At 47.9% G+C, this 144,179-nt stretch overlaps 2 protein-coding genes across 2 annotated transcripts; one reads left to right on the top strand and one right to left on the bottom strand.

The window, feature by feature from the left end:
• Positions 1 to 27,348: 27,348 nt before the first annotated feature.
• Positions 27,349 to 33,071, bottom strand: LOC149434141 (uncharacterized). Its single transcript, XM_089664060.1, has 2 exons — positions 32,934 to 33,071; positions 27,349 to 29,284 (listed from the first exon to the last, which is right to left on the bottom strand). Exons 1-2 carry the CDS (start codon positions 33,061 to 33,063, stop codon positions 28,356 to 28,358), a joined length of 1,059 nt encoding a protein of 352 aa, XP_089520186.1. The 5' UTR covers positions 33,064 to 33,071; the 3' UTR covers positions 27,349 to 28,355.
• A 4,553-nt stretch (positions 33,072 to 37,624) lies between these two features.
• Positions 37,625 to 140,511, top strand: LOC149434140 (uncharacterized; the record flags this gene model as incomplete). Its single annotated transcript, XM_089664056.1, has 6 exons — positions 37,625 to 37,681; positions 105,197 to 105,320; positions 137,337 to 137,434; positions 137,514 to 137,720; positions 137,844 to 137,985; positions 139,861 to 140,511. Coding segments are annotated over exons 1-6 (1,279 nt in total), but the record flags the coding sequence as incomplete, so codon positions are not given.
• Between the last annotated feature and the right edge of the window lie 3,668 nt (positions 140,512 to 144,179).

Below are 144,179 nucleotides of genomic sequence, written 5' to 3'. Positions count from 1 at the left end.
ATATGACTTCTCTCCAGTGTGAATCCTCTGGTGTGTGATAAGATATGACTTCTGTGTAAAAGCTTTGCCACATTCAGAACACTGAAATGACTTCTCTCCAGTGTGAACCCTCTGGTGTATGATAAGCTTTTTCTTGGTTAAAAAAGCTTTGTCACATTCAGAACACTGATATGGCTTCTCTCCAGTGTGAATCCTCTGGTGTGTGTTAAGACTTGACTTATGTGCAAAAGCTTTGTCACATTCAGAACACTGATATGACTTCTCTCCAGTGTGAACCCTCTGGTGTATGATAAGCTTTTTCTTGGTTAAAAAAGCTTTGTCACATTCAGAACACTGATATGGCTTCTCTCCAGTGTGAATCCTCTGGTGTGTGTTAAGACTTGACTTATGTGCAAAAGCTTTGTCACATTCAGAACATTGATATGACTTCTCTCCAGTGTGAACCTTCTGGTGTCTGATAAGATATGACTTCCATGTAAAAGCTTTGTCACATTCAGAACACTGATATGGCTTCTCTCCAGAGTGAACCTTCTTGTGTGCGATATGTTTTGCCTCCATTGTAAAATCTTTGTCACGTTTCAAACAAGAAATAGTTTGAAATGACTCCTCTTATGTATACATGGGTTGGACTTTACTGTAAAGCAATTGTCACTTCCAGAACACTGAAATGATTTTTCTCTTGTTATCCTCTGAGGTTGGATCAGTGTTGAAGAGGACCCAAAGCACTTATGACATTTAGAACACGGATATGACTTGTGTCCTGTGTGACTCCTCCAGTGAACTGCGATACAAACTTTCAGTCAATTACAACACCCAGACGTTTGGTTTCCCATGTGACTGAGTTGTATTCACGAAGACCAGCATGACCAAAAACGTGGCTCATCAATCCACCTGTACAAAAAAAATAAAAATCAGAATTCTATATAAAAGGGCTAAAGTTGGTTTTTATTTTTAATGATCATTAATAAATATATCATCGCAGGCTGTGTCATCATTATGGTTGTCCTCAAAGGGCCAGTTGTAATTGTAAGACTAGATGTCCAGAGCATCTCACCCCCCCCCCCATTACATCAGATGCCAAGAACCCCACACCCACCCTAACAACACCGTGCACCTCCTTTGGGGGCAGAGCTGGAAAGCAGAAAGTGCAGGGTCTGGAGGAGGACCAGAGGAGGAGTGGAGTCAATTACCAGAGTCTGCTGAATGCTGAGACCAAGGGAGGCGGAGATGAGGGGATGCTGCAGCTGCACTGAGAAGTACAGAATTTGGAAGAGGAGTTATTTTCTCCTCTCTGCTGCCGACTCCTGAGACAAGGTGGGGGAGGAGACAAGGGGGTACCTGCAGGAGAGGTGCAAGGGCTACATGGAATAACCTAGAGGGCAGGATCTGGATACAGGTGTTTGACACCTGTGTTATATATATAGAAAGCATATGTACATCATCATTTGTATATACAGTATATATATATATATAATATTTTTTTTTAAATTAAACTAAATTGTATTGTTTAAGTTTTTAAGTGCACACAGTATATCCAACATTCAGCCCAGACAATGGAGTCATACATTCTAATGTATAAGCAGTTGTGGCAATGTTACAGATCATACAGAACAATAACTTGCTTTGTCTCTGGTGTCACTTTTACTTTCTATAAACAAATGAAAAGAGAAAAAAGAAGCAACGTAGAACAATTCACCTGTACATGGCAAGTAACTCTCTCCAGTACATACATAGATAGCTGACACCATTCAAGTAGGCCTGTGTCTACAGGATCATACACCAAGTATCGGCCTCCAATGTAGTCACCATTTAGTAGGGTACAGTTGGCCGGGTCCATTTTTAGGGGCCTAAAAAAGTTAAACCTATAAAAACCTATGACAAATGAAGTATGGGGAGTGAGTACCGGAGTATCCAGCCAGTTCTGCCAGAGAGCCATAAGTCTCCTAGGAGAAGTTAGGTTTTCATGTATTATTATGGGATTCACCTGCTCAATCCATGCCTGGTGGGAGTATGAGTTGATAACCAGAATGCTTGGATTCGATTTGCAGGTACGTTCAGAAAGTGCATCTAAAAATCCAAAAATTACAAGCTTAATCTCAGCTAGGGAGAGACTTTGTTCAATTAAAAGAAAAATGTCAAAGACAAGTGAGAAAATGTAAATAAGCAGCTTAGAGAAGAGCTAAAAACACAAACACCCCCCCAGATCTATCCTAGAAATTCGATCTAAAATGTAATAATTACAACAAGAAAACCCTCAACTGAGGGAAGAGATAATGACACCAAAGATACAAATGGAGCTCAACAATCAGGAAAGAGAATCAAAGAGGATGATTTATACAAAGTACCCATCAAGGAACAACAGACCGGTGAGACCAATCAGCTTCCGAAATGTAACAAGACAAAGACCAGCAATAGCCAAGACAACTCTACTAATCCTGAGACCACAAATAGTGATGGCCGAACACCCCCCTGTTCAGGTCGCGGTCAAACATCCGAACCTACAGAATGTTCTACAGTGAATGTCAAACATGAAGGACTGAGAGGTGTCTTACCACATCTGAGTATGAAGATCCCGCTCAGTTACTAATATCCGGCATGAGTTATATGATGAAGTCACGCGGTATTTTAGTAGTGAGACATTCATTCATGTTCCTGGTGTCAGTGGGGTTTCCTGCCGACAGCTGAATGTCAAAAGAATTGTCAGCATTGCCCAACAATTAAAAAAAAAAAAACTTGTTGTCCCCCCTCTCATCCACACCAAGCACTTTGAGACTGGTATGAATTTTGAGAGGAACCCTCTATGCCAATCATTTTTTTAAAAATGGTATGGGGGTCCCCCAAAAATCCATATCAGGAGGCGAGCACCCCCTCTCCTGAACCATACCAGGCCACATGCCCTCAACATGGGGGGGTGCTTGTCCACATATTGATGGGGACAAGGGCCTCTTTCCCACAACCGTAGCCTGAGGTTGTGGGGGTCTGCAGCCTGGGGGCTTATTGGAATATGGAAACCCCCTTTAACAAGGGGGCCTCAAGATCCCACCCCCCCGCCTATGTGAATGAGTAGGCTGTATATGATACTGCTACCCATTCACAAAAAAAGTGTAGTGTAAAAAATGATAGGAGACAGTCTTTGACAAGTCCTTTATTAAAAATAAACATTTTAAAAAATGTCCCCCAAAGTAGATCCAACATCAATCACGATGCCACCACCACCGCTACCCAAAAAAGGGGGGAAAAAGCTCCGCTTGCGATGCTGGCTCCTGGCTGACAGCTGTGCCCATGACAACAGTTTTTATATACCCCGCCCCCTTGTGACATCACCACACACTGTGATTGGTCAAAGTATTACACCTGACTTGTGGTTAGGTGCATTGCTTTGTCCAATCACAATGCACTGTCAGGGTAAACAGCCCACTGAATGCCCGTACCGTTTCTGTTTGCCGAACACACGAACGGCCATGTTCAAATCAAACTTAGGTTCAAGTCGAACATGAAGCTCATCCCTACAAACAAACAATCATCAAACCACAAGAACAGCCAACAAATTCCGGATACTTTTTGTTAATAATAGACTCCAATGGGAAATATCTAAACACCAAACGGCTCTTCCCAGGAACAAGAGACAACAAAATTCAAGTCCAACAACTGAACAAGCGATAGGAGTCATCAATGATCTGTATTTCACCAACCCCAAACATATCATCATACACACCGACCCAAACATATCATCATACACACCGACCCAAACATATCATCATACACACCGACCCAAACGTATCATCATACACACCGACCCAAACGTATCATCATACACACCGACCCAAACGTATCATCATACACACCGACCCAAACGTATCATCATACACACCGACCCAAACGTATCATCATACACACCGACCCAAACGTATCATCATACACACCGACCCAAAGATATCATCATACACACCGACCCAAACATATCATCATACACACCGACCCAAACATATCATCATACACACAGACCCAAACATATCATCATACACACCGACCCAAACATATCATCATACACAGCGACCCAAACATATCATCATACACACCGACCCAAACATATCATCATACACACCGACCCAAACATATCATCACCAAACATATCATCATACACACCGACCCAAACATATCATCATACACACCGACCCAAACGTATCATACACACCGACCCAAACATATCATCATACACACAGACCCAAACATATCATCATACACACCGACCCAAACATATCATCATACACAGCGACCCAAACATATCATCATACACACCGACCCAAACATATCATCATACACACCGACCCAAACGTATCATCATACACACCGACCCAAACATATCATCATACACACCGACCCAAACATATCATCATACACACCGACCCAAACATATCATCATACACACCGACCCAAACATATCATCATACACACAGACCCAAACATATCATCATACACACCGACCCAAACGTATCATCATACACACCGACCCAAACATATCATCATACACACCGACCCAAACATATCATCATACACACAGACCCAAACATATCATCATACACACCGACCCAAACATATCATCATACACACAGACCCAAACATATCATCATACACACCGACCCAAACATCCTCCAGGGACAAAAGGAAGCCTCTGAGAATAAACTATTACAACTAACAGAGACCACACAACAAAAATGTCCTCACTCCAACATCATACTGTCCTCCCTAATTATTAGTATTATACAGAATTTATAAAGCGCCAACAGTTCGCTCAGCGCTGTACATTACAAAGGGGGACAGAACAAGCAACAAACAAAACAGTAACAATACAACACAATATAATGTGATACATGAGGGGGCCCTGCTCCTTGGAGCTTACAATCTAGGAGGGAGGGGAAAGTGGTACAGAAGATACTGTAGCTGTGGGGGATGGAATGGTAGGAAGAGTGGAGGAGGTAGGAAGAGGGGTGGGGCAGGGGGTGGGGTAGGCTTCCCTGAAGAGGTGGGTTTTCAGGGCATGCCAAAAGGAGAGGAGGGTAGGTGATAGTCTGATGGGTTGGGGAAGGGAGTTCCAGAGGATGGGTGACACCCTGGAGAAATCCTGGAGGTGGGCATGGGAGGAGGAGACCAGGAAACTAGAGAGAAGGAGGTCTTGAGAGCAGCAGAGAGTGCGTGAAGGGTGATACTTGGATATTAGGTGTATGTATGATGTAGTTTGGGGTGGTATTATGGACAGCTTTGTACGTCAGTGTTAGGATTTTGAATTTGATCCATTGCGCAATCGGAAGCCAGTGGAGGGATTGGCAGAGGGGGGTGGCGGAAACGGAGAGGTTGGTAAGGTGAATGAGTCTGGCTGCCAAATTCAGGATAGACTGAAAGGGGGATAGCCTGTGGCGAGGCAGGCCAGTGAGGAGGGAGTTGCAGTAGTCGAGTTTTGATATGATGAGGGAGTGGATGAGCTGTTTAGTGGTTTCAGGGGTTGGAAACGTGCATATTTTGGCGATGTTGCGGAAGTGGAGTCGGCACGACTTTGTTAATGATTGGACATGGGGCTGAAAGGAAAGGTTGGAGTCCAGAATGACACCAAGTACTCTGGTCTGCGGGGCGGGTCTGATAGTGGAATTTTTGGATGTGATGGAGAAGTCAGTAGGGGGTGGTGTGTGGGTTGGGGGAAGACAAGGAGCTCGGTTTTGGAGAGGTTCAATTTAAGGAAATAGAGTGACATCCAGTCTGATACGTCGTTCAGTAGGTTGGTGATTTGGATAGAGACTGAGGGGGTAAGGTGAGGGGTAGAGAGATTTGTGTGTCATCGGCATAGAGGTGGTAGTTGAAGCTGTGAGAGTGTATGAGTTGGCCCAGGGAGGAGGTATAGATGGAGAAGAGAAGGGGCCCAAGGACAGAGCCTTGGGGGACCCCAACAGAGAGGGGGAGTGAGGGGGAGGTGGTAGCATTATAGGTAACGCTGAAAGAGCATTGTGATAGGTAGGATGAGAGCCAGGAGAGAGCAGAATCTCTGAGGCCGAGGGAGTGTAGTTTTTTGAGGAGGAGGGGGTGGTCAACTGTGTCGAAGGCTGCGGAGAGGTCCAGGAGTAGGAGTACAGAATAGTGGCCATTGGATTTGGCTGTTAGGAGGTCGTTGGAGAGTTTGAATAGGGCAGTTTTGGTGGAGTGTATGGGGCAGAAGCTGGACTGTAGGGGATCAAGGAGGTTGTTGTCGTTGAGGTGAGAGCTTAGGCAAGTGTAGACAAAGCGCTCGAGGAGTTTGGATGTGAGTGGAAGCAGGGAGATGAGTCTGAGGTTGTTCAGGTCATTGGGATCCAGAGAGGGTTTTTTAAGTATGGGGGTGATGTGTGCATGCTTCAGAGGGGAGAGGAATGTGCCGGAAGAGAGGGAGAGATTAAAGATGTGGGTGAGGGAGTGTAGTATGGAGGAGGAGGGAGGTTGTAGGAGTTGTGAGGGGATAGGGTCAAGGGGGCAGGTGGTGAGGTGGGCATCAGTGAAGACTTTGGAGACCTCCTCGATGGTAGTAAGGTCGAAGGTTTGGAGGGAGTGTGAGCTGCGGCAATGTCCTTGTGAATAGTGTCAATCTTGTTTTTGAAGTAATTGCACTAATCTCAAGGGCAGTGAGTGAGGAACTGGGTGGAGGTGGGGGCAGAGAGAGTAGGAAGTTAAATGTGGAGAAGAGTCGGCGAGGATGGGAGGAGAGGGCCTTGATGAGGGTCAGGAAGTAGGCTTGTTTGGCGGAGTGGAGGGAGGAGGTGTAGGTGTGGAAGGCAGATTTATAGCGGGAGAAGGCTTGTTGGGATCTGGTTTTGTGCCATAGTCACTCCAGGGCATGACTGCATCATTTGAGAGATTTAGTGTGATCATTCTGCCAGGGCTGGAGCGGTCGGGGTCTGATGTTTTGTGTGGTTAAAGGCACTAGTAAGTCAAGGGCTGTTGATAGCGTGTTGTTATAGGCAGTCATAGCCAAGTCGGGGCAGGACAGGGGGAGGATGCTGTCGTGGAGTTGATCAGCTGCAGAGTGGAGGGGGGCAGGGTTAAGGTTGCAGAGGTTGCAACTGGTGGTGGTAAGACATTTGGAGGGGTAGGCACTGGAGGACGAGGAGATAGAGAAGGTAATCAGGTTGTGGTCAGAGAGAGGGAAGGGGGAGTTTGTGAGGTTGTGGGGAGCACAGCGGTTGGAGAAGACAAGGTCCAGGATATTTCCGTCAGAGTGGGTGGTGGATTGTACACACTGTGCAAGTGCAAAGGAGGAGGTTAAGTGGAAGAGATGGGATGTGGACGGGTTGTCAACGTTGACAGGGATGTTGAAATCCCCAAGGATGATGGTGGGTAGCTCGGAGGAGAGGAAGAATGGTAACAAGGAGGAAAAGTCATCCAGGAAGCAGGATAGAGGTTCAGGAGGCCGGTGGATAACGGCAACCTTCAGGGGGGTAGGAGAGAATAGTTGGATGCAGTGGGCCTGGAAGGAGGAGAAGGATAGAGAGGGGGGGTTTGGGAGGACTCGGAAGGTGCTCTGTGGTGACAGGAGCAGACCAACCCCACCACCTTTATGACAGTTGGGCCTGGGTGAGTGGGTCCAGGTGAGACCTCCATAGCAGAGCGCAGCAGGGGAGGTAGAGTCAGTGGCCTGGACCCAGGTTTCCGTGATCGCTGGGAGGTTGAGGGAGTGGGAAATAAAGAGGTCATGGATGGTGGTGAGCTTGTTGCACACCGATCGGGCGTTCAGGAGTGCGCATGAAAATGGGGGGGGGGGTGGTTTTAGGAAGCAGGGGGACAGATACTAAGTTGCGATGGTTGCGGCAGGACGTGGAAGTGGGAGGGTGCTGTGTGGGTGAGCGAGGTGGTGGAGGGCCAGAGTTCGGGGAGATGTTCCCGGAGGTTTGGAGGAGAAGGGTGAGAAAGGTGGCATCGGAGCGGGATGTACAGGAGTGAGCAAATCTGCCAGTGGAGGTGTTCGGGTCTGTGGGAGGGTGGAGTGTTAGGAGGAGGTGGTGGGTGCCGTAGAGGGGCGAAGGAAGCAGTGAGGACACAATATACAATTGTCTGGGAGGAGCAGAGTGATACAGAGAATAGATTTTGGGAACGGAGGAGAGGAATATGAGAAGGAGTGGAAGAGGCATTTAAGGGTGGCAGATAGGAGTGGTGGGAGGCTTGGCTGTCGATAGTCCAGTGTGCAGTGGCGTATCTTGTTGCTGTGGCTTCTAGTAGCTGGGTAGTAGGGGAGTAAGGAGGGGGAATGGGTGAGGGTGGATGGTTTCCAGGGGCGCTTGATTGTAGACAGTCTGGTGAGCAGTGGGGTCTCTTGTTGTGGTGTCTTACATCAAGGGTTCGTGTCTTTAGGTCGAGCAGAGATGGGGGTTGGTGTGAGTAGTCCCTGGGTGGACGGATCTGGATCGTTGTGCGGCTGTTACTTGTCCTTTGGGTTGAGCTGGGTTGGGGTCGGTGTGAGTGCTGTCAGGGTGATCAGGTCAGGAGTGATGTGTGGCTGCAACTTGCGTGTGCTCCTGCGGAGACATGCTTGGCAGGGTTCAGGGTCCAGGTGGAAGTCCCAGGGTGCTGGTGCTGGTGTGTGGGTTGACTGTGGTTTCCTTGTAGCCTTGTGTGCTCCTGTGGCCCTCTAGGTTCTAGTGGTATCCCCTGGGTTTGTGGTGGCAGCTTTGTTGGGGGTGATGGCAGCTTCCCCTCATTGTGGAGAAAAACGGCGGTGTGGCAGCATCCCGGAGGTGATGGCAGTTTTGCCTTCTCTCAATTGTGCTTGTGGGCGCTGTGTGCCAGCGTTAGTGGGTGCCGTAGGGTCCGGCGTCTGTGGGAGCGGCAGGGTCTGGCACCTTTAGGTGTTGTAGGGCCCGGCATGTGCTGTAGGCCGCATGGCAGGCTCACATGATGGGCCATGGGGTTGTGCGGTGGTGGGGCACGGGGGCGGCTTTGTAGCACATGGTGGGGAGCAGGGGTGCTGAGTTGGTGGTGGTGGCTTACCCTGTCCATTTTGGTGGTGGTGGATTTCCCTCACAGGGTGGGGGTGGTGGAAGTGTCTTTAACCCCTCTGGCTGGAGAGGAGGCGTCCTGGTTCTCAGTGGCCCGTTTTGGTGGTGGTGGCCGTGCGGGTGGTGGTGCTGCCATGCAGGCTCCCTGTAGGTGTCATGGGGGGTGCGCCTTGGTGGGCCACAGCAGGCCATGCGAGGCTGGGTGCTGGAGTGCTGCACTAGTCCTGGGCAGTTATAGGGTCCTGGTGGCAGAGGTAGGGCTGGGGGGCACCAATGCTTGCCCCCTGCCTGCTGCTACCCGGCGGTAGCTTATATGCAGGCTGCTTGTGTGCAGCTAATCAGGTTGTGGGTGGTTTGTCTGGAGGGCCGGTGGATTCGGGAGGCCGGGCCAGGGCTGCAGGGACAGGCACCGTGGAGGCTTGGGCGGCGGCTTCACTTCTTAGAGGGCGGTGGCTTCCCCTCTCCTGGTGTGTCTAGGGCCCGAGGAGCTTGGATGTGGCCAGCGGTGACGGCGGCGGCAAAGAACCGGGCCGTGTGGTGATGAGACCAGCATGGCGGCAGCGGCAGAGATTCGGGCCACGTGGTGATGGGACCAGCGTGGCAGAGGTGGCGGATAGGGCACAGTGGTGGATCACGTGGCACCACTCCCTCTCCAGGTACAGGGGGGGTCAAGGAGGGTCGGGGTGGCCGCTGTTAAGTCAGTTTAGCTGGTGGGAGTTAGATGGAGTTTGGGGGCGACCGGAGCTCTGGGTCATGCGGCTGCTCTGACCGCCATATTGGCCTCATCAGATTTAAGGATGGACATTCCAAGGATGAACATAATAAACAATATAAAACTCAGCGAATCAACACAGAGCTGGCAGATAAAACCAGGTCAGAGCCTACCATTCACCTGACACAACATCATTCCATCATGACCCAACACCTCTATGACTACAAACACCTCAACTAACAAGGGGGCAGTCAACTAGCAAGAGAACCCAAAGACATTGTACTGAATGGAACTCACAACCCGGGATCTGCCACAAACCATCGCAGATGGACACAATGGGGCTGATTTACTAAAACTGGAGTGTGCAAAATCTGGGGCAGCTGTGCATGGGAGCCAATCAGGTTCTGACTTCAGCTTGTTCAATGAAGCTTTGACAAAAAACCTGGAAGCTGATTGGTTCCTATGCAGAGCTGCACCAGACTTTGCACTCTCCAGTGTCTCATTGTAATCATAGGCTGTGTCCATAATGACCACCCATCCCCCCTTATCAGCTGGCTTCAATGGCTTCTCACCTTGCTGCTAATGATGGCAATGCACCTTTCTCCTCAATGGTCCCATTATTAGGATATGACCCCAGAGTTCCTGATTATAGACTGTCATACGTCACCATCTTTATCATCCAAATGAAGAAACATTTCTGCTGCTGCATATGTAGTGGGTGGTGGAAACTTCCATTTTATCTGTAAACCTCAGACAGACCTACTCAGTGGTGTGACTACAGATGATCCCTCAATATCACCTCTCCAAGAATAATGTCCCTTCAATCTAATATTCCTGAAACATCTATACAAGTCCTGTGCCAACAAAAACTTCTTCATGATACCTTTAGGGCTAAAGCCCAAACCTTTCCCCAGAAGGTCCATCTTACCCGATGTCAGTCCAGCTGAGGAGAAGGTGACAATTCCATCTATTTCTGTTGATGATGAATCATCTGTTGGGATGGTTGGATGAGTGGGAGATCCCTTGTTGCAGCGTTGATGTTTCCTAGCTCCCCTGTGGCCGGATCTCTGCTGTTTCCTTGATTCCGATGTACAATACGAGGTGGGTGTTGTCCCTCTATAGATCCTAATAAAGTGCCTCCAGCATAGGAGGGAAGTGATGGGTCAGAGGCTCTAGTGAGCAGTCTAGATGGACGAGGTGAGTCTTGTGTAGGTGGTGCTCCAAGAGTACGCCTGATTAGTAGACGTTTAGATGTTGGACTCCTTCAGCTGCTCGGCTGACAATGCAGACTGCAGTGTAGACTCCACCTGTGTGATCTGTACAGCCAGAGCAGCTTCTTCCTTCTGGAGAAATGAAACTGGAGAACAATGGAGCTTTTGTTTAGGACTTGTGTAAACAGACCATTGAACTCCTCCCTGTAGGCAAACAGACCATTGTCCTCCTCCTTGTAGGCAAACAAAGTTGGGGTCAGTTTACCTCCTAGCCACCTTGGAATACACTGTGCTTTCTAATATTCAGCTAAAGTTATCTTTTTTACATAGACAAGACAGTTGTTTTTTTAGGAACATCTCAGGAGGACTTTGATCTGGTGTCATTTACCCAAAAAAAACCCTTCCCCTCTTCCACTAAGAACACCCTCTCCCCCCACAGAGGACACCCTTCCTCCAGTAAAAACACCCTCTCCACTGAGAATACTCCCTTCCTCTCTTTTCCTCCTCTGATGACACCCCTCTCTCTCCTTTTCTGCACTGGGGACACCTTTCCCCCTCCCCTTCTGAGGACACTCTCTCCCTAGTGTTGTCACCCCTCCCCCACTCAAGACACTCTTTCCACTGAGATCATTCCCTCCAGATTAACACGCTGCCACCCAACCTATAGCCAGATGGTGGCCAGGCGAATAACTCGTCCCTCCGGGTGGACACCATAAGGCGTCCTTCCCGGAGAGTGTATTGCGCATGCCCGCAAGGCCACGCTGTGGTGCGGTCTGTCACCAGCCGTGTACCTCGGACACGGCCGATAACAGATATGTGCTCCTTTGCCAGTACCATGTGACCTGCTGTGACCAATCACAGCAGGTCACATGATAGTTGTATGCAATGGATGGCTTCCTTTCACGCCATCCATTGTATACAAGTGTGTCTAGCTGTGAATGGTCACAGTGATCACATGCACAAGCTGGGCCAATCACAGCCCAGCTGTGTCATGTGATTAGCTGTGGCCAAATCACAGCTAAGCACAAAAAAACCCTGAATGAATTGATTTCATTCAGGTAAATGTTTGCTTATAGCAAAGTAATTCTTTGCTATAAGCAAATTGTGTAAAAAAAATATATATATAGATCACTTCCCCAAAGTAGTACAACGTTACTATGGTAATATTATACTACTTTGGTCATAGTGAAATATGAAAAAAATCTAAAAAAAAGAAAAAAAGTGTAATAAAAAATTAAAACTAATAAAAAAAATAAAAAAAGTATAATTTTTTTTGTTCATACTGTCACCAGTCAGTGTCCCTGATCACCGCTATGCCAGTTATATGATGACACTATACTGCACTGGTGACAGTATGTAAAAAAATAAATAGTGCAAATAATTTTTTTTATTTTTTTTCATTTTTTTAAAAAATATGACAAAAAATTACAACTTCAAAAAACTTGCCACGCCTCTTATGAAATACGTCAGACTGTCTACTTTGCAAAAAGAGGTAATTTGGGGGATATCTGTACTGTCCTGACATTTGGGGGATATCTGTACTGTCCTGACATTTGGGGGATATCTGTACTGTTCTGACATTTGGGGGATATCTATACTGTCCTGACATTTGGGGGATGTCTGTACTGTCCTGACATTTGGGGGATATCTGTACTGTCCTGACATTTGGGGGATATCTGTCCTCTCCTGACATTTGGGGGATATCTGTACCGTCCTGACATTTGGGGGATATCTGTACCATCCTGACATTTGGGGGATATCTGTACCATACTGACATTTGGGGGATATCTGTACCGTCCTGACATTTGGGGGATATCTGTACCGTCCTGACATTTGGGGGATATCTGTACCGTACTGACATTTGGGGGATATCTGTCCTGTCCTGACATTTGGGGGATATCTATACCGTCCTGACATTTGGGGGGATATCTGTACTGTCCTGACATTTGGGGGGGATATCTGTACTGTCCTGACATTTGGGGGATATCTGTACCTTTCTGACATTTGGGGGATATCTGTACTGTCCTGACATTTTGGGGATATCTGTCCTGTCCTGACATTTGGGGGATATCTGTACTGTCCTGACATTTGGGGGATATCTATACCGTCCTGACATTTGGGGGATATCTGTACCGTCCTGACATTTGGGGGATATCTGTACCGTCCTGACATTTGGGGGATATCTGTACCGTCCTGACATTTGGGGGATATCTGTACCGTCCTGACATTTGGGGGATATCTGTACTGTCCTGACATTTGGGGGATATCTGTACCGTCCTGACATTTGGGGGATATCTGTACCGTCCTGACATTTGGGGGATATCTTTACTGTTCTGACATTTGGGGGATATCTGACCTGTCCTGACATTTGGGGGATATCTGTACTATCCTGACATTTGGGGGATATCTGTACTGTTCTGACATTTGGGGGATATCTGTACTGTCCTGACATTTGGGGGATAACTGTACTGTCCTGACATTTGGGGGATATCTGTACCGTCCTGACATTTGGGGGATATCTATACCGTCCTGACATTTGGGGGATATCTGTACCGTCCTGACATTTGGGGGATATCTGTACTGTTCTGACATTTGGGGGATATCTGTACTGTTCTGACATTCTTGGACCTCAAGAAATTAGATTGGCTGTCAGTACTTCAGGATTGATCAATTTTCAGATCTATACCATAGTTTGTGAACTCTATAACTTTCCTACAAACTAAAAAATATATCCTAATATGGGTTATTTTCACCAAAGACATGTAGCAGAATACATCTCGGCCTAAATGTATGAAGAACAATTATTTATTTGCAAACTTTTATAACAGAAACAAAGAAAATTGTGTTTTTTTCAAAATTTTCGGTCTTTTTTCGTTAATTTAGCAAAAAAAACAAAAACCGCCGCAGTGCTTAAATACCACCAAAAGAAAGCTCTAGTTGTGTGAAGAAAATGATAACATTTTAGTTTGGGTACAATGTTGTATGACCGCGCAATTGTCATTCAAAGTGTGAGAGCGCTGAAACCTGAAAATTGGCCTGGGCAGGAAGGGGGTAAAAGTGCCCGGTATGGAAATGGTTAAAAAAAAATTGTCATGGAAGGTTCCTCTCAAAATCCATACCAGTCTCGATGGGCTTGTTTTTTAATTGCTGGGAAGTGATGACAATTCTTTTGACATTCAGCTGTCGGCAGGAAACCCCATTGACACCAGGAACATGAATGAATGTCTCACTACTAAAATACCGCGTGACGTCATCATAGAACTCATGCCGGATATTAGTAACTGAGCGGGATCTTCATACTCAGATGCGGTAAGACACCTCTCAGTCCTTCGTGTTTGACATTCACTGTAGAACATTCTGTAGGTTCACATGTTTGACCGCGACCTGAACAGGGGGGTGTTCGGCCATCACTATTTGTGGTCTCAGGATTAGTAGAGTTGTCTTGGCTATTGCTGGTCTTTGTTACATTTCGGAAGTTGATTGGTCTCACCGGTCTGTTGTTCCTTGATGGGTACTTTGTATAAATCATCCTCTTTGATTCTCTTTCCTGATTGTTGAGCTCCATTTGTATCTTTGGTGTCATTATCTCTTCCCTCAGTTGAGGGTTTTCTTGGTGTAATTGTTACATTTTAGACTGAATTTCTAGGATAGATCTGTGGGGGTATTTTTAGTGTTTTTAGCTCTTCTCTCAGCTTCTCATTTACATTTTCTCACTTGTCTTTGAAGTTTTTCTTTTAATTGAACAAAGTCTCTCCCTAGTTGAGATTAAGCTTGTAATTTTTGGATCCTTAGATGCACTTTCTGAACGAACCTGCAAATCGAATCCAAGCATTCTGGTTATCAACTCATACTCCCACCAGGCATGGATTGAGCAGGTGAACTCCACATTAATACATGAAAACCTAACTTCTCCTAGGAGACTTATGGCTCTCTGGCAGAACTGGCTGGATACTCCGGTACTCACTCCCCATACTTCATTTGTCATAGGTTTTTATAGGTTTAACTTTTTTAGACCCCTAAAAATGGACCAGCCAATTGTACCCTACTAAATGGTGACTACATTGGAGGCCGATACTTGGTGTATGATCCTGTAGACACAGGCCTACTTGAACGGAGTCAGCTATCTATGTATGTACTGGAGAGAGTTACTTGCCATGTACAGGTGAATTGTTCTACGTTGCTTCTTTTTTCTCTTTTCATTTGTTTATAGAAAGTAAAAGTGACACCAGAGACAAAGCAAGTTATTGTTCTGTATGATCTGTAACATTGCCACAACTGCTTATACATGAGAATGTATGACTCCATTGTCTGGGCTGAATGTTGGATATACTGTGTGCACTTAAAAACTTAAATAATACAATTTAGTTTAATTAAAAAAAAAATATTATATATATATATATATATATATCAGTGATGGCGAACCTATGGCACGCAGAGCCATCTCAGTGGGCACGCCAGGAAGAAGAGGAAGATGAGCACACATGGACCACGCACAGTGACCGGCCATCCAGATCTCGTCCACACTGGACCCCCATCGAACTACATCTCCCACATGTCTCTGGGGCCAGGGTGGGCATGGATGAGAGGAAACGGCTCCTATGCGGATCTGGCACCAGGGGTGATGTAGCGGGGATGGGCGTGGAAGAGAGGAAGAGGCTCCCACACTGCTCCGGGCCAGGGGCGACGTGTTCAGCGTGGATGGGAATGAGCTGCTGGGTTGGAAGCTACACAGACACTGCCAGAGGTGAGATTAACTACTTGCCGACCGCAAATAGACGAATGACGGCTGTACTGCGGCCGGCCAGTTCTGGGAGGGCGTAATATGACGTCCTCCCAGAACGCGCTCTCCTGCGCGCCCCCAGGGGCGCGCACCGGGCGCAGCTGATCACGTGACGTGGTAAAAGGCCAATCACAGCGGCCTTTTACCACGTGATCAGCCGTGCCCAATGACACGCTGATCACCGGGAAATGCAAATGCCGGTTTTCGGCTGCACTTTCCTCACGGTGTCAGATCGTGAGGAAATTACTGCCGAAAACCGGCAGTTGTCAGAGCGGGGATCAGCACCAATCATCAGGGCACTGATCATCAGTGATAATCGGTGCCCAGCAGTGCCACACACAAGTTCCGCCCACCTGTGCCCAGCAATGCACCCACCTGTGCCCTCCTGTGCCGCCTACCTGTGCCCAGAAGTGCCACCTACCTGTGCCCAGTAGTGCCACCCACCAGTGCCCATCAGTGCAGCCCAGCAGTGCTGCCAGTCAGTGCCACCAGTCAATGCCCAGTGGTTGTGCCAGTCAGTGCCCAGCAGTGATGTCAGTCAGTGCCACCTATCAGTGCTCTCTATCAGTACCCATTATCAGTGTCGCCTATCAGTGCCGCATATCAGCGCCACCTATTTGTGACACCTCATTAGTGCTGCCTATCAGTACCGCCTATCCGTGCCACCTCATTAGTGCCGCCTATCAATGCCACCTATCAGTGCCCTTCAGTGCTGCCTATCAGTGCCGCCTATCAGTGCCCATCAGTGCTGCCTCATCAACGCACATCAGTGAAGGAGAAAAATTACCTGTTTGAAAAATGTTATAATCGAAACAAAGAAACTTTTTTTTTTTCAAATTTTTTTGCAGTTTTTTTGCTTATAGCACAAAAAGTAAAGTTCCCAGCAGAAACTGAATACCACCAAAAGAAAGCTCTATTTGTGAGAAAAAAATGATAAAAATTTCATATGGGTACAATCTTGCATGACCGTGCAATTGTCAATCAAAGTGCGACAGCGCTGACAGCTGAAAATTGGCCTGGTAAGGAAGGGGGTAGAAGTGTTCTGTAGGCAGGAAGGGGGTAGAAGTGTTCTGTAGGCAGGAAGGGGGTAGAAGTGTTCTGTAGGCAGGAAGGGGGTAGAAGTGTCCTGTAGGCAGGAAGGGGGTAGAAGTGCCCGGTGGGCAGGAAGGGGGTAGAAGTGTCCTGTAGGCAGGAAGGGGGTAGAAGTGTCCTGTAGGCAGGAAGGGGGTAGAAGTGCCCTGTAGGCAGGAAGGGGGTAGAAGTGCCCTGTAGGCAGGAAGGGGGTAGAAGTGCCCTGTAGGCAGGAAGGGGGTAGATGTGCCCTGTAGGCAGGAAGGGGGTAGAAGTGCCCGGTAGGCAGGAAGGGGGTAGAAGTGCCCTGTAGGCAGGAAGGGGGTAGAAGTGCCCTGTAGGCAGGAAGGGGGTAGAAGTGCCTGGTGGGCAGGAAGGGGGTAGAAGTGTCCTGTAGGCAGGAAGGGGGTAGAAGTGTCCTGTAGGCAGGAAGGGGGTAGAAGTGCCCGGTAGGCAGGAAGGGGGTAGAAGTGCCCGGTAGGCAGGGAGGGGGTAGAAGTGCCCGGTAGGCAGGAAGGGGGTAGAAGTGCCCGGTGGGCAGGAAGGGGGTAGAAGTGTCCGGTAGGCAGGAAGGGGGTAGAAGTGCCCGGTAGGCAGGAAGGGGGTAGAAGTGTCCGGTAGGCAGGAAGGGGGTAGAAGTGTCCTGTAGGCAGGAAGGGGGAAGAAGTGCTCTGTAGGCAAGTGGTTAACTGCTTGCCAACCATGCTATAGCCAAAAGATGGCTACAGCACGGTTGTCTAGTTCTGGGAGGGCGTCCCACAACGCGAACCCAGTGGCACACACCCTGCGCTGCCAGTGATCGCTGTGTCCTACGGATACAGCTGATCACGTGATAAGGTAAAAGGCCAATCACAGCAGCCTTTTACCACGTGATCAACTGTATCCAATGACACAGCTGATCACAGTGTAAATAGAGTTGCTGGTTATCGGCTGCACGCTGTCACAGATTGAAGAAAGTACTGCAGATAACCAGCAAATGTGACGGGAAATCTGCACTAATAATCAGGGCACTGATTATCTGTGCCATTCAGAAGGGCCCAGCAATGCCGCCCAGCAGTGTCATCCATCAGTGCCCAGAAGTGTCACCCATCAGTGCCCAGCGGTGTCGCCTGTCAGTGCTTCCCAGCAGTGCCACTTGTCAGTGCCGCCCATCAGTGCTGCCCATCAGTGCCACCCATCAATGATGCCCAGCAGTTCCGCCAGTCAGTGCCGTCTGTCAGTGCCTCCAGTTGGTGCTATCAGTCAGTGCCGGTTATCAGTGCCCATCATTTCCTTCATATCAGTGCATCACCAGTGCCGCCTCATCAGTGCTACCTATCTGTGCCGCCTCATTAATGCCCATCAGTGCTGCCTAGCAGTGCAGCCTCACCAACGCACATCAAAGAAGAAATATTACCTGTTTGCAAAATTTTAGAATAGAAGCAAAGGAAACCTTTTATGTTTTTAATTTTTTGCTCTTTTTTCATTTATAGTGCAAAAAATAAAACACCCAGTGGTGATTAAATACCACCAAAAAAAGCTCTATTTGTGTGAAAAAAATGCTAAAAATTGCATATGGTTACAGTGTTGCATGACCGCACAATTGTCATTGTTAAGTGCAACAGCACTGAAAGCTGAAAATTGTCCTGGGCAGGAAGGGGGTAGAAGTGCCCGGTAGGCAAGTGATTAATTCCAGTGTTGGCACTTTGAAATAAAAAAGTTGGTTTTGTGTTGCAGTTTGGGCATTCGGGCTCAAAAAGGTTCGCCATCACTGATATATATATATACAAATGATGATGTACATATGCTTTCTATATATATAACACAGGTGTCAAACACCTGTATCCGGATCCTGCCATCCAGGTTATTTCATGTGGCCCTTGCACCTCTCCTGCAGGTACCCCTTGTCTCCTCCCCCACCTTGTCTCAGGAGTCGGCAGCAGAGAGGAGAAAAGAACTCCTCTGCCAAATCCTGCACCTCTCAGTGCAGCTGCATCATCCCCTCATCTCCACCTCCCTTGGTCTCAGCATTCAGCAGACTCTGTTAATTGACTCCACTCCTCCTCTGGTCCTCCTCCAGACCCTGCACTTTCTGCTTTCCCACTCTGCCCCCAAAGGAGGTGCACAGTGATGTTAGGGAGGGTGTGGGGTTCTTGGCATCTGATGTAATGGGGGTGAGGTGCTCTGGACATCTAGTCTTACAGTTACAACTGGCCCTTTGAGGACAACCATAATGCTGACACAGTCTGCGATGATATATAAGATATATTTATTAATGATCATTAAAAATAAAAACCAACTTTAGCCCTTTTATATAGAATTCTGATTTTTATTTTTTTTTGTACAGGTGGATTGACGAATCACATTTTCGGTCATATTGGTCTTTGTGAATACAACTCAGTCACATGGGAAACCAAACATCTGGGTGTCTTAATTGACTGAAAGTTTTTATTGCAGTTCACTGGAGGAGTCACACAGGACACAAGTCATATCCGTGTTCTAAATGTCATAAGTGCTTTGTGTCCTCTTCAACACTGATCCAACCTCAGAGGACAACATGAGAAAAGTCATTTCAGTGTTCTGGAAGTGACAATTGCTTTACAGTAAAGTCCAACCCATGTATACATAAGAGGAGTCATTTCAAGTGATTTCTTGTTTGGAACGTGACAGAGATTTTACAATGGAGGCAAAACATAGCACACACCAGAAGGTTCACACTGGAGGGAAGCCATATCAGTGTTCTGAATGTGACAAAGCTTTTACATGTATGTCACATCTTATCATACACCAGAGGATTCACACTGGAGAGAAGCCATATCAGTGTTCTGAATGTGACAAAGCTTTTACACAGAAGTCACATCTTATCAGACACCAGAAGGTTCACACTGGAGAGAAGCCATATCAGTGTTCTGAATGTGACAAAGCTTTTACACAGAAGTCATATCTTATATCACACCAGAGGATCCACACTGGAGAGAAGTCATATCAGTGTTCTGAATGTGACAAAGCTTTTACACAGAAGTCACATCTTATCATACACCAGAGGATCCACACTGGAGAGAAGCCATATCAGTGTTCTGAGTGTGACAAAGCTTTTACACACAAGTCACATCTTATCATACACCAGAGGATCCACACTGGAGAGAAGTCATATCAGTGTTCTGAATGTGACAAAACTTTTACACACAAGTCACATCTTATCATACACCAGAGGATTCACACTGGAGAGAAGTCATATCAGTGTTCTGAATGTGACAAAGCTTTTTTAACCAAGAAAGAGCTTATCATACACCAGAGGGTTCACACTGGAGAGAAGTCATATCAGTGTTCTGAATGTGAAAAAGCTTTTACACAGAAGTCAAATCTTATCATACACCAGAGGAGGCACACTGGAGAGAAACCACATCAGTGTTCTGAATGTGACAAAGCTTTTTTAACTAAGAGCGAGCTTATCCTACACCAGAAGGTTCACACTGGAGAGAAGCCATATCAATGTTCTGAATGTGACAAAGCTTACACACAGAAGTCACATCTTATCACACACCAGAGGATCCACACTGGAGAGAAACCACATCAGTGTTCTGAATGTGACAAAGCTTTTACACAGAAGTCAGCTCTTATAGCACACCAGAGGGTGCACACTGGAGAGAAACCACATCAATGTTCTGAATGTGGCAAAGCTTTTACACAGAAGTCAGATCTTATAGCACACCAGAGGATCCACACTGGAGAGAAGCCATATCAATGTTCAGAATGTGACAAAGCTTTTACAGGTAATGCCGGGCTAATCTATCACCAGAGGATTCACAAGCTTGAGCTGCATAAAGGAAACTCCAGAAGAAGGGGCAATATTAAAGACGTTGCAGCTGTCCCATTGGGTTCACAGGCCCAATGTCTTCCCACAAACTAGGGAAGACATGATGCTACTTTAAAAAAAAAAAAACTTTGAACAAACAGGACTCTAATGATCGGATTCATTGGGTTTAGTGCTTATGTCCATCAGGAACACACCTAGAAGGCCTGTGAATATTTTACCTATGGACATTTTTAAAGATAAGCAGCAATGACTGAACTGTATTCCTCATCATTCTCATCTTTATCCTTTTTTATGGAGCATTGACTGAACATGTAATGCATTTTCATCATTCACTAACTGAGCTATGTTCCCATGTGTTTTCTTCATTGCCAGAATCTGACCAACCAATACATGACCAACAATGCCTCAGTACCAGAGTCTAGGATGGGGTCCAATGGCTTTAGGTTATGTTGCCCCTCCCCCCTCATATCTGCAAGGGAAAGCCTCAATTTCTCCCAATACTCCCCTGGCCTTTCAGTGAGAAGAAACATTTTCTCTGGATTGGAGATGCTTTATGCAGTGACCCCTTCATAGACGGGATGGGGAATCTAAGATAAGTAAGTTGAAATTGTGTACTGGAGTCATGGATCAGATAACCAATGACACCATTGATGTTATAAGCAGAGCTGACAGCAGAAGTGGCTCCACCATCTAGGGTGGTGTCACAGAACTGCTTGGCAGCTGACTATCTCTTGGAAGACCAAGGTGGAGTCTACAAATGGTGTCAGATGGAGAGTGTTGTACATTTATATTAGATCATGAGGATCTCAGAAGGGGATATCTACACAAGGAAAAGGAGTTCCAACAGGAACCTGGGTGGGAGGAGGTGGGATCCAATGTTTTGGGTGGGTTTAGTTGGAACCTGGTTGAGTAATATGGTGGGTTTGCTTCTTAAGCCATTAGTTGCTACCATAGATTTGATTTTGAAATGTTATATATTGCTGTATTTTCTTTCACTGCCAGAGTTTATTTTGCTTTTTTTAAAGTTAAATTCACATTTTAGGCCATATGATTAGATAAAACCCCAAACATTTCTTTTACTTTCTGAAAGCAGAGACTCTGGAGAATATAATGGTGGTAGTTGCCATTTTTTATGCCCCAGAACATTAGCACAGCTGTTTATCAAATGCATATTTCCTGTAAAAAACACTAAAGATAATGTTAGTGCACAAAGAACACAATATATGACCCAATTTGTTTGGTGAAATATAAAATATGGGGTTGGCATCAAGTATATAGATACCAAACATGTCAAACTTTACAAATTGTGCGTACTTGTGAAATGGTGACAAACTTCAGTACAAAAAATTGTTCAAAGATGATGCTTTAAGAGCCTTTATAGGTTATCAGTTCAGATAGTTATCCGTGAACGATGGCCTCAGAATAATTGTTCTCTCTCTCGCTTGTGCAATGATATATAAAATGTGTCGTGTGATTTGTTTTGTGGGTTTTTATTTTTATAGTGTTACTTAAATTTTTTTTCAACTCTTCTTTTCACTTAACATGGCTTTTACCAGATGAGTTCATAGCTCCCCGTGATACATATTTCTGGTTACAGGTCCTCTTTAAAGAGACATCAGAACATTATTAGATCCCTAATGTCACCTCTGTACCCCAAGAAAGATGGTCAAGCACAGATCATGCCTAATCAGCTCCTTCCCAAACTATAGTGACTGGAGAATGACAGCACTGAACCCAGAAATGACATAATCTTCCACCTCCCACATCCATTCACTGAAGGGGAGATCAGAGATCAGATGTTTGATGATCTCCTCCTGCTCTCACCGCTGACACCCACTATGCCTGTGTTGGGCTTGCAGGAGGGACAGCTGAGCCCAGTATACCTGGTGGGGGAGGACTTTCAGTGCGGCTGAATCACTTCCACCAGAAAGCTGACAGTTGGCCTAACAAATGTAGACAACCCCCGGGTGCTGTAGCTATAAGGCCGTGCTGCTGCTGATGTAAACCTTACATTGGCCGGAGTGAAAGGGTTCCACTAATGTACATCTGCCAAATCTGTATCTGAGGAGACCATAGAAGCAGCATTAGAAAGAAATGTGAGCATGGCTTCAGTCAGGCGATGTCCTGGTGGTCATGGTCTTGTTCTCCTTCAGGTCCTCTCACCTTGTAGATGGTGACATGGACTTGTGTGGGAATGAGTAGGAGGGGCTCTGGGTTCTCTTGTACCCAATCAGCTTGTTGTGGATAAAAGATGAAAGTGTCTTCTGGGAATTTACAGGGATTTGGATGTTTACAGGGTCACATAAGTGGGCGGGGCTGGTATTAATGAGGGGTGTGTCATATGTTAATCAGTTTCTTAGCAAATATTATATAAATGGTATAAATAGATCCTTGAAATGTAAACAATCTATCTCTTTTCTTCTGTTGTTAAAGTGTCACATATATATGATTAATAAAGTTGAATTATAATTTCATCACACAATACCGTGGTCTGGGTTCTTCTACAACACATCCCCCCAAACATGTCCTCTTCCAGTTATAGGGGTCTGGTGGAATGGGACACCAGCTGATGGTATCTCTTAGGCCCCTTGTACATGGGGGGTTCGGCCCCTGTGGGTGCAATGCTGGCATTATAATACACCTGGTAGGCACAGGTACAGCGTCCAGCCCCACTGCCTGCAGCCTGTCAAAGTCTACACTACAGCTGGACGGGGCTCAATGCTGCACCACGTTTACCTCGTGTTTAGGGAGCTCCGTGTTCAGGGAGAAATGACCGCCATCCTGATCAGACAAAGCATAGAGCAGATGTAGGCAGGTGCAGTCTGCTTCTTCTACTGTAGGGGGCACCCAACCAGGGGGACATCCCAGCCTGGAGAGGAAGTCGGGGGACACTTGGTTTCTCTGTGGTTTCCCGGTTCCTGGAGACTGTGTGGAATGAAGGGGTCTATGGAGTCCTGGAGACATTTTACATTTTTTTGTTTACATGTTTTAAAGACCATTTATACATTAAAATTACTTAAATCCCCCAAATATTATATATATTTCTTCACAACAGCAGACACACTGGAGGATAAATTGTTAGTAGTTCTGATGTTTTATGAGTTTTATTATTTTACACAATATTAGTGCAATGATTTATGAAAGGTACAATTTCAGTTAAAAATACAGCAGATGAGAATTCAGAGAAAGCTCCACCCTCATTCATTCTCCACCAATCAAGGATCTCACTCCAGTTACCCAGTCACCGTGGGCATGATTTCCTTGATATCCATCATTGTTGGTGTCAGTGAGATAAAATAAGTTCTATTGTTGGTGTCAGTTAGATAAAACAAATGCCATTGTTGGTGTCAGTGAGAATAAAGTGTACCCCCAGCCCAGCATTGGTGGTCAGTGGTGGTACTTACCTGATCCCACCCTCCGGCTGCCTCTCTGCTGATGTCAGAATTATACTTTCACTGTAGGAAAGGAGATGCCGGCTCCCAGCAGTCGGGTATAATTGCAGTCCCTGGTGATGGAACCCAGAGAGTGTTCCGGAGTCGTCACCTCACTGCCACTTTGAAGTGTCCTGGAATCTGCCAGACATGGACATGATCATTGGAGAATGCTTTGAAACAACAACAAGGTTCAAACTATGAGACATTTCTTAGAGCTGCAGTTCCTCTGAGCTCCACCAGGTGGTGAGCGCCCTTCTACCCAGACAGGAAGTGATGTCAGGTACAGACAGGAAGTGATGTCAGGTACAGACGGGAAGTGATGTCAGGTACAGACGGGAAGTGATGACAGGTACAGATGGGAAGTGATGACAGGTACAGATGGGAAGTGATGTCAGGTATAGACGGGAAGTGATGTCAGGTATAGATGGTAAGTGATGTCAGGTACACATGAGAAGAGATGTCAGGTACACAGAGGAAGTGATGTCAGGTACATACAGGAAGTGATGTCAGGTACAGATGGAAAGTAATGTCGGGTACAGACGGGAAGTGATGTCGGGTACAGACGGGAAGTGATGTCAGGTACAGATGGTAAGTGATGTCAGGTACAGAGAGGAAGTGATGTCAGGTACATACGGGAAGTGATGTCAGGTATAGATGGTAAGTGATGTCAGGTACAGACGGGAAGTGATGTCAGGTACAGACGGGAACTGATATCAGGTACAGACGGGAAATTATGTCAGGTACAGATGGGAAGTGGTGTCAGGTACAGATGAAAAGTGATGTCGGGTACAGACGAGAAATAATGTCGGGTACAGATGGGAAATGATGTCAGGTACATACAGGAAGTGGTGTCAGGTACAGATGGGAAGTGATGTCAGTTACAGACAGGAAGTGATGTCTGGTACAGGCAGGAAGCGGTGTCAGGTACAGATGGGAAGTGGTGTCAGGTACAGATGGGAAGTGATGTCAGGTACAGACAGGAAGTGATGTCAGCTACAGATGGGAAGTGATATAGGTATAAACAGATAGTGATGTCAGGTACAGACAGGAAGTGATGTCAGGTACAGACAGGAAGCTTTGGGTGAGAGGTGATTCAGGAGGAAGTGGAGAGGAGACATTGCTTTGTCTCCCAGCAGACAGAGGGTGTCAGTAATGAGGCTCCACCTGATGCTGGCTGCTGGGAAGGTATATAATCCCCCCGTAGTTTTCATCAGTGCCTCAGTGTTCTGCCTGTGAGCCGCTTCCCTGCTGGATCCTGCGTCCTGTATCTTGTATACTTTCCCCTGATTCTGGTTTCCTGCATCCTGTTCCCCATCTCTGCTCCCCTGATTACTAGTCCTGGGTCTGCCCGGTGTATGTCAGCTTCCCTCCATTTGTACACAGTGTATTATAGTCAGGTTGTTGGGTGGGTTATTTGCTGTCACATTTATGTGTCACTTTTGCTTTGTTTATGGTCTGTGGGTGTCGGAGGGTGTCGTGTCCATTAGTAAACGAGACTTAAAGTGATTGTAAAGGCAACTTTTTTTTCTTTTAAAACAAACGTGGTACTTACTGCTGTGTGTGATGGTTTGCACAGAGCAGCCCGGATCCTTCTCTTCTCAGGTCCCCCACAGGGGCTCCCGGCCCCTCCCTCCTGTTGAGTGCCCCCACAGCAAGCAGCTTGTTATGGGAGTGATTTAGCCGGACTAAGTGTCCGATGATTATCTGTTCCTGTCCTAATTAATCATGCTAGCTCTTTAGTGCACGCATGAAGAAAGCCACACTGACACACGTTTAGTCTGTGAAAACTTCTAGTTTATTGGAATGAAAAAGTGAGTTTATATATGCAAGATAATGCAAGGGTGGTGAGCAGTGTTACTGGGCTACGTATACGCTTCTAATTGGTCATGTCCATACAAGGCAAACTTCCTTCACGGCTCGTGGGGATCTCCTCTTAGGTGTTATCTTGGAAAGGAAATATTTTTGTTCTTCCACAAAATCCTGACCATTGTACTATGCATGCTGGGCAGTATATGACATACTCCTGACTACTGCACAATATATACAGGGCAGTATATGACATGTTCCTGACCACTGCGCTGTGTACACAGAGCTGTATATGATATACTCCTGACCACTGCACTCTATACACAGGGCAGTTTATGATATACTCCTGACCACTGCACTCTATACACAGGCCTAAGATATAATCCTGACCACTGCACACAAGGCTGTATATGATATATTCATGGCCACTGTGCTCTGTACACAGGGCTGTATATGATATACTCCTGACCACTGCACTCTGTACACAGGGCTAAGATATAACACTGACCACTGCACTCTGTACACAGGGCTGTATATGATATACTCTTGACCACTGCGCTCTGTACACAGGGCTGTATATGATATACTCCTGAACATTGCACTCTGTACACAGACCTAAGATATAAACCTGACCATTGCACTCTGTACAAAGGGCTGTACATGACATGTTCCTAACCACTGCACTTTTTTTTCTGAGCCATGTATGACATGCTCCTGACCGATGACCACTTCTAAATGCTGGGCTGTATAAGACATTATCTTACCCACTGTGACATACATGACATACTACTTCTGACTACTTCACTCTGTATAGGGACTGTATATCATATACTCCTGACCACTACACTCCTCTATGTAAATCACATACTCCTGACCACTACACTCTGTACTCTGGGATGGAAATCACATACTCCTGACCACTACACTCTGTACTCTGGGATGTAAATCACATACTCCTGACCCCTACACTCTGTACTCTGGGATGGAAATCACATACTCCTGACCACTACATTCTGTACTCTGGGATGTAAATCACATACTCCTGAGCACTGCACTCTGTACTCTGGGATGTAAATCACATACTCCTGACCACTACACTCTGTACTCTGGGATGGAAATCACATACTCCTGACCACTACACTCTGTACTCTAGGATGCAAATCACATACTCCTGACCACTACACTCTGTACTATGGGAGGTAAATCACATACTCCTGACCACTGCACTCTTGGATATAAATCACATACTCCTGACCACTGCACTCTGTACTCTGGGATGGAAATCACATACTCCTGACCACTACACTCTGTACTCTGGGATGGAAATCACATACTCCTGACCACTGCACGTTGTTTGCAGGGCTGTATGAAGTAGTCTCCTGACCCCTGCACTCTGAGCCATTATTCATGGTGAACCAGAAACTGGATGACCTGTAAAGGCTTGTGAAGTGTCCCCTGTGAGAAATGTTTGGGCCCCAAAGATCCCCATCGTGGCCCCGACACACACAATTCTTTTCACTGAATAAATTCTTTATTATAGTTTTACTTCTAACAAGATTGTAATCATAGAATCAGGAAATAACAAAGGGAGGAATCCGATTGGTCAGGAAGATCCCTTGTCTGGAATGTGGGGGCGGAGTCATTATTATTGGTGTACAATACAATACACAACGTGTTCCATTATTATAACAAAGTATTGTAGAAAAGATCCCAACATGTGACATGGCTGATTGATTGCTGGTCATATTAGTTCATCTATTCTCTAAGTGGGGTGGTAACTATTGGGCCAATCCCTTTTACAAACCACACATAATATCGCCCTTCAAAGTGAAAACAGAAACGATTTCCACAAAATCAAAGAGTAGAAATATTTTCCGGTGGATCCCCTCTACCCAGACCCCATATGTAGACATAGAACAACAAGCTGTGTTCCCTCTCGTGCTGCACTCCTCCAACCACCCAAACCCACACAGAAGCCAAGTGAAATAATGAGAGGAAAGTTCCCCCCTAGTTTGGGGCGGAGTTCTCCTTCCCTCCTGTTGGGGGATGGGAGAAGGATGGACTGAAGACAGAGAGACGCTTCGGGGTCACCACTGTTCTGTAGAGCCTTGAAATGAAGGACATCAACTTCAGAAGTTCTTGTTGTCTGTGTAAAGTTCCCCGATAACCAGATCTGGGCTCTCCCGGCTTCTAGCTCTGTAACCCGCTATATCATTATCAGGAAACGCAACTCCGACACCCAAGAAGGGCTGAAGTTGTGTCCTTCATTTCCAGGATCTACTGACCACTCTGCACCCTGACATTTACTGCACTTCATCCATGTCTTTGGGGGCCTCTCATCTCCTTATCAACTGTTTCTTCCATGATGAAGATCAGCCATGGAGTATATCTGAGGTGTATATCAGGGTGTGCTTCTTCCCCACATGAGAGCTGGGATGTCCAGTAACATTCATCTAGAAGACATTTCCCGCACTCAAGGCACTAATACACCTCCAGGGTTGTGTGGGACCCCTGATGTACAGGAAGACAGGACTTCAGTGAGGAACATTTCCCTCACTCAGGACAGGAAAGTGGCTTCTCTCTGTATGAGATCTCTGATGTCTGTAAAGATCAGACTTTTGTGAAAAACATTTCCCGCACTCAGAACAGGAATACGGCTTCTCACCTGTGTGAGATCTTTGATGTGTGTAAAGATTGAACTTCCGTGAAAAACATTTCCCACACTCAGGACAAGAATAAGGTTTCTCCCCCGTGTGACATCTCTGATGTGTGTAAAGACTGGACTTCTGTGAAAAACATTTCCCGCACTCAGGACAGGAAAATGGCTTCTCCCCTGTGTGACATCTTTGATGTTTGCAAAGATATGACTTCTCTGAAAAACATTTCCCGCACTCAGGACAGGAATACGGTTTCTCCCCCATGTGCAATCTCTGATGTGTGCAAAGATGGGACTTCTGTGAAAAACATTTCCCGCACTCAGGACAGGAATACGGCTTCTCCCCCGTGTGAGACCTCTGATGTATGGAAAGATGGGACTTACATGAAAAACATTTCCCGCACTCAGGACAGGAAATCAGCTTCTCCCCTGTGTGAGATATTTTATGCACATTAAGATGGAATTTAAAACGGAAACATTTCCCGCACTCAGGACAGGAATACGGCTTTTCCTCTGTGTGAGACATTTTATGCCTATTAACAAGGAATTTTGAATGGAAACATTTCCCACACTCAGTACAGGAGAAGCTTTTCCCTGTTGGAAGGCTGGCCCGGTCCCGCACAGTCTGAGGTTCCTCAGGATACGAGGAATCCGATGGTCCATCTACACTGGGTGGTGCCGGATGGACATTGGAGGGAGCCGGGTTTTCTCCTGGACTATACTGTGTGATGTCCTCATCTTCTACTTTCCAGTCTGGAGACAAAGTGAGACAATCCTCGGAGGTTTTCCTCATATCCCGGCCATGGACTAAAATACAAAGACAAAGAGGATTACTAGACAGGAGCTGATTGGTTCCCCCAAACCAGGACTCCGCCCACATCAGGCAGCTTGGTCTCTGAGGAGCTTACAATTCCACCCTCAAGGGAACTAGGAAATGGCTCCTCTGATCTCCTACCAGGTCACTTCTTTATTCATGGACCTTAGTCAGAGAGTGAGGAAACAACCAGAACTGTCTTTTATAGGAGGGACAGTGATGAGGGGATTATAGGACGAGGGTCCCCACCCCCTCTATCAGGGGTCAGGAGTATGTAATGTATAACATAGAGTATATAGTGCAGGGGTCAGGAGTATATAATGTACAACATAGAGTACATAGTGCAGGAGTCAGGAGTATGTCATGTACAACATAGAGTATATAGTGCAGGGGTCAGGAGTATATAATGTACAACATAGAGTACATAGTGCAGGAGTCAGGAGTATGTCATGTACAACATAGAGTACATAGTGCATGGGTCAGGAGTATGTAATGTACAACATAGGGTATATAGTGCAGGGGTCAGGAGTATGTAATGTACAACAGAGTACATAGTGCAGGAGTATGTCATGTACAACATAGAGTACATAGTGCAGGGGTCAGGAGGATGTAATGTACATAAGAGTATATAGTGCAGTGGTCAGGAGGATGTAATGTACAACAGAGTATATAGTGCAGTGGTCAGGAGGATGTAATGTACAACAGAGTATATGATGCAGTGGTCAGGAGGATGTAATGTACAACATAGAGTACATAGTGCAGGGGTCAGGAGTATGTAATGTAAAACATAGAGTATATAGTGCAGGGGTCAGGAGTATGTAATGTACAATAGAGAGTATATAGTGCAGGGGCCAGGAGTATGTAATGTACAATAGAGAGTATATAGTGCAGGGGGCAGGAGTATGTAATGTACAACATAGAGTATATAGTGCAGTGGTCAGGAGTATGTAATGTACAACATAGAGTATATAGTGCAGGGGTCAGGAGGATGTAATTTACAACATAGAGTATATAGTGCAGGGGTCAGGAGTATGTAATGTACAACATGGAGTATATAGTGCAAGGGTCAGGAGTATGTAATGTACAACATAGAGTATATAGTGCAGGGGTCAGGAGTATGTAATGTACAACATAGAGTATATAGTGCAGGGGTCAGGACTATGTAATGTACAACATAGAGTATATAGTGCAGGGGTCAGGAGTATGTAATGTACAACATAGAGTATATAGTGCAGGGGTCAGGACTATGTAATGTACAACATAGAGTATATAGTGCAGGGGTCAGGAGTATGTAATGTACAACATAGAGTATATAGTGCAGGGGTCAGGACTCTAACATACAACAAATGTATAGTATAGAGGTCAGTACTATGTAATGTGCAATATGAATGTAGAACCCCTCTGACACCCCAAAGGCAGGATGGCACCTCCAAAGGTCAGGGGTGCTCACCCCAGGGCCAAGTCCATGGGTAAAATACGGGAACTGAGAAAGGATATTGGGCACCAATCACTTTTGTCTTTTTAAAGTTTTATTTAGAAGGGTTAGGGGGGGTGAGGGTTAGGGGACCCAGATACCATGACAGACCACTGACAGACTCTGCAGATCAATGTCCAGCCTCACAGTGTCAGAACCTTTAAGTCGACTGAATGACTCTGTAAGCTTGTTCCCAAATGTCAGTGCGTCCTCCAAGTGAGACCCGGGTCCTTCTGAGAGACCAGCCTTCTTCATGGCTCTCTCCTCCCCTGGGTCTCCTCCTTGGCACAGCTTCCTCCAGACCAGACAGGACAGCTTCAGGACCACTTCACACATTAGGTCCCAAAACAGGCTATTGGGCCTAACAGCAGAGCGCCATCCAGCAGCACCTCCCTAGACCTCAGCCCATGGAAAGAGCACATGGCCTGTCCCTAATATTTATTTCCTTCCCCAGCATGCTCCAGGGGCATAAACCTCCTACTGGATTGGCTGAAGAAAATATAAACATTAACTTAACCCATATTAAACACAAAGAAAACATTTATTATATTGCAGCTTACCGATTCTGAGATGTGATGGCTGCGTTAGTTTTCTTCTATATATTCATCTGGTGATCTAGCCAGTAAATCTGTTTTATAAAAACTCTACAGCAGAATGTATCAGTTCCAGGGATGAGGCAGACCACTTACCACTGACAGGGGGCTTACAATGATCAGCTTTTATTCATTCATGTGAAACTTTTATCCCAAAAGGAAAAAAAAACTGTTTGATGTAACTGATTATGAAGTGTGATCTGGAGTTTGGCTTCAATTAGTTACTGTTTTTATATCTGCTAATACATCTAACACTCCCCTCCCCCCAGACTGACCATGCTGCTGTCTCCACGGTGGGGGCACTCTAATACAGAAGGTGTGTTACTGGCCAGATCACCAGGAGAAAACAGGGAAAAAAGCCAAAGAAAAGGAATGCAGCCGCCACATCCAATGATTGGTAAGCTGCAATATGGGACATTTGTGGTCTAATATCCCTTTAGTTTGGTTGGTGAAATCTCATCCTATGTCCAGTGATAGCAGTGACATCTACTGGCCACAGTGAGACATCACAAGACAACCTAAACTTAGGGAGAAACCAAGTGAAGAACTATACAATCAGCCTGAGCCAAGTACAGCCCAGCCACAAACTAAACCCACATAGTAGCCTCTATTCAGGACAAGGGGCCACACTAATAAATAGTGTAAGGATCACATCAAATTGGTGTTTAGTAATCAGAGATCACTTACAGTGGTTGTAACCCTCAGACATGGAATATGAACAAACATATCCCTCTACAGTGTGTACTTGTCTCAGTCCAGAGCACAAAGTGTCATTTCTGTCTGCTGTCTCCTTCCTATACAATCAGCATGAGTCACTTCTGACAAGTCTTCCTGACACCAAGAGAAAAAGTATGATAAGGGAGGAACTCCAGCTCACAGCCTGTGATTGACAGCCTCAGCTATGTTCCTGTGTGAAGGGGGTGTGTCCCTTCCCTCCAATCATCTCTCAGAGCTCACTTTACTGAGCTCTGCAGAATGTGACCAGCTCTCTCCTCCTTTTTTTCTGACTTCTCAGACAAGCTGTATAAATTCTGGACTTTGAACAGATGTAGAGAAGAGAGGGCTGAAGATAAAAAGGTACAACGTATGTAGGAGGATTTGTTTCATCTCTGTGTATCACCTGAGGCCAGTCACTTCACTGGATATATGGAAAGTTTATAACCACACTGCTGCCTCCCATCTCCTGAGACTGCACTCAGTGACTTGGGTCTGAGACACTACAGACATATCCCTCCACCCGGCACAGCCAGCAGACTACAGAGCAAGGAACCCTGGGAGAATTGTTCTGTCAGAGATCTTGGACATGTCTATGTCCACAGACATTTATGGTGAAAATGAACATTTTGCTGCCAGCTGAACCCCAGAACCTCCATAAATCCAGTCTAGATACATAAATTGTGTCTGCAGCACAGAGAAGGAAGATTATCCGAGAGAAATCCAGGAATACAGGACGGGGAACACAGCTCAGGAAAGTGACCAGGGGATTACAGGCTGATATCACCCAGTCCCCGCCCTACTCTGGACCAATCAGTGAGCAGTATGGGTGGAGGAATGGATTTAGTGTTCATGACCCACCTGTGCTGATCTCTGTAGGAGTGTCCTCCTCTATAAATGTCCCCGTTATTCCATCCTCCTCCATAGACTGCTGATCATCCCTCACATACGCCTCTTCTTCTTCTGCTTTCACCTCAACTTTTATATACATCAGATCTTCACCCTAAACCAAGAGAATGAGAGAAAATGTCATCTGTAAAACATGAGCTTCAATATCGTGGCATCACATAAAAAATCCACACATTGTGTCCACAAGTCCATGTTCTAGAAGCTCCGTCCCTCTAAAGTGTCTTCTTATTGGTGATGGGAAGGGTGGGGGGTGATGTGTCCTTCTAAATACTCCCACTCCTCCATGGAGAAATAGACAGTGACACCCTGACACCTTATAGGAACCTGACACACACAATGATACAGTCACCATCCAGACACATCCCTTGTCTGTTACTGGAGAATGTCCCAGAATTCCCGGCACCGCTCACCTCTCCTGTCAGCAGCTCCATCATCTTCTTGGTGACTTCTAGAATCTTCTGCATGTTGTGTCTCTCAGGGTTTAGGGAGTCACATGGAGGCACTGTGATGGTCATATGATCACCTGACTTCAGAAGAGGAAATCTCTGTATTGAGGAACCAATAGGAATATCATGTTAGACTCCCAGAATCCTCCTCACCTCTCCGGTCAGGTCTGTGTTTTATTAATAGAGATAAGAGTGATGTCATGTGACCTCCCAGAATCCTCCTCACCTCTCCGGTCAGGTCTGTGTTTTATTAATAGAGATAAGAGTGATGTCATGTGACCTCCCAGAATCCTCCTCACCTCTCCGGTCAGGTCTGTGTTTTATTAATAGAGATAAGAGTGATGTCATGTGACCTCCCAGAATCCTCCTCACCTCTCTGGTCAGGTCTATGTTTTATTAATAAAGATAAGAGTGATGTCATGTGACCTCCCAGAATCCTCCTCACCTCTCCGGTCAGCAGGTAGATGATCTCCAGGGTGAGGTTTAGTATCTTCTCAGTCATGTGACTCCGGTCCTCCTCCATCCTCATTGGTGCCATCATGTGATCTATACAGGTCTCCTTGTAGACGGATAACTTTGGGAAATGAAAGTAAGAATGATTTGGATGGTATTGGTCACACAATAATAGGATGTGGATGTGAGGGGGGAATAGGAGGGTTGCTGGACATTTAAGAACTACTCCCCCCATGGGAAGATGCTTATTTGGGACTGTTTAGTATTTGCTACATTTTGGAGGTCACGGGACCCTCTTGACCTGCAGGATCAGAAATCCCCTTTAATCTGTTGGGTTTGTTTGGTCTCTGAACTGGTTTTGATGAGTTTTAGATCTGCAGACAAGGAATGATAAATCTGATCCTTCCTATGACTTGTTTGCTCTGAGGCAGTGCTGTGAGGTCAATGTCGGCTCATCATGATGTCCAGGAAGGGGAACTTGCTGACTATTGGCTGAAGTTGCTGGATAATCAGGACAATTGGCAGAACTCCGGCTGCAAGGCTCCAATCTCTGGCAGCCTGCTGACTGACAGGAGTGATGTCACTGTCACTCTCTGCAGTAAGAGAAGGGATTGGATGGGATAGCAGGAAGATGGTGCTGGTGGAGTAGAGAGCTGTGGGGGAGGAGTCTGTTCTCTTCCCTCCAATGACAGCGCAGCGTAGGTAGGAGGATGGCAGGGGGGAGGATCTTGTTTTTTTTTATTGCCAAGTATACTGTAGTACACAGGACATTGTACAGAGTGGTGGTGGGTTCCTGGGGCTCTGAATTCCAGCACCGGGCACTGCCAGAGCCTGTGTCATGGGAGGTATTGGAGTGTCTCCTGAAGATGTTCAGCACTGACCCCTGACTACCTTTTAGTTGATAATTCACCAACAGACCTCCTCTAAGAACGAGTTCCCACCAAGGGGTGAAAGTCTTCCCTTCTTCATTCCACTTGGTATCTTGGAAAATGTTATTTGACCAGTGAGATAAGAAGGTGAAGGTTTCTTTCCTTTCCTGCTAGGAGTTTTGTAAGGAGGTCTGGAAAGTAAGTGCAGGTGGGAGGACAATCAGAGACCAAGAGCCCCCCTCCCTACCTCAGAGTCCCCCTGAGCCCAACAACCTTCTCTTCCCTCAGAGACATGCTACCTACCAACTCCATCCACCCAAATTTCATCATCTACTCTACACCCTCAGGTGTCCCAAAGTCTCTCATCCTCAGTACCCCCTTGGAGGCCCCTCAACTCCCCTTCATCCCTCACACCCCTCATTTTTTTCCTCTAACACCAATGATGGAATATATTCTTCATGGCAGGCTGGGGAATGTTTTCTTCCTGGTAGAGAAGAAAAATCAGTCCGGCCGCACATCTGATAAAATCACCTTTATTTGGACATATTCAAACCAGACCCTCCACAATGTACAAAAGAGGGAACATAGCACTTCAGCGGTGATTACTCTTCATTCATTTGGAATGTATTCTTCCTCCTGAGCAGCAATGTAAGGGGCTCTATGCTCCATACTCCTGACCCCGGCACTCCATCATTGTGTTGGCTGCATAGTGTAATGATTGCCCATTGGCTGCCTGTGTAGTGTCATCATTGCCCTTTGTAGGCCATGTATGGTCAGGATGGTCCTTGTCTTGTCTATTTATTGTCAGTGCTGTTTGTTTAGAGGACCATATTACTAGAATTTATCTCCACAATGAGGAGAATGTTCCGGCCCCGGAAGTGGGGGAATGTTCTGCCCCTGAAGGGGTTCATCTGGGTTCCCACACTATATATGTGTGTATCATCATCTGCTGGAGATAAAAGATGTCACAGTGACTATGGAGGAAGAGGACGGACGTGACTATGGAGGAAGAGGACGGACATGACTATGGAGGAAGAGGACGGACGTGACTATGGAGGAAGAGGACGGACGTGACTATGGAGGAAGAGGACGGACGTGACTATGGAGGAACAGGACGGACGTGACTATGGAGGAAGAGGACAGACATAATGGGAGGGGATTACTGGGTGTAAATATGAAATAACATCTTATTACCGCCTCTGCTGCCACTTCCACCAACGTCTCCTCTTATTTCTGCAACATGTAACTTCCTGTCTTTATTGCAGATCACTTCCTGTCTGTACCTGACATCACTTCCTGTCTGTACCTGACATCATTTCCTGTCTGTATTCCATATAGACTTCCTGTCTGGGTTTAAGTGAGATCACCACCTTGTGGAGTTCAGTAGAACTGCAGCCCCCCAAAATGTCTCATAATAACAATTCCTGTATAATATATACCTTACAGGTCTACCACAGAAGATCAGAAGAACAGAAGAAAAAATAAATCTAGTTCATTTGCAGCCAACTGTTTAATAAAGATATTTTATTACATAAATAAAAGTCTTAAAGACACGGAATACAAGTTAGAAAAAAAGGTAAAGGTGAAACAGATCCCTCCGAAATGTATCTTTTTGTTGAAGAAAATGCAAAACTACATCCTAAAGTATAAAAATATACTGTATATCAATCCACTGATAATGAAGATGTTAGACATAAATGACAAGGATGTAATGGTCACAGAGGAATGGTGGTGGAGATCTCTCAAAGTAAGAACACTTCCTTGAATGGTTCTATAAATAAAGAATGAATCCTGGAGGGAATAAAGCTGTAAAGCAATAAATAATATATAAACTGGGCCATCCACTTCATCCATAAAGACATTGTGATTGAAGATCTTCTAGATCACATAGAAGGAGGACTCATCCATGATTTCATACATTTGTTTGGAAGGATAGAACAATCCTCAGAAGGGAACATGTAGGATGACAGGAAAGGCTCCTGACTGGTGAGATCTTCCAAACATAATGATGACATCCATGAACTGGAGCGAGCTCGTTGGGGTGATAAAGCCAATCTGGAAACACTGTGTAGACGTTCTCCAAGAACTCAGCACACTCCAGGTGTGGAGAAAGTCTCCAGGTGGGTTTAACCTGTCATTTATCATAGGTAGACATGTCCACACATGGACTTCCACAGGGACCCCCAGACTACATATAGAACTTGTACAGTGTCCCCGGGTCTCCAGGTGGGTTTAGCCTGTCATTTATCATAGGTAGAAATGTCCACACATGGACTTCCACAGGGACCCCTGAGACTACATATAGAACCTGTGTCCCCAGGTCTCCAGGTGGATTTAGTCTGTAATTAATAATGCACAAATGTCCATATATATGGATTTCTACAGGGACCACTGATACCATCTATGCATGGCTTGGATAGCACCCAGATTACTAGGAGCCCATAAAGCAGATGACCATAAAAATATATAAAAGTCCATTCACTGTCATGGAGCTTCAGATCAAAGGACCTTTGATCCAGGTAAGAACCAAAGTGTATCCATCATGGAGAGGTATAGAGAGCACCATCATAGGATCAGATGGGAAAAGACTGACATGTGACTGGTTTGGTTGGTATCCCAAAAGGACAAACAAACTGGAACATGGGAGCCAATAAACACCAGACACTAGTGCCCAAAGAGTGTACTTTACATTAAACATACAAAACACCCCAAAGCCACCCAATATCAACACAAATACAGAGGTACCATTCTCCATATTCTGGATAGTCAAATCCAAAAGTGTAATGGTCCTAGCATGGTAGGTATATGTGGATTTCAAATTGAACTCATTTTATCCCAATAAATCTACAAACCTCTCATCTTCCTGAGGTTCACCATGCCAGAGAATGAGGACGTCATCGATGTACCTGAACCAACCTGCAATGTTGCTCAGGTACCCTGACAAGGCCTCATCCCCAAGCACTGACTTCTCCCATTCTTCAACATAAAGGTTAGTGTAGGCCGGTACACATATTATTCCCCATTGTAGTGCCTTGTGCTTGGCAATAACATTTATATCCAACATGAATGGATTATTTTCCAACAAAAACTTGAGTAACCCGAGAACAAAATGTCTATGTGCAAACATGATTCTAGGTCTGCTGTTGAGTGATTTTCTATAACATTTAAATCCTTCTTATGAGGGATAGAGGAATATGTCATGGTCCCCCCTCGCTCTCCCTCATCTTCCTCCCCCCTCCTGTCATGGCTTTCCCCTCACTCCCTTTCATCCTCCCCCTCCCTTCCCCTTACAGGTTCCAAGGTCTGGCACAAGCCTACATCAAAGGCTGTGCAGGATGTCAAGAACCGCCCCCTGTGGTGTGGTTAGCACCTCTCCCTGGTGATGCCACAGAGGAGTCTGACACCCCGCTGTGCCTGCATGTGGATTCTTCACGTGCAGGCCACCAGATTGTCTCTGCATGCCCCCCTCCTTGTCCTGGTGGGTGCAGCGTGGACCCGAGGCTTCCCGTGCTCTGCGCCCACCAGAGACAAAGGCCGTGCTCCCTGGGCATGGCCGGAGTGAGGGTAGCTCGCCCCCCTCCTTGTCCTGGTGGGTGCAGCGTGGACCCGAGGCTTCCCGTGCTCTGCGCCCACCAGAGACAAAGGCCGTGCTCCCTGGGCATGGCCGGAGTGAGGGTAGCTCGCCTCGTTGCCCCGGCAACCCGGCATAGGGCTGGCCTTTGCTGGGGCAACCAGGAAGTGTCCTGCTCTGGGATAAGAGAACAGGAGCAGGACCCAGGTGGTTGTTGGTCCCCTGCTCAGAGAGAGAACAGCTGTGTGAGGTCTGAGCCAAGGCCAGACCACACAGCCCAAACCCCACTGCGTGCTCTGCTGATCGTTGTGTCCCTGGGGGTTACCCCTGCATGCTGTCACTGTGTGCCTAGAAGTTACCCCTGCCTGCTGCTGCTGAGTGCCTGAGGAGTTACCCCTGTCTGCTGCTGCTGTGTGCCTGAGGAGTTACCCTGTCTGCTGCTGCTGTGTGCCTGGGGAGTTACCCCTGCCTGCTGCTGCTGAGTGCCTGAGGAGTTACCCCTGCCTGCTGCTGCTGAGTGCCTGAGGAGTTACCCCTGCCTGCTGCTGCTGAGTGCCTGAGGAGTTACCCCTGCCTGCTGCCACTGTGTGCCTGAGGAGTTACCCCTGCCTGCTGCCACTGTGTGCCTGAGGAGTTACCCCTGCCTGCTGCTGCTGTGTGCCTGAGGAGTTACCCCTGTCTGCTGCTGCTGTGTGCCTGAGGAGTTACCCCTGCCTGCTGCTGCTGTGTGCCTGAGGAGTTACCCCTGTCTGCTGCTGCTGAGTGCCTGAGGAGTTACCCCTGCCTGCTGCTGCTGTGTGCCTGAGGAGTTACCCCTGTCTGCTGCTGCTGAGTGCCTGAGGAGTTACCCCTGTCTGCTGCTGCTGAGTGCCTGAGGAGTTACCCCTGCCTGCTGCTGCTGTGTGCCTGAGGAGTTACCCCTGTCTGCTGCTGCTGAGTGCCTGAGGAGTTACCATGTCTGCTGCTGCTGAGTGCCTGAGGAGTTACCCCTGCCTGCTGCCACTGTGTGCCTGAGGAGTTACCCCTGCCTGCTGCCACTGTGTGCCTGAGGAGTTACCCCTGCCTGCTGCTGCTGTGTGCCTGAGGAGTTACCCCTGTCTGCTGCTGCTGTGTGCCTGAGGAGTTACCCTGTCTGCTGCTGCTGAGTGCCTGAGGAGTTACCCCTGTCTGCTGCCACTGTGTGCCTGAGGAGTTACCCCTGTCTGCTGCTGCTGTGTGCCTGAGGAGTTACCCCTGTCTGCTGCTGCTGAGTGCCTGAGGAGTTACCCCTGTCTGCTGCTGCTGAGTGCCTGAGGAGTTACCCCTGCCTGCTGCCACTGTGTGCCTGAGGAGTTACCCCTGCCTGCTGCCACTGTGTGCCTGAGGAGTTACCCCTGCCTGCTGACCGCTGTGTCTCTGGGGAGTTACTCCTGCCTGCTTTGCTGATCGCTGTGTGCCCAGGAAGTTACCCCTGCCTGCTGACCTCTGTGCCTGAGAAGTTACCCCTGCCTGCTGACTGCTATGCCTGAGAAGTTACCCCTGCCTGCTGACCACTGTGTCTCTATGAAGGCACCCCTGCCTGCTGCCGCTGTGTACCTGAGGAGTTACCCCTGCCTAAAACCGTGAGTGTTCATATTTCCCCCGCCTGGACTGCCCCATTGAATCTCTATATTGCCCTGTCTGGACTGCCCCATTGAATGCTGATATTTTCCTTGCCTGGACTGCCCCATTGAATCTCCATATTGCTTTTGTCTGGACTGCCCCATTGAATGCCCATTTTTTCCCTGCCTGGACTGCCCCATTGAATGCCCTATTCTCCCTGCCTGGACTGCCTCATTGAATCTCCCTATTGCCCTTGTCTGGACTGCCCCATTGAATGCCCACATTCTACCTGCCTGGACTACTACCCCATTGAGCATTTGGATTATTACTTGCTCAGACTGTCCTATTGCATGCCTGGATTATCATAGCTACCTGGACTGCCCAACTGATTGCTCGGGCCCTCGCTACCCAAATCACCCTATCGTGGGCCGGATTATTGCTGTTCTGACTCCTCCCCTTCTTCTCCCCTTTTTTGGATACCCCGATGCTACCTTATTACCTTGAGTGTCTTTCAATAATACTTTGTGTGTTTATCATCCTCCGTGTGCGTTCTGTCCTGCCTACGCTTCCATCACAGGATATAATGCCTCTACATCTAATGTAAGATGACATCATCAGGTACTGACACATCATTTACAACTTTAGGAGGTGCAAAGTGTCTCTCACATAGGAGGGTAAAGCCACCACAAAAGGTTGTAGCAATTCATCAATATACTCATTGACTTTCTTGTGAGGAACCCCCTCCCTGAGATAATAGTTCTTCCAGGAAGGGGTCAACCACTGATTTATGGACTTTTGGAAGTCTATTAAAAATGGTATCTGGATTTAATACCTTAAAGAAGGTTGTGGTCTTTTTATCAATGTTACCCTTCTCAGAAGCTTCCTCAGTCACACCAGAGAGGACCTTCTGACCATTCTCCAGGTTGATGGTTGTTATCTTAGTGTACCTTTCCTTATGTTTTATGATCTGTTGACACATCAACACATATCTTTGTTGCTCCATGATGACCAGGTTTCCCCCTTGTCAGTAGGCATGATCACAATGTCATGACAGTTCATAAGCTGTTCCAAAGCAACACGTTCTTCACCCATAGGATCATCATAGGCCATCTTCCCAAAATTCACCGTTTTTACTTCTCTGGTAACTGCAGCCACAAAACACTGAACTCCAGCTACTGCCGACAAGAAGGGAAAGAGAAGATTTAACACGTAAACCCTGATCATCGGATCTCATTTTATGATAACAGATCAATGATCTCTTATCAAAGTTGGGACCGTTTCTCCAACCGATTAAACACTCTGGGAATCCCCAGCTATATCTAACATTCTGCTTTCTCATTTGTTCAAGTAATGGTTTCAATATTCTCCTTCTTATTAAAGTTTCCACTGCTAGGTCAGCAAAGATCTGCAAATGTATATCTCCATATTTTATTGCTGCCCTTCCTTTTATCTCCTTCCAAAGCTCCTCTTTATCCCGGTAATAATGGAATTGTACAATCACATCTCTCAAATGTTCTCTGCTACCTTCTTGCCATAATCTTCCGATTCTATATACTTTATCAGTTTTAAGTGGCTCTGTTGCAGGTCTGTCCATTACTATTACAAGCATTTTCCCTGTTGTTTCCATTACATTTTCTCCTTGGGAAGTCTCTGGGAAACCTCAAATCCTTAAATTGCATCTTCTTTCCCTGTTCTCCTGATTTTGCAGTTTATATAGCAGATTCCTCTGTTCTTTTCTCATTTCCGTCATCTGTCTCTATAGGTTTATTATGGCTTGGGCATGTTTATCCAATTCTTCCTCCGTCTCTTCTACCCTCTTCAATACCTGCCCCAAATCTTTGTGCTGATTTACCATCTCCAGTTTTATTGACTTTTCTAACCCTTTAAACATTTCTGCAATTTCTGTTTTAGTGGGTAATTGAGAGTTCTTTTTTTGTACTTCTATGTTCTCCAAATCCTGTTTTTCCTGTATCTCCTTCCTCTATATCCTGACTAACGTTGGTCATGTCCAGGACAATCTAGAACAGTGATGGCGAACCTTTTTGAGCCCAAGTGCCCAAACTGCAACACAAAACCAACTTTTTTATTTCAAAGTGCCAACACTGGAATGAATCACTTGCCTACCGGGCACTTCTACCCCCTTCCTGCCCAGGACAATTTTCAGCTTTCAGTGCTCTTGCACTTAACAAAGACAATTGTGCGGTCATGCAACACTGTAACCATATGCAATTTTTATCATTTTTTCACACAAATAGAGCTTTTTTTGGTGGTATTTAATCACCACTGGGTGTTTTATTTTTTGCACTATAAATGAAAAAAGAGCAAAAAATTAAAAACATAAAAGGTTTCCTTTGCTTCTATTCTAAAATTTTGCAAACAGGTAATATTTCTTCTTTGATGTGCGTTGGTGAGGCTGCACTGATAGGCAGCACTGATGGGCATTGATGAGGCGGCACAGATAGGTAGCACTGATGAGGCGGCACTGGTGAGCATTGAGGAGGAGGCTCTGATGATGCACTGATATGCAGGAAATGATGGGCACTGATAAGCGGCACTGACAGCACCAACTGGAGGCACTGACAGACGGCACTGACCGGCGGCACTGCTGCGCATCATTGATGGGTGGCACTGATGGGCAGCACTAATGAGGTGTCACAGATAGGTGGCACTGATAGGCGACACTGATAGACAGCACTGATAGGTGGCACTGACTGACATCACTGCTGGGAACTGACTGGCACAACCGCTGGGCACTGACTGGTGGCACTGACTGGCAGCACTGCTGGGCTGCACTGATGGGCACTGGTGGGCACAGGTGGGCGCATTGCTGGGCACAGGTGGGTGCACTGTTGGGCACAGGTGGGTGCATTGCTGGGCACAGGTGGGCACACTGTTGGGCACAGGTGGGTGCATTGCTGGGCACAGGTGGGCGCACTGCTGGGCACACGTGGGTGCATTGCTGGGCACAGGTGGGCGCACTGCTGGGCATAGGTGGGCGCATTGCTGGGCACAGGTGGGCGCTCTGCTGGGCACAGGTGGGCGCATTGCTGGGCACAAGTGGGCGGAACTTGTGTGTGGCACAGGTGGGCACCGATCATCAGGGCACTGATGATCAGTGACCCTGATGATCGGTGCCGATCCCTGTTCTGACAACTGCCGGTTTTCGGCAGTACTTTCCTCACGATCTGACAGCGTGAGGAAAGTGCAGCCGAGAACCGGCATTTGCATTTCCCGGTGATCAGCGTGTCATTGGACACGGCTGATCACGTGGTAAAAGGCCGCTGTGATTGGTCTTTTACCATGTCACGTGATCAGCTGTGTCCGCAGGACACAGCGATCACGGAGATCGCCCGGTGCGCGCCCCCGGAGGTGCGCAGGAGAGCGCGTTCTCTTCCTCTTCCTCCTGGCGTGCCCACTGAGATGGCTCTGCGTGCCATAGGTTCGCCATCACTGATCTAGAGCATTCTCCAGTGCTGTTCTCCATCTCTGTTCTTCCACTTCTTCCTTGCTGTCTCTCGGGGGTCTGTTTCTCTTGTTGGGGTATATATTTTAATTGCGCTTGTCTGGGAGGCCTTTGGCCCTCCTCCTTTTATCCCTTTATTTTTCATACTGTTGACATTTTTTTCCTTTTCTCCTTTCTCTCCCCTCCTATAAACCTCTGTTAGTATCCAGTCCCCTTGTGGGTCCTATTGATTTTAGTTTATCCTCCTTCCCCCGAGGTTCTGTCCCCTGGGTGCCTCCCCCCCTCAGACTTACTTCACAGTTCCAATCAATTATAATAAGTTATTTCATTTAAATGTTCCTTTTTCATTTCATCTCAGTCACCATCCTGATCTCTTCTTCCTCCACACCAGATGATTCAGTCTTCAGATGGGTCTTCTCCTGAATGAGTGAGATGTCTGCTTCCCTGGCTGTTGGTACAGCTTCCGGGGGGGGGGGGGGCTCCCTTGGTGCCCCTACAGGGGACCCGACAGCTCCAGCCTGATGGTATCCAGGAGGGGGGGTGGTAAGGAGAGGGGAGAGAGGTCTGCCACTTCCTGCACTCCATCACACCGGCCAGCTTCTCCCAACTCCCAGGACTCCTTTACATGTGACCGCTCGGCATCCACACTGGATCTCTGCTCTCCTCCTCCTCCAGCCTCAGCCGCGCTCTCACTCTCCATCGCCGGCCAACCAGCCCAACCTGGAAGGGTCCGCACTCCTCGCTCTCCTCCACAGGGGACCACTCCTGATCCCAGGTAGGTCATGGCAGCTGCTCCTAGGGGATTTCCTCCTGTGCTATAGCAGGACATTGGAGACGCCTGGTGCTGGGAGATCTCACATTGATCTGCCGCTTGGCACCATGTTCAGGCTCCTCCTCTGCAAACTAGTTTCCTTCATTTATTGATAAAGACTATAAGACCAATGAAGTGGGTGTAAAGTGGAAGCAGTGGATGTGCAGAGAATAGGATTTGGAGCCCCGAGCTCTTTATCTCTGAATGTCTCCACATATTTGTAGTGTATTTGTGATGATTTCTGTGCACACACAATAGGACAGCGCTGTGACACATAATGCTCTTCTAGATGACAGGGAATCCTTCCCTTTGTTACAGCAGCAGTCCGCTAGAAGGTTTTTGTAGGTTTGGAGTTGTTACACATAGCGCGGGTTTTATCCATTTATAGTGATGACATCATTGCCCAAATCTGGGGGTCACCAGCCATTTCCACCCTTTACTCCCAGCTGGGGGGCTTTGTATCCATATACCAGATGTTCTACAGGACTAAATCTGCAATCAATGTTACTGCAAAATCAAAGGGGCCAAAACCCCTCCCCCGAGGAGTCATATATTTCTGTCCCCCTTGGTGGGAGTGGAGGTGACCCCTCTATAAGGATCTACAGTCCATACACACCCAGCACAAGGCCGGGGTCACACTACCAGACGCTTCTCGGGGCTGCAGTTCCTCTGAGCTCCACAAGGTGGGGATCTCACTTCTACCCAGACAGGAAGTCTCTATGGAAGACAGGAAGTGATGTCAGGTACAGACAGTAAGTGATGTCAGATACAGACAGGACATTTTAGGGGAGGTGTAAATCAGGAGGAAGCAGAGAGTCCACATTCCTGGATGTGGCAGCAGAGGAGGTAATACGTAGATGAACCCCTTCAGGGGGAGGAGTTGATGATAATATATTTGCCCCCAAAGCTGGCCTACATGGTTCAGTTTTATCGTTCAGCCAGCGGGATGACCATAAAAACTGAAGCGATTCCCCCATCCACACATTGGAGGTGGATGGGGGAATCCTCCCCGCTGCACTCTTGTATTCTGACAATGGGGGGACTCCTCCGCTCTCAGAATACACAGATCAGCACTGAAGCTATTGGCTGCAGCCGCTGGGGGAGTGGCTTTTATCCGGCAGTGGCCACACATGGATGGAAATGTGAGCGATCCCTGCTGAACCAGCTGAATTTCCATGGATCTATGGTCACCTTCAGTGACTTCCTCCCCTCCCCCTCATCTCCTTCATGATGGAAGTCATGCTGAGATCATCTCCCATTGGCTGAGCAATATTCTCATTTGTCTCTCAGCTCCTTCTTGCTATTCCTCGTCCTGCCTGTTGTTTCCTTGGATTGATTTTCTGTGTAGTGACCCCGGCTTGGTCTCTTGGATGCGCTCGTCTGTTGCTTGCCCTGACCTTTCTCCTGATTCCTGGATCTCCTCCTCATCTCTCCTCCATATCCTCTTACACAGCTTTTCTCCACACCTGCAGTGACCCTGGGGGGAGGAAACTTGGCACCAGCACGCCGCCAAATCCATCCCCACCATTAGGGGCTCTGGAGACAATTGTCTGCTATTTACACTCCGTTCCTCCGCACGTCACCTGATCACATGACAGCTTACTTCCACAGATTCCGGACAGATTTCTGGATGGTAAAGGTCAAAGGTCACTCTTCAGTTTAGGAGAGGTAGGACGCACCCAGGAACAAGGATTTGGTTTGCATGGGAGCCTCATATAGAGGACCCCTCAAATCTCCCCATCCAAATGTCCCTCCATCCAGAGTCTATATGTCCTATGACATCACACTGACCTCACAGCTCCTCCTCCCAATGTCCCTCCATCCAGAGTCAGAGAATCCTATGACATCACACTGACCTCACAGCTCCTCCTCCCATTGTCCCTCCATCCAGAGTCTTAGAATCCTATGACCTCACACTGATCTCACAGCTCCTCCCCCCATTGTCCCTCCATCCAGAATCAGAGAATCCTATGACATCACACTGACCTCACAGCTCCTCCCCCAATGTCCCTCCATCTGGCTTTTTTCTGATGCTCTTAGGATGTGGGGTCCCTTGGTATCCTCACATGTAAAGTGGGACTGTTGGTCCTGCGTTGTATGTAATGACATCAGAATGCTGCAACAAGCCTATACCCTGCGTAGTGTGGGGGTCCTGTGGGGGGAAATTATACCTCAGCCTGAAGTGGGGCTTTAATAAAATGGAGACCTGAATGGAGAGGTGAGGAGGATTCTGGGAATATCATTTGATGTGACTATTTGTGTTCAGATGTAGAGTTTTCCTCCTGTGAAGTCTGGAGATCATATGACATCACATTGCCTCCACCTCCCTCCCTGATAGAAGAGAGAAAGAAGAAGAAGATTCTAGAAGTCACCAGAGAGATCACTGAGCTGCTGACAGGAGAGGTGAGCGGTGCCGGGAATTCTGGGACATTCTCCAGTAACAGACAAGGGATGTGTCTGGATGGTGACTGTATCATTGTGTGTGTCAGGTTCCTATAAGGTGTCAGGGTGTCACTGTCTATTTCTCCATGGAGGAGTGGGAGTATTTAGAAGGACACAAGGATCTCTACAAGGACGTCATGATGGACAATCAGCCGCCCCTCACATCACCGGGTAAGAGGAGACTTTATTGTAAAGGAGAGAGCAGTACGGAGGATCCACCTAGATCCCCCATCATCTGATAAACACATAGAAACAATGGATTCAGTCAGTGTGTGTGTTTCCTACAGATGGATCCAGTCATGGGAACCCACCAGAGAGATGTCCCCGTCCTCTGTATTCCCGGGATTCCACACAGGAAGGTCACACCATCCCTCACCATCATCAGGTAGATGATGACAATTATTGGTAGTTGTGATTTATACACAGCATGTTTGTTACAATGAATGTTTTATTATATCTTTCAGAGTGGAATCCTCGGGGATGATAATATTGATGTTAAAGAAGAGTATAAAGAGGAGGATGAGGAGTATGGAGTGATGGAGGAGTTTTCAGAAGGACACAAGGATATGATGGAGCCACCTAATACCAGGAACCCACCAGAGAGATGTCCCCGTCCTCTGTATTCCCGGGATTCCACACAGGAAGGTCACACCATCCCTCACTATTACAAGGTTGGTGGGATGGGGAATCTAGAACATGGACTTGTAGAGACTATGGGCTCCAATCACAAAGCGGTATCTTCCCGTATCCCAGTATGTAGTAAGATGCTGCATTCTGTTTTTTAGTAGTGAAGCCTGCGTGTAATTTACCACGGGTGTCCATAGCAACACTTGTAAATAGCTTGTTGTTAAGGAGAGGGCAGCTGCCAGTGTCCTCAACAACCAGTAAACAAGGAGCGGACGGTCCCCAAGTTCCCCGCTGACAGCTGTAACAGGTCTGGATTTTGAGGGGAACCCCGATGCCAAAATAATAAAAATAAAGGTGTGGTTTCCCCTCCAAAATCAATACCAGACCCTTAGTGAGTGCCCACCTTCCTCCTGAACCATACCAGGCCACATATCCTCAACATGAGGTGGGTGCTTCAGGTCAGGGGCAGTCTGCCACCCCAAAAGCACCTTATCTCCATGTCGATAGGGACAAGGGTCCCTTCCCCACAACCCTGGGCAGTGGGTGGGGGGCTTATTGGAATCTGGAAGCCATATTTAACAAGGGGGCCCCCAGATCCCGGCCCCCCACAATGTGAATGAGTATAGAGCAGCGTTTTTCAACCACTGTGCCGCGGCACACTAGTGTGCCGTGAGATATTGTCTGGTGTGCCGTGGGAAAAATTCCAATTTCATCTGTAACATGTGGCTTCGGCTCACAAATAGACCAATCATTAGAATCTAATGATTCAGTGGTCGGCAAGCCGCGGCTCGCGAGCCACATGCGGCTCTTTACCCAGTCTAATGCGGCTCTTCTGTGTGCCGGGCGCCTGCTCCCCTCCCTCCTCTCGGTCGGCCGCTCCCCTGCCTCCTCTCGGTTGGCAGCCCCAAAAGTCCGCGCGGACCTTTTAATCCGGCTTGCGGATGTGGCTGTCAGGATGTGTGTAGGCGGGGCAGCGTGCCGAACGTGAGGGGAGGGGAGCTAGGCTCCTCTCACAGTCCGCCCTGAAGACCCGAACGGCGCGGGAAGACAGCGAGAGGAACGCAAAAGGTAAGTGAATTGACACGGGGGACTTGGCTTACTAGAAGGGGGGGGGGGAATAGTACTGTGGGGGATGAAATACTATATGAGGGATGAATTACTTTATGAGGGATGAAATACTATATGGGGGGATGAAATACTATATGGGGGATGAATTACTATATCAGGGATGAATTACTATATGAGGGATGAAATACTATATGGGGGGATGAAATACTATATGGGGGGATGAAATACTATATGGGGGGATGAATTACTATATGAGGGATGAAATACTATATGGGGGGATGAAATACTATATGAGGGATGAAATACTATATGGGGGATGAATTACTATATGAGGGATGAATTACTGTATGAGGGATGAAATACTATATGGGGGGATGAAATACTATATGAGGGATGAAATACTATATGAGGGGATGAAATACTATATGGGGGGATGAAATACTATATGGGGGATGAAATACTATATGAGGGATGAAATACTATATGAGGGATGAAATACTATATGAGGGATGAATTACTATATGAGGGATGAAATACTATATGGGGGGATGAAATACTATATGGGGGGATGAAATACTATATGGGGGGATGAAATACTATATGAGGGATGAATTACTATGGGGGATGAATTACTATATGGAGGATGAATTACTATATGGGGGATTAATTACTATGCTTACTATGGGGGAATATTACTATACTTACTATGGATGACACATACACATCATTCATCTACTCTTGGTCCGGCCCCCGGGTCCAATTATAAAATACTTTATTATTTCATAATAAAGTAATTATAAAATAATTTCTTTGTGTTTGATTCCTATTCAAGAGAATTACTTTATATATAGTCAATATAGGCACAGAGGTAAATTTTTTTAACATTTTCTAATGGTGGTGTGCCTCGTGATTTTTTTCATGAAAAAAGTGTGCCTTTGCACAAAAAAGGTTGAAAAACACTGGTATAGAGTACATAGTACCCCTATTCATTCACCAAAAAAAGTGTAAAAAAAACTGGAAGACATTTTTGACTAAAAAAATAAAGACAAACATCCCCCTGATGTAGTCCATCGATGATCCAATCACGATACTCGCTGTCATCGCTGACTCAAAGAAAAAACAAAGCTCCCCTCCTGCCATCTGACAGCTCCGCCGCCTCCTACTTCTAAATAAACTAAGGAAAGCTACCACCCTGTGACATCACTGGGTGGCCTTGCCCTCTTGTGGCGTCACCAATACAACATGCCCCGGTCAGTGACGTCACCAATACAACATGCCCTGGTCAGTGACATCACCAATACAACATGCCCCGGTCAGTGATGTCACCAATACAACATGCCCCGGTCAGTGACATCACCAATACAACATGCCCCGGTCAGTGAGGTCACCGAGTGGCACCGCCCCTTAGTATATTCAGTGGCGGGAGGCAGCAGAGCTGTCAGACAGAGGGGAGTCTTCATTGGGAGCGGAGCTTTTCTTTCCGAGTCAGCGGTGACAGCGAGCATCGTGATTGATGATGGATCTACACCGGGGGGGACATTTCGCTTTATTTTTTCTTTTTTGATAAAGGACTTGTCAAAAACTGCCTGCTGTCTTTTTGACAGAGTACTTTGTTGGGGTGAATAATTAGGGGTACCATGTACCCCATACTCATTCACATGGGGTGAGGGATTTCAGGGTCCCCTTGTTACATTTTGTAAGTCCTCTGCCTGCAAACCCCCACAGCCACTAGCCTGGGTTGTAGGGAAGAGTCCCTTGTCCTCATCAACATGGATAAGGTGCTCTGGGGAAGCAAAGCCCCCCCACCCCATGTGAAGGGCACGTGGCTTGGTATGTTTCAGGAGGCGGGGTCGCTTGCTCATCCCCCCCTTTCCTGACTTGCCATGCTGCATGCTCAGATAAGAGTCTGGTATGTTTTTTTTTATTTTGGCAAGGGGTCCTCCTCAAAATCCATACCAGACCGGAGGGGGAACCCCACACAATTTTTTTAATATTTTGTTGCAGGTAATTCTTTTTTTTAGATTTATCGGTTGGTTAGGACGCGGCGGCCGCTCGCTCCCTAACAACCATGTTGTTTACTGGTTGTTAAGGATGCCAGCGGCCGCCCACTCTTTACCAAGCAGTACACATTTCCTGAATGCCGCATGTCTCCACCACTAATTAATGACCGCATGCATTTCATTCTTTATTTCCTTCTGTGAATGTAACGCCTGTTCATGCGGTATTTACTGAGCGTGTTCAGTGTTTGTGGTCAATACCGCAACACGGGATAGGAAATGGACAGTTTCAGGATGGCATGCGGTATTTAGGGGAAATGTACCCACATATCACATGTGATCTGCTTCTGTGAAGGGAGACAATGTGTGGATTTTGTGTGTGATGTCACAATCATAAATCTTACATTTTACAGATGATATTTTCTCTCATTTCCTTGATTTAGAGTGGAGATCCAATCGATATAGAATTTGAGGTGAAAGCAGAAGAAGAAGAGGCGTATGTGAGGGATGATCAGCAGTCTATGGAGGAGGATGGAATAACGGGGACATTTATAGAGGAGGACACTCCTACAGAGATCAGCACAGGTGGGTCATGAACACTAAATCCATTCCTCCACCCATACTGCTCACTGATTGGTCCAGAGTAGGGCGGGGACTGGGTGATATCAGCCTGTAATCCCCTGGTCACTTTCCTGAGCTGTGTTCCCCGTCCTGTATTCCTGGATTTCTCTCGGATAATCTTCCTTCTCTGTGCTGCAGACACAATTTATGTCTCTAGACTGGATTTATGGAGGTTCTGGGGTTCAGCTGGCAGAAAAATGTTCATTTTATCACAAGTGTTACTAGACCTAGGCACCTGGGGTGTGTGCTTTGAGTCTTTTACTCCATGTCTGGGTCTAGTAAGATCTCTGACAGAACAATCGTCCCAGAGTTACAAGTCACTGAGTGCAGTCTCAGGAGATGGGAGGCAGCGGTGTGGGACCTCTGCAACTTGTCTACAGTCGACATTTAAACTTCTATGGTTTGCTGAATACCAATATTATGAGTCCTGACCCCTGCACTATATACTCTATGTTGTACATTACATACTCCTGACCCCTGCACTATATACTCTATGTTGTACATTACATACTCCTGACCCCTGCACTATATACTCTATGTTGTACATTACATACTCCTGACTCCTGCACTATATACTCTATGTTGTACATTACATCCTCCTGACCCCTGCACTATATACTCTATGTTGTACATTACATACTCCTGACCCCTGCACTATATACTCCATGTTGTACATTACATCCTCCTGACCCCTGCACTATATACTCTATGTTGTACATTACATACTCCTGACCCCTGCACTATATACGTTATGTTGTACATTCCATAGTCCTGACTTCTGCTCTCCCCCCCTCCCCCCACTGCTATATATACACATAATATGGATTCTCTTTTGTTCCTCCCATTTCCTCCCAGCTGGACATTTTATATCGGATGATGTGATTGGAGCACAGACTTTTACATGGTGATAATAATGTGATAACATCCTCCAACTTTGGACCCTTAAACAGAAAGTGATAATGAGGGAGGAGTCAATACCCCAATGATGGTGGTCTTCAGGATCAGTCCAGTCTTCATCTTGGTTGTTCTCCCCCATCCTCACTCTCTGACCTCTGGTGGGGCTCAGCCCCGCTGTTCTTCATGACTAAATCATGGAGTAAATAAGGAAGTGCAGTACTTCTTGTGTTGGGAAGATGGCGATGAGTGATAGAGGGGGTGGGGACCCTCGTCCTATAATCCCCTCATCACTGTCCCTCCTATAAAAGACAGTTCTGGTTGTTTCCTCACTCTCTGACTAAGGTCCATGAATAAAGAAATGACCTGGTAGGAGATCAGAGGAGCCATTTCCTAGTTCCCTTGAGGGTGGAATTGTAAGCTCCTCAGAGACCAAGCTGCCTGATTTGGGCGGAGTCCTGGTTTGGGGGAACCAATCAGCTCCTGTCTAGTAATCTTTGTCTTTGTATTTTAGTCCATGGCCGGGAGATGAGGAAAACCTCCGAGGATTGTCTCACTTTGTCTCCAGACTGGAAAGTAGAAGATGAGGACATCACACAGTATAGTCCAGGAGAAAACCCGGCTCCCTCCAATGTCCATCCGGCACCACCCAGTGTAGATGGACCATCGGATTCCTCGCATCCTGAGGAACCTCAGACTGTGCGGGACCGGGCCGGCCTTCTAACAGGGAAGAGATTCTTCTGTCCTGAGTGCGGGAAAGGTTTCCACTATAATTCTAAACTGAATGTGCATAAACAATCTCACACGGGAGAGAAGCCATATTCCTGTCCTGAGTGTGGAAAATGTTTTTCATTTAAGTGCGATCTTTATACTCATCAGAGATCTCACACGGGGGAGAAGCCATATTCCTGTCCTGAGTGCGGGAAATGTTTTTTAAGGAAGTCCCATCTTACAAAACATCAAAAATCTCACACAGGGGAGAAGCCATATTCCTGTCCTGAGTGTGGGAAATGTTTTTCAGAGAAGTCCAGTCTTTACACACATCAGAGATCTCACACAGAGGAGAAGACATATTCCTGTCCTGAGTGTGGGAAATGTTTTTCAAGCAACTCCCATCTTTACAAACATCAGAGATCTCACACAGGGGAGAAGCCATTTTCCTGTCCTGAGTGTGGGAAATGTTTTTCAGAGAAGTCCAGTCTTTACAGACATCAGAGATCTCACATGGGGAAGAAGCCATATTCCTGTTCTGAGTGTGGGAAATGTTTTTCAGACAAGTCCCATCTTTCCAAACATCAGCGATCTCACACAGGGGAGAAGCCGTATTCCTGTCCTGAGTGTGGGAAATGTTTTACAGAGACGTCCAGTCTTTACAGACATCAGAGATCTCACACGGGGGAGAAGCCGTATTCCTGTTCTGAGTGTGGGAAATGTTTTTCAGTGAAGTGGCATCTTAACACACATCAGAGATCTCACACGGGGGAGAAGCCATATTCCTGTCCTGAGTGTGGGAAATGTTTTTCACAGAAGTCCCATCTTTACACACATCAGAGATGTCACACGGGGGAAAAGCCGTATTCCTGTCCTGAGTGCGGGAAATGTTTTTCAGACAAGTCCCATCTTTCTAAACATCAGAGATCTCACACAGGGAAGAAGCCATATTCCTGTTCTGAGTGTGGGAAATGTTTTTCAAGTAACTTCAATCTTTCCAAACATCAGAGATCTCACACGGGGGAGAAGCCACTTTCCTGTCCTGAGTGAGGGAAATGTTCCTCACTGAAGTCCTGTCTTCCTGTACATCAGGGGGTCCCACACAACCCTGGAGGTGTATTAGTGCCTTGAGTGCGGGAAATGTCTTCTAGATGAATGTTGCTGGACATCCCAGCTCTCATGTGGGGAAGAAGCACACCCTGATATACACCTCAGATATACTCCATGGCTGATCTTCATCATGGAAGAAACAGTTGATAAGGAGATGAGAGGCCCCCAAAGACATGGATGAAGTGCAGTAAATGTCGGGGTGCAGAGTGGTCAGTAGATCCTGGAAATGAAGGACACAACTTCAGCCCTTCTTGGGTGTCGGAGTTGCGTTTCCTGATAATGATATAGCGGGTTACAGAGCTAGAAGCCGGGAGAGCCCAGATCTCGTTATCGGGGAACTTTACACAGACAACAAGAACTTCTGAAGTTGATGTCCTTCATTTCAAGGCTCTACAGAACATTGGTGACCCCGAAGCGTCTCTCTGTCTTCAGTCCATCCTTCTCCCATCCCCCAACAGGAGGGAAGGAGAACTCCGCCCCAAACTAGGATGTGATTTTCATCCCAGAGTACAGAATGTAGTGGTCAGGAGTATGTGATTTCCATCCCAGAGTACAGAGTGTAGTGGTCAGGAGTATGTGATTTCCATCCCAGAGTACAGAGTGTAGTGGTCAGGAGTATGTGATTTACATCCCAGAATACAGTGTGTAGTGGTCAGGAGTATGTAATTTATTATTATTATTATTATTATTACTACGAGTTTATATAGCGCCAAAGGGTTTGCTCAGCGCTGTACAATAGAGGGGGGACAATACATGGCACAGTACAACAACAACAACAAACAACGTACGAGGGGTAAGAGGGCCCTACTCTTACGAGCTTACAATCTAGGTGGGAGGGGGTAAAGGTACAGTAGGAAGTGGCTGAGGGGAATGAGGGGTGGGAGGAAAGAGGGAGAATGGCCGTTAGGTGAGGGTGGGGTAGGCTTCCCTGAAGAGATGGGTTTTGAGGGAGCGCCTGAATGTGAGGAGGGAAGGCGACAGTCTGATGGATTGGGGCAGTGAGTTCCAGAGGATGGGGGAGGACCTGGAGAAGTCCTGCAGTCGTGTATGGGAGGAGGAGACCAGGGAGCAGGATAGAAGGAGGTCCAGTGAGGAGCGAAGGGTACGGGTAGGGTGGTACTTGGTGATCAGGTTGGTGAGGTAGTCAGGGGCAGTGTTGTGAATGGCTTTGTAGGTCAGGGTTAGGAGTTTAAATTTGATGCGTTGGGCAATCGGGAGCCAGTGGAGGGAGAGGCAGAGGGGGGTGGCAGAGGTGGAGCGGGTGGTGAGGTGGATGAGTCTGGCCGCTGAGTTCAGGATGGTCTGAAGCGGGGAGAGCCTGCACTTGGGTAGGCCGGCGAGAAGAGAATTACAGTAGTCAAGGCGTGAGATGATGAGGGAGTGTACTAGAAGTTTGGTGGTGTCTGGGGTGAGGAAGGAGCGTATCTTGGCAATGTTGCGAAGATGGAGCCTGCATGTGTTTGTGAGTGATTTGACATGAGGTTGGAAGGAGAGGTTCGAGTCAAGAATGACGCCAAGGACTTTGGCTTGCGGGGCGGGAGTGATAGTGGAGTTGTTGGTGATGATGGATAGGATAGGGGGGGGGGGGTGTTGGCAGGGGGAAAGATGAGGAGCTCGGTTTTGGAGAGGTTGAGCTTGAGGAAATGTAGCGACATCCAGTCTGAGATGTCATTTAGGAGGTGAGTGATGCGGGCGGAGATAGTGGGGGTGAGGAGAGGGGTGGAGAGGTAGATTTAGGTGTCGTCAGCGTAGAGGTGATAGTTGAAGCCGTGAGAGTGTATGAGTTTGCCCAGGGAGGAGGTGTAGATGGAGAAGATTTACATTCCCAGAGTACAGAATGTAGTGGTCAGGAGTATGTGATTTCCATCCCAGAGTACAGAGTGTAGTGGTCAGGAGTATGTGATTTCCATCCCAGAGTACAGAGTGTAGTGGTCAGGAGTATGTGATTTCCATCCCAGAGTACAGAGTGTAGTGGTCAGGAGTATGTGATTTCCATCCCAGAGTACAGAATGTAGTGGTCAGGAGTATGTGATTTCCATCCCAGAGTACAGAGTGTAATGGAAAAGTGTATATGTTAGTCTTCAAATAGACAGAGTGAAGTAGTCAGAAGTAGTATGTCATGTACAGGGCACAGTGGGTAAGATCATGTCTTATATAGCCCAGCATTTAGATTACTGTGGTCAGGAGCATGTCATGCATGGCTCAACAAAAAGAGTGCAGTGTTTAGGAACATGTCACATACAGCCCATCATACAGAGTGCAGTGTTTAGGAACATGTCACATACAGCCCATCATACAGAGTGCAGTGGTCAGGAACATGTCATATACTGCCCTGTGTATAGAGTGCAGTGGTCAGAAACATGTCATATACAGCCCTGTGTATACAGTGCAGTGGTAAGGAGTATGTCACATACAGCCCATCATACAGAGTGCAGTGGTCAGGAACATGTCATATACTGCCCTGTGTATAGACTGCAGTGGTCAGGAACATGTCATATACTGCCCTGTGTATAGAGTGCAGTGGTCAGAAACATGTCACATACAGCCCTGTGTATAGAGTGCAGTGGTCAGAAACATGTCACATACAGCCCTGTGTATAGAGTGCAGTGGTCAGAAACATGTCACATACAGCCCTGTGTATAGAGTGCAGTGGTCAGGAACATGTCATATACAGCCCTGTGTATAGAATGCAGTGATCATGAACATGTTGCATACAGTCCTGTGTATAGAGTGCAGTGGTCAGGAACATGTCATATACAGCCCAGTGTATACTGTGCAGTGCTCAGAAGTATGTCATATATAGCCCTGTAAATAGAGTGTAGTGGTCAGGATTATATCTTAGGCCTGTGTACAGAGCGCAGTGGTCAGGATTATATCTTAGGCCTGTGTACAGAGTGCAGTGGTCAGGATTATATCTTAGGCCTGTGTACAGAGTGCAGTGGTCAGGAGTATGTCATATACAGCCCTGTGTACAGAGTGCAGTGGTCAGGAGTATATCATATACAGCCCTGTGTACAGAGCGCAGTGGTCAGGATTATATCTTAGGCCTGTGTACAGAGCGCAGTGGTCAGGAATATGTCATATGCTGCCCAGCATGCATAGTACAATGGTCAGGATGTTGTGGTATACAGCCCGGTATACAGAGTACACTGGTGAGGAATATAAACCCTTGTAAGGAATGCAGGGATCCAGCGACAGCAGGGATGACCAGATCGGTGGGCTATGCCTAAGAAATGTGGAATAAGACGGAGTAGGGGGAGTGTGATTACAGGGGGTGTAAAGTCAGGAGGTTTGTTACCTCCATGCATTCTATATATGAAGGTAAATACCCTTCTCTGTGCAGCAGCTCCCCCAATACTCACCTGAGCCCCATCCTGATCCAGCAATGTGCACAAGATCCTCGGCAGTCTGTGCACTCTCCCTCCTCATTTGCTGAGACAGGAGCAGGGGCCATTGGCTCCTGCTGCTGTCAATCACAGCCAGTGAGCCAATGAGGAGAGAGGAGAGGCTCTGTGGACACACAGAGCAGCAGCTTGCTCCCAAGCCTGCTTGGATGCCCCCATAACAAGCTGCTTGCTGTGGGGGCACTCGACAGGAGAGAGGGGCCAGGAGTGCCTGTGGGGGACCCGAGAAGATTGCCTTTACAATCACTTTAAGTCTCATTTACTAATGGACACGACACCCTCTGACACCCACAGACCATAAACAAAGCAAAAGTGACAGCCAACCCAACAACCTGACTATAATACACTGTGTACAAATGGAGGGAAGCTGACATACACCGGGCAGACCCGGGACTGGGAATCGGGAGCAGAAATGGGGGAACAGGATGCAGGAAACCAGAATCATGGAAAAGTATACAAGATACAGGACGCAGGATCCAGCAGGGAAGCGGCTCACAGGCAGAACACTGAGGCACTGATGAAAACTACGGAGGGATTATATACCTTCCCAGCAGCCAGCATCAGGTGGAGCCTCATTACTGACACCTTCTGTCTGCTGGGAGACACAGCACTGTCTCCTCTCCACTTCCTCCCGACTCGCCTCTCACCCAGAGCATCCTGTCTGTACCTGACATCACTTCCTGTCTGTACCTGACATTGCTACCTGTTTGTACCTGACCACTTCCTGTCTCTACCTAACATCACTTCCTGTCTGTATCTGACATCACTTCCCATCTGTACCTGACATCACTTCCTGTCTGGGTAGAAGGGCACTCACCACCTGGTGGAGCTCAGAGGAACTGCAGCTCCAAGAAATGTCTCATAGTTTGAATCTTGTTGTTTCTAAGTGTTCTCCATTGATCATGTCCATGTCTGGCAGATTCCAGGACTCTTCAGAGTGGCAGTGAGGTGATGACTCCGGAACACTCTCTGGGTTCCATCACCAGGCACTGCAATTATACCCGACTGCTTGGAGCCATCATCTCCTTTCCTACAGTGAAAGTATAATTTTGACATCAGCAGAGAGATAGTGGGAGGGTGGGATCAAGTAAGTAAAACCACTGACCACCAAAGCTGGGCTGGGGGTACACTTTATTCTCACTGACACCAACAATTGGACTTATTTTATCTCACTGACACCAACAATGGGGCTTATTTTATCTCTGACACCAGCAATGCAGCTTATTTTATCTCACTGACAGCCAAAATGGAGCTTATTTTTTCTCACTGACACCAACAATGGGGCTTATTTTATCTCACTGACACCAACAATATTTTTTTGAATCTCACTGACACCAACAATGGAGCTTATTTTAGCTCACTGACACCAACATTTTGTTTATATCTCACTGACACCAATGATGGGGCTTATTTTATTTCACTGACACCAACAATTGGGTTTATTTTATCTCACTGACACCAACAATGGGGCTTATTTTATCTCACTGACACCAGCAATGGGGTTTATTTTATCTCACTGACACCAACAATGGGGCTTATTTTTATCTCACTGACACCAACAATGGGGCTTATTCTATCTCACTGACACCAACAATGGATGTCAAGGAAATCATGCCCACAGTGACTGGGTAACTGGAGATTCATGATTGGTGGAGAAGGAATGAGGGTGGGGCTTTCTCTGAATTCTCATCTGGTGACAATTGATGGACTGATCTGAGTTCTGTGTGAAATATATCTGGTTGTTAATGATTGGCTGGAAATCAGGCGGTCACACCCCTAACCGATGACTCCTCATCTGTCGGCAGGTTTCCCCACTGACAGCTGAATGTCCACAAAAGAATTGTCAGCAATTACAAATTGTGGAAAACCCCTCAGAATGTCTCTGAGAAGAAATGATATTTTATCTTCTCTCCAACTCAGACTATATTTGTCTTAGACGTAAGAGGCCCAAAATCCCGAGTCCCTGTCAGGTCTGAGCTCCAGCCGGATACAATCACCTTCTCCACTCACATAGTTTGCTTTTGTAAATGAAGTGAGTACAGAATTGAGGAAAGCGAGGACACCCGGCAACAATGGGATTCTGTCCTATCTCCTGCACCCGGAGCAAATGAACAACATGTACCAGCCTTCCCAGCCCCATCAATGTACACTGTGGAGGCATCTTGTATGTAGACTCTGGATTCAACAAACCAGCAGCCTGGCCATTCAGGAACGTACCATTGTTCAGTTCTGGGGGGGGGGAACAAACATCTCTCATGGGAAGGAGCTCTGGGGAGTCAACAGACCAATCTTTCATCTATACATATGTTTCCATCTCTCCACATCACTCCATTCTTTTTCTGGACAAAACCATTATAAATATCAGCGACAGATTTACAAATCTAGGATTTTACAATGAGAACACAATGTCACAAGGGATCTATAAAAGATTTTATCCGGACACAAGATCCCATTGTAAGAAAGGAATTATGAATATGAACAGCGACTGTTATGTGGGATCCCATTATATTCAGGGCGGGGAAATGTATCTTTTATATTTTACTGAAATCTCAGATAATAAATGACATTTATGTCCCAGAAATTAACTTTACTGTATTTTTAACTGAAATTTTACCTTTCATAAATCATTGCACTAATATTGTGTAAAATAATAAAAATCATAAAACATCAGAACTACTAACAATTTATTCTCTAGTGTGTCTGCTGTTGTGAAGAAATATATACAGTCAGGTCCATAAATATTGGGACATCTACACAATTCTAACATTTGTGGCTCTATACACCATCACAATGGATTTGAAATGAAACAAACAAGATGTGCTTTACCTGCAGACTTTCAGCTTTAATTTGAGGGTATTTACATCCAAATCAGGTGAACGGTGTAGGAATTACAACAGTTTGCATATATGCCTCCCACTTGTTAAGGGACCAAAAGTAACGGGACAATTGGCTTCCCAGCTGTTCCATGGCCAGGTGTGTGTTATTCCCTCATTATCCCAATTACAATGAGCAGATAAAAGGTCCAGAGTTCATTTCAAGTGTGCTATTTGCATTTGGAATCTGTTGCTGTCACCTCTCAAGACGAGATCCAAAGAGCTGTCACTATCAGTGAAGCAAGCCATCATTAGGCTGAAAAAACAAACCCATCAGAGAGATAGCAAAAACATTAGGCGTGGCCAAAACAACTGTTTGGAACATTCTTAAAAAGAAGGAACGCACCGGTGAGCTCAGCAACACCAAAAGACCCGGAAGACCACGGAAAACAACTGTGGTGGATGACCGAAGAATTCTTTCCCTGGTGAAGAAAACACCCTTCACAACAGTTGGCCAGATCAAGAACACTCTCCAGGAGGTAGGTGTATGTGTGTCAAAGTCACCAATCAAGAGAAGACTTCACCAGAGTGAATACAGAGGGTTCACCACAAGATGGAAACCATTGGTGAGCCTCAAAAACAGGAAGGCCAGATTAGAGTTTGCCAAACGACATGTAAAAAAGCCTTCACAGTTCTGGAACAACATCCTATGGACAGATGAGACCGACATCAACTTGTACCAGAGTGATGGGAAGAGAAGAGTATGGAGAAGGAACTGCTCATGGTCCTCAGCATACCACCTCATCAGTGATCATGGTGGTGGTAGTGTCATGGCGTGGGCATGTATGGCTGCCAATGGAACTGCTTCTCTTGTATTTATTGATGATGTGACTGCTGACAGAAGTAGCCGGATGAATTGTGAAGTGTTTCGGGAATATTATCGGCTCATATTCAGCCAAATGCTTCACAACTCATTGGACGCTTCACAGTGCAGATGGACAATGACCCAAAGCAGACTGCAAAAGCAACCAAAGAAGTGGAATGTTCTGCAATGGCCAAGTCCATCACCTGACCTGAATCCGATTGAGCATTTCACTTGCTGAAGACAAAACTGAAGGGAAAATGCCCCAAGAACAAGCAGGAACTGAAGACAGTTGCAGTAGAGGCCTGGCAGAGCATCACCAGGGATGACACCCAGCGTCTGGTGATGTCTATGCGTTCCACACTTCAGGCTGTAATTGACTGCAAAGGATTTGCAACCAAGTATTAAAAAGTGAAAGTTTGATTTATGATTATTATTCTGTCCCATTACTTTTGGTCCCTTAACAAGTGAGAGGCACATATGCAAACTGTTGTAATTCCTACACCGTTCACCTGATTTGGATGTAAATATGCTCAAATTAAAGCTGGCAGTCTGCAGTTAAAGCACATCTTGTTTGTTTCATTTCAAATCCATTGTGGTGATGTATAGAGACAAAAATGTTAGAAATGTGTCCATGTCCCAATATGTATGGACCTGACTGTATAATATTTTGGGGTTTTAAGTAATTTTAAGGTATAAATGGTTTTTAAAACATGTAAACAAAAAAATAAAAAATGTCTCCAGGACTCTATGGACCCGTTCAGTCTCCAGGAATCGGGAAACCACAGAGAAACCAAGTTTCCCCCAACTTCCTCTTCAGGCTGGGATGTCACCCTGGTTGGCTGCCCCCTACAGTAGAAGAAGCAGACTGCACCTGCCTACTTTATTATTATTATACAGTATTTATAAAGCGCCAATAGTTCGCTCAGCGCTGTACATTACAAAGGGGGACAGAACATGTGACAGAACAATACCAATACAATGCGATACATGAGGGGATTGAGGGCCCTGCTCTTTCGAGCTTACAATCTAGGAGGGAGGGGATGGTGGCACAGGAGGAGATAGCTGTGGGGGATGGAGTGGTAGGAAGAGTGGAGGAGGTCGGCAAGTTAGCAGGGGGTGGGGTAGGCTTCCCTGAAGAGATGGGTTTTCAGGGTGCGCCTAAAGGTGAGGAGAGTAGGTGTTAATCTGATGGGTTGGGGCAGGGAGTTCCAGAGGATGGGTGACACCCTGGAGAAGTCCTGGAGGCAGGCATGGGAGGAGGAGACCAGGGAACTAGAGAGAAGGAGGTCTTGTGAGAAGCGGAGTGTGCGTGCTGGGCGGTACTTGGATATTAGGTCAGTGATGTAGTTCGGGGCAGTATGGTGGACAGCTTTGTACGTCAGTGTTAGGATTTTGAATTTGATCCGTTGCGCAATCGGAAGCCAGTGGAGGGATTGGCAGAGGGGGGTGGAGGACACTGAGTGGAGGCCAGTGGAGGGATTGGCAGAGGGGGGTGGCGGAAATGGAGCGGTTGGAAAGGTGAATAAGTCTGGCAGCCGTATTCAGGATCGATTGAAGCGGGGATAGCCAGCGGCGAGGCAGGCCAGTGAGGAGGGAGTTGCAGTAGTCGAGTCGTGATATGATGAGGGAGTGGATGAGCTGTTCAGTGGTTTCTGGGGTTAGGAACGTGCGGATTTTGGCGATGTTGCGGAGGTGGAGTCTGCATGAGTTTGTTAAAGATTGGACTTGGGGCTGGAAGGATAGGTTGGAGTCCAGAATGACACCAAGTACTCTGGCCTGCGGGGCGGGTTTGATGGTGGAGTTGTTGGACGTGATGGAGAAGTCAATGGGGGGTGGGGTCCGGGCTGGGGGGAAGACAAGAAACTCGGTTTTGGAGAGGTTCAGTTTAAGGAAGTGGAGTGACATCCAGTCTGATATGTCGCTCAGTAGGTGTGTGATTCGGGCAGAGACTGAGGGGGTGAGGTGGGGGGTTGAGAGATAGATTTGTGTGTCGTCGGCATAGAGGTGGTAGTTGGAGCCGTGAGAGTGAGTTGGCCAAGGGAGGAGGTGTAGATGGAGAAGAGAAGGGGCCCAAGGATGGAGCCTTAAGGGACCCCAACAGAGAGGGGGAGTGAGGGGGAGGTGGTAGCATTATTCTTTATGTTTTGTCTGATCAGGATGGCGGTCATTTCTCCCTGAACATGGAGCCCCCTAAACACGAGGTAAACGTGGTGCAGCATTGAGCCCCGTCCAGCTGTAGTGTAGACTTTGACAGGCTGCAGGCAGCGGGGCTGGACGCTGTACCTGTGCCTACCAGGTGTATTATAATGCCAGCATTGCACCCACAAGGGCTGGACCCCCCCATGTACAAGGGGCCTAAGAGACACAATCAGTTGGTGTCCCATTCCACCAGTCCATTATAACTCAAAGAGGAAATTTTTGGGGGGATGTGTTGTAGAAGAACCCAGACCACGGTATTGTGTGATGAAATTATAATTCAACTTTATTAATCATATATATGTGACACTTTAACAACAGAAGAAAATTGATAGATTGTTTACATTTCAAGGATCTATTTATACCATTTATGTCATCTATGCTAAGAAACTGATTAACATATGACACTCCCCTATTTAATATCAGCCCCGCCCACTTATGTGACCCTCTAAACATCCAAATCCCTGTAAATTCCCAGAAGACACTTTCATCTTTTATCCATAACAAGCTGATTGGGTACAAGAGAACCCCGAGCCCCTCCTGCTCATTCCCACACAACTCCATGTCACCATCTACAAGGTGAGAGGACCTGAAGGAGAACAAGACCATGACCACCAGGACCATCGCCTGACTGAAGCCATGCTCACATTTCTTTCTAATGCTGCTTCTATGGTCTACTCAGATACGGATTTGGCAGATGTACATTAGTGGAACCCTTTCACTCCGGCCAATGTAAGGTTTACATCAGCAGCAGCACGGCCTTATAGCTACAGCACCCGGGGGTTGTCTACATTTGTTAGGCAAACTGTCAGCTTTCTGGTGGAAGTGATTCAGCCGCACTGAAGGCCTCCCCCCGCCATATAAACCGGGCCCAGCTGTCCTTCCTGCAAGCCCAAGACAGGCATGGTGGGTGTCAGCGGTGAGAGCAGAAGGAGATCAGCAAACATCTGATCTCTGATCTCCCCTTCAGTGAATGGATGTGGGAGGTGGGAGATTATGTCATTTCTGGGTTCAGTGCTGTCATTCTCTAGTCACTATGGTTTGGGAAGGAGCTGATTAGGCATGATCTGTGCTTGACCATCTTTTTTGGGGTACAGAGGTGACATTGGGGGTCTAATAATGTTCTGATGTCTCTTTAAAGAGGACCTGTGACCAGAAATATGTACCACCCCCCTATCTGATAGAAGCCATGTTAAGTGAAAAAAGAGTTGAAAAAAATTAAAGTAACACTATAAAAATAAAAACCCACAAAACAAATCACACGACACATTTTACATATCATTGCACAAGTGAGAGTGAGAACAATCATTCTGAGGCCATCGTTCACGGATAACTATCTGAACTGATAACCTATAAAGGCTCTTAAAGCGTCACCTTTGAACAATTTTTGGTTCTGAAGTTTGTCACCGTTTCACAAGTACGCACAATGTGTAAAGTTTGACATGTTTGGTATCTATATACTTGATGAAAACCCCATATTTTATATTTCACCAACCAAATTGGGTCATATATTGTGTTCTTTGTGCACTAACGTTATCTTTTTTACAGAAAATATGTATTTGATAAACAGCTGTACTAATATTCTGTGACATGAAAAATGGCAACTACCACCATTATATTCTCCAGAGTCTCTGCTTTCAGATAATAAAAGAAATGTTTGGGGTTTAACTAATCATATGGCCTAAAATGTAAATATAACTAAAAACAAAAGCAAAATAAACTCTGGCAGTGAAAGAAAATACAGCAATATATAACATTTCCAAATCAAAACTATGATAGCAAATAATGGCTTAAGAAGCAAACCCACCAGGTTCCAACTAAACCCATCCAAAACATTGGATCCCACCTCCTCCCACCCAGGTTCCTGTTGGAACTCCTTTACCTTGTGTAGATATCCCCTTCTGAGATCCTCATGATCTAATATAAATGTACAACTCTCTGACACCAGTTTGTAGACTCCACCTTGGTCTTCCAAGAGATAGTCAGCTGCCATGCAGTTCTGTGACACCACCTTAGGTGGTGGAGCCACTTCTGCTGTCAGCTCTGCTATAACATCAATGGTGTCATTGGTTATCTGATCCATGACTCCAGTACATCTTACGTATCTTAGATTCCCCATCCCGTCTATGAAGGGCTCACTGCATAAAGCAGCTCCAATCCATAGAAAATGTTTCTTATCACTGGAAGGCCAGGGGAGTATTGGGAGAAATTGAGGCTTTCCCTTACAGATATGGAGGGAGGGGCAACATAACCTCAAGTAAAGCTATGGGTGGAATTGAAGGGAAGCCATTTTAGGGTGCTCCTTCCACACAAGAAGCAACTGTTATCTGGAAGGACTAGGAATCCATTGGACCAATGGGGATTAAACATTCTGCAATTACATTGAGAAACCATGAAATGGTACTGGCCTGTGATTGGCTCTCCTATTGTTAGTGAAGTAAGTGAAACTCCCTTTGTCAGTGTCATTAATGGAAAGAAACCATGTGAAATGTTTCTTCCAAATCCAAAAAGGTGACCCCCTTGGGTAAGTACCCATCCTAATATTCCTGATATGAGTTTGTAGTCCCTGCTATACAGGAAACATGTGGGCAATCACTTACACCTTTTACAGCAGGACAGTAAATATCAGAACACAATTCAAACATCAGACCAACAGCAGGAAGTCTGCTGACTGAATGTGTAATGCAATCTGTCATTATCATTCCCAGAGTTCCCTCTGCAACATAGTTGTATCATCTGTTGGTCCTGTCTGTAGATCTGTTATTTCTCACCTTCTGTAACAGGGTGACAACCCTGATCAGTCTGCAGGAACATTACACAGCAGCGTTGTCACCCTGTACAGGGAAGTCTTAGATAGATTATAAGTAAGATACACAAGTAAAGTCCAACTTCAGCTAACGCTTCTACAGCAGTTACAGCAACAGGTTCTCTATAAGGTTCAACCCCCCATATGAATGGAAGATGACAGTTGTAAGCACCCCCAGCAGTTTTATATGGTGTTTCCCAACTCCCCTAACTTTCATTTTTGCCAAATAGCTTGGCCTTCTACAGGAAGCAGAAAAAAATCAGATCTACTGGAAGGGTCAGCAGAAAAAAATCAGATCTACTGGAAGGGAATGTTACAAGGGGAGACTCAGAAAACATAAAACGTTTATGCTAATGACAGATTGCACCATTTATGTAATTATTGATTTTGCCCATTGTTACACTTTAGTGCCGATGTCTTAGCATTTCCAGGAATAATTAGCGATCTTTGCACACTTTGCCCCAAAAAGGGACCCGTTCATTCAGAGTCATTAAGGTGAACCCCAATAAGAGGAATTTCAGTCTCCCAGAAGAAGTGGTAGGAATATGACCGCACACTTAGCACTTTGTAAGTTCAGATCTCTTGCAGTTGTACCGTGTGAATAGTTTATGGAGATGAGCAATAGCTGGACAGAAAAAAAAAAGATAACAAGGACATCCAATCTTCACCTGATAGGATCACTTTTGAGAAAACCAGATGAAACATAAGTGGCCAGCTGGGATTAGGTGATACTGTTGAATACATCCCCTAAAACAGCATTAACTCCGTGTTGGAAGGCCTACACCAGCTTAAGAAGTTACTCTCTAACCACACAGAGACCTCTATCTGGCTGGTATCTCAGCTACAGACCTGCCTGCAAAGCTGTCATCCATGAGAGGAGATGGAACATGGAAAGGAGGCATTGATCATGGGAGAGGAGGTGAAACATGTAATGGGAGGTGTGAACAAGGTGGGCTTAGCTGGAGCCCTCAAGCCTAGCTTATGATGTATCAGTTCTCAAAAGAACCTGGAATGGACTCTCCTAATGAGTTTTCAGAGGCTTGGCAAGAAGCCATTGGACCCCATCCTAGACTCTGGTACTGAGGCAATGTTGGTCATGTATTGGTTGGTCAGATTCTGGCAATGAAGAAAACACATGGGAACATAGCTCAGTTAGTGAATGATGAAAATGCATTACATGTTCAGTCAATGCTCCATAAAAAAGGATAAAGATGAGAATGATGAGGAATACAGTTCAGTCATTGCTGCTTGTCTGAAGAAATGTCCAAAGGTAAAATATTCACAGGCCTTCTAGATGTGTTTCTGATGGACATAATCACTAAACCCAATGAATCCGATCATTAGAGTCCTGTTTCTTCAAAGTTGTTTTTTTAAGTAGCATCATGTCTTCCCTAGTTTGTGGGAAGACATTGGGCCTGTGAGCCTAATGGGACAGCTGTGACTTCTTTAATATTGCCCCTTCTTCTGGAGTTTCCTCTATGTAGCTCAAGCTTGTGAATCCTCTGGTGATAGATTAGCCCGGCATTACCTGTAAAAGCTTTATCACATTCTGAACATTGATATGGATTCTCTCCAGTGTGAACCCTCTCATGTATGACAAGGTTTCCTCTCTGTTTAAAAGTTTTATCACATTCAGAACATTGATGTGGTTTCTCTCCAGTGTGGATCCTCTGGTGTGTGATAAGATATGACTTGTGTGTAAAAGCTTTGTCACATTCAGAACACTGATATGGCTTCTCTCCAGTGTGAATCCTCTGGTGTCTGATAAGATGTGACTTCACTGTAAAAGCTTTGTCACATTCAGAACACTGATATGACTTCTCTCCAGTGTGGATCCTCTGGTGTATGAAAAGATTTGACTTGTGTGTAAAAGCTTTGTCACATTCAGAACACTGATATGACTTCTCTCCAGTGTGAACCCTCTGGTGTATGATAAGCTCTTTCTTGGTTAAAAAAGCTTTGTCACATTCAGAACATTGATATGGCTTCTCTCCAGTGTGCATCCTCCGGTGTATGATAAGATTTGACTTCTGTGTAAAAGTTTTGTCACATTCAGAACACTGATATGACTTCTCTCCAGTGTGAACCCTCTGGTGTATGAAAAGATTTGACTTGTGTGTAAAAGCTTTGTCACACTCAGAACACTGATATGGCTTCTCTCCAGTGTGGATCCTCTGGTGTATGATAAGATGTGACTTGTGTGTAAAAGCTTTATCACATTCAGAACACTGATATGACTTCTCTCCAGTGTGGATCCTCTGGTGTATGAGAAGATGTGACTTGTGTGTAAAAGCTTTATCACATTCAGAACACTGATATGGCTTCTCTCCAGTGTGGATCCTCTGGTGTGATATAAGATATGACTTCTGTGTAAAATCTTTGTCACATGCAGAACACTGATATGACTTCTCTACAGTGTGAGCCTTCTGGTGTCTGATAAGATTTGACTTCCATGTAAAAGCTTTATCACATTCAGAACACTGATATGGCTTCTCTCCAGTGTGCATCCTCTGGTGTCTGATAAGATATGACTTCCATGTAAAAGCTTTGTCACATTCAGAACACTGATATGGCTTCTCTCCAGTGTGAACCTTCCGGTGTGCGATATGTTTTGCCTCCATTGTAAAATCTCTGTCACGTTCCAAACAAGAAATAGCTTGAAATGACTCCTCTTATGTATACATGGGTTGGACTTTACTGTAAAGCAATTGTCACTTCCAGAACACTGAAATGACTTTTCTCATGTTGTCCTCTGAGGTTGGATCAGTGTTGAAGAGGACCCAAAGCACTTATGACATTTAGAACACGGATATGACTTGTGTCCTGTGTGACTCCTCCAGTGAACTGCAATAAAAACTTTCCATCAATTAAGACACCCAGATGTTTGGTTTCCCATGTGACTGAGTTGTATTCACAAACACCAGCATGACCGAAAACGTGGTTCATCAATCCACCTGTACAAAAAAAAAAAAAAAAAATCAGAATTCTATATAAAGGGCTAAAGTTGGTTTTTATTTTTAATGATCATTAATAAATATATCTTATATATCATCGCAGGCTGTGTCAGCATTATGGTTGTCCTCAAAGGGCCAGTTGTAACTGTAAGACTAGATGTCCAGAGCACCTCACCCCCCCATTACATCAGATGCCAAGAACCCCACACCCACCCTAACATCACCGTGCACCTCCTTTGGGGGCAGAGCGGGAAAGCAGAAAGTGCAGGGTCTGGAGGAGGACCAGAGGAGGAGTGGAGTAAATTACCAGAGTCTGCTGAATGCTGAGACCAAGGGAGGTGGAGATGAGGGGGTGCTGCAGCTGCACTGAGAAGTACAGGATTTGGTAGAGGAGTTCTTTTCTCCTCTCTGCTGCCGACTCCTGAGACAAGGTGGGGGAGGAGACAAGGGGGTACCTGCAGGAGAGGTGCAAGGGCCACATGAAATAACCTGGATGGCAGGATCCGGATACAGGTGTTTGACACCTGTGTTATATATATAGAAAGCATATGTACATCATCATTTGTATATATATATATCAGTGATGGCGAACCTTTTTGAGCCCGAATGCCCAAACTGCAACACAAAACCAACTTTTTTATGTCAAAGTGCCAACACTGGAATTAATCACTTGCCTACCGGGCACTTCTACCCCCTTCCTGCCCAGGACAATTTTCAGCTTTCAGTGCTGTTGCACTTAACAATGACAATTGTGCGGTCATGCAACACTGTATTCATATGCAATTTTTATCATTTTTTTTCACACAAATAGAGCTTTTTTTGGTGGTATTTAATCACCGCTGGGTGTTTTATTTTTTGCACTATAAATGAAAAAAGAGCAAAAAATTAAAAACATAAAAGGTTTCCTTTGCTTCTATTCTAAAATTTTGCAAACAGGTAATATTTCTTCTTTGATGTGCGTTGGTGAGGCTGCACTGATAGGCAGCACTGATGGGCATTGATGAGGCGGCACAGATAGGTAGCACTGATGAGGCGGCACTGGTGATGCACTGATATGAAGGAAATTATGGGCACTGATAAGCGGCACTGACTGATAGCACCAACTGGAGGCACTGACAGACGGCACTGACTGGCGGAACTGCTGGGCATCATTGATGGGTGGCACTGATGGGCGGCACTGATGGGCAGCACTGATGGGCGGCACTGACAAGTGGCACTGCTGGGCAGCACTGACAGGCGACTCCGCTGGGCACTGATGGATGACACTGCTGGGCGGCATTGCTGGGCCCTTCTGAATGGCACTGATAATCAGTGCTCTGATTATTAGTGCAGATTTCCCGTCACATTTGCCGGTTATCTGCAGTACTTTCTTCAATCTGTGACAGCGTGCAGCCGATAACCAGAAACTCTATTTACACTGTGATCAGCTGTGTCATTGGATAGAGTTGATCATGTGGTAAAAGGCTGCTGTGATTGGCCTTTTACCTTATCACGTGATCAGCTGTATCCGTAGGACACAGCGATCACTGGCAGTGCAGGGTGTGTGCCACTGGGTTCGCGTTGTGGGACGCCCTCCCAGAACTAGACAACCGTGCTGTAGCATGGTTGGCAAGCAGTTAACCACTTGCCTACAGAGCACTTCTACCCCCTTCCTGCCTACAGAGCACTTCTTCCCCCTTCCTGCCTACAGGACACTTCTACCCCCTTCCTGCCTACAGGGCACTTCTACCCCCTTCCTGCCTACAGGGCACTTCTACCCCCTTCCTGCCTACAGGGCACTTCTACCCCCTCCCTGCCTACAGGGCACTTCTACCCCCTCCCTGCCTACTGGGCACTTCTACCCCCTCCCTGCCTACAGGGCACTTCTACCCCCTTCCTGCCTACAGGGCACTTCTACCCCCTTCCTGCCTACAGGGCACTTAAACCCCCTTCCTGCCTACAGGGCACTTCTACCCCCTTCCTGCCTACAGAGCACTTAAACCCCTTTCCTGACTACAGGGCACTTCTACCTCCTTCCTGCCTACAGGACACTTCTACCCCCTTCCTGCCTACAGAGCACTTCTACCCCCTTCCTGCCCCCCGGGCACTTCTACCCCCTTCCTGCCCACCGGGCACTTCTACCCCCTTCCTGCCTACAGAGCACTTCTACCCCCTTCCTGCCTACCGGGCACTTCTACCCCCTTCCTGCCTACAGAGCACTTCTACCCCCTTCCTGCCTACTGGGCACTTCCACCCCCTTCCTGCCTACCGGGCACTTCTACCCCCTTCCTGCCTACAGAGCACTTCCACCCCCTTCCTGCCTACCGGGCACTTCCACCCCCTTCCTGCCTACAGGGCACTTCTACCCCCTTCCTGCCTACAGGGCACTTCTACCCCCTTCCTGCCTACAGGGCACTTCTACCCCCTTCCTGCCTACCGGGCACTTCTACCCCCTTCCTGCCTACCGGGCACTTCTACCCCCTTCCTGCCTACAGGGCACTTCTACCCCCTTCCTGCCTACTGGGCACTTCTACCCCCTTCCTGCCTACTGGGCACTTCTACCCCCTTCCTGCCTACAGAACACTTCTACCCTCTTCCTTACCAGGCCAATTTTCAGCTGTCAGCGCTGTCACACTTTGATTGACAATTGCGCGGTCATGCAAGATTGTACCCATATGAAATTTTTATCATTTTTTTCTCACAAATAGAGCTTTCTTTTGGTGGTATTCAGTTTCTGCTGGGAACTTTACTTTTTGTGCTATAAGCAAAAAAACTGCAAAAAAATTTGAAAAAAAAAAAGTTTCTTTGTTTCGATTATAACATTTTTCAAACAGGTAATTTTTCTCCTTCACTGATGTGCGTTGATGAGGCAGCACTTATGGGCACTGATAGGCGGCACTGATAGGCAGCACTGAAGGGCACTGATAGGTGGCATTGATAGGCGGCACTAATGAGGTGGCACGGATAGGCGGTACTGATAGGCAGCACTAATGAGGTGTCACAAATAGGTGGCGCTGATATGCGGCACTGATAGGCTACACTGATAATGGGTACTGATAGAGAGCACTGATAGGTGGCACTGACTGACATCACTGCTGGGCACTGACTGGCACAACCACTGGGCATTGACTGGTGGCACTGACTGGCAGCACTGCTGGGCTGCACTGATGGGCACTGGTGGGTGGCACAGGTGGGTGGAACTACTGGGCACAGGCAGGTGGCACTTCTGGGCACAGGCAGGCGGCACAGGAGGGCACAGGTGGGTGCATTGCTGGGCACAGGTGGGCGGAACTTGTGTGTGGCACTGCTGGGCACCGATCATCACTGATGATCAGTGCCCTGATGATTGGTGCTGATCCCCGCTCTGACAACTGCTGGTTTTCGGCAGTACTTTCCTCACGATCTGACACCGTGAGGAAAGTGCAGCCGAAAACTGGCATTTGCATTTCCCGGTGATCAGCGTGTCATTGGACACGGCTGATCACGTGGTAAAAGGCAGCTGTGATTGGCCTTTCACCACGTAACGTGATCAGCTGCGCCCAGTGCGCGCCAGGAGAGCGCGTTCTGGGAGGACGTCATATTACGCCCTCCCAGAACTGGCCGGCCGCAGTGCAGCCATCATTCGGCTATCTGCGGTCGGCAAGTAGTTAATCTCACCTCTGGGAGTGTCTGTGTAGCTTCCAACCCAGCAGCTCATTCCCATCCACGCTGAACACGTCGCCCCTGGCCCGGAGCAGTGTGGGAGCCTCTTCCTCTCTTCCACGCCCATCCCCGCTACATCACCCCTGGTACCAGATCCGCATAGGAGCCGTTTCCTCTCATCCATGCCCACCCTGGCCCCAGAGACATGTGGGAGATGTAGTTCGATGGGGGTCCAGTGTGGACGAGATCTGGATGGCCGGTCACTGTGCGTGGTCCATGTGTGCTCATCTTCCTCTTCTTCCTGGCGTGCCCACTGAGATGGCTCTGCGTGCCATAGGTTCGCCATCACTGATATATATATATATAATATTTTTTTTTTAATTAAACTAAATTGTATTGTTTAAGTTTTTAAGTGCACACAGTATATCCAACATTCAGCCCAGACAATGGAGTCATACATTCTCATGTATAAGCAGTTGTGGCAATGTTACAGATCATACAGAACAATAACTTGCTTTGTCTCTGGTGTCACTTTTACTTTCTATAAACAAATGAAAAGAGAAATAAGAAGCAACGTAGAACAATTCACCTGTACATGGCAAGTAACTCTCTCCAGTACATACATAGAGAGCTGACACCGTTCAAGTAGGCCTGTGTCTACAGGATCATACACCAAGTATCGGCCTCCAATGTAGTCACCATTTAGTAGGGTACAGTTGGCTGGTCCATTTTTAGGGGCCTAAAAAAGTTAAACCTATAAAAAGCTATGACAAATGAAGTATGGGGAGTGAGTACCGGAGTATCCAGCCAGTTCTGCCGAAGAGAGATAAGTCTCGGACGGTACAGATATCCCCCAAATGTCAGGACAGTACAGATATCCCCCAAATGTCAGGACGGTACAGATATCCCCCAAATGTCAGGACGGTACAGATATCCCCCAAATGTCAGGACGGTACAGATATCCCCCAAATGTCAGGACGGTACAGATATCCCCCAAATGTCAGGACGGGACAGATATCCCCCAAATGTCAGGACGGGACAGATATCCCCCAAATGACCTCTTTTTTCAAAGTAGTCTGACGTATTTCATAAGAGGCACGGCAAGTTTTTTGAAGTTGTAATTTTTTTGTCATAATTTTCAGGAAATTTAAAAAATGAAAAAAAATGATTTTCACTATTTTTTTTTTTTTACATCCTGTCACCAGTGCAGTACAGCGTCATCATATAACTGGCATGGCGGTGATCAGGGACACTGACTGGTGACAGCACGAAAAAAAAAAATATAATTTTTTTCAATTTTTTTATTATTTTTAATTTTTTATTACATTTTTTTCTCTTTTTATGATTTTTTTTCATTTTTCACTATGACCAAAGTAGTATAATACCATAGTAACATTGTACTACTTTGGGGAAGTGATCAGTATTTTTTTTTTTACACAATTTGCTTATAGCAAAGAATTACTTTGCTATAAGCAAGCATTTACCTGAATGAAATCGATTCATTCAGGGTTTTTTTTTGTGCTTAGCTGTGATTTGGCCAAGGCTAATCACATGACACAGCTGGGCTGTGATTGGCCCAGCTTGTGCATGTGATCTATGTGACCATTCACAGCTAGACACACTTGTATACAATGGATGGCGTGAAATGAAGCCATCCATTGTATATAACTGGCATGTGACCTGCAGATTGGTCACAGCAGGTCACATGGTACTGGCAAAGGGGCCGGTACACAGATCTGTCATCGGCCGTATCTGAGGTACACAGCTGGTGACAGATCGCACCGCAGTGGGCATGCGCAATGTGTGCTCCGGAAAGGACGCCATATGATATCCACCCGGATGGATGAGCTTTTCATCCAGCCACCATCTGCCTATAGGCTGGGTGGCAACGTGTTAAACTGGAGGGGGTGATCTCAGTGGAAAGAGTGTCTTGAGTGGGGGAGGGGTGACAACACTAGGGGAGAGAGTGTCCTCGGAAAGGGAAAGGGAAGGGTGTCCCCAGTGCAGGAAAGGAAGGGGAAGGGGTGTCTTCAAAGGAGGAAAAGAGGGGAATGGAGTATCTTCAGTGGAGAGGGTGTCTTTAGTGGGGGAGGGGTGTCCTCTGTGGGTGGGAAAGGGGGAGTTCTTAGTGGAGGAGGGGAAGGGTTTGTTGGGTAAATGACACCAGATCAAAGTCCTCCTGAGAAGTTCCTAAAAAAACAACTGTCTTGTCTATGTAAAAATATAACTTTAGCTGAATATTAGAAAGCACGGCGTATTCTGAGGGGGCTAGGAGGTAAACTGGCCCCAGCTTAGTTTGCGGACAGGGAGGAGTCCAGTGGTCTGTTTGCGGACAGGGAGGAGTCCAGTGGTCTGTTTGCGGACAGGGAGGAGTCCAGTGGTCTGTTTGCGGACAGGGAGGAGTCCAGTGGTCTGTTTACGGACAGGGAGGAGTCCAGTGGTCTGTTTACGGACAGGGAGGAGTCCAGTGGTCTGTTTACGGACAGGGAGGAGTCCAGTGGTCTGTTTACGGACAGGGAGGAGTCCAGTGGTCTGTTTGTGGACAGGGAGGAGTCCAGTGGTCTGTTTGTGGACAGGGAGGAGTCCAGTGGTCTGTTTACACAAGTCCTAAACAAGAGCTCCATTGTTCTCGGAGTTTAATTTCTCCAGAAGGAAGAACCTGTTCTGGCTGTACAGATCACACAGGTGGAGTCTACATTGCAGTCTGCATTGTCAGCCGAGCAGCTGAAGGAATCCAACATCTAACCATCTACTAATCAGGCGTACTCTTGGAGCACCACCTACACAAGACTCACCTCGTCCATCTAGACTGCTCACTAGAGCTTCTTCTACAGCCTCTGACCCATCACTTCCCTCCTCTGCTGGAGGCACTTTATTAGGATCTATAGAGGGACAACACCAGCCTCGTATTGTACATCAGAATCAAGGAAACAGCAGAGATCCGGCCACAGGGGAGGTAGGAAACATCAACGCTGCAACAAGGGATCTCCCACTCATCCAACCATCCCAACAGATGATTCATCATCAACAGAAATAGACGGAATTGTCACCTTCTCCTCAGCTGGACTGACATCGGGTAAGATGGACCTTCTGGGGAAAGGTTTGGGCTTTAGCCCTAAAGGTATCATGAAGACGTTGTTGTTGGCTCAGGACTTGTATAGATGTTTTAGGAATATTAGATTGAAGGGACATTATTCTTGGAGAGGCGATATTGAGGGATCATCTGTAGTCACATCACTGAGTAGGTCTGTCTGAGGTTTACAGACAAAATGGAAGTTTCCACCACCCACTACATATGCAGCAGCAGAAATGTTTCTTCATTTGGATGATAAAGATGGTAAAGTATGACAGTCTATGATCAGGAACTCTGGGGTCATATCCTAATAATGGCACCATTGAGGAGAAAGGTGCATTGCCATCATTAGCAGCAAAGGGAGATATAACACTGAAGCCAGCTGATAAGGGGGGATGGGTGGTCATTATGGACACAGCATGTGATGACAATGAGACACTGGAGAGTGCAAAGTCTGGTGCAGCTCTGCATGGGAACCAATCAGCTTCCAGGTTTATGGTCAAAGCTTAATTGAACAAGCTGAAGTCAGACCCTGATTGGCCCCCATGCACAGCTGCCCCAGATTTTGCACACTCCAGTTTTAGTAAATCAGCCCCATTGTGTCCATCTGAGATGGTTTGTGCCAGATCCCGGGTTGTGGGTTCCATTCAGTACAATGTCTTTGGGTTCTCTTGCTAGTTGACTGCCCCCTTGTTAGTTGAGGTGTTTGTAGTCATAGAGGTGTTGGGTCATGATGGAATGATGTGTCAGGTGAATGGTAGGCTCTGACCTGGTTTTATCTGCCAGCTCTGTGTTGATTCGCTGAGTTTTCTATTGTTTGTTATGTCCATCCTTGGAATTAGGGAGGACAGTATGATGTTGGAGTGAGGACATTTTTGTTGTGCGGTCTCTGTTAGTTGTAATAGTTTATTCTCAGAGGCTTCCTTTTGTCCCTGGAGGATGTTTGGGTCGGTGTGTATGATGATATGTTTGGGTCGGTGTGTATGATGATATGTTTGGGTCGGTGTGTATGATGATATGTTTGGGTCGGTGTGTATGATGATATGTTTGGGTCGGTGTGTATGATGATATGTTTGGGTCGGTGTGTATGATGATACGTTTGGGTCGGTGTGTGATGATGATATGTTTGGGTCGGTGTGTATGATGATATGTTTGGGTCGGTGTGTATGATGATATGTTTGGGTCGGTGTGTATGATGATACGTTTGGGTCGGTGTGTATGATGATACGTTTGGGTCGGTGTGTATGATGATACGTTTGGGTCGGTGTGTATGATGATACGTTTGGGTCGGTGTGTATGATGATACGTTTGGGTCGGTGTGTATGATGATACGTTTGGGTCGGTGTGTATGATGATACGTTTGGGTCGGTGTGTATGATGATATGTTTGGGTCGGTGTGTATGATGATATGTTTGGGTCGGTGTGTATGATGATATGTTTGGGTCGGTGTGTATGATGATATGTTTGGGTCGGTGTGTATGATGATACGTTGGGGTCGGTGTGTATGATGATATGTTTGGGTCGGTGTGTATGATGATATGTTTGGGTCGGTGTGTATGATGATATGTTTGGGTCGGTGTGTATGATGATATGTTTGGGTCGGTGTGTATGATGATATGTTTGGGTCGGTGTGTATGATGATATGTTTGGGGTTGGTGAAATACGGATCATTGATGACTCCTGTCGCTTGTTCAGTTGTTGGACTTGAATTTTGTTGTCTCTTGTTCCTGGGAAGAGCCGTTTGGTGTTTAGATATTTCCCATTGGAGTCTATTAATAACAATAAGAATCCGGAGATTGTTGGCTGTTCTTGTGGTTTGATGATTGTTTGTTTGTAGGGATGGGCTTCATGTTCCAGTTGAACCTAAGTTTGATTTGAACATGGGCCGTTCGTGTGTTCAGCAAACACAAATAGTACGGTCATTCAGTGGGGTGTTTGCTCACCATGCCCCACAATGCACTGCGCCCTGACAATGCATTGTGATTGGACAAAGCAATGCACCTAACCACAAGTCAGGTGTAATACTTTGACCAATCACAGTGCGTGGTGATGTCACAAGGGGGCGGGGTATATAAAAACTGTTGTCACGGCCCCAGCTGTCAGACAGCCGGAAGCCAGCATCACAAGCAGAGCTTTTTTCCCCTTTTTTGGGTAGCGATGGTGTCAGGATCGTGATTGACGTTGGAGCTACTTTGGGGGACATTTTTTAAAATGTTTTTTTTAATAAAGGACTGGTCAATGACTGACTCCTATCACTTTTTACACTACACTTTTTTTTGTGAATGGGTAGCGGTACCATATACTGCCTACTCATTCACATAGGAGGGGGCCGGGATCTTGGGGCCCCCTTGTTAAAGGGGGCTTCCAGATTCCAATAAGCCCCCCAGGCTACAGACCCCCACAACCACAGGCTACGGATGTCGGAAAGAGGCCCTTGTCCCCATCAATATGTGGACAAGGTGCTTTGGGGGGCTCCTGGCCCAAGGCACCCCTCCATGCTGAGGGCATGTATCCTGGTATGGTTCAGGAAGGGGGACGCTCACCACCCCTTTCCTGACCTGCCGGGCTGCATACTCAGATAAGGGTCTGGTATGGATTTTGGGGGGACCCCCATGCCATTTTTAACCATTAGCCATCCGGCCAATAGCTATTTGGTGGCCAGGAAAAGGCTGTAGATTTCCAGGTGGAAGCCATATGGCGTCCTCCCACACATGCACAGTTTTTGCACTTGCAGAGCGCACAGCGGAGCTATCTGTCACAGGCCGTGTACCTCGAACATTGCCGATGACAGATCTGTGTACCAGCCCCAGTTGCTGGTACCATGTGACCTGCTGTGACCAATCACAGCACTTCACATGACAGTTATATACAATGGATGGCTTCATTCGTGCCATCCATTGTATACTAGTGTCTAGCTGTGAATGGTCAGAGCGATCACATGCACATGTCATGTGATTAGCTGTGGCCAAATCACAGCTAAGCACAAAAAAAAAACCCTGAATGAATCGATGTCATTCAGGTAAATGCTGGCTTATAGCAAAGTAATTATTTGCTATAAGCAAATTGTGTAAAAAAAAAAAAAATACCAAAAAACAAAATACTGATCACTTCCCCAAAGTAGTACAATGTTACTATGCTAACATTATACTACTTTGGACATAGTGAAATAAGAAAAAAAAAATATTAAAAAAGGAAAAAAATGTAATAAAAAATTAAAACTAATAAAAAAATATATATATATTTTTTTTTTCATACTGTCACCAGTCAGTGTCCCTGTTCACCGCCATACCAGTTATATGATGACGCTGTACTGCACTGGTGACAGGATGTAAAAAAAAATAGTGAAAATAATTTTTTTTAATTTTTTCATTTTCTGAAAAATTCTGACAAAAAAATACAACTTCAAAAAACTCGTCATGCCTCTTATGAAATATGTTGTCTACTCTGCAAAAAGGGGTCATTTGGGGATATCTGTACTGTCCTGATATTTGGGGGGATATCTGTACCGTCCTGATATTTGGGGGGATATCTGTACCGTTCTGACATTTGGGGGATATCTGTACCGTTCTGACATTTGGGGGATATCTGTACCGTTCTGACATTTGGGGGATATCTGTACCGTTCTGACATTTGGGGGATATCTGTACCGTCCTGACATTTGGGGGATATCTGTACCGTCCTGACATTTGGGGGATATCTGTACCGTCCTGACATTTGGGGGATATCTGTACCGTCCTGACATTTGGGGGATATCTGTACCGTCCTGACATTTGGGGGATATCTGTACCGTCCTGACATTTGGGGGATATCTGTACCGTCCTGACATTTGGGGGATATCTGTACCGTCCTGACATTTGGGGGATATCTGTACCGTCCTGACATTTGGGGGATATCTGTACCATCCTGACATTTGGGGGATATCTGTACCATCCTGACATTTGGGGGATATCTGTACTCTCCTGACATTTGGGGGATATCTGTACTGTCCTGACATTTGGGGGATATCTGTCCCGTCCTGACATTTGGGGGATATCTGTACTCTCCTGACATTTGGGGGATATCTGTACTCTCCTGACATTTGGGGGATATCTGTACCGTCCTGACATTTGGGGGATATCTGTACCGTCCTGACATTTGGGGGATATCTGTACCGTTCTGACATTTGGGGGATACCTGTACCGTCCTGACATTTGGGGGATATCTGTACTGTTCTGATATTCTTGGACCTCAAGAAAATAGATTGGCTGTCAGTACTTCAGGATTGATCAATTTTCAGATATCTCCCATAGTTTGTGAACTCTATAACTTCCCTACAGAATAAATCATAAATACTAATTTGGGTTATTTTCACCAAAGACATGTAGCAGAATACATCTTGGCCTAAATTTATGAAGAACAATTATTTATTTGCAAACTTTTATAACATAAACAAAAAAACATGGTTTTTTTTCAAAATTTTCAGTCTTTTTTTGTTAATTTAGCAAAAATTAAAAACCCCAGCGGTGATTAAATACCACCAAAAGAAAGCTCTAGTTATGTGAAGAAAATGATAATATTTTAGTTTGGGTACAATGTTGTATGACCGCGCAATTGTCATTCAAAGTGTGAGAGCGCTGAAACCTGAAAATTGGCCTGGGCAGGAAGGGGATAAAAGTGCCCGGTATGGAAATGGTTAAAAAGCTCCGGGTAGTTCTGGTTATTAAGGATACGTGTGAGATTGGAACCTTGAGATTGGAAATAATATTTGGCCTTGCTCCACATTCTGTCAATCAGTGCTAGAGTGGGGAACTGTGCTAGGGCTTTGAACTCACCTACTTCCAGGCATTCCACTAAATGATCTGTGGACACAATCCCTAGAAGAAGTGAACTGACCGGGTCTGGGTGTGGATTGTCCTGCCAGGCTGGAAAGTGTTGTAACTGGGCCACAATATAATAAAGAGAAGGATTGGGAACCTCAGGGCCTCCCATATCTGTAGCCTCCTCTAGAGATTCTAGTTTAATCCGAGGCGTGGCATCCACCAGATTAAGGAGCCAAACACCATATCAAATCTTCTAAAGGTCCGTATAGGAATCCAAACAGGGACGTTGTGCAGAATATAAAGTCATTGAGGGGCCCAGATCATTCTGATGAAGTTACACCTCCCTACCACGGATCGAGGGAGTTTAGTCCAGCTAGTTGTTTTCTGTTGAAATGTTTTAATGAATGGATGTCAGTTTAGATCTGTATATTTCGATAGAGTGGGGTGAATGATAATACCCAGATATATAAAGGAGGCCACTATTTCAATCTGCGCAGCTTCAGGTGGTATGGGATGTGTAAGGGTGTCCAGTGGGAGAAGGGTGGACTTATCCCAATTTATTGAGAAGCCGGAGAAGGAGCCAAATTCACTGATTAATGTCATTAGGTGTGTCAATGACACGCAAATGTATCACCCAAAAACAGAAGGGTGTCATCGTCATAGAATGCTACTTTCTCCATCTGCTCTCCTCTACAAAAACCATAAACCCGGATCCTCTCCAATGGCAGCCACCAGAGGTTCTATCACTATAGCGAATAACAGCGGGGAGAGAGGACAGCCCTGCCGTGTCCCTCTGCCTAGTGTGAATGAGATGGACAGGGCATTGTTAACCCGAATGCGGGCCGACGGGGCACGATAGAATCATTGAATCCACGAAATGAAAGTGTCCCCCAGGGTTACATTTCACAAGGACTTGCCAAAGGTATCTCCATTCTACACAGCCAAACACCTTAGCAGCGTCGGGAGACAAAATCGCCATCACCCATATTATCAGAAGGGATTTGAAGGTTAAGATAAAGCCTATGACTATTGATTGTTGTAGATCTGAATGAAACCCGACTGATCCGGGTGAATAAGCGTAGAGATAACCCTAGTCAGTCTGGTCACCAGTACTTCAGTAATAATTATGAGGTCTGAGGTCAATAGTGATATGGGCCGGTAGGATTCTGCTAAGGTTGGGTCCCTCCCCGCCTTCAAGTACGACTATTATTGCCTCATACATGGGGAGGGAGTTCTGTTCCAATGCCACCTGGAGTATTTTAAGTAGTTCAGGTAGAAGTATTCCCCCAATTATTTGTAAATTTCCATCAGCAGCCCATCTACACCAGGAGCCTTGGAATTGGGGTATGAAGCTCCAGCCATCTGCAAGTCTTCAGGAGTGAGTGGTGCATTAAGCTTTTGCCTTTGTTGAATAGTAAGTTGAGGAAGTGTTAAAAACTCCCGCATACTAGAGTCATCAGAAGACACTTTGGGAGAGTAGAGCGTTTCATGAAAAGATCTAAAGCCTTGTAAGATGGAGGGGGTATATGTGACCAATTGAGTCGAAGACAGTGAAGAAGAGATATGACAAGATGGTCACTGAGTTTTGCAATGATTGCGAGAATATGACCTGTCTTTTCCCCCTCCTCAAGGTTTGAGAAGAAAAAAATGTTTATTTTCAGCATGCTGAAGTTGGACAGTGCGCAGAAACTGTTGTGCTGCAAGCACCACCTCTCTGTATCAGGGTTGGTATTGCTAAGATAGGCTTGTCCTGCCTTAGTTACAGATTGGCCGGCCTCAACCTCCCATTGTCTGGAGTTAGTCTTCATTCTGGAAATGTCTTTGATACACGTGCCTCTAATATATGCTTTCAAAGCATCCCAAACAATCATAGGAGATGTTGAATGTCTGTATCCAAGTAGAAAGCCCTGTAATTGTTTATGTTTTAAGTCAGTGAAGAGAGTTATCCAGAATGGATTGAGCTTCCCCAATGTAAATGTAGAGGACCTTTTCAGGGACAAGGATACATGCATTGGGGAATGATCAGATAGGCTCCTGGCTAAAGAGGTCACCTGAGGTGTATATGGTAGAATCAGATCGGAACCCAATGCCAAATCTATATGGGATAGCGAGGAGTGACATTAAATTTGAGCATCTAGTGGGTGGAGGGATCGCCATAAGTCCCGGAGTCCAATTTCCTTCATATGGCGTTCAAAAGGAGTGATTTGTCTAGGGCCAAGTGGGGATAATTTTTTAAGAGATCTAAGGAAGTATCCAAAACTGTGTTAATGTCCCCCATTACCAATAATGGTGTTTGTGGATGGGTGGCTATAAATTGAAACAGACATCTCACCGTCTCCATATGAAATGGTGGAGGTACATACATATTTGCAAGAACACATAAATGAGAGTCCCAATTGTATAACAGAAATATATAACGACCCAACGGATCTATTTTGGATGAGATAACCATGAAAGGTACTCCTCTGACAACCTGTCAGGAATGGACTTGCCAGTAACGGTGGGACTCACCTGCCTTGTGGGCTGCAGTACCAGGGCTGGCCAGCGGGTGCTCTCAGCAATCAGAGACTCAACCCTGCAGCCAGCCAAACACCTGAAGCTGATTATGCAGGTGTATTTAAGGGATGGCCAGACCTGCAGTTTGGGCCTTGGTGTGTTTTTCCATGGGCCCCTGTATCCTGTGTTCCTGTTCCTGCCTCTGCCTGACTTGTTGCCGACCCGGTCTGATCCTGACCTCTGCTGACTTCTCCTGTTTTGATCCCTGGCTTGTGACCCTGACCATTCTCTCCGCCTGCTCCTCCTGTACCTACCTGCCCGATAGTTATCGACCCGGCCTGCCTGATTACGTTGTGCTCTATATGTGTATGTACCTGTGTATCTGTATCAGTTTAGGTTTGGGTTTGTTTCACCTTGTTGTATGTATTTGTGTTAGCTTGGGGGTGCACTGCGTTTATGTTTGTATTGTTAGTCTTTAATAAATTATATTGTTTATAACTTATCTGAAGCCTGCGTTTCCCTGCGTCAGTTCACATACCTCTGGTCACACCCTGGAGCCCTGACATTACACCAAGGCCAATCCTGACCAGAAGTGGCTGCACAGGGAAGCCATCTTGGTTTGTTGATGGGAAGGATGGATCTGGATGAGGTTGTGTATTTATCTCTGCTAGTGTTTGATGACAGAGAGTATGCTTATCAGACTCTGAAGAAGTATCCCCGGGATCAACTGCTAGAATGTATACGGATCGCTCATGTTCTAGTAGATCAGGGCACAGAATTCTCTGAGGTGCAGCCATTGATTCAGGTTTGTGCTGAGTTGGCTTCATCTGGTGCCCCTGAAAGCAGGAATGACTTTTTTCCGCCATTTAGTGCCGACCAGGTAGAGTCCCTGGTATGGTTATTAGAGGATGATGTGGATTACTTTCTGGAGCGTTATTCTGCATGTTCACCACAGGTATTAAGGGACTGTATAAACGCAGTGCAGTCTTTGACCAGACAGGCTTTGTGTAAACTGAGCTTTGTTCAACCCATACTGCAGACATGGTCAGACTTGTTGCACCCAGCCTCAGTCAGCTTGCAACATCATTCCTCTGCTCAAGGCACTCTTCCTGCATCCCCGACAGCACCCCCAGTGACGGCCCAGTATACTCTGCTATCTACCGCATGTCAGTACCCTGTTCCCACTCGCTGCACCTATCCTGCCTTTAACCCTGTAAAGAAGTCCTCTGTAGCAACTGCTCCCTCCTCTGTTCCATCCTCCAGCTCTTCTCTGTCTTCAGCTGCTCCATCCGTTTACAAACCTGCGCTTACAGTGCTCCGGTAACTAAAACCAGAAAAAAGCGAAAATTCTTCCCAACCAATACCATCCTGCCAATATCCAAACCGGTGAGCCTGCCGTCTGAGAACCTGCCTTCCGTGGTTCAGCCTGGTGCCTCAGCACCCGCACTTCAGCCTGATGTCTGTACCCAGCCTGATGTCTGTACCCAGCCTGATGAACTGATCCAGCCTGATGAACTGATCCAGCCTGATGAACTGATCCAGCCTGATGATCCTATCACGCCTGATGACCCAGTGCCCGCTGTCATGCCTGGTGACCCGATGCCCGCTGTCGAGCCAGACGATCCAATGCCTGATGACCCGGTGCCCGCTGTCGATCCAGACGATCCGGTACCTGATGACCCGGTGCCCGCTGTCATCCTTAGTGACCCGATGCCCGCTGTCGAGCCAGACGATCCAATGCCTGATGACCCAGTGCCCGCTGTCATGCCTGGTGACGCGGTGCCCGCTGTCGAGCCAGACGATCCAATGCCTGATGACCCGGTGCGGGCTGTCGATCCAGTACCTGATGACCCAGTGCCCGCTGTCATGCCTGGTGACTCGATGCCCGCTGTCGAGCCAGACGATCCAACGCCAGATGACCCGGTGCCCGCTGTCGATCCAGACGATCCGGTACCTGATGACCCGGTGCACGCTGTCATCCTTAGTGACCCGATGCCCGCTGTCGAGCCAGACGATCCAATGCCTGATGACCCAGTGCCCGCTGTCATGCCTGGTGACCCGATGCCCGCTGTCGAGCCAGACAATCCGGTACCTGATGACCCGGTGCCCGCTGTCGTACCTGGTGACCCGATGCCCGCTGTCAAGCCAGACAATCCAATGCCTGATGACCCAGTGCCCGCTGTCATGCCTGGTGACCCGATGCCCGCTGTCGAGCCAGACGATCCAATGCCTGATGACCCAGTGCCCGCTGTCATGCCAGGTGACCCGATGCCCGCTGTCGAGCCAGACGATCCAGCGCCAGATGACCCGGTGCCTGCTGTCGAGCCAGACGATCCGGTACCTGATGACCCGGTGCCCGCTGTCGTGCCTGGTGACTCGGTGCCCACTGCCTTGACAGATGACGCGGTGCCCGCTGTCGAGCCAAATGACCTGATGCCTGGTGACCTGATGCCCGCTGTCAAGCCAGACGATCCAATGTCTGACCCAGTGCCCGCGGTCATGCCAGTTGACTCGGAACCCACTGTCGTGCCTGGTGACTCGGTGCCCACTGCCTTGCCAGATGACGCGGTGCCCACTGGCGAGCCAAATGACCTGATGCCTGGTGACCCGATGCCCGTTTTCGTGCCTGATGACCCGATGCCTGCCGCCCCTCCTGGGGGCCCGGCGCCCGCCGCTCCGCCTTGGGGCCCGGCGCCCGTCGCTCCACCTGGGGGCCCGGCGCCCAACGCTCCACCTGGGGGCCCGGCGCCCAACGCTCCACCTGAGGGCCCTGCCGCTCCTCCTGGGGGCCCGGTGCCTGCCGCTCTGCCTGAGGGCCCAGCGCCCGCTGCTCTGCCTGGGGGCCCGGCCCCCGCCGCCCCGCCTGGGTGCCCGCCGCTCCGCCTGGGGGCCCAATGCCCGTCGTTCTGCCCGGGGGCCTGGTGCCTGCCGCCCCTCCCGGGGGCCCGGTGCCCGCCGCTCCACCAGAGGGCCCGGAGCCCGCCGCTCCACCAGAGGGCCCGGAGCCCGCCGCTCCGCCTGAGGGCCCGGCGCCCGCCGCTCCGCCTGAGGGCCCGGCGCTCGCCGCTGCGCCTGAGGGCCCGGCGCTCGTCGCTCTGCTCGAGGGCCCGGCGCCCCGCCTCGGGGCCTGGCGCCCGCCGCTCCGCCTGGGGGCCCGGCGCCCGCCGCCCCGCCTGGGGGCCCAATGCCTGCTGCTCCGCCTGGTGGCCCGGTGCCTGCTGCTCCGCCTGGTGCCCGGAGTCCAGCCCCATGTGCCTCTGCCCGGAGTCCAGCCCCATGTGCCTCTGCCCGGAGTCCAGCCCCATGTGCCTCTGCCCGGAGTCCAGCCCCATGTGCCTCTGCCCGGAGTCCAGCCCCATGTGCCTCTGCCCGGAGTCCAGCCCCATGTGCCTCTGCCCGGAGTCCAGCCCCATGTGCCTCTGCCCGGAGTCCAGCCCCATGTGCCTCTGCCCGGAGTCCAGCCCCATGTGCCTCTGCCCGGAGTCCAGCCCCATGTGCCTCTGCCCGGAGTCCAGCCCCATGTGCCGCTGCCCGGAGTCCTGACTGATGTGCCGCTGCCCGGAGTCCAGCCCGATGAGCCGCTGCCCGGAGTCCAGCCCGATGTGCCGCTGCCCGGAGTCCAGCCCGATGTGCCAGTCTTTGATATCCCGCCAGTTACCAGACCCGGGTGGTGGAACATTTTGCCCAGCTAGGACTGTTTGGAGCATCCTGAGGCCGCTCCTTGAGGGGGGGGGGGGTACTGCCAGGAATGGACTTGCCAGTAACGGTGGGACTCACCTGCCTTGTGGGCTGCAGTACCAGGGCTGGCCAGCGGGTGCTCTCATCAATCAGAGACTCAACCCTGCAGTCAGCCAAACACCTGAAGCTGATTACAGGTGTATTTAAGGGATGGCCAGACCTGCAGTCTGTGCCTTGGTGTGTGTTTTTCCATGGGCCCCTGTATCTTGTAACCTGCGTTCCTGGTCCTGCCTCTGCCTCTGCCTGACTTGTTGCTGACCCGGTCTGATCCTGACCTCTGCTGACTTCTCCTGTTTTGATCCCTGGCTTGTGACCCCGACCATTCTCTCCGCCTGCTCCTCCTGTACCTACCTGCCCGACAGTTATCGACCCGTCCTGCCTGACTACGTTGTGCTCTATATGTGTATGTACCTGTGTATCTGTATCAGTTTTTAGGTTTGGGTTTGATTCACCTTGTTGTATGTATTTGTGTTAGCTTGGGGTTTGGTGCACTGCGTTTATGTTTGTATTGTTAGTCTTTAACCACTTCCTGTCCGGACACTTTTACCCCCTTCCTGTCCAGGCCAATTTTCAGCTTTCGGCGCTCTCACATTGTGAATGACAATTACTCAGGCATACAACACTGTATCTAAATGAAATTATTATCATTTTTTTTAAACAAATAAAGCTTTAATTTGGTGGTATTTAATCATCACTGGGGTTTTTATTTTTTGCTAGAAAAATGAAAAAAGACTGAAAATTTTGAAAAAAAAACATGTTTTTCTTAGTATTTGATACTAAATTTTGCAAATAAATATACTTTCTTCATAAATTTAGGCCAAAATCCATTGTGCTACATTTTGTTGGTAGACATAACCCAAATCAGTGTGTATTATTTAGTCTTTGTGAAAGTTATAGAGTCCACAGACCATGGTATATATATTTGATATATTTGAAAATGTATCAATCCTGATGCACGGACTACCTATATAATTTCTTGGGGCCCTAAAATGCCAGGACAGTACAAATACCCCCCAAACGACCCCTTTTTGGAAAGTAGACAGTCTGAGGTATTTAATGAGAGGCATGGGGAGTTTTTTGAAGTTGTCATTTTTTGCCAATTTTTTAAGGAAACGATGCAAGTAAAAAAAAAATTTTTTTTTTTTCCCACAAAGTTGTCATTTAACACGTTCTTTCTCTCACACGGCATAGGCATACTTGCAATTACACCCCAAAACACATTCTGCTACTCATCCTGAGTATGGCAATACCACATGTGTAAAACGTTTTCACAGCCTAACCACATAGAAGGGCCCCACATCCAATAAGCACCCTTAGGCGTTCTAGGGGCAAAAATTACACATCTAATTTCTTGACTGTCTATCACAGTTTTGGAGGTCCTGGGGCACCAGGACAATTGAATTACCCACAAAATGACCCCATTTTCAAAAGAAAACACCTCAAGGTATGTTTTAAGAGGCATGGGGAGTCCTCTGAAGACTTCATTTTTTGCCACATGTTTTTGGAAAATGTGAAAAGAAAATGAAAATGTATTTTTTTTTACGCAAAGTTGTCAATCTATGAGATATTTCTATTACACAGCATAGGCATACTTAAAATGATACCTCAAAACGCATTCTTTAACTCCTGCTGAATATGGCGATACCAAATGTGTGAGACTTTTTCACAGTCTGGCCACATAGAGGGGCTCCACATCCAATAAGCACCTGTTAGCGTTCTAAGGACAAAAATTACACATCTAATTTCTTGACTACCTATTGCTGTTTTGGAGGTCCTGGAGCATCAGGGCAATGGAATTATCCACAAAATGACCCCATTTTGGAAAGCAAACACCCCAAGGTATGTTTTAAGAGGCATGCAGAGTCTTCTGAAGACTTCATTTTTTGCCACAAGTTTTTGGAAAATGCGAAAAGAAAATGAAAATGTATTTTTTTCTACACAAAGTTGTCAATCTATGAGATATTTCTAATACACTGCATAGGCATACTTAAAATTACACCCCAAAACACATTCTCTAACTCTTCCTGAATATGGTGATACCAAATGTGTGAGACTTTTTCCACAGTCTGGCTACATAGAGGGGTTCCACATCCAATAAGCACCTGTTAGCGTTCTAAGGGCAAAGATCGCACATCTAATTTCTTAACTACCTATTGCTGTTTTGGAGGTCCTGGAGCATCAGGGCAATGGAATTATTCACAAAAAGACCCCATTTTGGAAAGCAAACACCCCAAGGTATGTTTTAAGTTCTCCGTCACTCTCATCTGTCATACTCAGAATTTGAAATGCCTCCTCGCTTGTATATGATCTTTTGGTCATATTTTTGACACTGATCAGGACCCACTGGTATGGCAGTGATCAGGATGATGGTGTTGCAGTGAGGGACAGATATCTGGCTGCAGTTGGTTCACACTAGTCACTGTTGGGCAAAAATCAGAGATACAGTGAGGTGGCAGGCAATGTTTTGTGAGTGTGTGTAAACTGTGTGCAAAGGCTGAAAATTACTCACAGTTAGCTGTACTGGATCTCTCTCCTCACAGACGATGGCAGTGAACAGGATCCACTGGTGTGGCAGAGATCAGGGACACTTTATGAACAGGGACACTGTAAGGTGATCAGGGACACTGATTGGGCCACTGTATGGTGATCAGGGCCACTGCTGGGCCACTGCGGTGATCAGGGACACTGCTGGGCCACTTGTGTGGCGATCAGGGACACTGTGGCAATCAGGGACACTGTGGCGATCAGGGACACTGCTGGACCACTTGTGCGGCGACCATGGACACTGCTGGGCCACTGCGATGATCAGGACACTGCTGGGCCACTTGTGTGGCGATCAGAAACACTGCTGGGCAACTGCGGTGATCAGGGACACTGCGGTGATCAGGGGCACTGCTGGACCACTTGTCCGGCGATCAGGGACACTGCTGGCCACTTGTGTGGTGATCAGGGACACTGCTGGGCCACTTGTGTGGTGATCTGGGCCACTGCGGCAATCAGGGACACTGCGGTGATCAGGGACACTGCTGGACCACTTGTGCAGCAATCGGGGACACTGCGGTGATCAGGGACACTGCGGCGATCAGGGACACTGCTGGACCACTTCTGCGGCGATCAGGGACACTGCTGGGCCACTGCGATGATCAGGACACTGCTGGGCCACTTGTGTGGCAATCAGAAACACTGCTGGACTACTGTGGTGATCAGGGACACTTCGGTGATCAGGGGCACTGCTGGACCACTTATCCGGCGATCAGGGACACTGCTGGGCCACTTGTGTGGTGATCAGGAACACTGCTGGGCCAATGTGGGGATCAGGGACACTGCTGGGCCAATTGTGTGGGGATCAGGGACACTGCTGGGCCAATGCGGTGATCAGGGACACTGCTGGGCCACTTGTGTGGTGATCAGGAACACTGCTGGGCCAATGCGGTGATCAGGGACACTGCTGGGCCACTTGTGTGGTGGTCAGGGACACTGCTGGGCCACTGCGGCGATCAGGGACACTGCTGGACCACTTGTGCGGCAATCAGGGACACTGCGGTGATCAGGGACACTGCTGGGCCACTGTGGTGATCAGGGACACTGCTGGACCACTTGTGCGGCAATCGGGGACAATGCTGGGTTACTTGTGCGGCGATCAGGGACACTGCTGGGCCACTTGTGTGGCGATCAGGGACACTGCTGGGCCACTGCGGCAATCAGGGACACTGCGGCAATCAGGGACACTGCTGGACCACTTGTGCGGCAATCAGGGACACTGTGGCGATCAGGAACACTGCTGGACCACTTGTGCGGCAATCAGGGACACTGCGGTGATCAGGGACACTGCTGGGCCACTGCGGCGATCAGGGACACTGCTGGACCACTTGTGCGGCAATCAGGGACACTGCGGTGATCAGGGACACTGCTGGGCCACTGCGGCAATCAGGGACACTTCTGGGCCACTTGTGTGGCAATCAGGGACACTGCTTGGCCACTTGTGTGACGATCAGGGACACTGCTTGGCCACTGCGGCGATACTGCTGGGCCACTTGTGTGACGATCAGGGACACTGCTTGGCCACTGCGGCGATCAGGGATACTGTGACGATCAGGGACACTGTGGCGATCAGGAACACTGCTGGGCCACTATGTGGTGATCAGGGACACTGACAATCAGGGACACTGCTGGGCCACTTGTTGGGCAATCAGGGCCACTTGTGGCGATCAGGGCCACTTGTGGGGGCGATCAGGGCCACTTGTGGGGGCGATCAGGGACACTTGTGGGGGCGATCAGGGACACTTGTGGGGGCGATCAGGGACACTTGTGGGGGCGATCAGGGACACTTTAGGGGCGATCAGGGACACTTTAGGGGCGATCAGGGACACTTTAGGGGCGATCAGGTGTCACTGAGGTGGAAGGCAGTTAGCTACAACCCTCTTCTTCGCTGTTTCTCCTCTCACAGACAACTCCGTGAGAGGAGAAGGAGGCGGAAGCAGCACCATGCGGCTTTTGTTTACACTTAAGCTGTGTCCTTATTGGACACAGCTGATCACATGGTATGGGACCGATTTCATTGGTCCCATACCATGTCACGTAATCCACCGTGTCCGTCGGACTCGGCGATCATCGGGCTCGCGGGTGCGCGCTCTAGGAGCCGCACACGAGCCTCAGATACAAGGTGCCGTTTAGAGACGGCAACCCGCTCCTGTAGGTGTCCCGTCCTGCCGTTTATAAACAGCGGCCGGACGGGAAGTGGTTAATAAATTGTCTTATTGTTTATACTATATCTGAAGCCTGCGTTTCCCTGCGTCAGTTCACATACCTCTGGTCATTCCCGGAGCCCTGACATTACCATGATACTCATGCCCCTAGAGTACTGAGAGTGTGCAGCATGGAACTGAAGGGGAAACTTAGAGCGTTTCAAAAGATGAAGAGTATCCAAAGTCATGTGAGTCTCCTGAAGGCATACAATGTAAGGGTCTTGATGGCTGAGGAATATTGAGACAGCCGTTCTCTTCTTTGGTCATGCAGGCCACAGACATTCCAAGAAAGGACAATATCCTTTTGATTACTCATAGTTATGAAGGAGGTTATGAAGACTAGGAGTGTGATTCCTCAGGAGTAGTGTTCCATGTCCCAAGGAAGTGTTTGGCAGGATATCGTCAGCATGAGAAGGCTTTGCAGAGGCCTGAGGGAGCTGCCACCCCCTCTATCACTCATCGCCATCTGCCCAACACAAGAAGTACTGCACTTCCTTATTTACTCCATGATTTAATCATAAAGAACAGTGGAGCTGAGCCCCACCAGAGGTCAGAGAGTGAAGAAACAACCAGAACTGTCTTTTATAGGAGGGACAGTGATAAGGGGATTATAGGACGAGGGTCCCCATCCCCTCTATCACTCATCACCATCTTCCCAACACAAGAAGTACTGCACTTCCTTATTTACTCCATGATTTAGTCATGAAGAACAGCGGGGCTGAGCCCCACCAGAGGTATTGTAGCCCCACCTGGCAAGTATTGTTTTTAATCTTTATCCCTGCTGTGGGCAAGCTGCAGGGCTCTCCTTTCAGGTGCCAGCCTCTGCCACCCCGTGTGTGTGATCCTCTCCTGTACCTACTATGCTTCCCCGGCTCTGCTTGCCCATCTGTGGACCCGGTTCAGTGGGTCCCGGAGTGTAGAGGGGATGGAGGAGATGTTCACTCCCTTCTTGTCCTGACCCAGAAGTGACTTTATGACAGATTTCCCGACCATCGAGGATGGCAAAGAATATAATGCGGTGCGATGTGCTCTACATTACATCCAATGGAGTACAGGGGAGACATTGGGGGTCTTTTAGACCCTGGATGTCTCAATAAAGAGAACCTCTCATCAAAAGTCATCACATAGATGACTTTGTCCCCTTAAGTAAAATGTTTTTCTTTAATTGTAAAGAATTAACGTTACACCTAAGTACATAACTCCTCCCCTTGAAAAATTTTAAGGCACCCCCACATATATGCATGGCAAAAGGTATCCAACATGTCAACTTAAGGTCTGACATGTTGGATATCTATTTACTCGCTGCAACCTCGGCTTTTATATTTTTACAAATAAATGGGTTATTTATTGCTTTTTTGTGCCCTGAAATTAACTTAAGTGTATCCTCCTTCGCACTCACACAATACACGCAATCCTCCACCCACATCGATGGGAACACCCTGGACCTCGTCTTCTCCCACCTCTGTACCCTCAACCAGTTCACTAACACCCCCTTCCCTCTCTCCGACCACCACCTCCTCACGTTCTCCGTCTCCCCTTCCCCCAACTCCCCCCCAAAAGCGCCAAACCATCACCAGCCGCAACCTGAACCCGGCCCCCCTCCACTTGGCTGCCGACCACCTACACGACAGCATCCTTCCACTGTCATGTCCTGACCTAGCCACCACCACGTACAAAGACTCTCTGTCAGCTGCCCTAGACTCTCTGGCACCCCTTACCACACGCAACATCAAACCTAGACTGCTTCAACCATGGCAGAATGACCACACTAAATGCCTCAAACATCGCCGTCACGCGCTGGAGAGACTATGGCGCAAAACCAGGTCCCCTCATGCATTCTCCCTCTACAAATCTGCCTTCCTCACTTACACCTCCTCCCTCCACGCCGCCAAGCAGGCCTACTTTGTAAACCTGATCAACACCCTCTCCACCTGCCCTCGCTGACTCTTCTCCACCTTCAACTCCCTGCTCTCCCCCCCCCTCCACTCAGTACCTCACTCACCGCCCACGAGATTGCCACCCATTTCCACAACAAGATTGACTCAATCCGTAAGGACATTGTCAACTCGCAATCTACCTCCCCACCTAGCCTCCCCCCTATCACCCCCTCTTCTCTCCCCTCCCCTGACCTCGCAACCACACTGCCCCCCACCACACCCAAGGCCCCGCTTACCGTAACCCCCCCAGCACTGTACTCCTTCAGCCCTGCTACCACTGAGGAAGTCACCAGGGTCTTCTCAGAAGCCCGCCTCACTACCTGCCCCCTGGATCCTATCCCCTCTCAACTCCTCCGGTCACCCCCCTCTTCCCTCATCCGCTCCCTCACCCATATCTTCAATCTCTCCCTCACTACTGGCACATTACCCTCCCCCCTAAAGCATGCGCACATCACCCCCATACTCAAAAAGCCCTCCCTGGACCCCACTGACCCAAACAACCTCAGACCCATCTCCCTGTTGCCACTCACTTCCAAGCTCCTTGAGCGCCTAATCTACGATCACCTAAGCGCCCACCTAACTCACAACAACCTCCTTGATCCACTACAGTCCGGCTTCCGTCCCCTACACTCCACCGAAACCGCCCTCCTCAAAATCACTAACGACCTACTAACCGCCAAAGCCAAAGGCGACTACTCTGTCCTCCTCCTCCTGGACCTCTCCGCGGCCTTCGACACAGTTGACCACCCCCTCCTCCTTAATAAACTACTCTCCCTTGGCATCAGAGACACCGCTCTCTCCTGGTTCTCCTCTTACCTATCCCAACGCTCCTTCAGCGTTTCCTACAACAGTGCCACCTCCCCCTCCCTCCCCCTCTCTGTTGGGGTCCCCCAAGACTCTGTCCTTGGACCCCTTCTATTCTCCATCTACACCTCCTCCCTTTGCAAACTCATACACTCACACGGCTTAAACTACCACCTCCACGCTGATGACACTCAAATTTACCTCTCAACCCCCCCACCTCACCCCCACATTCTCTGCCCGCATCAATCACCTCCTAAATGACATCTCAGACTGGATGTCGCTCCATTTCCTCAAGATTAACCTCTCCAGAACCGAGCTTCTCGTCTTCCCCCCTGCCCTCACCCCCCCCATCCTATCCATCATCACCAACAACACCACCATCAATCCCGCCCCGCAAGCCAAAGTCCTTGGCGTCATTCTGGACTCAAACCTTTCCTTCCAACCTCATGTCAAATCACTTACAAACATATGCAGGCTCCACCGCCGCAACATCGCCAAAATACGCTCCTTCCTTACCCCAGACACCACCAAACTACTCGTACACTCCCTCATCATCTCACGCCTGGACTACTGCAACTCCCTCCTCACCGGCCTACCCCAGTGCAGGCTCTCCCCGCTTCAGACCATCCTGAACTCAGCAGCTAGACCAGGGGTGGGCAAACTTTTTGACTTGAAGGCCGCAATGGGTTCATATATTGGACCCGGGGGCCGGACCAAGAGTAGATGAATGATGTGTATGTGTCATCCATAGTAAGTATAGTAATATTCCCCCATAGTAAGCATAGTAATTCATCCCCCATATAGTAATTCATCCCCCATATAGTAATTCATCCCCATATAGTAATTCATCCCCCCTATAGTAATTCATCCCCCATATAGTAATTCATCCCCCATATAGTAATTCATCCCCCATAGTAATTCATCCCCCATATAGTAATTCATCCCCCATATAGTAATTCATCCCCCATATAGTAATTCATCCCTCATATAGTAATTCATCCCCCATAGTAATTCATCCCCCATATAGTAATTCATCCCCCATATAGTAATTCATCCCCCATAGTAATTCATCCCCCATATAGTAATTCATCCCCCATATAGTAATTCATCCCCCATATAGTAATTCATCCCTCATATAGTATTTCATCCCCCATAGTACTATTCCCCCCCCAAGTAGTAAGCCAAGTCCCCCCTGTGTCAATTCACTTACCTTTGCTCTGCGCGTTCCTCTCGCCGTGTTCCCGCGCCGTTCCGGTCTTCAGGGCGGACTGTGAGAGGAGCCTAGCTCCCCTCACGTTCGTCACACTGCCCCGCCTATACACATCCTGACAGCCACATCCGCGGGCAGGATTAAAAGGTCCGCCGGGCTGTATACGGCCCGCGGGCCGTAGTTTGCCCATTGCTGGGCTAGACTCATCCACCTCACCACCCGCTCCACCTCTGCCACCCCCCTCTGCCTATCCCTCCACTGGCTCCCGGTTGCCCAACGCATCAAATTCAAACTACTCACTCTGACCTACAAAGCCATTCACAACACTGCCCCTAACTACCTCACCAACCTGATTCCCAAGTACCACCCTACCCGTACCCTTCGCTCTTCACAGGACCTCCTTCTGTCTTGCCCCCTGGTCTCCTCCTCCCACACACCAAACAAGAGATCCCTGTGCTCAAATCCATACAGCTAGTGCATGCATTTATCCATCAGGTGCTAAAGGGGTGTAACCACATTAACTCTAGAAATTCTGAAGTATATACCAGTGTGCAGAGGGTCCTTCAGAATTCCTCCCACACACGTCTGCAAGACTTCTCCAGGTCCTCCCCCATCCTCTGGAACTCACTACCCCAATCCATCAGACTGTCACCTTCCCTCTTCACCTTCAGGCGCTCCCTGAGAACCCACCTCTTCAGGGAAGCCTACCCCACCCTCACCTAACAGCCGTTCTTCATTCCTCCTACCACTCCATCCCCCACAGCCACTTCCTCCTGTACCACTACCCCCTCCCTCCTAGATTGTAAGCTCGGAAGAGTAGGGCCCTCTAACCCCTCGTGTGCTGTTTGTAGTTGCTGTAATGTTTCATGTATTGTCCCCCCTCTATTGTACAGCGCTGAGCAAACCCTTTGGCGCTATATAAACTCCATGTAATAATAATAATTTATTACTGAAATTTGGCATTTCCTAGACTTTGTGATATTTTGTGACATAAAAATTAGAACTGCCGCTATTTTATTCTCTAAAGTCTCTACTTTCAGAAAATCGATATTTTGGGGGTTTTGTGTCATCTTCAGGATAAAATGATTTTTTTAATGTGCAAAAATGCCAAAACGGCTCTGGGAGTGAAAGGGAGAAAAATAAGCCGGACACTCCCCTTTCCTGAGGAGCAGCCAATCGGTTCTCATTACACTGCAAGGTCTCTCCCCTCCCTGCTAGTCCCCGGGTGCGGTGCTGGAGACAGGCGGGGGAGGGGAGGAGGAGATAAGCAGAACAATGTTACACATATTACACATTTAAGTTGCTATAAAGCCCCTTTCATTGCTTAAACCCCCAACATTCCTAAAAGAGCCTCAGATTTATATACATTTGTTGTAAATAGGAAATAACATCTTATTACCTCCTCTGCTGCCACTTCCACCACCGTCTCCTCTTTACTTCTTCCCGCCTCACCTCTCATCTGGAACTTCCTGTCTGTACCTGACATCACTTCCTGTCTGTACCTGACATCACTTCCTGTCTGTGCCTGACATCACTTCCTGTCTGTCCCTGACATCACTTCCTGTCTGCATTCCATAGAGACTTCCTGTGTGAGTATAGGTGAGATCATCACCTTGTGGAGTTCAGAGGAACTGCAGCCCCGAGATCCATCCCATAATCCCCCTTCCTGTATAATATGTACCTTACAGGGATACTACGGGAGATGAAACATTACTGAATAAAGGAAGAAGAAATAAATGTAACTCTTATGTAACCAACTGTTCAACAAACATCTCTTATTACATATAGAAAAGTCTTACAAACACAGAACACAAAATACAAATGTATAGCTAATGAGAGCGATCCCGCCAAACCTGATCCTTCTGGGGGGGACAATGCAAAAATATATATCAATCCACTCATAATGACATCATCTTCTGGGAGTGTCTGCACATCCATCCATTTCATACACATTTCATTGTCTCAGCAGATCTCCTGCAGCCTATTAGCACCCATTTCCCTCTCTATGTCTCAGCAGATCTCCTGCAGCCTATTAGCACCCATTTCATACACATTTCATTGTCTCTGCAGATCTCCTGCAGCCTATTAGCACCCATTTCCCTCTCTATGTCTCAGCGGATCTCCTGCAGCCTATTAGCACCCATTTCCCTTTCTACGTCTCAGCGGATCTCCCGCAGCCTATTAGCACCCATTTCCCTCTCTATGTCTCAGCGGATCTCCTGCAGCCTATTAGCACCCATTTCCCTATTTATGTCTCAGCAGATCTCCCGCAGCCTATTAGCACCCATTTCCCTTTCTATGTCTCGGCGGATCTCCTGCAGCCTATTAGCACCCATTTCCCTCTCTATGTCTCAGCAGATCTGCAGCCTATTAGCACCCATTTCCCTCTCTATGTCTCGGCAGATCTTCTGCAGCCTATTAGCACCCATTTCCCTCTCTATGTCTCGGCAGATCTCCTGCAGCCTATTAGCACCCATTTCCATCTCTATGTCTCGGCAGATCTCCTGCAGCCTATTAGCACCCATTTCCCTCTCTATGTCTCAGCAGATCTCCTGCAGCCTATTAGCACCCATTTCCATCTCTATGTCTCAGCGGATCTCCTGCAGCCTATTAGCTCCCATTTCCCTCTCTATGTCTCAGCGGATCTCCTGCAGCCTATTAGCACCCATTTCCCTCTCTATGTCTCAGCAGATCTCCTGCAGCCTATTAGCTCCCATTTCCATCTCTATGTCTCAGCAGATCTCCTGCAGCCTATTAGCACCCATTTCCCTCTCTATGTCTCAGCAGATCTCCTGCAGCCTATTAGCACCCATTTGCCTTTCTATGTCTCGGAAAATCTCCTGCAGCCTATTAGCTCCCATTTCCCTCTCTATGTCTCGGCGGATCTCCTGCAGTCTATTAGCACCCATTTCCCTCTCTATGTCTCAGCGGATCTCCTGCAGCCTATTAGCACCCATTTCCCTCTCTATGTCTCAGTAGATCTCCTGCAGCCTATTAGCACCCATTTCCCTCTCTATGTCTCAGCGGATCTCCTGCAGCCTATTAGCACCCATTTCCCTCTCTATGTCTCAGCAGATCTCCTGCAGCCTATTAGCACCCATTTCCCTCTCTATGTCTCGGCAGATCTCCTGCAGCCTATTAGCACCCATTTCCCTCTCTATGTCTCAGCAGATCTCCTGCAGCCTATTAGCACCCATTTCCCTTTCTATGTCTCGGAAGATCTCCTGCAGCCTATTAGCTCCCATTTCCCTCTCTATGTCTCAGCAGATCTCCTGCAGCCTATTAGCTCCCATTTCCCTTTCTCTGTCTCAGCGGATCTCCTGCAGCCTATTAGCACCCATTTCCCTTTCTATGTCTTAGCAGATCTCCTGCAGCCTATTAGCTCCCATTTCCCTCTCTATGTCTCGGCGGATCTCCTGCAGTCTATTAGCTCCCATTTCCCTCTCTATGTCTCAGCGGATCTCCTGCAGCCTATTAGCACCCATTTCCCTCTCTATGTCTCAGCGGATCTCCTGCAGCCTATTAGCACCCATTTCCCTCTCTATGTCTCAGCGGATCTCCTGCAGCCTATTAGCACCCATTTCCCTCTCTATGTCTCAGCGGATCTCCTGCAGCCTATTAGCACCCATTTCCCTCTCTATGTCTCAGCGGATCTCCTGCAGCCTATTAGCTCCCATTTCCCTCTCTATGTCTCGGCAGATCTCCTGCAGCCTATTAGCACCCATTTCCCTCTCTATGTCTCAGCAGATTTCCTGCAGCCTATTAGCTCCCATTTCCATCTCTATGTCACACATTACAACAAGCAGTCACAAAGGTAAATGTAAAATAAAAGCAGAGAGGGAGAGAAGGCTGATAAAGCAGCTCATCGATGAGAGGTACATAAGAACATACAATGTCAATACAAAACAGTGACATGGCCATCAATCACAAACGATCGGAGCAGACAGATCGGTGTCATAGGTGTCCCGTGGGTCCTGAACTGCCTCCAGCGCAGGGACAGTAGCAGGGTGTAAAGCAGGTAGGTACTCCAACTGTCTCATTTCTGCTCTGACCTTCATCAGTGCCGGTAACATGGGGGACATAGAAGACAGCCAATGCATGGGAATGGTTCTCCTGGCTGCCCTCAGAATGGAGGTGGAAAGTTTCCTCGCACATTTAGAGAGACCCGAAAAGGTAGACCCAACAGAAAGTAAATGGGCTCAAAAGGGACAGGAGCCAGGAAAAGTAACCACAATGGGGTAAGGCCCGCCTCCAAAAGGGCGCAATGGACCGGCAATCCCAAAAAATGTGGAAAAGAGTGTCAGTTTCCGTCCCACAACACCAGCAAACAGAAGAAACATTCGGGTTACGATCATGGAGAACCTCAGGGGTCCGATACCAAAACATGGGGGTCTTAGAAGGATTTTCTGTATACATTACACACACAGAAGATTTAGAAGAGGCCTCCCAAATCCTACTCCATTGATCCAACCCAATATCACATTGAAGGAAACGGGACCATTTACACATATAAAGGGGAGAACCAATAGAAAAAGGGCATCTACAAGCAATGCATACGTAGCGGAAATGATGTCCCGGTGGTGTGGGCCTTGGATGCAGATATGATCTAAAGGGGTAGGTTGTTCAAGAGTCAGAGAAGAGGCTTTGGAGGCAAAAATGTGTTGTATCTGTAGATAAAATACTGATGGGGTGGAATGCGAGCAGCTTTTTGAATGTCAGGGAAGGATTTAAGGTTGTGAATTATGGGATTGACCAAATGTTGCAATTGGAATAGATTAACCTCAGCCCAAGGAGGGACTCGACCAATGGCCAGACTATCTGGGAGACTTGGATTAAAAATGATGTTGGTCAAGGGGGAACACTTAGAGCCTAGGATGAATCTAACCCTACACCTCCTCCATATAGACAACATAAACTGCATGGGTCCTAATATGAGAGGAGAGGTAGTGCGGGCTGTGACAAAATAAGTCCCCCTCATTCCCTCTTTACACCAAGTCATGGCCAGACATGCACGCCTCTGTTAGCTAGTCACTGTGGGCGTGTGCATGTGGGTGGGATCCGTGACAACCTCTGATGACTCCTCTGTCATCCAATAAAGCTGATGGACCTCAGATGTCTTCCTTGTCCTACGATGAAGCTGATGGACCTCTGATGTCTCCCCAGTCCTCTGATGAAGTTGATGGACCTCTGATGACTCCCCTGTCCTCCAATAAAGCTGATGGAACTCTGATGTCTCCCTTGTCCTACGATGAAGCTGATGGACCTCTGATGTCTCCCCTGTCCTCTGATGAAGCTGATAGACCTCTGATTTCTCCTCTGTCCTCTGATAAAGCTAATGGACCTCTGATGTCTCCCCTGTCTCCAATGAGGCTGATGGACCTCTGATGTCTCCCCTGTCCTCTGATGAAGCTGATAGACCTTTGATTTCTCCTCTGTCCTCTGATGAAGCTAATGGACCTCTGATGTCTCCCATCTCCAATGAGGCTGATGGACCTCTGATGTTTGCCTATCCTCTGATGAAGCTGATGGACCTCTGATAACTCCCCTGTCCTCTGATAAAGCTGATGGACCTCTGATGTCTCCCCTGTCCTCTGATAGAGCTGATGGACCTCTGATGACTCCCCTGTCCTCTGATGAAGCTGATGGACCTCTGATGACTCCCCTGTCCTCTGATAAAGCTGATGGACCTCTGATGTCTCCCCTGTCCTCTGATGAAGCTGATGGACCTCTGATGACTCCCCTGTCCTCTGATAAAGCTGATGGACCTCTGATGACTCCCCTGTCCTCTGATAAAGCTGATGGACCTCTGATGACTCCCCTGTCCTCTGATGAAGCTGATAGACCTCTGATGACTCCCCTGTCCTCTGATAAAGCTGATGGACCTCTGATGACTCCCCTGTCCTCTGATAAAGCTGATGGACCTCTGATGTCTCCCTTGTTCTACAATGAAGCTGATGGACATTTTGATATCTCCCCTGTTCTCAGATGAAGCTGATTGACCTATAATGTCTCTCCTGTCATCTGATGAAGCTGATGGACCTCTGATGTCTCCCTTGTTCTACAATGAAGCTGATGGACATTTTGATGTCTCCCCATTCTCAGATGAAGCTGATGGACTTCTGATGTCTCTCCTGTCATCTGATGAATCTGATGGACCTCTGATGACTCCCCTGTCATCTGATGAAGCTGATGGACCTCTGACGTCTCCCCATCCTCTGATATCCACCAGTCAATGTTCACTGAAGGAAGGGGGATCCAAGAGTGAATGTTCACCATGGGAAGTGGAAATCCAGGAGTAAATGTTCAATGAAGGAAGGGGGGATCCAGGAGAGAATGTTCACTAATCTCCCACCCCTCTAACTGGCATCACCCCGTGTCAATCCTAGGTGTGCTAATGGGCCCATGGCATAGGTGTAAGGGGGGACCTACCTTTACCAGGGTTTGTGGGGAAAACCCCCATTGCTGGGCTATGCAGGGGTACCTACCATTACTTATGTGTATAGAGGAATCCACCATAACCTGGGTGTGTGCGGGAGGGCTCACCATTAACAGGGTGTGTGCGCGGGGGGGGCACCATTGCTGGGGTGTGTGGGGGAACCCCCCATTACAATGGAGTTCAGGGGAGCCAACCATTACTGGGGTATATGGGGGACCCACCATTTGTCAATAAGATAACACCTTGTTATCATTAGTTCATTTTTAAGTGGAGTTCCCCTTCATCTTCATACTTCTCCTAATGCTGGATGAGGGTCTGGTATGGATATTAAAGGGGAACCCCACACCTATTTAGTTTTGAAGCAGAGTTTTCCTTTATATTGTTAGACCTCACAGTTGAGCTGAACTTTTACTGCCCCCTATATCTGCAGAGGCAGTGGGCAGCATCTACACATATCCCAGTAGTGATGGTTGTCTTCGCAGTCACAGCAGGAATTATCCCCAAGATGTCACTTTTGATGGGTGTATCTCCTGCTGAATGTGACCCATTGAAGTGAATGAGGCTGTTCTTTGACCCCAACAAGTGCAGGCAATGCATGTGACTCACAAACTGCAGCAAAAACACAAGGCAGGTGCATTTTTGATGTGGTTTGCCATGTTTTCCATTGATTTCAATGGGGAGGTGCATTTTTTGTGTGGCTTTTTTTTTACCACACCAAACCTGCACTAAAAATTTGACAAGCAGGACTTTGAAAAATGCAGCGGCCCCGCATCGGCTGAGTGTAAAAAGGAATCTGGGAGGGAAATGTAATTTGTTGGCAATTTAAAACTCTTCTCTAGATTTGTAAATGTCAGGGACGTGCGATGATTGACACCCCCTTACCCAGATAATGGGGACTTGTAATCTGACAGATTCACACAGGAATTGTTCATTGCTGAAGGAACCCCGAGAACCCTTTGGAGGAACCCTGACTGAGGAAGGCTGGACTAGGCAGTCATATATTTCTGTCCTCCTTGGTGGGAGTGGAGGTGACCCCTCTATCAGTGTAGCGATCCCCCCAAAGGGGGTAAGTTTGTTCACTCCAGCACTCTGCCTCCCAACCCCAAGAACTGTCTCAGCCCCAACTGACACCCCTGACAATAGTGAAGTACAAGGACCAATGAAAAGCACACACGGTATAATAAACACAGAGATCAGCTTTACTGTAAGACCTCTATGGGAAGTAATAAACATGAACAACAGGTATACGTTCGGTGAATCCAGAGAACAGCAAATCCTGAGACCGGAAGCAATATAACTCACTTTTACACTCAGGCTGCTTTCAGGGGATTCCAACCATGAATAACCCCAAGAGCAGAGGAAACACTTACATGGCGCCCTCAAAGTGGGTCTAAACCCCTTTACATAAACTCAGCTCTATGATGTCCAAGCAGGAGGAGAGCAGAAGGATGACTCTCTGTGGTGTCAGACTTCTCCCTTCTAACCCCCGACACCACAAGCCCAATAGGCAAACACTGCGCCCAACTGATGCTTCATAGCTACTTTCCAAGGTAGAGCTATTCCCTCCCACACCATGCAATATAGAGGCCTGAATACGCATGCGCGTGCCCGTATGGCACCAGTAACTTCAGTCTCTTGGTAACAGGATGAATGTTGGGGTCTTCAGCGAGACACTTTCATTGGTGCACTTACACTCCTATGGTAAAGTATCATTGTAATCCCGTGGCAGGATTTGTATAGCAAAGCAAACACTGTGTCTGTATAGCAGGACCATCTACACAACCCAGTGCCTGGTGAGTATGGGAGAAGTGTCATGTCTCTGTGTGCCGTGTTCCTGTCATCTGCCAGGGGGGCAAAATCCCTCTCACCAGATCCTGGGACTAAGGCCCAAACCATGGTCCTGGAAATGACCGGCTCCTGTGGTCACCTCACGATGAGCCCTTCACACTGTCGGTGTAGGCACTGTACTGTAGGCCACATCTCTCAGGTTGGATGTTCCCTGACTGATGCAGATACCTAAACATGGAGTGAACTGACCCTGAGCACTTCTCTGCCAGGTCCAGACTGTCTCCTGCCACATGCAGACTGCCTCCCCTCAGGAAAAACAAGATGGAGTCCTTCACTCTGCTCTCACTAAGCATGCTGGTCTCTGTAGTTCCATCCCTCATATCAGCCTATCAGGCCATTTCTGTTCAGGACTGTATATCCCACAATGCTTTGCAGCTGCACCTCCTGCTTGAGAAAGTCCCTGTCATTGACTCCTTAAATCGCTCTTCTGATTGGCTCTCTCTGTATTACAGTCTGAGAGGAGAAGGGAGGGGCTGAAATCCCTGACTGCCTTGTGTGTATCCAGTGCAAGTGTCAGATTTCACAGGAGATGCCAGTCAGCAGGTTACAGCAGTCACAGATAGGAGTCATTTCCTCCCCTACACAAGGATCTACAGTCCATACACACCCAGCACAAGGCCGGGGCCACACTACCAGAAGCTTCTCGGGGCTGCAGTTCCTCTGAGCTCCACAAGGTGGGGATCTCACTTCTACCCACACAGGAAGTCTCTCTGGAAGACAGGAAGTGATGTCAGGTACAGACAGGAAGTTCCGGGTGAGAGCTGAATTGGGAGGAAGCAGAGAGGAGACGTTGCTGGAAGTGGCAGCAGAGGAGGTAATAAGATGTTATTTCCTATTTACACCCAGTAACCCTCATCATGTCCGTCCTCTTCCTCCATAGTCATGTCCGTCCTCTTTCTCCATAGTCATGTCCGTCCTCTTCCTCCATAGTCATGTCCATCCTCCATAGTCACTGTGACGTCTTTTATCTCCAGCAGATGATGATACACACATATATAGTGTGGGAACCCAGATTAACCCCTTCAGGGGCAGAACATTCCCCCACTTCCAGGGCCGGAACATTCTCCTCATTGTGGAGAGGTGTCACCTTCTCCTCTCATCAGTCTATACTAATGGATTATACCACTTTTATAAGTGGTGGGGAATGGAGAATCCTATGACATCACACTGACCTCACAGCTCCTCCTCCCAATGTCCCTCCATCCAGAATCAGAGAATCCTATGACATCACACTGACCTCACAGCTCCTCCTCCCAATGTCCCTCCATCCGGAGTCAGAGAATCCTATGACATCACACTGACCTCACAGCTCCTCCTCCCAATGTCCTTCCATTTGGCTCCTTTCTTTTTATTCTATGGTCTTAGGATGTGGGAGACCCTTGGCATCCTCATAAGCAAAACAGAACTGTAGATCCTGTGTTGTGTGTAATGATGTCATAATTCCTTATACCCTGCGTAGTGTGGGGGTCCTGTGGGGGGAAATTGTACCTCAGCCTGAAGTGGGGCTTTAATAAAATGGAGACCTGAATGGAGAGGTGAGGAGGATTCTGGGAATATCATTTGATGTGACTATTTGTGTTCAGATGTAGAGTTTTCCTCCTGTGAAGTCTGGAGATCATATGACATCACATTGCCTCCACCTCCCTCCCTGATAGAAGAGAGAAAGAAGAAGAAGATTCTAGAAGTCACCAGAGAGATCACTGAGCTGCTGACAGGAGAGGTGAGCGGTGCCGGGAATTCTGGGACATTCTCCAGTAACAGACAAGGGATGTGTCTGGATGGTGACTGTATCATTGTGTGTGTCAGGTTCCTATAAGGTGTCAGGGTGTCACTGTCTATTTCTCCATGGAGGAGTGGGAGTATTTAGAAGGACACAAGGATCTCTACAAGGACGTCATGATGGACAATCAGCCGCCCCTCACATCACCGGGTAAGAGGAGACTTTATTGTAAAGGAGAGAGCAGTACGGAGGATCCACCTAGATCCCCCATCATCTGATAAACACATAGAAACAATGGATTCAGTCAGTGTGTGTGTTTCCTACAGATGGATCCAGTCATGGGAACCCACCAGAGAGATGTCCCCGTCCTCTGTATTCCCGGGATTCCACACAGGAAGGTCACACCATCCCTCACCATCATCAGGTAGATGAGGAACAATCACTGATAGTATCATTATGATCTGTACATTATCTGCATTGTTACCATTGATGGCATTTTTATTATATATTCAGAGTGGAAACCTGAGAGATCCTAAAGTTGAGGTTAAAGAAGAGATAAAAGAGGAGGAGGATGAGGATGGGGGGATGGAGAAGTCAGAGCTTCTAAAAGAACACAAAGATCTGTACCAGGACACCATGGTGGAGTCATCCAGCTACAGGAACCCACCAGAGAGATGTCCCCGTCCTCTGTATTCCCGGGATTCCACACAGGAAGGTCACACCATCCCTCACCATCATCAGGTAGATGATGACAATTATTGGTAGTTGTGATTTATACACAGCATGTTTGTTACAATGAATGTTTTATTATATCTTTCAGAGTGGAATCCTCGGGGATGAGAATATTGATGTTAAAGAAGAGTATAAAGAGGAGGATGAGGAGTATGGAGTGATGGAGGAGTTTTCAGAAGGACACAAGGATATGATGGAGCCACCTAATACCAGGAACCCACCAGAGAGATGTCCCCGTCCTCTGTATTCCCGGGATTCCACACAGGAAGGTCACACCATCCCTCACCATTACAAGGTTGGTGGGGCGGAGAGCATGGACTTGGGACAATATATGGATTTTTTATGTGAGGTTATATTTTACAGAGAACCTCTTCTATAATTTTCTTGGTTTAGGGTGAAGATCTGATAGATATAAAAGTTGAGGTGAAAGCAGAAGAAGAAGAGGCGTATGTGAGGGATGATCAGCAGTCTATGGAGGAGGATGGAATAACGGGGACATTTATAGAGGAGGACACTCCTACAGAGATCAGCACAGGTGGGTCATGAACACTAAATCCATTCCTCCACCCATACTTGTCACACTTCCCTTCACATTGATCCAGCACCGGGTTTTGCCTCCTGTCCGTGTTGCTCGGGTTCCTGCCTATCCCCCCTGAACCTAGGTATTATCAAGTCTTTGTACCTGTGTGTTAGTGTTCCAGCAACGTGTCTTCATGTGGAAGCCGCACCCCTCTGGTTCCTGTGGTGGTCACTGCTGCTTGAGTATTCCCATATTCTGTGTGCTGTTTGATCCTGTCTTTGTTCTCTGTGTTTTCCCTCTGGCTGTGCAGTTATATTCCCTTTGGTTTCTGTCCGTGGATCCCCTCATTTCCTGTTGCTGTGTGTGTCCTTCTCAGCATTGTTTCCTGTTGTTTGCCTGCAGCCCTTTCCATCTTGCTGAGTCTCTCTCTCTGCACCATTGCTCAGCATCCCTCCCTCTCCTGCACTTTACACGTGTTCCCTGCATCCTCTCCCCCGGAGCCCCTTCCTAGGTTGCTGCAGTAGGTGACCTTGGTTCCTAGTATCCTGTGTGTACCGCGTGTCCTTCCAGCATGCTATTTGGTTGCACTGTGCCTGCACGGGTGTGTTAGAGAGCCGCAACCTGGGGTGATTAGTATAATACCCGTCTGATATAAGGTGTAGAGCAAAAGATTCCCAATAGTAGGTGTCGGCACAGTGGCTTAATGGTTAGCACGTCTGCCTTGCAGTAAATGGGTCATGGGTTCAATGGCACCTCCTGCATGGAGTTTGCATGTTCTCCCTGTGCCTGCGTGGGTTTCCTCTGGGTACTCCGGTTTCCTCCCACACTCCAAAGACATGCTGGTAGGTTAATTGATTCCTGTCCAAATTGTCCCTAGTATATGTATGTATTAATGTAAGTTAGGGACCTTAGATTGTACGCCCCTTGAGGGTTAGGGACTGATGTGAATGTACAATATATGTGTAAAGTGCTGCATATATTGACAGCACTATATAAGTACCTGAAATAAATAAATAATTGAACAGTTCTGCAATAAATCTGTGTGGCCCCAGTGTGGGCAATAATAATCCAGTGGTGTGCGGTAAAATGGTAAGATTGCCAACTCACCAAAAGCGCAATCTTAGTGTGAATTAATCATATCAATCAGCCAGAGGTTCTCCCATCTAAAGAGGTGCAGCCTGGTGTAGAAATCACATCCTCTGTCGGTCTGGGCGCTTAGGATGTCAGAGGTCCCTCAAGGGGTGTGCGGTATAAGGGTCTGGTCACAAAAAGGATCCCTCCTCTGGGCTGGAGAAGCACACCTGGGGTCCTGGGGGGTTTAAGTGCTCATGGTGGAGCAAAAGATATGGGAACTCCTAGCGTAGTATGTTTGAAATTTTATTGGGAAGTTATCCAAAATAATAATATAATAGGTACACAAATGTGTAATAATACAGAGTTTCCAAAACAGTAAAACTGCAGAGTATCCAGGTAAGAAGAAAATAGCTTAGGAAGCTGTTTAATGCACTGATGAGTGAGAAAGAAAGATGGCCGCCGGACCCCCCGTGATCCGGCAGCGTGACGTCACAGCGTGGCTAGGCTCCTCCTTAACAATGAATGCTCTGAAATCCATCTTAATGTTCTAGCAGTGTTCACAAAACCTGTCACGTAGCCTTCTGGTTGTACGGCCGATATATTGTTTCCGACACGAACATTCGAGGAGATATACAGCATATCTGGTATTACAGGTTATGAAATGTGATATCAAAAGTCTTTCCAGTTGTAGTAGATGTAAAAGAATCCATTTTATTTTTAGGCATATTACTGTGTATGCAAATGGGACATCTTTTACATGGGTACCTGGGTGCATACAATCCACCATCCACTCCGATGGGAACATCCTGGACCTTGTCTTCTCCCATCTCTGCCCTCCCCACAACCTCATAAACACCCCCTTCCCTCTCTCTGACCACAACCTCATCACCTTCTCCGTCTACTCGTCCTAAAAGACCTACTCCTCCAAAAGGTCAAACTATTACCAGTCAAAACCTCCACAACCTGAACCCTGCCCCCCTCCACTCTGCAGCTCATCAACTTTACGACAGCATGCTTCCCCTGTCCTGCCCCAACCTGGCCACGACTGCCTATAACAACTCACTGTCAACCGCTCTTGACTTGCTAGCGCCTTTAACCACATGAAGCATCAGACCCCGACCACTCCAGCCCTGGCAGACTGATCATACCAAAACTCTCAAATGATGCAGTCGTGCCCTGGAGCGACTATGGCACAAAACCAGATCCCAACAAGCCTTCACCCGCTATAAATCTTCCTTCCACACCTACACCTCCTCCCTCCACACTGCCAAACAAGCCTACTTCCTGACCCTCATCAATACCTTCTCCAATCCTCGCCGACTCTTCTCTACTTTCAACTCCCTACTCTCTCCGCCCCACCTCCACCCAGCACCTCACTCACCGCCCTTGAGATTGCCAATCACTTCAAAAACAAGATTGACACAATTTGCAGGGACATCGCCGCTGCTCAAACTTCCTCCCCACCTACCTCCACTCACACCCCCTCATCACCCCTCTCCCTCACCACTGTTCAGACCTCCACCCCACCTAACATCCCTCACACTGAAGCCCCCTCAACACTCCACTCCTTTGAACTTACTATCACTGAGGAAGTCTCCAAGGTCTTCTCTGAAGCCCGCTTCATCACCTGCCCCCTGGACCCTGTCCCCTCACAACTCCTACGATCTCCCTCCTCCTCAATCCTACACTCCCTCACCCACATCTTTAATCTCTCCCTCTCTTCTGGCACATTCCCCCCCCTCTAAAGCACACACACATCACTCCTATACTTAAAAAGCCCTCCCTGGACCCCACTGACCCGAACAAAGCTAATGGCCACTACTCAGTGCTCCTACTCCTCGACCTCTCCGGATTTCGAAAGTCGACCACCCCCTCCTCCTCAAAAAACTACACTCCTTTGGCCTCAGAGACTCCACTCTCTCCTGGCTCTCGACCTTCCTATCACAACGCTCCTTCAGTATTTGGATATTAGGTCAGTGATGTAGTTTGGCGCAGTATTATGGACAGCTTTGTACGTCAGTGTTAGCATTTTGAATTTGACTAGTTGGGCAATCGGAAGCCAGTGGAGGGATTGGCAGAGGGGGGGGGGGTGGCAGAAACGGAGCGGTTGGTAAGGTGGATGAGCCTGGCTGCCGTATTCCGGATCGACTGAAGCGGGAATAACCTGTGGTGAGGCAGGCCAGTGAGGAGGGAGTTGCAGTAGTCGAGTCGTGATATGATGAGGGAGTGGATGAGCTGTTTAGTGGTTTCTGGGGTTAGGAACGTGCGGATTTTGGAGATGTTGCGGAGGTGGAGTCTGCACGAGTTTGTTAGCGATTGGACTTGGGGCTGGAAGGACAGATTGGAGTCTAGAATGACACCAAGTACTCTGGCTTGTGGGGTGGGCCTGATGGTGGCGTTGTTGGACGTGATGGAGAAGTCAGTGGGGGGGGTGCACGGGTTGGGGGGAAAACTAGGAGCTCGGTTTTGGAGAGGTTCAGTTTAAGGAAGTGGAGCGACATCCAATCTGATATGTCGTTCAGTAGACTAGTGATTTGGCTGGAGACTGAAGGGCAGAGGCAAGGGGTGGAGAGATAGATTTGAGTGTCATCGGTAGAGATGAGCGAAGTATTCAAAAATTCGATTCGGCTGATTCGGCGAATTTGAGGAATAAATTCGATTCGAGGCGAATATATTCGCTGCGAATTTAACTTATAAAAGGGTGTTTCTAGGCTTCAGAGAGCCTTTATATTAGTGCAGAACACTGTACCTTTAATTTAAATGCCCTTGGAGTCTGCTGGGGAAGAGAAATAATACTGTCAGTCAGTATGACATGCAGATGAGTGCCGTCGATCTTAGAATCACCGCACACTTCACTCATTTGGGCAGTCACGGGGCCAAAACCAGAGTGTGGAGCCACAGTGTGGCGGTGGAGGCAGCAGCAATGGGAGGCCATACAGCACCCTATGACAAAAATGGAACCCACCAGCAGTGTGAGGAGACCTGAAAGTGGCACATGGCAGAGTGTGGCGATGGAGACAGCAGCAATGGGAGGCCGTACAGGGACCCATGAGACACTCTGGACCTGGCAGCAGCATGAGGAGGCGGTACAGGGGCCCATGACAGATTACGGGCCTGGCAGCAGCATGAGGAGTCGGTACGGGGGCCCATGGCAGATTACGGGCCTGGCAGCAGCAATGGGAGGCCCGTAATCTGCCAGCACCCTATGACAAAATGGAACCCACCAGCAGTGTGAGGAGACCTGAAAGTGGCACATGGCAGAGTGTGGCGATGGAGACAGCAGCAATGGGAGGCCGTACAGGGACCCATGACACACTCTGGACCTGGCAGCAGCATGAGGAGGCGGTACAGGGGCCCATGGCAGATTACAGGCCTGGCAGCAGCAATGGGAGGCCCGTAATCTGCCAGCACCCTATGACAAAATGGACAGCACCAGCAGTGTGAGGAGACCTGAAAGTGGCACATGGCAGAGTGTGGCGATGGAGACAGCAGCAATGGGAGGCCGTACAGGGACCCATGAGACACTCTGGACCTGGCAGCAGCATGAGGAGGCGGTACAGGGGCCCATGGCAGATTACGGGCCTGGCAGCAGCAATGGGAGGCCCGTAATCTGCCAGCACCCTATGACAAAATGGACAGCACCAGCAGTGTGAGGAGACCTGAAAGTGGCACATGGCAGAGTGTGGCGATGGAGACAGCAGCAATGGGAGGCCCGTAATCTGCCAGCACCCTATGACAAAATGGACAGCACCAGCAGTGTGAGGAGACCTGAAAGTGGCACATGGCAGAGTGTGGCGATGGAGACAGCAGCAATGGGAGGCCGTACAGGGACCCATGAGACACTCTGGACCTGGCAGCAGCATGAGGAGGCGGTACAGGGGCCCATGGCAGATTACGGGCCTGGCAGCAGCAATGGGAGGCCCGTAATCTGCCAGCACCCTATGACAAAATCGACAGCACCAGCAGTGTGAGGAGACCTGAAAGTGGCACATGGCAGAGTGTGGCGATGGAGACAGCAGCAATGGGAGGCCGTACAGGGACCCATGACACACTCTGGACCTGGCAGCAGCATGAGGAGGCGGTAAAGGGGCCCATGGCAGATTACGGGCCTGGCAGCAGCAATGGGAGGCCCGTAATCTGCCAGCACCCTATGACAAAATGGACAGCACCAGCAGTGTGAGGAGACCTGAAAGTGGCACATGGCAGAGTGTGGCGATGGAGACAGCAGCAATGGGAGGCCCGTAATCTGCCAGCACCCTATGACAAAATGGACAGCACCAGCAGTGTGAGGAGACCTGAAAGTGGCACATGGCAGAGTGTGGCGATGGAGACAGCAGCAATGGGAGGCCGTACAGGGACCCATGAGACACTCTGGACCTGGCAGCAGCATGAGGAGGCGGTACAGGGGCCCATGGCAGATTACGGGCCTGGCAGCAGCAATGGGAGGCCCGTAATCTGCCAGCACCCTTTGACAAAATGGAACCCACCAGCAGTGGAGCTGGTGCTCTACTCCGTGGCCGTTTGCCTCCACTGACACTGCTGCGACCCTGCTGCCTCCTGGGCAACCCACCGACTGTTTTGCTCGCTGCCAAGCTGCCACCCTCTTCTCCTGATGATGCGGAAGCAATAGCCTGATGACGACGAGGCTGCCAAGTGCGATCAGCCTCATCATCATCAATTAGGGTCTCCGCCTCACTACTAGCCCCCTCGGCTGCGTGTGGGTCAGGAGACAGACCTGTCTCTAGACCGGCTACCGAGCCACTCTCCTCGCCAGTACTTCTTCGCCTGGCTGCTGAAGAGGCGGATGTCTCCCCCCGTTCCTGACCGCCCTCTGTTAGCTCTTCCTCACTGTACAGTGGGGCTGAGCCCACAGCATGCGATACTTCGCTTGGTGAGGGAACACCAAAGGACAGGGGCAGGTAGAGGACACGTGATTTCAGTGGGCTTGCTCCCGGGCCATGCCAACTAACGGTTGTGTCTGACGTACCCACAAACCGTTGGCTGTAGGTGTCAGAGGTGAACTGGGAAGAGGAAGACGACCGAGCCAACCAATCGATGACGGCAGGGTTGTCGGTGGAGACACGACCGCTGGATGACACCGGGAGCACTGGCCTCTGGCTGCGACTAGTGCTGCCTTGACCCCTTCCTCTGCTGCCACGTCTGCTCGCTCCTAAAACATTGCCTCCTCTGCCACTCCTCTGCGTGTTGTCTGACATACTCTTTAATTCAACGATTCTGTGTCCCTGAGTAACAATTCTGTGTCCCTGAGTAACAATTCTGTGTCCCTCAGTAACAATTCTGTGTCCCTCAGTAACAATTCTGTGTCTGTCCCTGAGTAACAATTCTGTGTCCCTGAGTTACAATTCTGTGTCCCTCAGTAACAATTCTGTGTCCCTGAGTAACAATTCTGTGTCCCTGAGTAACAATTCTGTGTCCCTCAGTAACAATTCTGTGTCCCTCAGTAACAATTCTGTGTCTGTCCCTGAGTAACAATTCTGTGTCCCTGAGTTACAATTCTGTGTCCCTCAGTAACAATTCTGTGTCCCTCAGTAACAATTCTGTGTCCCTCAGTAACAATTCTGTGTCCCTCAGTAACAATTCTGTGTCTGTCCCTCAGTAACAATTCTGTGTCCCTCAGTAACAATTCTGTGTCCCTCAGTAACAATTCTGTGTCTGTCCCTGAGTAACAATTCTGTGTCCCTGAGTAACAATTCTGTGTCCCTGAGTAACAATTCTGTGTCCCTCAGTAACAATTCTGTGTCCCCCAGTAACAATTCTGTGTCCCTTAGTAACAATTCTGTGTCCCTCAGTAACAATTCTGTGTCCCTCAGTAACGATTGTGTGTCTGTCCCTGAGTAACAATTCTGTGTCCCTGAGTAACAATTCTGTGTCCCTCAGTAACAATTCTGTGTCCCTCAGTAACAATTCTGTGTCTGTCCCTGAGTAACAATTCTGTGTCCCTCAGTAACAATTCTGTGTCCCTCAGTAACAATTCTGTGTCTGTCCCTGAGTAACAATTCTGTGTCCCTCAGTAACAATTCTGTGTCCCTCAGTAACAATTCTGTGTCTGTCCCTCAGTAACAATTCTGTGTCCCTGAGTAACAATTCTGTGTCCCTCAGTAACAATTCTGTGTCCCTCAGTAACAATTCTGTGTCTGTCCCTGAGTAACAATTCTGTGTCCCTGAGTAACAATTCTGTGCCCCTCAGTAACAATTCTGTGTCCCTCAGTAACAATTCTGTGTCTGTCCCTGAGTAACAATTCTGTGTCCCTCAGTAACAATTCTGTGTCCCTGAGTAACAATTCTGTGTCTGTCCCTGAGTAACAATTCTGTGTCTGTCCCTGAGTAACAATTCTGTGTCTGTCCCTGAGTAACAATTCTGTGTCCCTCAGTAACAATTCTGTGTCCCCCAGTAACAATTCTGTGTCCCTTAGTAACAATTCTGTGTCCCTCAGTAACAATTCTGTGTCCCTCAGTAACGATTGTGTGTCCCTAAGTAACGGTTCTGTGTCCCTAAGGAACGGTTCTGTGTCCCTAAGGAACGGTTCTGTGTCCCTAAGTAACGGTTCTGTGTCCCTAAGTAACGGTTCTGTGTCCCTAAAGTATCTGTGGCCCTAACTCTGTCCCTAATACAGAGAGGTCTGTCTCTCTTGAATGACCAGAGGCAAATGGAGAATTGTAAGATGGCCGCAATTTATAGCTCCACCATTACACAGTGCTGGCTGGCTGGCTGCTGATTGGCTAATGCGATCACATGTCATGAATGAATGCATTATGGGTCAGCGCGCCTTGTCTGCGCGCTTTCCCAGAGATCCCCGCTCCGTCGCCACACATGTCGCCGCCATTTTTGGAAAAATTTCGATTCGCGCATCCGAAGTCTGCTAATTTTTCTAATATTCGAAACGAATTCCACTTCGCCAAGTTCGATTCGCTCATCTCTAGTCATCGGCATAGAGATGGTAGTTGAAGCCGTGGGAGTGTATCAGTTGGCCAAGGGAGGAGGTGTAGATGGAGAAGAGAAGGGGCCCGAGGACAGAACCTTGGGGGACCCCAACAGAGAGGAGGAGTGATGGGGAGGTGTCAGCATTATAGGTAACACTGAAGGAGCATTGTGATAGATATGAAGAGAGTCAGGAGAGGAGTCTCTGAGACCAAAAGAGTATAGATTTTTGAGGAGGAGGGGGTGATCGACTGTGTCGAAAGCCGCAGAGAGGTCGAGGAGTAATAGCACTGAGTAGTGGCCTTTGGCTTTGGCGGTTAGCAGGTCGTTAGTGAGTTTGAGTAGGGCGGTTTCGGTGGAGTGTAGGGGATGGAAGCCAGACTGTAGGGGATCAAGGAGGTTGTTGTCGGTGAGGTGGGAGCTTAGGCGATTATAGGCTAGGCGTTCAAGGAGTTTGGATGAGAATGGCAGCAGGGAAATGGGTCTAAGGTTGTTTAGGTCAGTGGTATCCAGGGAGGGCTTTTTAAGTATGGGAGTGATGTGCGCGTGCTTCAGAGGGGAGGGGAATGTGCCAGTAGAGAGGGACAGATTAAAGATGTGAGGGAGCGTAGGATGGAGGAGGAGGGTGATTGTAGGAGTTGTGTGGGGACAGGGTCAAGGGGGCAGGTGGTAAGGCGAGCTTCAGAGAAGACCTTAGTAACCTCTTCAGGGTTAGCAGGGTCAAAGGAGTGGAGTGTTGAGGGGTTTGCGTGTGGGGAATGTTGGGCGGGGTAGAGGTCTGGACAGTGGCGAGGTCGAAGGAGAGGAGTGTTGAGGGGGTTTTTGTGTGAGGGATGCTAGGTGAGGCAGTAGTCTGAGCAGTGGTGATGTCCCTGCGAACTGCGTCGATCTTGCTTTGGAAGTGGTTAGCAATCTCATGGGCGGTGAGTGAGGTGCTGGGTGGAGGTGGGGGCGGAGAGAGCAGAGAGTTGAAGGTGGAGAAGAGTCGGCGAGGACTGGAGGAGAGGATATTGATGAGGGTTACAAAGTAGGCTTCCTTGGCAGCATGGAGAGAGGAGGTGTAGGTGAGGAAGGTGGATTTATATCGGTTGAATGCTTGTTGGGATCTGGTTTTGCGCCATAGGCGCTCCAGCGTGCGACTGCGTCGCTTGAGGTTTTTGGTATGGTCATTCTGCCAGGGTTGAAGCAGTCGGGGTCTAATGTTTCGTGTGGTTAGGGGTGCTAAGGAGTCAAGAGTGGCTGACAGCAAGTTGTTATAAGCAGTAGTGCCCAGGGCAGGGCAGGACAGGGGAAGGATACTGTCGTACAGATGGTCAGCTGCAGAGTGGAGAGGGGCAGGGTTCAAGTTGCAGAGGTTTCGGCTGATGATGGTTTGACGTTTGGAGGGGTAGGTGTTTGAGGACAAGGAGATGGGGAAGGTAATGAGGTTGTGGTCAGAGAGGGGAAAGGGGTGTTTGTGAGGTTGTGGGGGGCACAGAGATGAGAGAAAACAAGATCCAGGGTGTTCCTGTCGGAGTGAGTTGTGGACTGTATATATTGTGCGAGTGCAAAAGAAGAGGTTAGGTGGAGGAGTTGGGATGTGGCCGGGCTATTGATGTTGGTAGGGATGTTGAAGTCTCCAAGGATGATGGTGGGCAGCTCAGAGAGAAAGAAGGGTAACCAGGCGGAGAAGTCGTTGAGGAAGCGGGATACGGGTCTAGGAGGCCGATAGATTACAGCAATCCTCAGAGGGACTGGAGAGAATAGTCGGATGCAGTGGACCTCAAAGGAGGAGAAGTATAGAGAGGGGGAGTTTGGGAGGACTTGGAAGGTGCTCAGTGGTGATAGGAGCGTACCAACCCCACCACCTTTCTGACCGCTGGGTCTGGGTGAGTGGGTCCAGGTAAGACCTCCATAGGAGAGTGCTGCAGGGGAGGTAGAGTCGGTGGTTTGGATCCAGGTTTCGGTGATCACCAGGAGGTTGAGGGAGTGGGAGACAAAGAGGTTGTGAATGGCGGTAAGTTTGTTGCAAACCGAATGGGCATTCAGCAGTGCACACGAAAATGGAGGAGTGGTTTTGGGGAGCAGGGGGACCAGTATTAGGTTGAGGGGGTTGCGGCAGTTCGTGGAAGTAGGTGGGTGCCTTGTGAGTGAGTGAGGTGGAGGAGGACCAGGGTTCGGGGAGATGTCACCTGCGGTTAGGAGAAGAAGGGTGAGAAAGGTGGCATGGGAGCGGGATGTACAGGAGCGTGTGCTTCTGCCATTAGTGGTGTTCGGGTCAGTGGGAGAGTGGAGTAACAGGAGGAGGTGGTGAGAGCCGTAGGGGGGAGATGGAAGCAGTGAGGGGGCGATGTATAGTTGTTTGGGAGGAGTGGGGATAGAGAGAAGAGATTTTGGGGACGGAGAAGAAGAGTATGAGGAGGAGGAGTACAGGTGGTATTTTAGGGAGGTAAATGAAGTGGCAGACAAGTGAGGTGGAAAGTCTCTCGGGGCGCTTGGTTGTAGATGGTTGGCATGCGGTGACGTATCTCATAGTTGTACCTTTCCGTGACAAGAGTTCTCGTGGTTAGGATCAGGATGGGTAGAGTTCAGTTCGGCCAGTTGTCATCGGATGGGCTTCAGGTCAGGGCAGGGTTGCGCCGGGGTAGGCGATGGTAGGCCTCGCCAGGTCGAGATCAACCATTGGGCTTGAGGAGATGCAGGGAGGATGTCTGATGGGCTGCGGGTCAGGGCTGGGTTGTGCCAGGGTAGGCCATGGTGGGCCTCACCAGGTCGAGATCGTCCATTGGGCTTGAGGAGATGCTGGGTGAGCGTCAGCAGTGGAGGTGTTCCCCAGGGTCATCGGATAGGCTTCGGTTCAGGGCAGGGTTTTTCCGGGTAAGCGATGGTAGGCCTCACCAGGCTGAGATTGTCCATTGGGCTCAACAGGTCCGGGCAGAGTTGCGAAGTGGAGGGCGATGAAAGGCCTCACCAGGCTGGGGTCATCTGCTGGGTTCGGCGGCGTGGATCTTTGTATCTAGACTGGATTTTTATTGATTCTGGGGTTCAGCTGGCAGCAAAGTGTTCATCTTATTCATATGTGTTGCTCTACCTAGGCACTTGGGGCATGTGTCTTGGGGTTCTTACCAATGCCTGGATCTAGCAAGATCTGCTGGTTGTGTCGGGTGGAGGGATATGTCTGTATAGTCTCAGACCCAAGTCACTGAGTGCAGTCTCAGGAGATGGGAGGCAGCGGTGTGGGATCTCTGCAACTTGTCTACAGTAAACATTAAACTTCAGCTAAATGCTAATAATATGAGTCCTGACCCGTATACTGTATATGTATATACTGTATATGGTATATTGCATGTTACATACACCCAACTCCTGCACTATATACTCTGTTGTACATTACATACTCCTGACCCCTGCACTATATACTCTATATTGTACATTACATACTCCTGACCCCTGCACTATATACTCTATGTTGTACATTCCATACTCCTGACCCCTGCACTATATACTCTATGTTGTACATTCCATACTCCTGACCCCTGCACTACATACTCTATGTTGTAAGTTACATACTCCTGACCCCTGCACTATATACTCTATGTTGTACGTTACATACTCCTGACCCCTGCACTATATACTCTATGTTGTACATTACATACTCCTGACCCCTGCACTATATACTCCATGTTGTACATTACATACTCCTGACCCCTGCACTATATACTCTATGTTGTACATTACATACTCCTGACCCCTGCACTATATACTCCATGTTGTACATTACATACTCCTGACCCCTGCACTATATACTCTATGTTGTACATTACATCATTTTGATACTATATAGTCCTATCTGATGTATCTTATACAATATGTTGTATATTACATCGGCCTTTCTTCTTTTACTCCCATTTAGTACGAGTTGGACATTTTATATCGGATGATGTGATTGGAGCACAGACTTTTACATGGTGATAATAATGTGATAACATCCTCTAACTTTGGACCCTTAAACAGAAAGTGATAATGAGGGAGGAGTCAATACCCCAATGATGGTGGTCTTCAGGATCAGTCCAGTCTTCATCTTGGTTGTTCTCCCCCCATCCTCACTCTCTGACCTCTGGTGGGGCTCAGCCCCGCTTTTCTTCATGACTAAATCATGGAGTAAATAAGGAAGTGCAGTACTTCTTGTGTTGGGAAGATGGCGATGAGTGATAGAGGGAGTGGGGACCCTCGTCCTATAATCCCCTCATCACTGTCCCTCCTATAAAAGACAGTTCTGGTTGTTTCCTCACTCTCTGACTAAGGTCCATGAATAAAGAAATGACCTGGTAGGAGATCAGAGGAGCCATTTCCTAGTTCCCTTGAGGGTGGAATTCTAAGCTTCTCAGAGACCAAGCTGCCTGATGTGGGCGGAGTCCTGGTTTGGGGGAACCAATCAGCTCCTGTCTAGTAATCCTCTTTTGTCTTTGTATTTTAGTCCATGGCCGGGAGATGAGGAAAACCTCTGAGGATTGTCTCACTTTGTCTCCAGACTGGAAAGTAGAAGATGAGGACATCACACAGTATAGTCCAGGAGAAAACCCGGCTCCCTCCAATGTCCATCCGGCACCACCCAGTGTAGATGGACCATCGGATTCCTTGTATCCTGAGGAACCTCAGACTGTGCGGGACCGGGCCGGCCTTCCAACAGGGAAGAGGTTCTCCTGTACTGAGTGCGGGAAGTGTTTTTCAGATAAGTCTAATCTTTACAGACATAAGAAATTGCACACTGGGGACAAGCCACATTCCTGTCCTCAGTGCGGGAAATGTTTTTCACAGAAGTCCCATCTTTACATACATCAGAGATCTCACACAGGGGAGAAGCCATATTCCTGTTCTGAGTGCGAGAAATGTTTTTCACAGATGTCCCATCTTTACACACATCAGAGATTGCACACGGGGCAGAAGCCGTATTCCTGTCCTGAGTGCGGGAAATGTTTTTCAGGGCGATCCGGCCTTAACACACATCAGAGATTTCATACAGGGGAAAAGCCATATTCTTGTTCTGAGTGCGGGAAATGTTTTTTGCAGAAGTCCGATCTTTACAGACATCAGAGAATTCACACGGGGGAGAAGCCACATTCCTGTCCTGATTGAGGGAAATGTTCCTCACTGAAGTCCTGTCTTCCTGTACATCAGGGGTCCCACACAACCCTGGAGGTGTATTAGTGCCTTGAGTGTGGGAAATGTCTTCTAGATGAATGTTGCTGGACATCCCAGCTCTCATGTGGGGAAGAAGCACACCCTGATATACACCTCAGATATACTCCATGGCTGATCTTCATCATGGAAGGAACAGTTCATAAGGAGATCAGAGGTCCCCAAAGACATGGATGAAGTGTGGGACCAGGTTGGCCATTGATAGCAGGAGAAGAATAAAAATGGAGTCATTACCTTTCATTGGCTGAGTACATTTTTTTAACATTCTTTATTGAGTTTTCTAAAGAGATATACAAAGAAGCAATATGTCTGGGGTGAAAGAGGAGACGAGCACCTCATACTTCTTGCCATGACTTCTGAATAAAAGATAAATCACAGTAACCAATGAAATAATTATAATCTCTCCAATAAAGAAAGAGGAAGGAATCTTCTGGTAGGAACTGACCTGGAGGTGTGACCGGGTGTGATACCTGATCAGAAAACATGGATGGACTCTCCTGAGACTTTGTTCCCAACTCCAATAAGTGAGAGGAGCAGAATGTCATAATGTTCCTAGATGTCATGATAAAGCCAAGGAAGTAAGGTTCGGCCATGAGTGCGCACAGACACATCAGGAGAGCAAAAGAATGACAACGTCATGAACCAGAAAACCAAGATATACACGGCCAGATGGGGAGCAAGTAACACCTGTTATGTATGCGTGTCCTCAATGCGTGTTCCATACACGGCTGTCTGATCTCTACAATGTAACCACCTTCACCAACCCATCCATAGAAGTAAAAGAAGACAATATAGAGGATTGCTCCAAGGATGTGAGTGTTGCTGCAATAAAAGTGTCCCATCTATTATGGAAATGTTTGACTGAGGCTTGGTTGTTGAGCTCCATGTCTACCTTCTCTCTGTAAATCAGAAGACGTAGATCTTTTTTAGTGTCTGTGATGGTGGGGGACAAGGCAATAGTCCATTTCTTAGGAATAGCCCTGTGGGCCACCAGTAAACATAATAATATCCACCGCAAGCTCCTGCGGGATTTGTGGATGTGGGTTTTCTCAGCTGAATGGAGAGTTGTAGGCTAACACTTGTTCCCAAAAGGTTGAGATGCGGGGCCATTCCTGAAATCGGTGGAAGAGAGAGGGCGGTGCTCACTACATAGTGGATTTGTGGAGAGTTCTTGGTGGATAGAAATGGGATGATGGCCCCATGGAAGAGCTTACATTGAGACTCTCCAGGATTCATTCACCACAAGCCTTTGCACTTTGTTCTATCCTTCCAGTATGTTGCCCACCAGGTTCTCCCCCGGTATGACCTTGCTCCAAGATTTCACAGATGTGGGATGTAGAGGTTTAGTAAAGAGAGAGTGTAAAGGTCGATAGATGTCAGATATGGAGTATTTCCATTCCTGTAAGAAGTGATCCGATATGGAAGCTTGAAAACATTGTTGCTTGGCTGGGCAGCACCAGTTTATACAACCTGAGAGGTGTAGGTAGTAGAGAGAGGGATGGCTTGGCAGGTCATAAGTTGATGCCAGGGTTGGGAAAGATTTCAAAGTTCCTGATAGTTCAAATATGCGTCATACAGGGAGGCAATGCAGGAGAGCCCCTTAGAACTCCAAATGTTGAAAGCGGCATATTGAACAGCTTCCGGAAACATTGTAATGCCTCTTATGGGCAAATATTGGGAGACATGGGGTGACAGGCCCAGTTTGCTCTGTATGTCCCTCCATGTAAGAATCAGATCCCGTATCAGAAGGTTGTGTTGAATACTTGTGGGGAACAATTGTATTTTGCAATGCAGGAGAGCAGCTAAGTCATATGGTTGCCCCACTGCCAACTCCAAATCATAATTGGTGTATGAGGAAGCCTGAAGTATCCAATCTGTCCCTATACACAATAAACAGACAAGGTCATACAATCGAATATTGGGAAAGTTGCTCCACCCTCTTTTTTTGCTCCCCCTGTTTAAGCAGTAACCAAATTGTTTGAAGAGGGTACAATAGGAGAGCAAAGCTCACCATTTTGAACAGGTGGCATCCCCCAAAAAGTGATAGGAGAAGGTACGTCCATGTTTCCATCTCATTTCCTATTTTAGATATCAGTGGAGGGTAGCAATGATAGACCGAGGATGGCTCCTTCCCTATCGTAATGCCTGAATATGTGATCTGAACATTTGCTACGTGAAGAGAGACTGCTGGGCCCAGGGAAGGGTGTTGGTTCGAGAAAAGGAAAGTATTCCACTCTTAGCAGAATTGATTGGAAGGCCAGAGCACTGTAGGAAGCTTGTGAAGACCTGATGGAGAATGTGAATATCTGCCACAGGATCCGCCATAAAAAATATCATCGGCAAATAGGACTACACAGAGTTCTTCTTGACCTGTCTGAATCCCATGTATTGGGGCTCTGGAGGAAAGGTAACGGGAGAAAGGTTCCAGGGCAAGGTTGAAAAGAAGAGGTGAAAGGGGGAAATCCTGGTGAGTACCCTTCGTGCAGCAATATTTCACCTGATATGAGACCTGCAGCTACCACCCTGGGTGAAGGTGCAGAATCCATACTGCTGAAAAGCCATCAGAAGAACCAGAGCAAGCCAATGATAGCTGACATTATCCAAGACTTTTCCAGCATCCAATGTAATAATAGCTCGATCCTCAGACGGGTGTACCTTGCCTTGTTCCAGCTCTGCAATAACTTTCCGAATGTTGGAAGCCACTGGTCTACCATTAATAAAGCCAGCCTGGGCAGTATGGATAAGGGAGGGTAATATTGCAGCCAAGAAGGATGCTACTATTTCAGAGAGTATTTTAGTGTTCACATTTAGGAGGGATAGGAGTCGGTATGCCTCCGGTTCAAGTGGGTCCTTGCCCTTATTAGAAATCAATTTCATAGTCTTGGTGACCCATTGGAAGGTATGGGCCCCCCTCCCAAACCTCGTTATATACTGTCAGTAGCTGAGGGATGAAGAGAGTCCATCATATAAAATGCTGGTGTGTAGCCATCAGGACCAGGTGATTCCCACTAGGTAAGCCTTTAATCACCTCAGACTCTTCCTTTAATAAAATGGGACATTTACAGATTGAAGGTGGGAGGGGCCAATAGTGAGTAAATGAAGTGAGTCTAGGAATTTTGTGGTCACCTCAAGGTCTTGGATCTAGATATAGAGTGGCACAAATATCTTCCAGTATTTTATTGGTTTCTTCTGGGGAGGAGACAAGGGCAGCAGAAGTATCCTTTAGGGAGGCTACATGAGTTGGTTGGAGACCCTTTGCTTACCCACCTTATCACCATATTTACACAATTGTGAATCAGCATAGGAACAATTTATATGTTTACCCAGCCGAGTCCTTCCTGTGTTAGCGCCTCCACTCTGCTACCCAGCCGAGTCCTTCCTGTGTTAGCGCCTCCACTCTGCTACCCAGCCGAGTCCTTCCTGTGTTAGCGCCTCCACTCTGCTACCCAGCCGAGTCCTTCCTGTGTTAGCGCCTCCACTCTGCTACCCAGCCACGTCCTTCCTGTGTTAGCGCCTCCACTCTGCTACCCAGCCGAGTCCTTCCTGTGTTAGCGCCTCCACTCTGCTACCCAGCCGAGTCCTTCCTGTGTTAGCGCCTCCACTCTGCTACCCAGCCGAGTCCTTCCTGTGTTAGCGCCTCCACTCTGCTACCCAGCCGAGTCCTTCCTGTGTTAGCGCCTCCACTCTGCTACCCAGCCACGTCCTTCCTGTGTTAGCGCCTCCACTCTGCTACCCAGCCGAGTCCTTCCTGTGTTAGCGCCTCCACTCTGCTACCCAGCCGAGTCCTTCCTGTGTTAGCGCCTCCACTCTGCTACCCAACCGAGTCCTTCCTGTGTTAGCGCCTCCACTCTGCTACCCAGCCGAGTCCTTCCTGTGTTAGCGCCTCCACTCTGCTACCCAGCCGAGTCCTTCCTGTGTTAGCGCCTCCACTCTGCTACCCAGCCGAGTCCTTCCTGTGTTAGCGCCTCCACTCTGCTACCCAGCCGAGTCCTTCCTGTGTTAGCGCCTCCACTCTGCTACCCAGCCGAGTCCTTCCTGTGTTAGCGCCTCCACTCTGCTACCCAGCCACGTCCTTCCTGTGTTAGCGCCTCCACTCTGCTGCCCAGCCGAGTCCTTCCTGTGTTAGCGCCTCCACTCTGCTACCCAGCCGAGTCCTTCCTGTGTTAGCGCCTCCACTCTGCTACCCAGCCGAGTCCTTCCTGTGTTAGCGCCTCCACTCTGCTACCCAGCCGAGTCCTTCCTGTGTCAGCGCCTCCACTCTGCTACCCAGCCGAGTCCTTCCTGTGTCAGCGCCTCCACTCTGCTACCCAGCCGAGTCCTTCCTGTGTTAGCGCCTCCACTCTGCTACCCAGCCAAGTCCTTCCTGTGTTAGCGCCTCCACTCTGCTACCCAGCCGAGTCCTTCCTGTGTTAGCGCCTCCACTCTGCTACCCAGCCGAGTCCTTCCTGTGTTAGCGCCTCCACTCTGCTACCCAGCCGAGTCCTTCCTGTGTTAGCGCCTCCACTCTGCTACCCAGCCACGTCCTTCCTGTGTTAGCGCCTCCACTCTGCTACCCAGCCGAGTCCTTCCTGTGTTAGCGCCTCCACTCTGCTACCCAGCCGAGTCCTTCCTGTGTTAGCTCCTCCACTCTGCTACCCAGCCGAGTCCTTCCTGTGTTAGCGCCTCCACTCTGCTACCCAGCCAAGTCCTTCCTGTGTTAGCGCCTCCACTCTGCTACCCAGCCAAGTCCTTCCTGTGTTAGCGCCTCCACTCTGCTACCCAGCCAAGTCCTTCCTGTGTTAGCGCCTCCACTCTGCAAACCCGGGAGATGTTCACCTGTCCTTCACTCCAGGCCAGAACCCCCAGAAATCCCCCCTGTACCCATCTCAGGCTCTCTCCTTCCATTCACAGGGCTTTTCAGAGGACATCTGACAGGGAATGAGGACATGTTATTACCACCCCCACCTCCTGATTTCACCCTACAATGACATACTACCACATTGTAATTGTGTGCATTGTACATAGTGGTGGTGTGGCCCCATTGAGCCCAGTGGGGGAGCTTAAAAAGAGGTGCTGCTTGTCAGACTCTGCACCCCGAGTTAATAATGCTGCAGACACGGCCTGTTAATAGCCCCATCTGGCTGTTATTTTACAGTTCGAGGCCAGAAACACTGTGGCTCAGCTGTCCATTTTTACCACCCCCAAAAGCCAACTGAAAGAGACCAATCTCAGGAGCAGTGGTATCTAAAATAAATTGAATAATTAGCGCTAACTATGGCAAAATGAAAACAAAAAATTAGAATTAAATACTGTAGCCGCTGGTGCACACAACCCATGTCTCAGTGCGGGAAATTATACATTCATAATGTGAAGTGAAAAAATGCTGCGCTACATGAAACAATGGCACAATCCTTATATAACCAAAAAACAAAGTGGAAAAATAAAAAAAATATATTAGAAGATAAAATAGTTGAAAAAATATTAATATTGAAAATTTTATTTATTTATATATATACAAAAAACACATAAAAAATTAAGAATATTTTTAAGTATGAATCAAACAAAAGTCATTCAAAAAATCAAGTTCAATCAATAAAGTGTTCATTCAGTGAACCTTCCTTTGGATAATGAAAAATATGTGCATCTGTCATCAATTTCTGTGCAGAGAAATCCTCCACCATGTATCTGCTCACCATCCTCCACCATGTATCTGCTCACCATCCTCCACCATGTATCTGCTCACCATCCTCCGCCATGTATCTGCTCACCATCCTCCACCATGTATCTGCTCACCATCCGCCACCGTGTATCTGCTCACCGTCCTCCACCGTGTATCTGCTCACCGTCCTCCACCGTGTATCTGCTCACCGTCCTCCACCGTGTATCCGCTCACCGTCCTCCACCGTGTATCCGCTCACCATCCTCCACCATGTATCTGCTCACCATCCTCCACCATGTATCCGCTCACCATCCTCCACCATATATCTGCTCACCGTCCTCCACCATGTATCTGCTCACCGTCCTCCGCCATGTATCCGCTCACCGTCCTCCGCCATGTATCCGCTCACCGTCCTCCGCCATGTATCCGCTCACCGTCCTCCACCATGTATCCGCTCACCATCCTCCACCATGTATCCGCTCACCATCCTCCGCCATGTATCCGCTCACCATCCTCCGCCATGTATCCGCTCACCATCCTCCGCCATGTATCCGCTCACCATCCTCCGCCATGTATCTGCTCACCATCCTCCACCATGTATCTGCTCACCATCCTCCACCATGTATCTGCTCACCATCCTCCACCATGTATCTGCTCACCATCCTCCACCATGTATCTGCTCACCCTCCTCCACCATGTATCTGCTCACCATCCTCCGCCATGTATCTGCTCACCATCCTCCACCATGTATCTGCTCACCATCCTCCACCATGTATCTGCTCACCATCCTCCACCATATATCTGCTCACCATCCTCCACCATGTATCTGCTCACCATCCTCCACCATGTATCTGCTCACCATCCTCCACCATGTATCTGCTCACCATCCTCCACCATATATCTGCTCACCACCCTCCACCATGTATCTGCTCACCTCACGCAGTGTGATCGCACATTGTACAATGTTACCGTCTAACTGCACTTTTGGTCCCATATGGACTCAGAAGATCAGCTTGCTGAATGAAGACTCCAAAGTAAGCTCCCTCCTGATAAGCGTCTTTGTATCAGCTGTATTCCTCATTAATAAGAACTCCACATGGTGCTTTATCCTTTTATACTTTTATTCATCAATTACACATAAGAAATGCCCTCATGTTCCGGAGGTGTATATTGCACCAGGTATGATGAACATCCAGTGATGTACTGATCAGACACAAGGTGGCAGTATCATCTCAGCAGCAGAGTCCTGCACATGCTCAGAACAGACACCTTCCATCGGGGAGGAGTGTGCAGATGACGCCATGATGTTGCCATTCATCGGGACAGCGGTTGTAGTACTCTCTAACCGGCCCTTGGAAGGACATTACAGCAGGCAATAGCATTCACTAAGGGGCCCCGTGCTTTGCCTTACATCACATGATGGATGGTGTCTGTTCTGAGCATGTGCAGGACTCTGCTACTGAGATGATGCTGCCACCTTGTGTCTAATCAGTACATCACTGGATCTTCATCATACATGGTGCAAAATACACCTCCGGAACGTGAGAGCATTTCTTATGTGTAATTGATGAATAAAAGTATAAAAGGATAAAGCACCATGTGGAGTTCTTATTAATGAGGAATACGGCTGATACAAAGACGCTTATCAGGAGGGAGATTACTTTGGAGTCTTCATTCAGCAAGCTGATCTTCTGAGTCCATATGAGACCAAAAGTGCAGTTAGACGGTAACATTGTACAATGTGCGGTCACACTGCGTGAGGTGAGCAGATATATGGTGGAGGATGGTGAGCAGATACATGGTGGAGGATGGTGAGCAGATACATGGTGGAGGATGGTGAGCAGATACATGGTGGAGGATGGTGAGCAGATACACGGTGGAGGATGGTGAGCAGATACACGGTGGAGGATGATGAGCAGATACACGGTGGAGGATGGTGAGCAGATACATGGCGGAGGATGGTGAGAAGATATATGGCGGAGGATGGTGAGCAGATACATGGCGGAGGATGGTGAGCAGATACATGGTGGAGGATGGTGAGCAGATACATGGCGGAGGATGATGAGCAGATATATGGTGGAGGATGGTGAGAAGATATATGGCGGAGGATGGTGAGCAGATACATGGTGGAGGATGGTGAGCAGATACACGGTGGAGGATGGTGAGAAGATATATGGTGGAGGATGTCTCTGCACGGGAATTCATGACAGATGCACATATTTTTTGTTATCCAAAGGAGGGTTCACTGAATGAACACTTTATTGATTGAACTTGATTTTTTGAATGACTTTTGTTTGATTCATGCTTAAAAATATTTTTTATTTTTTGTGTGATTTTTGTTTATATAAATTATTTTATTTTTTTTTATTTCAATATTAATAGTTTTTCTACTATTTTTTATTCTAATATATATATCTATATTTTTTTTTCACTTTGTTTTTTGGTTATATAAGGATTGTGCCATTGTTTCATGTAGCGCAGCATTTTTTCACTTCACATGATGATCATCAATGGACAGCCAGAGACTATGTCAGCATTGTAGGATATGAGCAGCTTGCTGCAGTGTGGGTGCCAACAAGTGGCCATATGAAATTGGCCTTAAGCCCTTCTGGTTCTGGTCATCTAGTTTAGTAACCCAAACTGAAAGAGGACTTTTATATGTTGGTTAGGGCTAGGACTTACTACCGGGGCCTGTACTATGTGACTGTTTAACATCCATGTGTTTCTTGTCAGGGCTCGCATATTTACTGTGTCTTTTTTTTACTCTTCACGTATTTGTACCTCAGAATGCCGGGGGTGCTATGGGGGAGCTCCAGCCCCCTCTGGATGCAGAGGCCAGCGTCCCTGAAGGTCAGTTTCTAAACTGCTTACACATATGCACATGTAATGTATGTAGAAGGCTTCCCCTCCCCTTACTTGTCTCCATTGGTTGGCCTCATCCTGAGTTTCGGATCCCCCCAAAGAAATAAAACATTCACACTAAACAACACATCAGGCAGATAGGGGCTTAATCTTCACACTTAGACCTGACAGCTGATGTCAGGGATCCCCTCGATCCGTGCCTCGATGGTCCCGGCGCAGGCGCACTGCTCCTCCCAGTACACGGGCACTAGGTCCGGGCCGGCCGCGGCGTTCGAGTTCGCGCATGCGCAGTAGAAGCCGCGGCCACCCGCTGGGCACCAATGGCAGCGCAGGGCGGGATATTTAAAGGTCCCTGAGCTGTCATTTCGTTGCCTTCTGGTCTTACCTGCTTCCTGTGTTCCTGTACCTGTGCCTAGTAAGTTTTTTGACCCGGATTACTCCTGACCTTGCTGATTTCTCCTGCCCAGACCCTTGCTTGCCTGACCTCTCTCCCTGGATGCCCCTCATTAGATCTGACCTCCTGTTGCTGACCTGGCGTGTGACCCGACGATTCTCTGCCTGCTCCCTTGTACCTTACCGTCCTCTACATTACCGACTCGGCCTGTCTGACTACGCACTTGCTCAGCCATCCATCCATCCATCCCATCGGGGTCACCCGACCTCCTCACATTTGGCTCTCCCTGGTTGGAACCCCTGGCGGACACCCCTACCACTGACAGGTGTGCTCAGTAGAGGCGACCTGGTCTCGGGGTACTACAAGTCCATCCCCACCATCAGGGGCTCTGGTGAACAAGTACCCTGGGGCTTAGATTCCGCTCTCTGGGCACGCCTGACCAGTGGAGTGCTAGTGGTGCCGCTCGGCGGTCCCTCACAGTACCAGAAGGCCATGACTGAGCCTCGAGGAGGACTCTCCCCGTTGGACGAGGTTTGCAGGCACCTGGCTACCCTGACGCAAGCTGTAAACACATTACAGGACAGATGTCTGCAGATCGAGAATCGGTTTCAGGCCTGCACCATATCTGTTCCTGTTTCACAGGCCCCGGCTCCTGCACCACCGGTCGCAGCAGCACACGAGCCGGCTCCTGGGCCTCCCACATCACTCCCTATGGCGGAACCCCGAGTACCCTTACCCGAGCGCTTCCATGGGGATCGCACACGCTTTCGGTCATTTCGTGACTCTTGTCTGCTCTTTTTTGAACTACAGCCACGGACCTTTTTGACAGAGTCAGTGAAAGTGGGGTTTGTTGTCTCCCTGTTGCAGGGTGAACCCCAAGACTGGGCCCACCGACTAAGGGGAAACAATGACCCTCATCTGGTTTCGGTCGACAGCTTCTTTAACGCTATGGCCATCTTATATGATGACCCACAACGGGCGGCCTCGGCCTCGGCCACATTATACGCACTCCGACAAGGTCGGCGGGCGGCTGAGGAATACGCCTCTGACTTTAGGCGCTGGATGGGTGACACTCGTTGGAACGAGTTCGCCCTTTTACACCAGTTTCGTATGGGCCTATCTGAGGCTCTGAAAGACGAGCTCGCCCGGGTAGAGGTGCCCGAGATATTAGAGGACTTGATTGCACTCACTATTAAAATTGACCGTAGACTACGGGAGCGCAGATTGGAGAGGTCTGGTCAGGGTCGTGGAAATCCCTGGGGGTCATTTCAGGGATCCGGTCAACATACTAGGCCAAGCATCCAGAACCTGCCGCCTGAAGATGCTCCCGAACCCATGCAGCTAGGCCTGGCTCGGCCTAAACTATCGCCTGAGGAACGCCAGCGCAGACGCTCCCAGAATCTGTGCCTGTACTGCGGCGAAGCTGGTCACATGGTGCGTTCCTGCCCGCAGAAACTGAGTAAGTTCACTTCATCTTCTTTATCTGTTGGCGATATGACTCCGTCCCAGTACTTAGTTGTTCCCCTCTCCTTTCAGCTTTCAGAAAGGACCGTGGAGGTGACGGCCATAGTTGATTCAGGGGCATGCAGCTGTTTTGTGGATATCAATTTTGCTCACCAGCAGGGTATTCCCCTCCGCCCAAAGGAGAAGGGGTTTCACATCTTTTTGGCTGATGGTTCCCGGATAAAGTCAGGAGTAGTTAACCAGGAGACCCCTTCCATTATGACTTCCATTGCCGGTCAGCACCGGGAACTCCTCCGCCTGGATGCTATTGCATCACCCCTTTTCCCAGTCATTCTGGGGCTCCCTTGGTTGCGGGCCCATAACCCCCAAATTGACTGGGAAACTGGGGTTGTCTCGTTCCCTTCCCCATATTGTCGGGAACTGTGTCGAACTTCGGGCCCGGAGGTCCCCCAGGTCCTCCTGTGCTCTGAAGGGGAGGACAGCCTAAAACAAGTAATTCCTGCAGCCTACCATAAATTTCTTGATGTGTTCAGTGAACGGGGAGCAGATGCTCTACCTCCCCACCGCCCATATGACTGTCCTATTGATCTGTTGCCCGGTTCTGAAATTCCGTTCGGGCGAATTTTTCCCCTTTCTGAGCTAGAATTAGGGGTCCTGAAGGACTATATTGAGGATAGCCTCCGAAAGGGATTCATCCGTCCCTCCACTTCCCCAGCAGGTGCGGGGATCTTCTTTGTAGAAAAGAAGGACAAGACTTTGAGGCCATGCATTGACTATCGGGAGCTGAATAGGGTCACCATTAAAAATCGTTACCCATTACCACTGGTGCCCGAATTATTCCAGAGCCTGAAAGCTGCAGTAGTGTTTACCAAGTTGGACTTACGGGGAGCCTACAATTTGGTTCGCATAAGGGAGGGGGATGAGTGGAAGACGGCCTTCCGCACCCGTTTCGGCCATTTTGAATACCTGGTCATGCCTTTCGGGTTGTGCAATGCCCCAGCCACCTTCCAGCACTTTGTAAACGACATCTTTAGGGACTTCCTGGACATCTTTGTCATCGTCTACTTAGACGACATTTTGATTTTTTCATCCTCCCTGGGGGAGCACAGGGTACATGTAACAAAGGTGTTGGGGCGGTTGCGGCAGCACGGGTTGTACGCTAAAGCAGAGAAATGCTGCTTTGAACAGGCTAGCGTTACCTTTCTGGGTCTGATTATCTCCACCACGGGGGTCGCAATGGACCCTCAGAAGGTCTCAGCGATCCTAGATTGGCCTGAACCCACGGACAGGAAAAGTGTCCAACGTTTTATTGGGTTCGCAAATTTTTACAGGAAGTTCATCAAGAACTTCTCGGGTCTGGTCTCTCCCATCACTCAGTTAACCAAGCTTGGGACGCGATTCAGATGGACGCCCGAGGCACAGGAAGCTTTTGAAGCACTAAAAAGGTTATTTACCTCGGCACCCATTCTGGGTCATCCCGACGCATCCCTGCCCTACATCTTAGAAGTAGATGCATCTGAAAACGCGGTTGGCTCCATCCTTTCCCAGCGGAAGGGCGCCAAGGAATTACTTCACCCAGTAGCATTCTTTTCACGGAAACTTACCCCTGCGGAGAGGAACTACGACATTGGGGATCGCGAGCTACTGGCTATCAAAACCGCTTTAGAAGAATGGAGGTACCTGCTGGAAGGTGCCTCCCATCCCATCCTGATATTCACGGACCACAAGAACCTGGAATATCTGAGGACGGCCAAACGTCTACGCCCACGACAAGCAAGATGGGCATTGTTTTTCTCGAGGTTCCAGTTCCACATCACATACAGGCCCGGCTCAAAAAACACGAAGCCTGACGCGTTGTCACGCATGTACGAGGACACCAAGGAGATTCCAGTGCCCGACACTATTCTTCCTGCAGGAAATTTCTTGGCCCTTCAGACAAACCTTCACTCCGAGATCCTGAGAGCGTCCACAGCAATGTCCACCTCCGACGGGGCCCCCCTCCAGAACAAGGAGGGACTCCTATGGAGGGAGGACCGGATTGTGGTGCCAGAGGATGCCCGAACTTTAGTCTTGGGACATTGCCATGACCACCCACTGGCAGGACATTTTGGGTCGGTCAAGACCCTGGAACTTCTCCGACGTTCCTTCTGGTGGCCGGACATGGCCAAGGATTGTAGGAACTACGTGGGCTCCTGTGCCATCTGCCAGCGGAACAAGCCTTCAAGAAATAAGGCGTGGGGCCTGCTACGTCCATTGCCCATCCCTGAACGACCCTGGCAGAAGATCTCCATGGACTTCATAGTCGAGCTTCCACCTTCACTGAACCACACAGCAATTCTCGTGGTCGTGGACCGCTTGTCCAAGATGGCCCATTTCATCCCTTTACGGAAAACTCCATCAGCAGCCGAGACGGCGCAAGTCTTTATTCGAGAGATCGTTAGACTGCATGGGGTGCCCGAAGACATCGTCTCGGACCGTGGGGTGCAGTTTACCTCGCGGTTTTGGAGGGCATTGTGCAAGGCCCTGGATATCAAGCTGTCCCTTTCCTCGGCATTTCACCCTCAGACCAATGGCCAGACCGAAAGGACCAATCAGAGCCTGGAGCAATACCTTCGATGCTACACATCATTCTCTCAGGACGACTGGGTACCACTCCTCCCTTTGGCCGAATTCGCATACAACAACGCTTGCCATTCAGCAACTGGGCAGTCCCCGTTCTTCGCCAACTATGGGTTTCATCCTGTCTTCCTCCCGGACTTGGTCCCGGAATGCCCGATTCCAGCGACACAGGATGCACTGACCTTCTTCACCTCCAACAATAGGAAACTACAGGAAGCCATCCGTCGAGCCCAAGAAGACTACAAGAGGGCTTTTAATAGGAAGCGAAGAGGGGATCTGGTGTTGCAGCCCGGAGAGAAGGTTTGGCTGGCTACGTCAAACTTGAGGATGCTCTGCCCGTCAAAGAAGTTGGGACCTAAATTTATAGGCCCTTTTTGCATCAAACGAATGGTCAATGAGGTGGCTTATGAACTTGTTCTCCCTGAGACACTCAAGATCCACCCTGTCTTCCACGTGTCCCTGTTGAAACCAGTAGTCCCTGATGCCTTCCCGGAACGGGAATCCAGGCCCCCGGAGGCCGTGACGGTTGAAGAGGAAGAAGAATTCGAGGTGGAGGCAATCTTGAAGTGCAGACGAAGGGGGGGCCAGACCCAATTTCTCATCAAGTGGAAGGGCTACGGCCCTAAGGACAATTCGTGGGAACCAGCCCATAATGTCCATGCACCTAGGCTTGTCCGGGGGTTTCTTCGTGATCACCCGTGGTGGAGAGATCGGGTGGGCATCCGGAGGTTGCCCGTAGGGGGGGGGCAATGTCAGGGATCTCATCGATCCCCGCCGCGATGGGCTCGGCGCAGGCGCACTGCTCCACCCAGTACACGGGCACTAGGTCCGGGCCGGCCGCGGCGTTCGAGTTCGCGCATGCGCAGTAGAAGCCGCGGCCGCCCGCTGGGCACCAATGGCAGCGCAGGGCGGGATATTTAAAGGTCCCTGAGCTGTCATTTCATTGCCTTCTGGTCTTACCTGCTTCCTGTGTTCCTGTACCTGCGCCTAGTAAGTTTTTGACCCGGATTACTCCTGACTTTGCTGATTTCTCCTGCCCAGACCCTTGCTTGCCTGACCTCTCTCCCTGGATGCCCCTTATTAGATCTGACCTCCTGTTGCTGACCTGGCGTGTGACCCGACGATTCTCTGCCTGCTCCCTTGTACCTTACCGTCCTCTACAATACCGACTCGGCCTGTCTGACTACGCACTTGCTCAGCCATCCATCCATCCATCCCATTGGGGTCACCCGACCTCCTCACATCTGGCTCTCCCTGGTTGGAGCCCCTGGCGAACACCACTACCACTGACAGGTGTGCTCAGCAGAGGCGACCTGGTCGCGGGGTACTACAAGTCCATCCCCACCATCAGGGGCTCTGGTGAACAAGTACCCTGGGGCTTAGACTCCGCGCTCTGGGCGCGCCTGACCAGTGGAGTGCTAGTGGTGCCGCTCGGCGGTCCCTCACACTGTCCCTGAGTAACAATTCTGTGTCCCTCAGTAACGATTCTGTGTCCCTCAGTAACAATTCTGTGTCCCTGAGTAACAATTCTGTGTCTGTCCCTGAGTAACAATTCTGTGTCCCTCAGTAACGATTCTGTGTCCCTCAGTAACAATTCTGTGTCCCTGAGTAACAATTCTGTGTCCCTGAGTAACAATTCTGTGTCTGTCCCTGAGTAACAATTCTGTGTCCCTGAGTAACAATTCTGTGTCCCTGAGTAACAATTCTGTGTCTGTCCCTGAGTAACAATTCTGTGTCACTGAGTAACAATTCTGTGTCCCTGAGTAACGATTGTGTGTCCCTGAGTAACGATTGTGTGTCCCTGAGTAACGATTGTGTGTCCCTGAGTAACGATTGTGTGTCCCTGAGTAACGATTGTGTGTCCCTAAGTAACGGTTCTGTGTCCCTAAGTAACGGTTCTGTGTCCCTGAGTAACGATTCTGTGGCCCTAAAGTCTCTGTGGCCCTAACTCTGTCCCTCAATACAGACAGGTCTGTCTCTCTTGAATGACCGGAGGCTAATGGAGAATTCTAAAATGGCCGCAATTTATAGCTCCACCATTACACAGTGCTGGCTGGCTGGCTGCTGATTGGCTAATGCGATCACATGTCATGAATGAATGCATTATGGGTCAGCGCGCCTTGTCTGCGCGCCTTCCCAGAGATCCCCGCTCCGTCGCCACACGTCGCCGCCATTTTTGGGAAAATTTGATTCGTGCGTCCGAAGTTGGCTAATCTTTGGATTCGTCGCGAATCGAATATTTCCCAATCTTCGAAACGAATTCCACTTCGCCATGTTCGATTCGCTCATCTCTAATAAAGACATTGTGATTGAAGATCTTCTAGATCACATAGAAGGAGGACTCATCCATGATTTCATACATTTGTTTGGAAGGATAGAACAATCCTCAGAAGGGAACATGTAGGATGACAGGAAAGGCTCCTGACTGGTGAGATCCTCCAAACATAATGATGACATCCATGAACTGGAGCGAGCTCGTTGGGGTGATAAAGCCAATCTGGAAACACTGTGTAGACGTTCTCCAAGAACTCAACACACTCCAGGTGTGGAGAAAGTCTCCAGGTGGGTTTAGCCTGTCATTTATCATAGGTAGAAATGTCCACACATGGACTTCCACAGGGACCCCCAGACTACATATAGAACTTGGAGGTACCGGTAACATGGAACAGGAGTTGGTGTTGCTGGAAGACTGGTCAGATCAGTGGAGTTGATTGTAGATTTAGTCCTGTAGAACATCTGGTATATGGATACAAAGCCCCCCAGCTGAGAGTAAAGGGTGGAAATGGCTGGTGACCCCCAGATTTGGGCAATGATGTCATCACTATAAATGGATAAAACCCGCGCTATGTGTAACAACTCCAAACCTACAAAAACCTTCTAGCGGACTGCTGCTGTAACAAAGGGAAGGATTCCCTGTCATCTAGAAGAGCATTATGTGTCACAGCGCTGTCCTATTGTGTGTGCACAGAAATCATCACAAATACACTACAAATATGTGGAGACATTCAGAGATAAAGAGCTCGGGGCTCCAAATCCTATTCTCTGCACATCCACTGCTTCCACTTTACACCCACTTCATTGGTCTTATGGGGTTTATCAATAAATGAAGGAAACTGAACCGTGTGCAAATCCATCCACAACATAAAGTGCTTTGTGCTCAAGATGCTGCTCCCTGCACATCCACTGCTTCCACTTTACACCACTTCATTCATCTCATCAGATTTGCTGCTATAGGAAATCATTTAAAATGATCATAAAAACAATTCTGCAGCTAATTGGCCACTAGGATTACTTTTACATGAAAGCCGACCACCAGCTAATAAACCAGCACTAGAATGATGCCTGTAGCTGCAAGCATCCTCCCAGTATAACCACTCTAAGTCCAGCGACGTTCCAGTACATTGCTGGTCCATGTTGGACATATATGTACCAGCAGAGAACACGGACATACGATGAATCGGGTCTGCGGACCAATATGACTGCAATTCATTCTTTTCTGTAATGTCCATGTTGAGGGTTCGGCCCAAAAAGTTTTAATTTCATAAACGGTGATAGAGTTCCATGTGAATTGTGTGACAAGAGCTGAATTTGGGTGTCGCCATGTATTGTGGTGTATAAATTGCCTTGGCCCACAATTGGTACAAATCTTCTGTGAAGAACAGTGGAGGGGCTGAACACTAGTGCTGGCAGTGACCGGGCCGATCCGGCTAACACTGAGTATTGGGGACACTATACAAAGCCGGCACTAGTATAGTTCTGTTCATGATCAATATATTGATCCGTACAAACACTATACTAGTAATGGCGGTGATCAGCGACCTATAGCGTGAGTGCCACAGTGTGCGGCCAATCTAACGCCAGCTGACCCTGGCTGGGAGGGGCTTACTGACCCTGACACTATGTGATGTCACTAGTGGCAGGAATACAGAGATCAGTGAAACATTCTATATACTGACACTGTACTAATGGCACTGGCTGGGTGACGGGGCCATCAAAGGGTTAAATGTGCTAATCTATCGTGTGTGTGTACAATGTAGTGGTGCTTTTACTCGGTGCCGTGTTCTCTCTTCTCTCCCTGGACCAACCAGGGGGGGCAGTGGGGGGCGCAGGCGCATTGACACCCCAAAACAGGAAGCAATGCAGATTATGCCACTTTGCCAAGAGCTGCTGCTCGCCCACAAAATGCTGGTAAGTGGTTGGCAAGTAGGTAAAAAAAAAACATTAAAAAATTTTTAAAACAAAATTCATAATATATTTAACTTTTTTTAATACTTGTATCAGAATAGTAGGATGTTACCATAGTAACCATTGTACTACTGTGGGGGGGAGGGGGGTGATCAGGGATTTTGTTTCCACACTTTTCTTTGCAGGAGAAATAATGGTGATTTCTCCTGCAATGCAAAGCTTGCTGTCAGAACCGAACTCATTCATCAACTGTCATCAGTGAGTTAGCTTTTTGACAGCTCAAGATAGTGATCTGTGATTGGCTGGAGCTGGTCACATGGTACAGGATGCTGTGATTGGACCCATGTATCATGTGACAGCTGTGGGCCAATCACAGCTCACTAGGAGGAGAAGCAGAGCTGTTATGAATGAGATTGATTCATAATAACTGCTTTCATTGGGATCACCTAGAGATCACATGATCACCGGGTCACAATCACTGGGATCTTCATTCCCCTGTATCCGCCAGACACAGCAGTCGGGGGAGGGGAGCGCTGTGTGCCGGCTCGGGTGTGCGGTGTTCCTCCTTAGGAAAAACACATAGAAACAATGGATTCAGTCAGTGTGTGTGTTTCCTACAGATGGATCCAGTCATGGGAACCTACCAGAGAGATGTCCCCGTCCTCTGTATTCCCGGGATTCCACACAGGAAGGTCACACCATCCCTCACCATCATCAGGTAGATGATGACAATTATTGGTAGTTGTGATTTATACACAGCATGTTTGTTACAATGAATGTTTTATTATATCTTTCAGAGTGGAATCCTCGGGGATGATAATATTGATGTTAAAGAAGAGTATAAAGAGGAGGATGAGGAGTATGGAGTGATGGAGGAGTTTTCAGAAGGACACAAGGATATGATGGAGCCACCTAATACCAGGAACCCACCAGAGAGATGTCCCCGTCCTCTGTATTCCCGGGATTCCACACAGGAAGGTCACACCATCCCTCATCATTGCAAGGTTGGTGGGATGGAACATCTAGAACATGGACTTGAGGAGACAATGTGTGGATTTTGTGTGTGATGTCACAATCATAAATCTTGCATTTTTCAAATGATATTTTCTCTCATTTCCTTGATTTAGAGTGGAGATCCAATCGATATAGAATTTGAGGTGAAAGCAGAAGAAGAAGAGGCGTATGTGAGGGATGATCAGCAGTCTATGGAGGAGGATGGAATAACGGGGACATTTATAGAGGAGGACACTCCTACAGAGATCAGCACAGGTGGGTCATGAACACTAAATCCATTCCTCCACCCATACTGCTCACTGATTGGTCCAGAGTAGGGCGGGGACTGGGTGATATCAGCCTGTAATCCCCTGGTCACTTTCCTGAGCTGTGTTCCCCGTCCTGTATTCCTGGATTTCTCTCGGATAATCTTCCTTCTCTGTGCTGCAGACACAATTTATGTATCTAGACTGGATTTATGGAGGTTCTGGGGTTCAGCTGGCAGCAAAATGTGGATTTTTCCTCTAAGCATTGCATAATGTAGGCACCCAGGACATGTGACTGGGGTCTCCTGCCTTGTGCCTGACTCTTCCAGGGGACCTTCTCTGTTATCTGCTGGCTGTGCCGGGTGGAGGGATATGTCTGTAGTGTCTCAGACCCAAGTCACTGAGTGCAGTCTCAGGAGATGGGAGACAAGCAACCCTTTAAGGACCTTTAATTAATGAATACCAATATTATGAGTCCTGAACCCTGCACTATATACTCTATGTTGAACATTACATACTCCTGACCCCTGCACTATATACTCTATGTTGTACATTACATACTCCTGACCCCTGCACTATATACTCTATGTTGTACATTACATACTCCTGACCCCTGCACTATATACTCTATGTTGTACATTACATACTCCTGACCCCTGCACTGTATACTCTATGGTGTACATTACATACTCCTGACCCCCGCACTATATACTCTGTTGTACTTTACATACTCCTGACCCCTGCATTATATACTCTATGTTGTACATTACATACTCCTGACCCCTGCACTATATACTCTATGTTATACATTATATACTCCTGACCCCTGCACTATATACTCTATGTTATACATTACATACTCCTGACCCCTGCACTATATACTCTATGTTGTACATTACATCCTCCTGACCTCTGTACTATATACTCTATGTTGTACATTACATCCTCCTGACCCCTGCACTATATACTCTGTTGTACATTACATACTCCTGACCCCTGCACTATATACTCTATGTTGTACATTATATACTCCTGACCCCTGCATTATAGACTCTATGTTGTACATTACATCCTCCTGACCCCTGCACTATATACTCTGTTGTACATTACATCCTCCTGACCCCTGCACTATATACTCTATGTTGTACATGACAAACTCCTGACCCCTGCACTATATACTCTATGTTGTACATTACATACTCCTGACCCCTGCACTATATACTCTATGTTGTACATTACATACTCCTGACTTCTGTTCTCCCCCTCCCCCCACTGCTATATATACACATAATATGGAGTCACTTTTGTTACACCCATTTCCTCCCAGCTGGACATTTTATATTGGATGATGTGATTGGAGCACAGACTTTTACATGGTGATAATAATGTGATAACATCCTCCAACTTTGGACCCTTAAACAGAAAGTGATAATGAGGGAGGAGTCAATACCCCAATGATGGTGGTCTTCAGGATCAGTCCAGTCTTCATCTTGGTTGTTCTCCCCCCATCCTCACTCTCTGACCTCTGGTGGGGCTCAGCCCCGCTGTTCTTCGTAGACTAAATCATGGGCTAAATAAGGAAGTGCAGTACTTCTTGTGTTGGGAAGATGGCGATGAGTGATAGAGGGGGTGGGGACCCTCGTCCTATAATCCCCTCATCACTGTCCCTCCTATAAAAGACAGTTCTGGTTGTTTCCTCACTCTCTGACTAAGGTCCATGAATAAAGAAATGACCTGGTAGGAGATCAGAGGAGCCATTTCCTAGTTCCCTTGAGGGTGGAATTGTAAGCTCCTCAGAGACCAAGCTGCCTGATGTGGGTGGAGTCCTGGTTTGGGGGAACCAATCAGCTCCTGTCTAGTAATCCTCTTTGTCTTTGTTTTTTAGTGCATGGCCGGGAGATGAGGAAAACCTCCGAGGATTGTCTCACTTTGTCTCCAGACTGGAAAGTAGAAGATGAGGACATCACACAGTATAGTCCAGGAGAAAACCCGGCTCCCTCCAATGTCCATCCGGCACCACCCAGTGTAGATGGACCATCGGATTCCTTGTATCCTGAGGAGCCTCAGACTGTGCGGGACCGGGCCAGCCTTTCAACAGGGAAGAGCTTCTGCTGTCCAGAGTGCGGACAGTCCAGTGTTTGCAGACATCAGAGATCTCACACGGGGGAGAAGTCATATTCCTGTCCTGAGTGCAAGAAATGTTTTTCAAGGAAGTCCAACCTTTACAGACATCAGAGATCTCACACGGGGGAAAAGCCGTATTCTTGTCCTGAGTGCGGGAAATGTTTCTGTTATAAATCCCATCTTAATAGGCATAAAAGTTCTCACACGGGGGAGAAGCCGTATTCCTGTCCTGAGTGCGGGAAATGTTTTTTGAGGAAGTCCCATCTTTACACACATCAGAGATCTCACACAGGGGAGAAGCCGTATTCTTGTCCTGAGTGCGGGAAATGTTTTTCACAAAAGTCCCATCTTTACATACATCAGAGATTTCACACGGGAGAGAAGCCGTATTCCTGTCCTGAGTGCGGAAAATGTTTTTCAGATAAGTCCAATCTTTACGCACATCAGAGATCTCACACAGGGGAGAAGCCGTATTCCTGTCCTGAGTGTGGGAAATGTTTTTCAGGGAAGTCACATCTTTACGCACATCAGAGATCTCACACGGGGGAGAAGCCGTATTCTTGTCCTGAGTGCGGGAAATGTTTTTCACGGAAGTCCCATCTTTCCAGACATCAGAGATCTCACAATTGTGTGAAGCCACTTTCTTGTCGTGAGGGAAGTCCTGTCTTCCTGTACATCAGGGGTCCCATACAACCCTGGAGGTGTATTAGTGCCGTGAGTGCGGGAAATGTCTTCTAGATGAATGTTGCTGGACATCCCAGCTCTCATGTGGGGAAGAAGCACACCCTGATATACACCTCAGATATACTCCATGGCTGATCTTCATCATGGAAGAAACCGTTGATAAGGATATCAGGGGTCACCAAAGACATGGTCCTGACCTGTGATTGGCTGAGTACGTTTTGTGGTGGGAGATTTCACAAACACTTGGAGGTCTATTTAAAAATAAATGGTTCTACCTCCTGTATAACTGACACTTCCACCCCCTTTCCTGACCAGGACGACTGGTAACTATCAGCACTCTCACACTTTGAATGACAATTACACAGTCATGCAACATTGTACCCAAATTATATTTTATCATTTTCTTTCACACAAATAGATATTTATTTTGGTGGCATTTAAACACCACTTTTTACCATTTTTCTTGTTTCTTGTTTTTACAAATAAATGGTCTTTCCTTATAGATGTAGACAAAGGTGTATTCTGCGCCATTTCTTGGGTACAATAACCCCAATCAGTGTCTATGATTCAGTGTGTAGGAGAGTTATAGAGTCTACAAACTATGGGATAGATGTCTGAAAATCCATCATGTCTGATGACGGCAGATCTCATTTCTGAGGATCAAAAACACCAGAACGGTACAAATTGTCAGAACTTTATCTGTGAGGAAATAATCCGTATACAATTCATGGAAACAGGCGGGATCTGGAATGAAGGAGATTCCCTACTAATTCTCACAAAGTAACCGACATCCCAGTTCTGTATTTGTGATAATTGGAAGACAAAATAAAACACAATAATGTGCAGAAATATATATTTATTAATAATATAAATCAGTACAAAATGGGGATGAAATCTAATAGGTGATGATAAATAATAAACAATACAAGATAACAGTACAATGATCTAATCCACAATAATGGGGAGAAATACAAGCCAGCAATTACTTCCAAATATTAATGAATTACATCCAACTGTCTGGAAATGTCGTGTAAGAAATCAGTAACTCAGCAACCTCAGACCCATCTCCCTGCTCCCATTTACATCTAAACTCCTCGAGCGCCTCGTCTACACCCGCCTAAGCTCTCACCTCAACGACAACAACCTCCTCGATCCCCTACAGTCTGGCTTCCATCCCCTACACTCCACCGAAACTGCCTTACTCAAACTCTCCAAAGACCTGCTAACCGCCAAAGCTAATGGCCACTATTCAGTGCTCCTACTCCTTGACCTCTCTGCGGCCTTTGACACAGTCGACCACCCCCTCCTCCTCAAAAAACTACACTCCCTCGGCCTCAGAGATTCTGCTCTCTCCTGGCTCTCATCCTACCTGTCACAACGCTCTTTCAGCGTACCTATAATGCTACCACCTCCCCCTCTCTGTTGGGGTCCCTCAAGGCTCCATTTTTGGGCCCCTTCTCTTCTCCATCTACACCTCCTCCCTTTGCCAACTCATACACTCTCACGGCTTCAACTACCACCTCTATGCCGACGACACACAAATCTATCTCTCAACCCCCCACCTCACCCCCTCGGTCTCCGCCCGAATCACACACCTACTGAGCGACATATCAGACTGGATGTCGCTCCACTTCCTTAAACTGAACCTCTCCAAAACCGAGCTCCTTGTCTTCCCCCCAGCCCGGACACCACCCCCCATTGACTTCTCCATCATATCCAACAACGCCACCATCAAACCCGCCCCGCAGGCCAGAGTACTTGGTGTCATTCTGGACTCCAACCTATCCTTCCAGCCCCAAGTCCAATCTTTAACAGACTCGTGCAGACTCCACCTCCGCAACATCGCCAAAATCCGCACGTTCCTAACCCCAGAAACCACTAAACAGCTCATCCACTCCCTCATCATATCACGACTCGACTACTGCAACTCCCTCCTCACTGGCCTGCCTCGCCGCTGGCTATCCCCGCTTCAGTCCATCCTGAATACGGCTGCCAGACTCATTCACCTTTCCAACCGCTCCGTCTCCGCCACCCCCCTCTGCCAATCCCTCCACTGGCTTCCGATTGCGCAACGGATCAAATTCAAAATCCTTACACTGATGTACAAAGCCGTCCACCATACTGCCCCAAACTACATCACTGACCTAATATCCAAGTACCACCCAACACGCACACTCCGCTCCTCACAAGACCTCCTTCTCTCTAGTTCCCTGGTCTCCTCCTCCCATGCCCGCCTCCAGGACTTCTCCAGGGTGTCACCCATCCTCTGGAACTCCCTGCCCCAACCCATCAGATTATCACCTACTTAGGAAGGAATCAGCCTTTCAGCATTACCATACCGCCATTTTGTCCCTTAGCCTAAAAGTAGCCATCTTGTGCTAAGAATTAGTAAAGGCCATCTTGTTTAAATGATAGCTTAAGGTAAGAATTATTTCATATTTGTTAAAACATTGTATATTCTCTGTCTTTAACTTAAAAACTAACTTCCTCTTTCTATTGTATGTTATCTTTTTTCAAGAAACTCTAAGGTTCCTCTTTTGTCTTATATTCTCAAGAAACCTAAAGAACTTCCTTTTTCTCTTAAACTCCAAGTTCTCTTTTTTCTTCTTATCAGGTTAAACTGAAAAGTTAGTGGTGAGGCAGCATCCTGAGTATATGTTAAAAATAAATATTTCTTTTTCTTAAGAACTTGGAATTTACATAAGTGTTTAAGAGTTCAAATATGACGTATATCAAAAATGATTGGCCATGACTGACGCATGTAAAACTTGATTGGTTTATGCATATCTGATATTTGATTGGCTTCTATATTTTATGCATTGTTTGAAGTTTCTTATATAAGCTGAAACACGGAAGAATAAATTCAGTTCATTCTGAGATACCACCTTGTGTCTGCGTTTCCTGTGTGTCTCAGAGTGGGCTCCAGGCCTGAGGACAGTCACTGATCAAGCCTGGGACTGATGGGGGTCAGTGTCTTGAGAGAGATGAGAGTCTAATTCCTTTCAGCTGGGGGCTCGTATCCGGGATGAAATAATCACCCTTCGGTAGGTAATCAATCTGTCTTGCCGTAAGGCTGTGATAAAATTTCAGGCCCTTTGTTGCACTGGACCTTGCATCATAAGACGCCAGTGGCCAGGCGCAGTGTGCTTTTTGGAAGCACCAGGTCTTTTGGGAAGACCAGAGCACTTTGTAGAAGTGCAAGTCTCTTAGAGAAGGGACTAAAAGAGTTTCTTTGAGAAGAAACCAGGGAAAGTCCGGGTTGATCAGTTTTGTCCTGCAATTCTTTGCTTTTCTTCCTATCGCATAGAAGTATAAGATAATTTGTTTGTGTGACACAAGTCCCCAGGTGGTAAGTGTATGGGCCAGCGGTTACTGAAGGTTTTGTCAACTTCCGTT

The sequence above is a fragment of the Staurois parvus genome, unplaced genomic scaffold (genome assembly GCF_062004578.1).
Source record: "Staurois parvus isolate SC_StPar_1 unplaced genomic scaffold, SC_StPar_1.0 ptg001821l, whole genome shotgun sequence".
Taxonomy (NCBI): domain Eukaryota; kingdom Metazoa; phylum Chordata; class Amphibia; order Anura; family Ranidae; genus Staurois; species Staurois parvus.
This window is presented reverse-complemented; position numbering and strand designations above follow the sequence as displayed.

Coding starts and splice junctions, on each gene's coding strand:
- LOC149434141 (XM_089664060.1), bottom strand. CDS start 33,063: ATGTATATAAAAGTTGAGGTGAAAGCAGAAGAAGAAGAGGCGTATGTG. Junction 29,285..32,933: donor TCCTACAGAGATCAGCACAG/GTGGGTCATGAA, acceptor TTTGTATTTTAG/TCCATGGCCGGGATATGAGG.